General features: G+C 46.0%; 1 protein-coding gene across 2 annotated transcripts; it reads left to right on the top strand.

The window, feature by feature from the left end:
- The first annotated feature begins 26,200 nt into the window (after window positions 1-26,200).
- FRMD8 (FERM domain containing 8) lies at window positions 26,201-91,826 on the top strand. 2 transcript variants are annotated; one of them, XM_078671079.1, is made up of 12 exons: window positions 26,201-26,393; window positions 28,981-29,122; window positions 31,562-31,643; window positions 33,870-34,037; window positions 35,636-35,737; window positions 39,211-39,269; window positions 40,730-40,896; window positions 43,908-44,129; window positions 50,444-50,567; window positions 62,160-62,303; window positions 65,511-65,715; window positions 90,722-91,826. In XM_078671079.1, exons 3-12 carry the CDS (start codon window positions 31,562-31,564, stop codon window positions 90,838-90,840), a joined length of 1,392 nt encoding a protein of 463 aa, XP_078527205.1. In that variant the 5' UTR covers window positions 26,201-26,393; window positions 28,981-29,122; the 3' UTR covers window positions 90,841-91,826. The 2 variants fall into 2 exon arrangements, with proteins under 2 accessions (XP_078527205.1, XP_078527206.1); XM_078671080.1 differs by lacking the exon at window positions 26,201-26,393 and adding an exon at window positions 26,482-26,587.
- The last annotated feature ends 17,460 nt before the right edge of the window (window positions 91,827-109,286 follow it).

Here is a 109,286-nt window from a genome sequence, read left to right as displayed (position 1 = left end):
GGTGGGTATCAAATCTGCTTTTCTGTCCACTCTCCTTTCGTGGCAGTACCCTCACAGATACTAGTAAATGTACACCCTCTGGACAACAGGAGCAGTACTACCTCGCAGATCAGTCTCCTAAGGTCACTCCAATTCCCCTCAGGCTAGGGATCGACTTTCTGGAACTGGGAGGACCTTATGTCCAGGGTCAACAGGAACACAACTTGGCAGGGTCAGGTCTGCAGTAAGGGGAAAGGGTGGTGAAAGCAGTAAGGAGGCAATCCCTTAAAAGGAAGTCAACCCTCTGAATGTCCTACCCCCCACCTAGCGCCACAGCCTGTACTCCAGCTGACTCTCTCGCTGAATGACAAAATGGCCGCCTTACAGTTGGCCTTTTATACCCCTAGCCCCTAGTGTCTAGAACAGGCCAGAAGGTTCTAGATTCCCCATATGTGTCTATGGGCCAGTCCCTGAGGTAATCAGTTATGGCAGTTACTGACCACCATTTTGTGTGTCTAAACTTGCCCTAGAAAAGAAGGGATTTCATGGCCTATGAGGAACTATAGGGTCAAGGAGTACCTAACCCCTAGGACAACACCTAAAAATTTCAGTGGACATCAAAAATGAAAGGAATTGAGGGGCAAAAAGAGGACAAAAATTAAATAAATAATAGGAGGGACCACCCAATGGCCTGTCAGGTCTCACAGTACCTAATAGCTTGTAACAGAATGAGGTACTGTGTATGTCCTCCATTCGGCAATGCTTGCACATTAAGTCAAGATACATGGAGTGGCGTGGTCCAAAAATCTATACAGAGACACCGATAAGACGATACTGGTCAGGTCTTTGTTGATGAGCCGACCTCCCAGGAATATACAATGTAAGAGATGGTTTGAGTGTTATGGGAAAATGCATGAAAAAGAGAAGAATGGGCCACTCCACCAGTTATTTTATCAGTGGAGTTGCAGTGATGGATATTTTGCCAAAGAGAAATAATTGTGATTTTGCAGCTGTGTTCCAGACAGTTGGTCTCTGTCCAAAGATGCCTAAAAGAGGTGGTTGAGTGAATGGTTTTGCTCATGCTCCCCAATATCCAAATTAATTTAGAAGGTGAGTACATTCGAAATTTATTTTTTTGTCTTAGCGATGGATGAGTCAATAACTCTTCGGCCTTCTGCAGAAGTCAGTAGTTGGCCTTCTATGTCATTCTGACAAGTCAGCTTATTATATAAAGGACAATTAGGAATACATTGCATCCGTTTTTGGTTGAGGGTCTGCATGCTCCATTGTTAACGATGTCACATGTTTTGTATAATTTGTCTCAAGTAAGAGTAGTCCGTACAGTTGTCCCCTGCTGCAACAGATGCAGGTATCGTGCTGTTGTGTTTTTTTCAGCATTTGTCATTTTATGACCAAGTCTTTTTCTTGAGCTGTTATGCAACCAGAGGTTTTCAAAGCTTTTGCTCAAAGCCCAACTAAGCAAAATGTTTTGGAAGTCCGACCTCTCTCCAAAAATGTGTGGCAATGATTAGGGGAGCCGTGGGGACAGGGCTGAGTGCATAGAGCCCGGGTTATGAGGTCCTTTCAGGAGTTCTTTTTCTATAGCTTATAAACCACACGAAATGTAAGTCTTGGAAAACAGCAAATGCATCAAACAAAAAGTTATTGACCCAAAAATACTGCTCCCTATAATTGGCGTGTTGTGAGCTCCCATGCTGTTTTTAAGAGTGAGACAGTCCAAATTGTAAAGCAGTGGGGCCTTCAGACCCTCGTCCCCAGTGCTGTTGCACCATCTTTACTAATGATGGCTACTGCCTTGCAAAGGGAGCAGTCTTCTCTGCCTTTTGTGAAAAACATAAATTGCCATCTTGCCACATCCCTCTCTGAGGCCAAACAAAGGTGTCTCCTCTACCATTGCTCAGAGGCCCTAAGCAAAACTGGCACAGCAGGTTGTGGTGAGCTCTCGTGCAAGCAAGGAAGGATTGTAAAACAGCCATACTTTTTCGGGTCAAGTTTGCACTATATTAAACTCTGTAAAATAAAAGTAAATAAAATAATTTGGGTTTATTTGGCTTCTCATACCGCAAGTCCCTGGTGCTACTATACCCGCAGCACCAATTATACTTTGTGCGCCTTCATGTTAAAAAAAGCAGCAAGGGTGAACTGTGCGCCAATGTTAGCACACTAAAAAAAGCTGGCTTAGATAGGCCCCGTTCTTGGGGCATCTCTCTAAGGAAGCTGTCTCTAGCCATTTTTTTTAAAACCGAAAATCTGCCCACCACCCCATGCTACTCCCTTTTCTGGTACATTTCTTTGACAATATCTATGAATCTCGCCACTTTCCATTTTCTCCTGGACCTTTACTCTTGGGCTCTAGGTGTCGAGAGCATCGGGGCTCTGCATCTGAATGCAACCCTCCTGGCCTCCTCTCACTCCCTGCACTCACTTTTTGCAAGGAATGGTTAATGCTGACTTTGAGGTGCCCCTGCCTGAAGGCGAAGGGCGAGGTGGCAGTGCAAAGTTGAGTAAGAAACTAGCCTTCTTACCAGCCGTTAATTGATTGAGTTACTTGAAGCCAGGGGCCGTTGGAATAATGAGGTTTCTGCAGCAGCAGTGTTTTCCCGCTTAATAATGAGTTTGCTGCATTTGCTACATAATCCATCATCTACTGCAGAATTTAACAAAATAAATTTGATTCTAGCTCAAACAGACCAAAAGTTACTAAAAATGTGGTGACGTGCCCCGAAGCTGTTGAAAGCCCTTTCCAAAGGTTGACTGGTCATGCTTATTGCTGTATTTGGGTGTAAAGCTGGTACTAATATGGTGAAATATTTCCTCTGACTGTGTTACCCTGAGTAAAACTGGCAAAATAATTAATAATTAACCACAAAATGTGCTGCGTTACGCAGCATAATTTACCTTTGTTTGCGGTTACTTTAGTTCCTCCCTGATGCATAATTTGGTCCTCTCCTGTCATATAATTCCAGTGGCCCTGCGTAAAGCTTCATGGTGACAAAGATTTACTATTGTTTTTGAGAGATAATATAGGAATGTTTATCAGCTGAGTTCCGAAAATAATGGAGATGCATAAAAAAATGCTTGCATTAGGTTCATTCTTATAGCTAAAAACAATGTTTTGTAAACCACTTGTTTTATCTCAAACACTGCATCGTTTTGATGTAGACTAGCTTAGACTATTTTAAGATAGTGAGTTACATATTCACAGTGCTTTCTGTCACATGCTGGGACCGCCTAGCACTAAAAATACAAATGTCACTATTCTTTAATGCACCAACTACGGTTCACTTATGTGTCTCTCAGGTTTCACTCTCAGACTTCTGCAGTGATGATGTTTGCCAACTGAGGTTTCAAAACCTAAAAGAGGATATTTGCCACTGTTTAGTTTAACTTGCTTTTATTTTTAAGCAAAACTCGTTGAGCATCATTTTATATGCCGTTACCTGGCGGTGAAAAAACAAAATATTTTGACATCACTACCACACTCATTGGCACCCCCTCCTGGAAACCATCCACTGACCGCCAGGGCGGCACGCGCCACAGTTTGAAGACCTCTGGTTTAAACCCACCGTACGATGTGGTGTTGCTGATTCCAAAGACCATTGGAGAATGGGAAGCTAAACACTTTTTTTGCTTCAGGTAACTCCAAATGAAATTGAGGTCAAGAACAAAGGGTTGTGCGGTCTAAAGAAAACCCTCTAAGCTTATCTGTCTTCATCTTTCCACGAAAATAAAGAGAAGGTGACAAGGGCTTACGCAGACAGCTCTTCATCTTCTGAGTTTATCCCAAGCCTAGGGAAAGTTTTGTGCTAGACTGGGGTAGGTTTCTGAGCAGGTTCCGGCTTGTCAGTAGACCGTTTTCAATTTCTTGTTACAAAACAACCCTTCGGAGCTAGTGCTGTTCAGCTGGCACCTTTGAGGTCAGCTGATCTTCATACGTTGCAGGCGGCTTTGGCTAGACTGGATCCTCCCAAGATGCCACTCGGGCTCTTGGAGTTGCAATTCAAGAAAGTGAGAAGGTGATGCCGGTGGAGGAGTTGGATTGACCCCAGTTACATTCCTGGGTCGTTTTGTCTGTGTATCTATTACGAAGATAACTGACGCATCAATTAGGTAAGTTTAATAACCATGAATTAAAGGTATTTTATGTAAGGATTCATTTAGTAAAATAAAAATGTAGGATTAACTTATTTTCATTTCAGGTTATGATAAATATGACGTATCAAGAAGGACCCCTTGCTAACAAGGAAGGGTTATGGGGGGGAGGGGGGCAGGGAGACTAATTATGAGGTCCAGAAGCCTGTGCTCCTAGATAGAATCCAAATTCCATCAAGGGGCTAATATTTCTAAAAAAAAAATAGAGAGGGAGGCGCCGTCTCTTAAAAGGTGGAGAGTGCCAGGGTCAGAGTACTGAATAGGGACAGTCAGTGGGACTGTTTATGGTGCCCTCACACATCCCCTAGGGGGTGTCATGATTCATCATAGGGCAGTGCTCCTCATCGGGCCGGCAGTACAATGCTCTACGCGTCCCCGGAAGGATTACTGTGGCAGAGATCTTCTTTTAAGAGGCTGCCGTATGATGAGTGCGGGTGAAGTGGTACGTTACGTGAAGTGGTGGGGTGTGAACCGAAGGATTAAAACTGTTAAGGGAGATCCTGTACTATACTTTAATGAGGGGATTGCCCTTCTAGGGATAAAAACCTATGGCAGGTGGGTGCTACCTTAAAGTTTGAAAGGAACCCTGGTAGTCAGGGTGCTGAGATTGGATAGGGAAAGTCTCCTACTGTCTCAGGGGTGGAACCTAACTAGGATCACTCCTTCAAAAAAGTCATGTTTCGCGCCTAAACTGGTCATTGGGATCTGTGGCACATCATCAGGACAAAAAAACAACATACGGTGGACAAACCCCCACACTGTGTTGGTGCCCCTAGGTGCTAGGTACTGTGTGTGTGTGTTTTGTTCCGGGTCTGACCTAAGCTAGGACAAGTTTTTGCACCATCAGGTGACGTGAAGGAGCCACGCTAAGCGTGCTATAGTTTTGTTGTGCGAACTTCGTGTCAGCACCTACCCAGCTCCGTGTCCCTGGGATGATAAATGTGAGCTAGGTATAATTATTTCATTTCAGTTCATTTGAAAAAACAAATTAACGTTTTTGACTAGTATGAAGATTAAATTCGGACAAATGATTTTGTTAAAATAACTAATATACAATAGTAAATTATTAGGGATTGTTTAAGATAAGGATAATTTAATTAAAACATTTTAGTTAAATTAATTCACATGGGTTGGAGTTTGTATTAGGAATAGGTTCGACATAATACATCCTACATAAAGTAAGAATTAGTAACGGAGCAAAGTATAGAAAATAAATGTAATGTTACTTCAGGACTAAGTTAAGGATTATTACTGAACATTTATTAAATTCAGACATAATTAAGATTTAGGACAAGAGTCGGATACTTTTGGACAAACAAATAAGTCAATCTAAGATTAGTATTAGTGTTATGTTAGAGAACTGATTATATTTAAAATAAGTGGGGCTTCGAGTTAGTATTTGTACATGGTTAAGGTTGATTAATTATTTTTAATTCATTTATTTTGTGTTAATAAAAGGTGGGTTTTAGGCTTTGGGTCGGGGTTGGGGAAATGACAATTAGAAACATTGTAAATGTTCGTATTAGATGTAGGTTACAGATTATTATAGGAAAATAAGTGGCTGGCTTACAGTTACAGTAAGGAAAAATAATTAAAACAATGAACTATATTTTTCAAAAAGGCTTTGAGAAAAATAATATTATTGTTTTAGGATAAGGCTAGCAGTGAAATGCATATTAAATTTACCTTGTAGATGGTTGTGAATAGCTTTAAAGCATTCCAAGATTTGTTCCATTAGGTGAACATGCATGCATGGCAGCCCTGTCTCAGAATGGGCCTTCCACTCATTCCAAAATGGGCCCCCATGCATGCCATATTTCAATGGTTTTCCAGTCCACTGCAAGATGGCTGCTCATGCACACAAGCAGCCATATTTGAATGTTTTTGTAAAATGTTGTTATAGAAAAAAAAAACATTGAGAGACGACCGTCTCTGAATTGTTTAATGTTTTTGCAAAAAAAAGAAACCAGCATTGGCAAAGTCTTATAGGCTTACAGCCAACAGCAGGCATGTTGGGTTTGCCAGTGCTTGTTTTTTTAAATATTAGTTACATCTTTCTTTGAAATAGCATAAAGCAAAATGGATACGAGGATTTTTCATTGTTTTAGACTAGTGGGATTTTTTTGATATAACCCTTTGTATTAATACTGATATAAATGCCTATTTTGGGTAAAAATCCTGGCAAAAAACCTAGCAAACTTGTTTCAAAGCTGTGTGGCACCCTGCAAACAAGCAGAACAATATACCTATACCCAGGTAGGGAGAAACCAACACCAGAGAAGGAGCCACAGCAAATCCGTCACGTTAAAGAACCAGCTCTACAACCAAATTGAGAGACAAAAGTATTCTTCATCAGCCCAGATCATGAAACTAGTTAAAAACATTCCATCAGTCCTTTCTTGACAGAAAATATGCATGTAGATGAATACAGACAACAATAAAATGGCAACTGCCTGATAACAAAATAAGAGAATAGTTCTGTCTCATATTTCTCGTTTCTTAAACTCTCCTCTTGTACTCTGGCCTTCTTTTTTAGTTACTTCTATATCTTTTTCTACCTACTGTCTCTCTTTCTCAGCCCTTTCTAATTCACCTTGTCTACCTTCCCTCCTCTGTGAGTACACATCTGTTCTACTGCACTCTCATGACCTTACATCACTCCCTGCCACTCGCAGGGCCCATCTCTGCCGCTCTCTCTACTTCACTCTTTTCTAGCTCACCCCTTTGCACCTCTCTGCTGTTTCCATCTCATTTCCCTGTATCTCTCCTCAATCTACTTTCAACCATTTCGCTGTCTTTACCTCAACTCTCTCAGCATCTCTTTACTTTGCTTCTGACTGCACCCTCTCTGTATCGCAAATCTCTACCGCCATTCTCTACCTCAAATCTCTCTCATATCTCGCCACCCTCAACTTTCCACCCCATTGCTCTCTGCCGAACCTTTCAGTTTACTTCATTCATTTGCTGTTTCATCTCTCCTGACTTTCTTTCTCTGCTTTCTGTACTTCACCTCTCTCACTACCAGTCTTCTTTCTCGTTACCTTCAATTCAACCTCTTTTCCCTAACATTGTCTCTCTTTTTTCTGCACTGGCTTCTCAAAACACACCCTTGCCGCCTCACCTCTCTTTATAAATCCCTCCTCTCCGTCACGCCTATTTTCAGGTACCTCTCCCTATCCATCACCCTCGTACTTCTTTCTCTACGTCACTCTTTCTACTTTACTTATTTTTCTCTTCTCTCTACACCTCATCTCTCTGCCTACCCTTCACCCCTTTCACTCTTTCCCATTACCTAACGTGTTTTTCTATAGGCCTTCTCATTTTTAAGATCTTGCTACAATTAAATCTCTTTCTCAGCCTTAATCTCTCTAAGGCACCTTTCTCTGTACATCATCCTCCACGCCCATCCCCTTACTCCCTAAATTTACTTCTCCAAAGCTCTAGCTTTTTCCAAGTCTGTACCGGACTGTAAAACCCTATCTATGACTCGACTACTTAGTACGTCTGTGAATCTTTCTTTCTGACCACTTTCATAGGTTTCTTTACCTTAAACTCTCCCTTCCTCACCTACCAGCCTTACCTCATTTCTGTCTCTACTCCACCTATCACCATACATTCTTTTAACCTCTTTGTTCTGCTCTCTCCCATTTCTCTCACTCAGCAGTCAGAGGTCTCTATCTAGCCAGAGAGGTGTACACACAGAAAGAGACAAGGAGGGACAAGGCTCGGAAAGTAAATTAAGGACAAAATTGACAGATGACACCCAATGGAACGGTGAAAAAAGGAGAGGGTCTTGTATTTCACCTGTCGCAGCAAGAATCCAGTTGTGAAGAGTTTTTTTTTATTCTGAATGTCACACAATTTCAGCTAAAATGTAAGCATTGTGTGTGTGTTTATTTTATTGTTATGCACTAGTCATCTAAACATCCACCACTTACCCTTAATGTGTCTTTCCTACAATGGACAGAAAATGCTGATTTCTGCATACAAATGTGTTGTCCTTGACAAAATATAGATTCTAACATAAACAGAAATGTCTTTATAAAGCTCTCTTATGGTACCCTTTGTCTGGCAGACACAGGACGGACAGCTTTAGCTTTTGGCTGCATTTGTGTGCCCTTGTTTCTGAAAGTTTAACATATAATTATTGTTCAGCAACGACGGGAGCTGAATTATTTGAAAATAGGTGATAAATTCAGAGTTTCCCCAAACTGTCTGTCGCCGGGAGCTTCACAATTCCTTGTGATGGTGGTGGTAGAACCATGTAGCACAGATATGACAGTGCGTGTTGAAAAGGTCTTTGGGGGTGTGGAACTCATGAAAGCCTTCTCTGCAACCTTTGTCGCCATCAGCCCTGTGGCAAGCATCACTATGGATTTGCCTTTTTATGGTCTGTTAGCGCAGCTTTGGCCAATTATGTGAGAATTACCAAGGGTGGGGCTTTTGCTCCACCCACACGTTGGGAACAAGGAGTACATGTTTTGATTGGGCAGAAGTTTTCTGCTTCTATAAAAAGTGCTTGCCCTCCACCAGCTGTGATCATTATGTTTATGTATCCAGCTGGCTAATCTTGAACTTTAAGTGACACACACATGACATTGTAATGCTATTACAGTGTCTTAGATAACTAGATTATTTATGGTGGTTTTTCTCAGGCAACAGCACAGATGTGAGGAGGTCAGTCATTAACATACGTGGATTTTTAGGTCTGGCTTGACAGTTCAAATATCATTGACCTTTTAACCTACACCAATAATATTCTACAGTTCTTCGCTTCCACACAAATACATATCCTTTCCAATGCTATCTACTACTGGTGGCCTCTGGACCTGGGACCAGTACCCTGCCCAAAGCTGACCGTACAAAACTTGGGTGTGAAGCTAGACCAAAATCTAACCTTAAAGGAACATGCAAATTTCATCTCTGGGGCATGCTTCCGCACCATTGGCCTGTTAAGGCGAGTCTTCCCTCTTTTGCCTGATACGCATAGAAAGACCCTTGTACAGGCTCTGGTGATAAGCCGGCTGGATTACTGTAACGGGCTCCTGATACTAGCTAATGAGGATGCTTTAAACCGGTTACAGGTGGTCCAAAACACAGCGGCAAGACTAATCCTGAACGCTCCCACAAGAACCCCCTCTAAGTCCCTTTTGAGAGAACTCCACTGGCTACCGATACGGCAGCACATTAAGTTTAAAATCTGCTGCACTGTCCATTAATGCCTCTTTAGAGATGGCCCCAAATACCTGGCCCAAAAATTCCAGTTCTATAAACCTGATCGCCCTCTTCGATCAAGTAACCAACTGTTATTAAAATCCCCGCTCATTAAGAAGACCAGGCAAGGTGGCCGAGCCCTCTCGCTTATAGGGCCAACCTTGTGGAATAAACTGCCCCTCAGTCTCAGACAAAACACCAATCACATATCCTTCAGGAAAACGCTCAAAACAACCTTGTTCCTGGAAGAATAATGGCCCATAGCCCATCTACAGAGGTACAAACCTTACCATCCCGGCGTGCAAAGCGCGGAGATACCCCATTGGGGTCGATTCTGGCGCGATATAAGAAACTAAATAAAATAAATAAAATAAAAAAAATAATAATAATAATAATACTTCACATTACCCTCCAACATTTTTTAAAGCCAGACCTATTCGCGTTGCTAATGCTTGCAATTATCTTTTGACGTACCGTTCCCTACCTGACTTCTGCCTGCGTCTCACTACCTCACGCCTGTACGTCCCCCTCCACTGGCCTGTGTCGTCTTCCATCCCATTCCCCTGCCTTCACATGGCCATCTGCTGCTTTTGGCGGGATATGAGTAGGAGAGAGGTGGGGCTTGGCTCTTGGCCGTTCACATGGGCGTAAGGCACAGGGAGCAGCCTGGTTCTGCTCCCTCCTCCCACGTTCGCTCTCAGAACAGAACAAACACCCAGCCAAAGACAAGCAGGCAGTGTGTGCACAGAATGCTTCTTGTCAACAAGAGTGGCATCCGCGGCATGTGGTGCAGCTTGGGTTCACATTAGCCCCACTATTGACCAGTACTTTATTTGAGCCGGAGCTATCCGGTGCTCGGCACCGGCACTTAAATGTCAACACAGGTGCATGTGACAGTCTATCACAGGGTGGCGTTGTCTATATACATTACAAATGACTAATACCTGCCGCCTAAGCAATTCTCCTAGCTTTGGGGGGCCTGAAATAGTCGAAATTGTCACACCTGTAGGAGTGTGCGGGTTTGTAGTTGTGTTGTTACTGTTATTGGCAGCATGGTAGGAGCAGTGTGGTGCAAGCTGCTGTGGCCTCCTGACGAGAGCCCTGGTACTTATTATTATTATAATATTTTTTACAGATGAAGCCATGCTAATGAGCACACCTGAACTCATATTTAATTTATTCTACACATAAAAACTGGAGTAAATCCGTTGTATGTGTTCCTCGAGAGCACAAGACGAATCCCAGTAATAAACGGATTAACCACTAACCTTGGGTTGTAGAGTAGCATGCTACCAGCTGCAAAGAGCTTCAGTGTCTTGTTAAGGGGAGTAAGTCACAAATCAACGATTCCGCCGCCTCGCTCTGTTTAGGCTGACCCCCCTAAATACTGCATATAGACAGGATGGGTGCGCTGCAGGTTAGCTCACACTATTCCCACCACATGTTTATGCCCAACAGAGAAAGTAGTGGGAGTCTGTGGGAGCATCATGCTTAAATCCCTCATGAACTGGGGTGGGTTGCCTGAAAACCTGGTATGGAAAGCTGACCTAACTGGAATTGGTACTGGGGTACAGTGGAGGTAGTTTCACAGAATTGTTGGTGGGGGCCTGGGACACTTCACCCAATTTTGAATATGTTTTGGAAAACATTGCAAGTAAGGCTGGATTGTAGTTGGCACATCCACTGATGAAGTGCAAGCAATTTTAGCCAGTTTAAAAGTGGACAAAGGTGTTAATATTGCCAAATCTGTGCTCCTGCCACCAAAGCATCACCCTGACTCCGCACACTGCCAGCTAGGCTTTTCAACTACTTTTACTCACCAGTGGTAGCTGGTGATCTTTGAAAGTTCTGGGGATTAACTAGTGCCATGAATTTGAGCGAGCAAAGCGAATGAGGCAAACAACTAGGAGGGTTCGAGAGGTTTTCCCTTTAAAAAAAAGTTGGGAAAAGCAGTGAAATTGTCCTTCATAAAGCATAATTGCCACATACCTTTGCTAAAAAGCTGTATGCTTTGAAAGGACGTTCATGAAATATAGTACTTTTATGCTCTTTCGGGCAGGGAGCAAAGCCTGTTTTTAATTTTTCCAAACATTTGCCAGCAGTTCACCCTATAATTTCAGTAACGACCTTCTGTCTGCCTGGGCCATGTGTAATCCCATACCTCCAGTATCTTATGCAGCATTTTGTCAAGGGTGCCCCCCCATCCCATGCTAAGAATTGGATACAATATGCCAGTGTCAGAATTTTGCATGGAAGGCCCACATGTATCATGGATGGCCTCATATGTCTAATTACTTCCAGTATCCAATGAACAGCGTTTTGCCATGGGTACCCTCTCTTATACCAAGAATTACCTCCAATATGTTGGCACCAGCAGTTGGCCATGGGTGACCATTATTACCTAGAATTCCTTGTGCGTACCAGGGCCTGTACTTTGCCAATGGGGAACACCCCAACCATTATGTCATGGGTGCCCTCCCACATAAGTCAAGAATGACCTCTAGTATGCCTGGGCCAGCAGCACGGTTGTAACACACATACACACTTTCTGACACTCAACTTTCTAGTCTGCTTTTGCTGTTTCCAATACTATACCTGTCTTGCCTGTTAGTGTAGCTTGATAAAAACAGTTTCCATGTGTTACATTCGAAAAATAAAACATGGCGTTGACAGTGAATGAAATAGTGTGCTCACACAAAGTAGGTGAAACAGGTTTACTTTTGGTTTTACACTGAGAGTGAGCAGAAACAGCGCTGGAAATGGACATAATGTGCAGGTCGTTTTATAGCCTCTTCAAACAATCCTAGCTTTTCAGCCAGGAAGATGTAGCAATTTTCAGCCCCTATAAAAATGATTAGTCTCAGAATGCAGCACCGGAATTCCTGAAAAGCCAGCACTGGCTCACGGCGTCACACAAGGCAATGGGCCACTTGGCAACAATGTAAAAAGTTTTTAAAAAGCAAGTTTCAGGTTTGTGATTATCGGCTTATCCGTGGAGTGTTGAATGGCTTGGGAATTGCATTTGGGATGCAGATGTAAACATTGTAAAACTAGTGTGTACGCGTTTGCACTCCTTCGAAACAGCGAAGCCCTGTGGGGTGAGGGGCCTGTGCCCTGGCACCATGTGCAAACCCCTCCCTTCTTGTAGTGATGCTGCAAATCCTCAGCTACAATATCAAAAACTGGACATGCCTGAGTTGGGAAGCTGGGAGCAAAGCCTCACTGCTGCTGACTCCTCTGCTCCCATGCAGATGCCAGACCTTTGTGCGCTACCATGAGCCCCTTTTGTTGAACTACTACCCGAGTCTGCAGTCCCAGTGCCCCCGGGAGCTGGAACCTGTGCTGGGTTGTAGAAATGGGCAACCAGTGGGGCATTGTAGTGCTAGCATCAAGCGTGAAATTAACTGGGACATTGTGTGTCTTATATAAGTATGTGTACTTATCTGTCACAAGGTGGACATGGCAAGCAGTGTGTACTTGCAGAAGTCTGTGACAAAGCGAGCTGGAACGTGCAGTGGCTGACAGCATGTGAAGGAAGCCTGCACTGCTGCTGAACATGTGGGCCCTGTGTGTGTGAGGAAGTGTGCATCGTTGCTACCTCTGTTCTGCCTGTTCTCACTGCATTAAATGGGTAGAAAGGGCTGGTATTGAGTACCTGCACTTCTTTAATTTGAAAGGGAGAATAACTGAACTTTGCAGCACTGGTGTAGTGCATTTAATGGGCGAGTACCAGTACTTCTCAGTAGCAAACAGGTACTCTAAATAGTAAGTACCTGCATTTCTATATTTCCATTATAAGCACTGCCTGTTCTGTGTGTGTACTTCAAACGTGTACTGTTGCTGCTGCCATTCATTACTATACTTGTTGCTAAGGAACCTTGCACTGCTCCTTCCTATGATAAGCATTATCTGTTAGAAAAGCTGGGTAAAATCCTTTTCCATTTACAATAGCCAAATTGATTGGTTTTACCAATGCTTATGTCTCTCACACTTGAAGTGTTCATTGTTTTTAAATAAAAAAAACAAAAAGTGAGCCATACTATAATCGACCGGTTTCTAAGCCCCATCCGGTTTGATACCCTGATGGCATTTAGGTTGTGCCCCTTGCTCCCACAAAGAATGAAGTAACTTCAGAGGTTCAGCACAAGAGCGTGCGAGTAGCGTTGTATATACAGCTCTTGAAGATAAAAATATATATAGCCAGTGTAGGGTATTAAATGCTTGGCGGGCCGATTGGGTTCTGGGAATGTTAAGTATCAGCCGGGCTGCACAATTTTATGTTATTTGCAGTGTTCTTGTGGTTGTTTTAGGGGCTCCTAAATAGAGGGAGTTACTGTAGTCCAGGCGGGAAAGGAGCAAGGCCTGGAACATCAATCTCCTGGGCGGTGAAAGGAAGCAAAGGCAGGTTTTTCGTAACATTCTAAGCATGCTGTATCATGTGGCTGCTAATTTCACCACTTGACTGTCAAACTTGAAGAATTCGTCAAGCCACATGCCAAGACTTTTCATCCTTGTATATTGGCAGGAGGAGAGCGAATACATGTTGGCCACACTGGTTTCCACTCTTGAGTACATGTATTCACCTCGCTACTGAATTATCTGACCAGATCTGCAAGGCTACTGGAGAGAGTTTTGAGTGTTAAAGAGATACTGCATTTTGGACATCATCCAAAAGAGTGTATTTTACTGAAAGTCAAAGATAAACATACACTTTGAGCATTTTTTGTTCTCAAAATCTGGACTACTATAAAAAGGCCGTACTGCTGCCGATCTCCATAAAGACGGGGCAAGGTTGGTAGGTTTGCTGCAAGATTGACTTGACCTCGGATAAATTGGTGTATCTTGTGAGTAAGGCAAAGATTATCAATTGGTAATCTTGAATGGAGGGCGGGGCATAAATATTATGGCAAGGAAAAATAGAACTATGAGCAATGAAGATTAACTGTAAATTATCTGGGATTATCAGCATGGTCCCTAATTTTGAGCAATACCAAGCCATAAAAAAAGTTTAACAAACCTCTCCGACCAAATTATGCTGTGTCCAAAAAGCAAAGTACCATAAAATGACAAAGTTTAAAATTACTTCAAAAATACCCCTCCTCAATGGAAATCTAGAAGAGGCAGTGTTGACAGAAAATGGGAATTCTGTATCAAGGTATGAGTTGCTTGAGAAGGTCACCCCGTAGTACACGCTGAGCCACTGCTGATCTTAAGAGCTCAGTTACAGAGAGCCAAGAATAATTCCCAAGGCACAATGGGTTAATAGGGCTATCATATGAGCTTGGGATGGTGGGTGTGGCAAATACATATTTCATTAGCACCTGCATGCGCTCTTGCTTGCAAGAGATATTGTATCCAACTAGGGCTTGAAGCCTGTCCATTGTTTAACATTTGTTGTCACTCTTATTTGCTGTCTTTTAATTGGCCAGCGCATGCTGGCCTCACTTCCTCTTCTTTTGACTGGAGCATGGACCAAGTACTGTTAGCTGCCCTTCTGCAGATCGCATTATGATTGAGGTACAACATTTATTTTCCCTGTCTATGTTGAACCTATTGCAGCTACATTTGACTATGCCATACACAATGTTAAAGAGGCCCTTTTATTTTTTTTAATGGATGTTTGTGACAACAGAAGGTATCTGCTTTTGTTATGACAACTGATGTTATCTGCTACCAAATGTATTTTCACAAAGACATGGACACAATTGCTTTTTTATGAAATGCTATTTTTTGCCAAATGCCTTTTTTTTGTTGCTTTTTCACGCATGGGGAGACTAATTTTCTCAGAATCACAGGGGTGTTGTGGCGAAGACCTAACATGCATTGGCAAAGCCAATAGAGACCTTTGAGACTATGGTTTCTGCAATTGTCTTTTTTCATGCTGTGCAGCATGACAATTGCTGACTTTGGCTTTATAGCAGTGTGGCTAAAAATAATAATAAAAGTGCATTATCCCCGTGTAGTGTGGGGTCACAACAGAAATCCAGGAAGCGATTGTGAAGAAGAATGAATAGCTTATTTATTAAGCAAGTAATAAGAATATATATATATATATATATATATATATATATATATTCACTGAAAAAACCATAGGTTATAGACCATATATAGTTAGGAATTAGCATTTACAAAACCTTGAAAATTCACTGAAAAAACCATAGGTTATAGACCATATATAGTTAGGAATTAGCATTTACAAAACCTTATTTTACTCACACAAAACCATTGAAATTCCATATATAGTTAGTTGCACTAACTATATATCGCGCACCCGCAATCCACTGCTGATGATGTCACATATTACATCATTCATGACATGGTCAGTGACATCACTGATGACATCACTGATGACATCTCAAATGACATCACTGACGACATCTCAAATGACATCACTGATAACATCTCAAATGACATCACTGATGACATCACTGATGACATCTCAAATGACATCACTGATGACATCACTGATGACATCATCCAGTGACTGTGTGTTTCTGTAAAGTTAAAATGTGTCTTACATATTGAAGAATGAGTGGAAGTATAAGTGTCTGGACAAAGGATTTAGTAGGTGCATGACTGAATGTATGAGTGAGTGATTAAATGTGTCTCACTGAGTGCATGGGTTAGTGACTAAACTGTCTTAATTTGTGCATCATTATGTCTGTTGTTCTGTAAACTGCTGCATGTGTTGATCAGTAGCTATATGATTAACTATATGGGTTACTGATTGATTGTCCAAGTATTTGTATGGGAGACTGAGTGTGTGTGTGGCTGGCTGGCTGGGAGGTGTGTGACTCTGTGCAGATCAATGTGTACTTGTATCAATGATTCTATAAGAAGGTAAGTATGTGTTAGTATATGTTTGAAAATGTAAGGTGCTCTATGTTTAACTGTATAGACAAGAAAATGGAAGTGTCATTGATTCTTTAACAGGACTGACTACGTGTGTGAGTAACTCCATGGATGAGTGGCAGACTGTGAGTGTCTGTATAGGTGTATGAGTGCATATGATAGTGTTGTAAAGATGAGTGATTGTATGTATGAATGATTGTATGGGTGAATGAGTGAATGTGTGTGTAGACATAGCAATCAGTGAGTGCGTATGTAGTAACTAGTATTGGTGTGTCAATGGTTTCAAAAATTATACTCTGTATTTAACACTGGGTGAAACAGAGGTTATATTAAAATGTGAGGAGATGCATTGTATTGTCACATGAATGATATCATCAGTGATGTGGTCATTGATGTCAAATCAGATGTCATCAGTGATGTCATCAGTGATGTAATTTGAGATGTCATCAGTGATGTCATCAGTGATGTCACTGACCATGTCATGAATGATGTAATATGTGACATCATCAGCAGTGGATTGCGGGTGCGCGATATATAGTTAGTGCAACTAACTATATATGGAATTTCAATGGTTTTGTGTGAGTAAAATAAGGTTTTGTAAATGCTAATTCCTAACTATATATGGTCTATAACCTATGGTTTTTTCAGTGAATTTTCAAGGTTTTGTAAATGCTAATTCCTAACTATATATGGTCTATAACCTATGGTTTTTTCAGTGAATTTCATTGGTTTTTTAACAGCTAATATCTGTAGCTGTAAAATGTATTCTTCTTTAAATCCAAAAATATATTTGATATGTTTATGAATAATTTTTTTTTAAAATATTTTTTTTTCTTCGTTCCCGCTTCGCGAATCGGGAAGCTTCCCGTTAGCTGACCTTGATGCCGCGAAATAGACCGCGAGCCGGTAAACGTTTCTTTACCGCAACTGCCGCGTTAGAAAACAACATCGTGACGCCTCCCGTCCGCATGACGTTTCACGTTGTCGCGTGATACGTCATATGACGTGCTACGTTAGCGAACTGGTACGCGAAGCGAGTCGCAAAGCGCAGGTTTCTGGAAGCAAACCGGGAGGCCCTGCAAAGCGCTTAACGTAAACACAGCAGGTCATGTGACTTGGTAATAACACTTTTCATTGGTTCATTTCACTTTTGGTTTCCTAATGATGTAAGACTAGGTCATATAATCTAAAATGAACACTTTTCATTGGTTGAGAACTCTTGTTTTTCCCAAATGATGAAAATCCCTCCTTCTTTCCTCACTCTGACTTTCATCATTGTGAGAGAAAGACCCTTTGTGATCACTGAGCAATGGCTTCTTTAGTAGATTCAGCTGGTGCTTCCCCACCACCTCCACCACATCCAAGGAAGAGTGGACCACCTGCTCAAGTTATAATTCAACAAGAAGAGGAAGAAGAGGAACAGAACGACGAGCACGAAGAGAGGCAGTTTTTGCCTGAGGAGCCCAGGACGTCTCACCGGAAAGAAAACTTCATTTGGCAATTTTTTTAAATTCCCAAAGGTCAGAAAAAAGTAAATGCAAATACGTAACTTGCCTTATATGTCAAGATAGACTGTCCAGAGGAACCGAGAAAAAATACAGTTTCGGAAACTACACAATGCATCGCCATATGACTAGGTGGCATCCTAACAACTACAGTGCTGCACAGTTTCGGAACGACCTAGATAATCTCCCTATTATGGCCAGAAGATCTGTTGTACCGGAAGTAACGGGACCAGAGGGCAGGGAGATGGTGCCAAATATACAAATGAGATTTGGTGAAGTAAAACACATCTGCGTATATTGCGATGGATTCATTTGCTACGGAGAAAGAAGCATCACTCTGATCAACAGAGCTATTGACTATCATATGCAAGTTTGTACGAAACGCCCAAAATAATAAATACTTTTTTTTTGTTTTGTTGCTCCTGTTGAGCCCTTTACAATGAATCGTTTTCATTGCCCCCTCCAAGAAAAACCCCAAAAAATATAAAACTGTTCACAAAAATTCAAAAAAAGTAAAAAAATGTTCAGAAAAATAATAAAAAAAATATAAAACAACAAAAACAATAAAAAAAAAAGTTCTTTTCAGAACTACCTCCCCGTTATTAAAAAATTGGTACAATATTTGGAACTGTGCCAACCTCTATTTCTCTTAGTTCGCTTCCCAGTTCGCTCGCCGGTACGCGAACCGGAAGCGAACCAAAAACAGTAAGTATAAGGGAAGGAAACAGACACTTATGTTAAAAGAAAGACAGCTATAGGGGAGTAAACTAGAGATACTATTACCCGTAATCCACTGCTGATGATGTCACATATTACATCATTCATGACATGCTCAGTGACATCATCAGCAGAGGATTGCGGGTTTTTTGGCAACGTGCCTTATCCACGGTTTAATAACGCTGCCTTTTGCTTTATATAAGTTTTCAAATTGTATGAAATATATACCAATAGGTCGTTATGAACCTTTAGGTAGTGCTTTTCTTCATGAGGTCTGGTCGCTTCCATACACATACAGATGTTTCAAAGATGATCAAGAAGTTTATCTGAATGGAGAGGAATGCACTGAGACGCCAGATCATTCACTAATGTGTAGGCACATACAGTTACACGGTTCATGCAACAAACACCGACCAAATATGGCTTGCGTGTTGCAAGGCACGCCAGTTCCTGCTATCATCCCCACGTTCAAGTTGTTGGAAAATGGTAGTTATTTGATGCTCAATAATGAAGATTGTTCTGGGTTAATTAAAAGTATTCCTTTTATCGTAACAGTAAGTGAACGGGTTATTTGCTGCAGAAATGTTCTATTTCCTCCCACACATGAACATAGGGAGTTTTCAATCTCGCCACAAATACCAACCTTGGGAGCAGATTTCAACGGCATGGCAAGAATAAGAGCTCTTTTGTCTCAGAGAGAGGTGGCCTTGAGTTCGGCCCGTGAAACTTTCGTGCTTCACATAGCGAACACCCGTACAGAGGTGCAGACCCTTTTCAATTCAGATTTGCCTTTCCATTTCAGCAAGATGGTTCGGACTATCTTTAACGCATCCTCCACAAAGGCCCTGGCGCACTTTTTTAAAGTTGTTACCAGTGGTCTCGTGACTTCATTTGAGAAAATCTTTGGAGTCATCCCTGCTTTCTTTCATTCTATTTTTTCCACTCTGCTTCGTGGATTGCCATTTTTACTTGCATTACCAGCGGACGCTCTTGTGCTTTTTTACATTTTTAAATATGGATGTCCCTCCTATGCAACCTCCCGCCCTGCAGCTGCTGACACTGTTCCGCAATCGCATGCTAGAATATTATGGCACAATGCCGTTGGCGATATTAAGCACGGCATATGGATTATCTTTTCGATTCTCCTACTTCACCTGTGTCCAGCCTGTATTTCACTGCCTGACCTGTGATTTCGATTGGGCCATTGATTTGTGTCTCTGCGGACCGGTTTCTCCTGACGTCGACTTTAATCAGCTGATGACTCCTATCATTACTCACGAGTTGGTTTGTCCTGGCGAAAGGATTATGGCTGTGGCATTGATGCATGGACTAATTGGTCCCTGGAATTTACTGGCGGCAACACAGTCTTTCTTGGAACAGAGCTTTCTTGAAAACCCACCGAGCTGTCCTCTGATGGTGATAGAGGATCCGGTGCTGGGAGAGCACGTATGTTCTTTTCCGCTTTTAAATTGGATGGCTGAACTCTTTTCGGATGAAGACGGTGACTTCCTATTGGAGGCTGTTGCAGCTTATTTTGCATACACAGTTATGTCATAGACCTTTTTCATTTTTGATATGCTGAGTACTAGCATTTCATTGACAATTCATTGACTTATTTGTCAAGTTTTTATTATTTAGCTTGCCTATTGGCTTAAGACTCGATAAAGTACTTGGCTGTTTTATTTTTCTTTAGCATTAAATTTTCCTAGTTTTTAATATTTTACCTTGCGGACCGTCCACATATAAAGTTGCAATCTGCTCTCATGAGATGGCACTTCTATTATCTTATTCAGTTCGTTTCCGGATCATGGGGAGGTGTCATCTAGGTCCTGGATATCTTTACACCGTGTTAAGTTAGCATGGGCTCATTACCGGTTTAAACGCCATTTTTCCTTTTTTGCAACTTCTGCACACGACACTTAGTTGTTGCTTTAGCTTTCAACCTAATAGTTCTTCGTGATTTACATGAGAATAATATGTTATTGCTCTACTATCTGCTTTACTTGTTAAACTATATCTGTACAGCGAGTGCTGAAGTTTCAAGAACAACACGATACAGAATTGTTATGAGGTCTGATCTCCACGACTTCATACTCATAACATAAGTGCAGCTTCTGCCAATTCTGGGCATGAGGCGGGTTTTATATTGCTTTGCCGAACACACATACATAACACTTGATGCGGTTCACATGAAGAGAGAGCTGGTGTATGCTGATGTGATTCCTTCAAATCTAAGACACTAAAGTATGGGCACGCCCTAAACCAACACAAAGAGACCTTCTTAGCAAATAATATAATATGTGTATTAGGGAGGGTGAGATATAAGCAGCCGCGGGCCGTGGAGGGAGTTACGATGGGGCAGGGAGGCGGGGAGGGGGAGGGGCAGGGTGGAGCCCTCTCCACCCTGCCCCTCCCCCTCCCCGCCTCCCTGCCCCACCGTAACTCCCTCCACGGCCCGTGGCTGCTTATAAGTGTTGATAACTCTTATTCATTTACAGCATGTTAACATACTGTCACCATTCGCTTTTTATGTACTAGTAACTATGCTGGTAATTTTGCTACTGATAATATGTGTACTTGTATTATCTAAGATACTACGCCTGAGAAGACGGCATTAGTAAATGAACATTTCAAATACACATGTGTTCTTCTTAACTCCATGTTCTGGTTTCTAAGAAATATATAACGACCGACTGTTCATGAGTTCCACGTATCCTGAGGTACTATAAGTTCATATTCTGGATTGTCTAAACATTGAGAGTTTGTTATATCCAATGTGACACTGTACCTAGCTTGCTAAGGGGTTTTTGAGTACTAAGGTGAGTTTTGGGGCACCCTAATTCGCCGAGGTTCCAATCCTCTGTCCACAGTTCTGTGTGAGAACAGAAACCCTGCAACAGGGGCACCCCCGACCCTTCCTGGAGCTTCATCACACTTGCGATACAACTCCAGCAATGCGCCACCTTTACGGCACAGTTACATCACGCATCTGTGCTGTTTTTGCCCCATGATGCGCCGCATTGTAAATGCAGCACACCATAGGTGACGGAACAGCGGCACAGAATGACTAACACATCCCTGGTGATGCGCCAGTCATCATAAATCTATCCCTATGCTTCTTATCTTGTTCGAGATGAACCGCCATATGTATCATCAAAGTTTTTTGCATTTCCTAAATAGCGAACTTTAAGGAATAAATAGCGATTCTTTACCATTCCTAGTTTGCGATTAGCTATTTGCTAATTACAAATTACCCATTCATTTCCTTCATTTCCATAGGGCGGTTGGACTCACTTTTAGCTTGAACGGCTGAATGGATTTCCACGAAACTTGGCAAAATTGTAGGGACTGGTAGCCCGATGTGCCTTTGCTATGTCTCAAGATATATGCTCCAGTGGTTTTTACGAAAATTAACTTTGAAAAATATATATTGGGCTACATTGGCCTATATATATGTTGGAGCCCAAATGTAGCCCAATGTAGCCCAACGAAGCCCAATGAAGCCCAATGTAGCCCAATGATGGCCGCCAGAGACAAAAAAAACAAATGTAGCCCAAATATCAGCCAGATGTAGCCCAACTATAGCCCAGTGACAGAATGACCAATCAGCTTCGCAAACCTCCGTTACGCGAAGCGGAGCGCTGTTACAGATATATATCTTTTTTTGAACGTTAATTTCTCAAAATCCACTAGAGCACATATATTGAGACCTAGCAAAGGCACATCGGGCTACCAGTCCCTAATATTTTACCAAGTTTCGTGAAAATCCATTCAGCCGTTCGATTATTATTATTATTTATTTTTTTTGCCCCGCGGGGCCCTTTTAAAACCTCCACATCAAACCTAGGGGGTCAGCGAGGATCTACTATTCCCCCTTATGGTCATTTGCCCCTTCGCTTTGGCCTCCTCTTGTCTCTCGATCCTACCGAGAGACAAGATGGCGGCCGCTACGGACTGTTTGGAATGTTGACAGACGCCGGAGAACCAATCAGCTTCGATTCACAAAGCTCCGTTGCGCGAAAAGTACGCGTCCTGGAGCGCTGCCCGGTCCGCTGTTACAGATATATATCTTTTTTTAAACGTTAATTTCTCAAAATCCACTGTAGCACATATATTGAGACCTACAAAAGGCACATCGGGCTACCAGTCCCTACAATTTTGCCAAGTTTCGTGCAAATCCATTCAGCCGTTCGGGCTAAAAGTGAGGCCAACCGCCCTATGGAAAACTCAATGTTAAAAACACGTTTTGGGACCCCCCTTTTTTCTCGGCCCCCCCTTGACGAACCCCCCCCAAATTTTCAAGGGCTGCTCAGAAACAAAATGTGATCCTCTACTCAAAGTAACCTTATCAACGGTACAAGGGTACGATGACAGTGACACTCACAGACCAGATCACAAGATGTGAAGAACCAATAACGTGAGTCACCCCTGGTTTAGGATTCCCATCAACGGTCTTGTGATGATCAATGTTATCATTTGGTAATCCATATCGGGTATTGTGTCTCTAGATCATTGAGACCGACATACCCAGATAGCCAGATTCGGGGTAGCGACCCACAATCACTCGGTACTACCACATGATGTTGATGTGATGGGAAGTGCAGTGTAAAAATATATGTAAGTGGTGGTTTAAAAAAGGATGGGGAGCTCAACCAAGGTAAATTTAATAATTGTTGGCCCCTTCCCTAATAAAAACAAGAACAGTAAAGTATCATCATCGCAGTCCACACAAATAGCTGCGAGGAGACCAACATGTTTCAGCCACTCAAGGTTCACTCCTCTGGCTTTCGTCAGGGTCTCTGTTCAAATAATCTACTACTGCTTACAAGTGAATAAAGTGTGAAAAAATATACAAAAAAACACACACGCACGTGAAAACCAGTAAAGGATATAATGTTCCATAAACTGTGTCAACTCCTCTCTTCGGCACCTGGTTGCAATTATACTGTGTAAGGAGGACAAACGTACAGGAAAGTCACAATCAGCTACACTGGTCTGTGATAAACATAGTATTGTTTTACAAAAATGAATCTACTTGCTTACTCACCCAGGGTGTCCGGGGAGTGGACCTCACCTCTTCCTGGACCTGGCTCAGGATATGTGAGACCCTGCTCTACAATAACACAAACCGGCTGCGTAAATTACAAAGACCAGGAGGTCAAACATTAATTTACTCTGGCGGTCAAAATACTGTGTATGGAGCTCATTAACAGCCATCTAAAGATACTCCAAACCAACCTCTCTCCACTCCACCATCAACTACAGGCTGAACAACTGTTAAATACAATCAACCTTTAGTCCAGCAATTAATCTGACCAAATGATGAACAGCCTGATACATAGATAAAAAGATAAACCAGCTGTTAGACCAAGAGGCCCAATTCTCCTACCTGTCCGTCGTTGTCTCAGGCCGTGACTGAGTCAGGGGGAGGCACAGTCTCTCCTGTGCACTGACTACTTCACTGTGCTGGTTGGTATCATCCAGCCTATCAGACCCTGCAGGGGAGTGGCCTAGTCGCTGCCTACCCAGGGAACTCTTTGTTCAACATTGCCAGAATAGTTGATCTGGCACTTAGACTAGTACAAGTGCCCATCGCTATAGTCAGGACTCAACCCAAACACCCGGTGCTCAGTAATCCCACTTCCTCAATCGCCAGCTCATTCCCGGCATCCCGCTCGTATTCTCGCGAGACTCGCTGAACTACCAAATGACGTCACGTCGGCCATTTTAGTAGTTTGATAGTCCCGCATTTCGGACCATCTCAAATTTAGCCACTGAGCACCGGGTGTTTGGGTTGAGTCCTGACTATAGCGATGGGCACTTGTACTAGTCTAAGTGCCAGATCAACTATTCTGGCAATGTTGAACAAAGAGTTCCCTGGGTAGGCAGCGACTAGGCCACTCCCCTGCAGGGTCTGATAGGCTGGATGATACCAACCAGCACAGTGAAGTAGTCAGTGCACAGGAGAGACTGTGCCTCCCCCTGACTCAGTCACGGCCTGAGACAACGACGGACAGGTAGGAGAATTGGGCCTCTTGGTCTAACAGCTGGTTTATCTTTTTATCTATGTATCAGGCTGTTCATCATTTGGTCAGATTAATTGCTGGACTAAAGGTTGATTGTATTTAACAGTTGTTCAGCCTGTAGTTGATGGTGGAGTGGAGAGAGGTTGGTTTGGAGTATCTTTAGATGGCTGTTAATGAGCTCCATACACAGTATTTTGACCGCCAGAGTAAATTAATGTTTGACCTCCTGGTCTTTGTAATTTACGCAGCCGGTTTGTGTTATTGTAGAGCGGGGTCTCACATATCCTGAGCCAGGTCCAGGAAGAGGTGAGGTCCACTCCCCGGACACCCTGGGTGAGTAAGCAAGTAGATTCATTTTTGTAAAACAATACTATGTTTATCACAGACCAGTGTAGCTGATTGTGACTTTCCTGTACGTTTGTCCTCCTTACACAGTATAATTGCAACCAGGTGCCGAAGAGAGGAGTTGACACAGTTTATGGAACATTATATCCTTTACTGGTTTTCACGTGTGTGTGTGTTTTTTTGTATATTTTTTCACACTTTATTCACTTGTAAGCAGTAGTAGATTATTTGAACAGAGACCCTGACGAAAGCCAGAGGAGTGAACCTTGAGTGGCTGAAACATGTTGGTCTCCTCGCAGCTATTTGTGTGGACTGCGATGATGATACTTTACTGTTCTTGTTTTTATTAGGGAAGGGGCCAACAATTATTAAATTTACCTTGGTTGAGCTCCCCATCCTTTTTTAAACCACCACTTACATATATTTTTACACTGCACTTCCCATCACATCAACATCAACATCATGTGGTAGTACCGAGTGATTGTGGGTCGCTACCCCGAATCTGGCTATCTGGGTATGTCGGTCTCAATGATCTAGAGACACAATACCCGATATGGATTACCAAATGATAACATTGATCATCACAAGACCGTTGATGGGAATCCTAAACCAGGGGTGACTCACGTTATTGGTTCTTCACATCTTGTGATCTGGTCTGTGAGTGTCACTGTCATCGTACCCTTGTACCGTTGATAAGGTTACTTTGAGTAGAGGATCACTTTTGGATCCCTTATGAGACCCCTAAGTTTGTAGTTGTTCGTTGATTTCTACGGGGGATAATACTTAGGCATGGTCTATAAACATCCCTCTAGCCCTGCAAGATAGTGTGTTTTTTCCAGAAACAAAATGTGCCATTTTCCTGAAAATTTCAGCCAATTCCGTCCACAAACTCCAAAGTTATTAGACATAGAATTTTCAAAAATCCCATAGAGAAAAAATCCTAACTATATATACCTACTGGCGACCGCCAGTAGGTAATATATATATATATATAGCTCACAGGATGAGCGACTGACAGGAACCTAAGCCAGTATTAACTGCTACAAAACGAACTCTACTAACATGACAAAGATAGAATTCCACTACAGAACAAACTTCTTAAAGAAGCAGAAAAACGTACTTACTACACCCCGGCTGCATCATATTGTTTAAAAAAAAAAGTTTGATCCACACTACAAATCATCCGCACTGATGTACAGCATGACCACTAAACTGGCAGTTTGCTTAGAAAATGTCACTCCTAAACTAAGATATGGAAATGTCAGGAATAGGCAAACTGATTTAGTCAGGGCTGTATCTTCAGCATATGAGTTTTCACCTATACTTTCTTGATTATAATGGGCTTGTTTTGGTAGCTCTTGCTCTTGGCTCCTTTTCACGGGGAGTTGCGCTTGTTTCTTGATGCAGACCTGGCAACTTTTTCCACCAGTGGGCGGGCTTCAGCGAGATGCTGACTCTTTGCCGAGTGACAGAGTGTGCTGTGTTGAAACCCGTGCCCCCGGGGCTGCTGTGTGTCTGTCGGAGCGAGCCAGGGCCCGAGGCCAGCGGGAGGCACCGGTGACAGCGAAGAGGACCCGTGCTGGTGAGTGGACGCCTCAGCGAGGCTCTCCGTCCCGGAGTTTAACGGCTGCGCGCCCTGTCAACCGAGAGCCACCCGGCCCGTACCGCATGCGGAAGCTGCGGGTCTCGCGCCTCGGAATGTTGTGGATGGGAGTGTTCCGGGGCGACCGTTGGGATTCGGTCTTTGTCCGGTTTATGCCGTTGACGCCGAGCTGTGTAATAAAACAACTTGTGGCCTCGTACCCGGCTATTTGTCTTTGTGCGGGGGTTGTTCAAGGGGGTTCGGGCTCCCTCCAGAATACAGACACTTGACTACGAGTCCTAGCTTGGTTCTTTCCAGCTCGGGGTCTCCCCACACCTTGTTGCCTTCAGAACATCTGTGCGTGGAGGGTGTAGGTCGCCGTCCTCCCCGGGCTGTCTGTCAGAGGGACTGTCTCACCTATCCGGTCTGCTGCCTACTTTCCACAACTAGGGGGATTGTCCCTTCCTACTGCTCCCTCTTTCCCACACTAGGGATTATCCCCTCCTGCAGCCCCCTTTCCCCATACTATAGTAGGGTGACCAGGCGTACCGGCTTTTCAACAGCTGCCCCAGCAGATTTAGGGAAATTTAGCTCATGTTCTCGATTTTAAAGAGGCTCGAAAGAAAACGGAGCGAGGTGTATTTGTATGTGTTACAAAGCAGGGATAGTTAGCAGCTATCATAAGAAAGCATTTTAATTAACAATCTCTAAAAATTGCGTTTTATTTATGTTTTTACTGCCTCTTCAGAAATTCTCTGCTGAGGGGCTCCGTCATTATGTGCGCTCGTTTGAAGCAATACATTAGACCTTCTATTTCTGTATAATGTCCCTAATTTTGGCTTTACAATTCTGGCCACCCTACACTATAGAGCTTGTCCTCTCATGCTCCCCCCCCCCCTTTCCTACACTGTAGAGATTGCCCCCTCCTGCTGCCTGCTTTGTCTCCAGTGGGAGATGTTTTGGGTGAAGGGACTTTGGTCTGACGCAACTTCTGGTTGTTGCTACTGCCTCAAAGACACTCCTTAGAAACAGGATGACCAACTGCAGTGCTTAGTGGCAGGTGCTGCTGAAGCACCCACACCTCTCCCTCCCTAGACGTTTAGCTCAATGATATATCTCGCTTATCTAGCTGCGTTGTATGCCACCGATACATATTGGCTACAAAGGTTTCTTCAGCTTTCCAAATTTAAATGGAGCCGTCAACTCGGAGTGTATTGTATGTAATGCCCTTGACCCTGCGATATAATGCCTCTCTTCCAAACAATGGCGAAATTAGCTATAGCATTTTGGTCTAACCAACATCACTAGTGTCTTGATTCATGGCAGGTGTTAGCTATCTAGTACAGGTTCTAGAGCCCTCAAACAGTTCTGTACAACCTCGTTCAAGAGGGGCAATCGGAACCCGACAGACTTATATATGCTACATTTATGCCGACTGAAACGGCTCCTCGCCTACTAACGCTGTCCAAACTGCATCCACCATCCAAACTGTATATATCCTCGTTCACTAAGCACTGAAGCAGCCTAGCTCGCCGGGCAGTGTGTTTCTCAGCTGCCAGGTTTCACGGAGTTGGTGAAAAAACACTAGTGTACTTTTCTTTTTGTCTGACTCAAGTTGTTACATATGTCAGCACATTTCCCCCACCTGGAACCCACTGCCATAAATAAAGATTGTAGGAGGTTCATTAGGTGTTGTGTGTTTATCTTCAGGAAAGGGTGTGTGCCAGTTCACCTTTCACTCTTTTTCTGCGTCCAACGGTGACCACGCCATTGCGTAAAGGCCTGTCATCCCACTTCTGCCACAGATGAGTTACGGTCTGAATGGTACCGCAACAGGTATATTCATGAATGCGCCCCCAGCCCCCACACGATGTTTGCAAAGTGGAGTTTCTGTAGGGGATGATTGCAACACTCCAAGTTTCACAGAGGAAAACAAGCAATGTTTTTTCTTCTGTCTGCATTCCAAGGTGCCATAGTCAGAGTGGTGCAGTTAGACCGCAGATGATAATACCACTAGTATCCATATTTACAGGGACTGGTATTACCTCACCAAAATAACAGCCTGTTTTAATGAAGGCCTGCGTTTTTGGTGGGAGGCTTGGTCTTACCACACAATTAACTCAGTATGATGAAACGTGCAGCAGAGGTCTGTGTTATTAACTCTGGTGTAAATCTCCACAAGATCATCTCAGATTGTCACTCCTTTGACGTTGAGTACTGTTCAGTTAAGTAATTACAATGCACGTTGTGTAACAACCAAGAGTCAATGTAAATCGTTTTTTACATGCTGCATACTTAGCCTGAAGAAGTCAAAGTTTTCATTGCTTTCTTTTCACTTTTTCAAACTGGTTCTGTTAAATTTAGGTTATTCATTGCTTATCCCTTTGTAAACCCAGATACACATTGATCTAACTAAAATTTTGTGACTATAGAACATGTAGTGAGAAGGGTAAAATTATGTCTTGTAACAAAGTTTATGACGCCCCAGAAGTGGGACGGTCTGTACTATTTATCACATGATAGTGTTTTAAAGCGGAATATGCCTGACCCAATTAAATGTAAAATTTTCATTTAAATTCATTATAAGTGGCGGAGAACCAAGAAAGAACGTTTGTTGTGGTATATGAGAACCAACGATCAAAATACTGTTCTGCCTGGGTTAACCACGAAGAACCCATATCAAAGACACGCTGAGAGACCATAGAAAGCTATCAGAATTTTTACTTAAGGTAGGTCATTTTCAGTTGCTTTGCTTTCTCGCATGTGTTTGTGTCCGATTTTAGATTTATTGCAGATTAGTGTGTTTTGCTTAACTGTGGAAAGTCAGTGCGTCAAGCCTTGGCACCATGTTGGTGAAATAGAAGATGTAGAACCCACAGCAGTTTGCAGGAAATGTACAATGTGTGGCTTTTTGTACTAGGGTGTTATTTCCTATTAAATCCAGGCTGTTTAAAAATTGTATGTGATTTGTGCAGGATTTAATTTAGTAAATTAACGCCATGTGTTTCCAGCACTACTTTGTAGAGCTATATCAGACTAGATTCGTCTGTTTGTTCATGTTTCTGATTTGTATTGGCTAATTTTGAAGACAAAGTAGCGTGTTCAGCGTTTCATTTCTATGAGTTCGTTATGTTTTAAAAGGGGAGAGGACTGTGCAGAGATAAGTGAAGTTTAAAATACCAGTTTTTAGCTCAGATTGAAGCATTTGGTGTTCTTTGCATCTTGAAATCCCTTTGTATGTTTTTACCATAGTCGCCTCCTCACACAAACGCACACTGAAGCCAATTTCTTTGTAAGCAATTAATATAGAGGCAGGTGGCATTGACATTTGGGACATAGTGACAGCATCACACGTGCCACTGCAATTTTGATTCCACGACAAGTAAAGAATGGCTGTCTGACAGGAATATGTTTCAGTTGGCAGGATCACCGAGTAATTCAAATTTTCTCCTCTTAGATATGCAGTGATCTTCCAGTCACAGGTTTGAGTCTAGGCAAGCCAACTGAACCCTTCCCATTGAGTACCATCAAGCTATAGTCACATCGCTTTACTTGCAATAATTAGAAATGGCAGCAGTGTATGGTTTGAAGCGCTTTTTAAAAAGGGCTATTTAGCCTGTATCTGTATCACTAAAATGTGTTTAAGACGTTTTATGCTTTTATCGAAGTGTCAGAGTAAACACATACAGAAATTAAGAAATACAGGTAACCTGTTAAATTAAGGTGTCATCATAGAATTTACCATGGCTAGTGTTAAACAGAGCAGATGATACATGTATTTGTCCAAGGCAAGCAACCTCAGGGTGAGCCTGAGCCTCGCCTATGGCTGCTTAGGGCACTGGTGTCTGCCATAGTGAGAGGTGTAAATGCCACAAGAGATGGCTGTGGACTCTGGGTAGAAGCAGTGAAATCGGGCATTATGGTTTCAGATACCTGGTTCGTAATTGAGTCTTAGACGTTAAGTAATTTCATCAGGGAAATATTAAACCAGGTAATCGTAAAATTATGGTGGAGGAATAAAGGAGCTGTATCTGCCTAAGGGGTAGATAGTTTATTAACATTTTGAAATACATTTTTAGCAGATTGGATGGATTGTTGATTCTTAATCTTTTTACAACTCTAGAAACAATTTTTGTTTTTTCCTGCCGTTTGAGTTCCTTAATCAAGTTAGATAGACACTTGTCCACAAGCAGATATTCAGTAAGCCATTATTTCCCAGTACATAATATATTCTTGTGTGGCTAAAAGAATGCAAGGCCTTTTTGGTTCTGTCATGGTAGATGGCAAATTTGATATCACTTGATATCCACCTTCCTGTTAACCTTTATCAGACATGTTTACCTAAGGTATACGTTCATGTGTCTTATGCCAAGATCTGCTAGTGATTTTTATCTTCCTTCGCAGGCTGTCTTTGATAGCATAATTTGTGAAAAGTATTTTCAGAATGATTCATCTATTAATTACGCGGTAGGAAGGCTACCTAACCATTAACACTCTATCTGCAGAGAAGTCAAGGTGATGGCCAGATTTATGTGCTAGTCCTTTAACCTTTCAGAAGAGTTTCCTGGTTAGCATGGCTTAAAGTAGCATGTTCTCTCCCATTGTAGAGTCTGAGTGTACCCAGATAGGAATGGCCTGTAATAGTAACAGTGTAGATGGCTTAAGACTGAGGGGCATGATAGAATGGGCACTCTGCAAGTCTCTGGATGATTCTATCTAAGCGGTGATACTCTGACAACTCTTGTTAAGTCAGTGAATGAAAGCTTACCGGGTTTAATGATGCTAATGGCAAGTCACAATGTCACCACAAAACCAGAGTCTCAGAGTGGTTCTTATAGTCAGTGTTCCTAGGATATGTGTTGTGGCCACTGTCATTGTGGCAGTATTGAATGCTGTAAACCTAGAAATGGGGCCCAGGAGAATATGTAATCACGATGGTACCTAGTGAATCAACTGTTATTGAACTGAGGAGTCCCAAGTGATTCACCTCCAGCATCTAGGAAGTAAGCATTGCCTTCCCTACTTTCAAATCCATGTTCATGGAAAGTAATAATAATTGACATGGTATGGCTGAAGTGTTGTGGTTTGACATGTTGTTTATGTATATAGGATTTGTGTTGTGTAATAAATATTCAACCATAATTTACAGTCATATAATCCCTTTCTAGATGGACGGGAGTGAAGGAGGGTTTCCTCCTGGATTTCATGAGCAGACGCAGCGGAGCAGCGTTTCTTCGATTGGGACCAGATGTAGGTAACTTCTTTCATTGTAGGGATGTAGTCTAAGCTTTCGCAAACGTGGAGTAACCCATCTTTACTTGAAAACTAATTTTTCGTTCTATAAGAGCATTCAGAGCATGCCACCAAAAAGGTGCGATTCAATGGTTATTTGGGCGCTATAGCTGGTAGTAAAAGCTATTGTCCTTAAATTTCCCATTGGTACTTCACAAATAACATTGCGGGCCCAGGTTACAGTGGTCAAAAAGACTGCAGAAGGAATAGAAGGTAATCTGAGATGGAAGTGACATGTTTACTTTCTCTAGTTTCCTCTTTGTGCTGTTCCCCTAGACTCCGCAGCAAATCGGATGCTGTTGAAGGGTAAGGGGGCGAGGGAGGCGGATCATCGTGAAAGTTCACAGAGGAAGAAAAGTGAAAAGTGTTTTGGTGAATCTAAGTACATATACAATTTGCACCATTTCCCAGTACTTTTCCATTTTGTATGTTGGTTTCCTATTTCTTTGTTTTAGTATTTTTTACTCCTTGTGTTATGCTCTTAATCATTTTATTTTAGAAATTATGTACATACGATCTATACCGTCACATTTGATACATCCCGAAAGAATGCTGTTCAATACAAATCTGGTACAAACAAAAAATAGTAATTTTTGGTAATGGAATATTTGAAAAGTACTAATAAGATGCATGATCTAGATGCATTAATAGACACAGCCTATAAGTTACACTTCTCTTTGATGAACCACTTCAGTGCAGGCAGTAATTTCCTAGGCAAAAATATCTCCATATCAATCAATAAACTTGGATGTGTAGAGAGTGACTATTCGCCCGCAAATGTATCCAGGCACGGGGTTCGTGCTGGGATCAGTTGAAGATCCAGGTCTTGTTCCTAATCTGAATTCGGTGAGAGAGGGTGATGTTCAGAGGTGCAAGGAAAAGTTATTCCAGGACTTTGAAAGGAAGGAGAAGGAGCGTCCTCCACTGTTGCTTAGGTGAATGCGGGGAGTGTGAGCGAGGGACGGGGAGGTGGAGTGCAGGAGTCTGGAGGATTGGTAGCAGTTCAGGCAGTGGTTGATGTGTGTTGGTCCTTGGTTGTGGAGGGAAGGAATTCAGAAGCGGGTGAGTGGACGACTCTCTTGCTGAGTAGTTTGAGTTCAGCCTATTGAATGACTGTTTTTTTTCCCAGAGAGGCAGGCCTTGGGCATACATATAAGGTTCTGATTGATGAGAGGAATGTCATGATAAGGCAATCCTTTGCCTTTCCACGCTAAACGTTTCGGGTTAGTCGCAGGTCTTTAAGAGTGAATATTGTCTAATGAACCAGTAGAAGGTAGTCAGAGCATGACTGGATTGCTGAAAACCTAAAAATGTTATTGGTGGCATTGTAGTCGTAGGCGGTAAATAAATAGTCTTACAGACTAAGCTGTGGAATTAGTTGTAAGGAGTCGTATAATGCCCTGTTTCTTTATCCTGATATAGTGATGCTTTCTCTCTATTGCTGCTTACTCTTTCTTAGCAAGAGCCACCTACCCTGTAGATCCCGGCATCATTTTCATGCACCGAATTATAATAGCCTCTGACAGTGTACCACTAGCAGATGACAACATGCTGGGGTGTTTCTTTGTGACCTATTGCCATAGATTCATTGTTGGCTGGGACTTTGCATTTTGAGTGTGACACTTTTTCCGACTTAGCCTTTGTCCCTAATTAGCAAGGCCCAGAAAACCGGCCCAGAAAATGGATCAGTGCAGACTGTGCCATGTTTTCTTTGGTTTGAGGGAGCGAGAGAGAGATGAAGAATTGGTCCATGCTGGCAATTAAGGGCATGGTTGTAGCTTGTCACTCTCTCTTGGCCTTAGGCTCGTTCTACTGCGTGTAAGTGTGTTTTGATATGTGTCTCAATCATGGCACTTGGGTTTGGATGGTGCAGGAAACGCCAGTAATAGATTTAGAGGCAGTCTTAGTAACAGAGTGCCACTGAGGAATGTGATAATTTGAAAAGGCAGTGGATTGTAATAGTAATCTAGGAGAAGTAGCTTTATTGCTCTTAGAATTTAGGCTACGTTTAGTGTATGCATGGACGATGACTGACATTGAACTGTGATGTGGTATGTGTGTCTGACTTGAAGTCTAGAAGTTCATTTGTGTTATGATAAATCTTGGCTGGGTGGTACTTCCAGCACATTCAATGTGGCTTTCCTCTGTAAGCATATCTCCCCCTTTCACATTTTATCTCCGCAGCGCTCGATGTCTTGGTGTACCTGATCAACGATGCCGTAGTGCCCCTTACCTTGGATGGTCTGACCTCCATGACTTCCCATGAGGTGCACAGCATTGTGCGCGAAGCCCTTCAGCTTCCAGAGATCGCCCACGATGTCTTCTCACTCTGGCTGGTGTCCCCATTGCTCGGTAGGCATCCACCCTGTAATCATTCAGACTTCTGTAACTCATTTCGAAGCCTTGAGCAAAATATTCTGTTGCACCAATCCTTTTGCAATTTTGAAACCTTTCTTTATTGGTTTTTAAACTAAATGTGTGGCTTGATGTTGTAACGTTTTGGGGTTTATTGATATGCATTCATGTCTTTCTCTTGAAATGTCATTCCTTTTGTGCCAATGTTGCAGAATATTCAGGCATTTTGTTCTTTAATTTCCAATATGCCCTGGATTTTACAATTGTTTTAACAGGTTTCCTACTGTAATGGTGAGAAAAGTAATAATGTACCCCAAAATGTCCAGTACAGAAGCGTCATTCATCATAATTTGCTCTTAACATAGAAACCATTTCTTAAACCCTGTTTCAGTGTTTAACTACTACAACCAGAGACTGTATTAAAGCAAAGGTTAAGTGAGAGAGACAACTTTTTGTTGGTTTCAGTAGTTTAAAGTGGAAGCTCGGAAAAGTCTCATAATCTATTTCATGGTCAATTTTAATGTGATTATCAGTTAAATAAATATATTTTAAAGACATTGTCACAGTTCATCTGTTTGTAATATGTCAGTGTAATGTTATTTATATGTTTTGATAGTAAAGAAGCTTGAAGGGTAGAACATAATGCATCATTTTGACCTCATTTGTATATAGGAGGGTGATGGCCCTGTCTTTAGCACTGAGTTCTCTGGGCTGATGGTGTAACTCCATCTTCTGACACTGAAGTTGGGTGAACCCTTGAAGGCACCACAAGTCCTTGATCTAAATGTTTTATCTGTGGTGTCCGTTTCGGCTTTATCCTAAAGACGGCGCAACCCATGACTTTTCTGCCATCAAATGTTTGAAAAAGGGAAAATTCTTAATTTTTTAACATTGCACCTGAAGAACGTGTAGTCTTCCAAGAGTGTGTGGGTGAGGGGAAGAGAGGAAGGGCCGATTGGGAAGCTAGCCTTATACGTTGATAGCCGCAAGCACTCAAAATCACCTCTAGGCATTTCTTTTGAATGACCCAATGGAGCCAAATAAGTTGCATGCTAGGCTTTATGCTAATGACCGTGGAGGTTATACAGCCCAGCTGATGATTTCTTGCTGGCCACTACAATCCTGCCATGAGCAAAGACCACAAGGTGCAAACTAACTGGTGTACATGATTCACCTACGACTCAAATATTTTAATCTGTTGGGAACTTTAATGCCGTCAGAATGCAATGCCTCCAATGGGTGCATTGATGGGATTGGTGCTGCAGAGAAATATTATTACTACTGTATTAGATAACAAAGCACCCTTAGAAAGTTTGTCTCACTATCCGCCCTTGCTTGCTCACGGACACAGACTCTCTCACTTATTTCTTATTTTGATGAAGTGATCACCATTCTGCACCTCTGCTGTGCATCCTAGTCCACTTTCCCATAAATGTGACCCGCTTGTAATCATGATTTAAGTGTTATTGAAATATAACTAGCTCCGAGAGCTGATACAATGACTATACAACTTGCACCTGGTGTCTAGTCCAAGTAGTGTTATGGTAGTTAAAGCATTTCCCAAAGGGTTGTTCCATTCTGTCTTTCTTTTCCAGAGGTCCAGCTAAAACCAAAGCACCAGCCGTACAAAGTGTGCCGACAGTGGCAGGAGCTGCTGTTCCGGTTCACAGAGTGCTCTGAGGAGGACATCACCCAAGGTGGGTAGCAGTGGGAGTGTGTGATGATGGAACTATAGCAGTGAAGCGGCGCACAGTATCTTTGTTGTTTGGCTTCTTATTGGGTAACTTAATTCCTCGTACAGAGGATTACCCTCCACATCCAACTCAAAGGTTTCCGGGGCCCAACTGGCATCAGAGGCAGCAGTGTCTTTTTGAATTTGAGGTGCTCTACGAAGAACAGCATGGGTTGTAAGATGTTACGTTCAGAAAACAGGATGTGATGGGGAATAGAAGAGGAAACATTTAATAAAGGCATCTAGAGGTACAGCTCTCTGTGTTTATTTTCATGATGAATATTTACGGTGTGGGTTTGAGTTGCACGAAGATTGACTTTCCGCAGATCACACTTTTGGTCTGTATTGTATTGTATTTATTATTTGTATCGCGCAACTGTCACCCTACGGGTATCCTGGCGCACAAACAGGAAGTAGTCAGATGAAACAACAATACACTGGCTGTCATGACATATAAAACAGCCGCCAGATCTATTAAATAGAATCAGGGGAATTATACTTTGGCGAACAGCCATGTTTTCAGGCTCTTTCTGAATCCTAGCAGAGTGTCAATTTGCCTGATGTTCTGGGGGAGCTTGTTCCACCGCCTAGATGCGGAAGTGCAGAAAGCTCTGCCTCCCATCCTCGATCTCCTGATCCTGGTAGTTGCTGCCAAACCCAGGCTAGAGGAACGCAGGGGCCTGGTTGGCTTATACCAGTTGAGCCTTTCCTGTAGGGGAATAGGTCCCGTGTTGTGCAGGGCTCTATACACAATACATAAGGACTTAAAAGCAACTCTTCTCCCGATTGGCAGCCAGTGTAAATCTCTGAGCGCCAACGTAGTGGAGGAGCTGTGAGGTCTTTTAAGTGCCAGCTTGGCTGCTATAGACTGGACCCTCTGGAGCCCCTGTAAGATGTATAAGGGGGCCCCTAGATATAGAGAGTTGCAGTGGTCCAGTCTGGCCAGGATCACACTCCTAACCACTAGTGGTCTAGACTCATCAGGTAGAAGGGGCAAAATCTGTCTGAGTGCTTTAAGCAATCCAAAGCAGACACTGATGGTGTTATTGGTCTGAGAAGTCATTTGGAGATCTGCATCAAACATTACCCCTAGATTGCGCACGGTCTTGACTGGGATGCAAGGGTCAGCTCCCGGCGCAAGCCTGATCTCGTAGGAGGGTTGCTGACTCAATTTAGCTGATGAGCAGTAAACTACCTCTGTTTTACCCTCATTAAATTGGAGGGAGTTTGTTTTCAGCCACCTGGAGACCCTGCTCATGCAGTTCTGAAAGGTCTCCATAGTCACCGCCTGTCTTCCTTCTAGGGAGAACACCAGTTGGGTGTCATCGGCGTAGTTTATCAGATCTATTCCATAGGATTTGATCATGGGGATCAGGGGCTGCAAATAAAGATTAAAAAGAATAGGGCTGATCGAGGAGCCCTGGGGTACTTCATGACTGACTGGGGACTTGGGGGATGAAAAGGGTGCTAGGGTAACCACCTGTTGTCTACCTGTCAGGTAGGATTGAATCCACCTCAGGGCCTTGCCCTTCACGCCCAGTTTTTCCAGCCTACTTAGCAGAACTGCATGGCTAACTGTATCGAATGCGGCCGACATGTCCAACAGCACCAAGACTGAGGAGTTGCCATTGTCGGCTCGCATTCGGAGGGTGTCCAACATGGTTGCCAATGCAGTTTCTGTTCCGTGGCCTGGGCGGAAGCCAAATTGGTCCTTGTCCAGTAGACAGTTGTCTTCCAAATATCCTGACTGGGATCTACTGACCACCTTTTCCACGATTTTTATCGGGTAGGGCAGGAGGGATATGGGCCTGAAGTGCGCCGGAATAGTAGGGTCCAGTGAAGGCTTTTTAAGCAGGGGGGTAACCACTGCCTGCTTCCATGCTTCCGGAACTGTGCCTTCCTCGAGGGATTGGCGGCAAATCTGATGTAACTAATCCAAAATGAGAAACCAGGACTATTAGTTTAAACTTTTGCAGTTTAGCAAGCAGAACACTTTTTTGTTTCAATGGGAAGCTGCCTCTATGGATTTGAGGGTGTGCATTGCATAAAGAGCTCACCTTGCATCGGATGGCAGTTCATGGCCACATGAGGACGTGGCTGGGTATATGAGCCTGCACCTAGCATCAAGTGTTATGCCTTGCACACGAGGCTATGCCTAGGAGGAGATTGCTATAGCTGGGTGTGTGAGGTTGTATCTGGTAAATAAGGATTGGTCCATCATGATGGTAGCATCTTGATAGATGAGATTTCACCTGACCTATGATGGCATTACCGTGGCATGTGAGAGTGTGGCTACTAGACAGTGATTTTCCTTTGCATATGAGAATGCACATGGGAATTTAAGTCCGACCCTAACATGGTCCTACATCTAGGATGTCAATGATGTACCTGGGCATGTGCCCTATACCAGGTATATGATTGGTGTATTTGGCGTATGAGGCACCCTTATTTCTATATGTGCATGTTGCAACATAATCGCTCAACTGGAGCAGTATAGAAACCAGCATGACACTGTGCAGTTGTTCAGTGCAGTATGGAACTTGACTTGTCTATGTGGCCTTTGAGTACTAGGGCAGTGTAAAACTGCCATCATAGTACATGGTTCACTCATTGAGAAATTGTGGAAACTGTCCTGGTTGTGTGTGTCTTGCATATTGTGGCAATGTGGAAACAGGATGGTAAAAGGTGCTTCACATCCTGGGATAATGTGGAGAATGGCATTACAGTGTGTGCGTGCATATTTTCTTCAGTGTGATAGCTAGCTTTGAAATCTGTTTTGTCTATAGGAAGAAAGCAGAATATGGATTATAAATGTTGCTTCTCCTGTTTCACAAATTCTGTATTTGAAGTGCTCAGGCAAGATGGACCCCCGGCATATGGTCTGGCCGGAACCTGTTAGATCAATAACCTGAGTGCAATAAGTGTATCGGCCCTATCATCATAAACAAGAAATCTGGCATCCAGAGCACCTCTATAGCATATTTACCCACCTGACGCTGACCGGCGTTGTGAGCACTTCTTTATCGAGCAGTGGGTATTTTTGAGCAGCAATGCTGGCACCTTAAGAAGCCCTTATATATAAAGCATCCTTGCATATAATAACATCAGTGATCATTTCTTATTTCTACTATTTTCTGATGGGATTTTATTTTCTGGCACAGGGATTTCAAATTTCTGTTGACAGTCCTAGATATGGTATTGGCCACTATATCTTCTGACAAAGTATTTGAACATTTTAAAGTTAAGTTGGGTTCTCTAGGCATCTGATTTATGATGGGTATACTTTCTGACCGTAAACACTTTATTTTGATTTGCAGGTATGAATACGTAATGCTTTGGTGTACTATGGTGGGTTCTGAAGCTGCATGCTATTACATGCATTCCTTTTTACGACTATTTAAAAACGAAGCTGTTTTCCATGTGTTTTTATTTTTCAAGATGAGCCTGCGTTGCAGTTCAGGAGAAATGTGTTTTTCCCCAAAAGGCGAGAACTGCAGGTGAGTCTTGAAGCTGCAGGTGGTAAGCCTTATGGCTATTGCTGGTGAGCCTTGGGGTGATGCGGTTGCTCAGTGATTGTGATGGGATCTATCACGAGGGGGTTCTGCTCGAGACAAAGTGCAAGCACATCTTAAGACCAGGAATAAACGTTAGGGCTATGTGTTTGGTTGGCAGTTGCCTTCGAGGTGATTGGTATTGAAGTTACAATGCATTTATATAACGTGTATGTGAGGCATAGCATTACTTTACTCTGGGAAGCACTCTGCTCTGGAACCCAAGAATGGCAATTCATGCAGTGGTTATTGTTAGTTATTGGGATTAGGCTTGTGCTCTCATGAAGATTATTCGATGCATTTGCTCCACTGTCTTTTTTCCGATGGATTTATGAGTCGGAGTCATGAGGGATCATAAGTGGGTGTGAGGTATATAGACTTCTTGCTTTGCAGCTTCTGGCTGTGCATGGCCTCTCCTTTGGGGACAATGGAATATCATCCGACTTCTACTGGCTGCAGCGTGGGAGGGGAATAATTGCCAGTGGATCTGTAGTGAACTAATATTCTTCCCAATGAATCTCGCTCTCACCTTGGCAGGCAGCAGCATTTTCAACAAAGGGCAATAGACGTCCTCTGTCTGGGGCATACCAGTCCTGATGATGTAAAGTCCCGGGATGTGTCTACTGCGCTGCTAGGCTGGAGGGGGCTCAGTATTAGCGTGTCTTCTGAAGGGTGTTTGGGTTGCAACGTTGACGGCTCTGTCTGGAGAGATGTAATGCTAAACAACACAGACTATGAGTCTTTTGCAATGACTTGGCTTACTCATGACCAGGCTGAGTAGGAGGAATTTAGCAGCTTGAAAGGGGTGTAGTCTATCAGAGTTTACGGATGGTCCATCATCTGGATTCTGCAGCAGTTGAAGCATTGAAGGTTGACTGCTTCGTGTAGAGTCAAATTGCAAGGCAAAATTCTTGGCTGAGTGAGAGGGTGTTAGTATGTTAAGAGGGAAGACTGCTAGGGTAGCAGGAGCTAGAGGATCCAGATAAGTATTTTACTTCCGTCATTGAGTTTAGCATCAAAGCGCAGGGTAAACGTCCCTTTCAGGTAGCTATGACACAATAAAAGATTTGGGCTTGGAGGTTAATGTTGCGGGAAGAAGAAGAAATAAATTGGTCGTTGGTATAGTGGGGAGTCTAAATGAGAACAACTAACTAATTTGAAATGGGGGAAACTTGCACTGTCAGACAAGGGACATCAGAGCCCTATCGAACTTTGGTTCGATTCTGCCCTGACTGTGTCTGAAAAGGGACAGCAGAGCCCAGTGTACAGTCCATAAACAGAGCTCACAAGGTGCCAGATGTACAACATAAACCAGCATTGCACTGTGTTAGAGGGAGAGCTGAACTTCACCCATATGATATAACCGCATAATGATCTGTCCTTTTCCAATCTTTAATGTTTTGCAGATTGAAGACGAGCAAACGTTGAGACTTCTGTACGAGGAAGCCAAATACAATGTACTGGAAGGCCGCTATCCATGCGACATTGAGGACTGTGAAAAGCTGGGAGGCCTGGCATGTAGGTTGGAGCTTGGACCTTTTGATGAGGAGCAGCACACAGTTTCTGCCTTAAGGTAGGTTTCTTGCTCTCCCTTGGTGCAATATATATATAGGATGCAAGTAGTTGTGTTGTTGTTTTTTGTGTGTTTTTTTGTTTACTTTATAGGATGGAACTTAAGTTGTATCTTTTTGTTTTGTTTATAATTTAGAATATCTCTATATTGTATTACTTAATTTTATTTCTGTTATTTTTTATAAAGCAAAAGCACAGACCTTTCCGTTATTTATTTTACAGAGTTTTATGTAGCGCAAACATGACCCGAATCGGGTATCAGAGCGCTTTACATGAGCACCAGTTGCATTACATGAGGACACATTCATTTTTGTTATTTATAGCTTTTTATCCAAAAACACTAGTGTCAAAAATGTCTTTTTTCCCATTAAATATCATGCAGTAGTTAACGCATGGAACCCACATAAAAAATAAGTGGCACTCATTTTGTATGTTAATATTTTATATAATGTTCCTTTAAAGTCCATCCTTCTTGGGACGAAAACTATTTTCCCTAGAATTTGGGATTGAATAATCAAAACGTAATCTTCATGTTCCATGTAGCTTTATTAAATGGATTCCATACATACTAAGCGAAAAGAGAGACCAGGACGAGTGGAGAGAAAATAGAAGACCAAAACCATAGATAATTGTGCAGCTTACATTTTGTATAAGGTACCTCCTAATAATTCAGACTGATATAAACTCAATGGCAAATGGTGTCTTAAGCAGGACCATGAAACCTTGATAATGTAACATGTCACTAGTTGACTTTCAGAGGAAACATGAAGGATATGCAGCAGGTTATTAGGAGGCTCTTATGAGTCAGATAGGCTCAACATTGGTTTATCACTATCTATTAAAAAAAAGGTACCCCAAATTGCCCCAAATAGTGGTGTACTTTCTGCAAGTCTTGCTATGTATGTGGGGAGGCAGTTGACATTTAGCGGGGGTTAGGAGGGAAACTATTGAGAGGGGGTAGAAATCGGGCACTAAGAAGCTCCAACTCACTTCTCATCCCTCCCAAACTGGGGAAAAAAAATCCCAGAATCCTAGTTTACCCGTAACTCACCATGCATTTGGAACTCACTTCCTAAAGATCTCAGCTGTAATCTTCCTACACCTTTTTTCAAACGGAACTTCAAATAACTATTGCTGAATAATAACTGTAACTCAGCGTTTATTATGTCACTAATGCCTCAGATGGCTAATGCTGTATTATTTGATATTTTTTGGTATACATATATACTGTTTTACTGTTTTATATTCCCTCTGGTTATACTATGTCAACCTTGAATCCTTGTATTAACGCCATGGTCTCTGCTCACATGTCTGTAAAGTCCTCTAATACCGTCGGGTCTAGCCAGCGCTACATACGAGTCTCATAAATAATTAACTCCACTTATGCTTCTGGAGTGTTAACTTAGTCTAGGGCTTTGAGGGAACCTGCCTAGAGTAGACTCCTGAATATGGTAAATCCGATGAGATTTCCCCAGGCTTGAGATAACTACCTCGCAAGTGGTGGTTAAACAGTGAAAGGTAGATAGGGCGTCCTATTATGAACATTTGACATGTAACCTTACCAATACATTTATAAGAATTAAAATGCTCCAGAATATATAACAAACAACTGCTATATCAAATGCAAAATTAGTAATGTTGAAGGAGAAGCTGTTAAATTGGAATTGAGGGTAAACAGAACTTAAGACCGCATTCTGAAGAAACAATACAAAGAGACACAGATTAAAGTGTACAGAAACAGTCTGCAAAAATGAAGGAAAGCAACATTTGTAAATTTGAACATGTTGAAACTGATCAGATCGCCTCAATGTAGTGTGTGTCTGGTTTCCACATGTAAGCTTAATATTCCGGCCCCAATCACATTATCCTACATTAGCTCACAGAAAGTGTGCTGATGGCGGTGGCTTGCCTACTGATTCAAGTGATCCAGTACAGTGGTACAAAGTTGAAATGATGTCTATCTAGACAACAATAACAAGAAAGGCCTGATTATGCTAGTAAGGCATGTTTTGGTGTGTGAGGGCAAAATTAACCATAACGCGGAAGAACGAAAAGGCATCATATGAAGACTAGCGAATCTCCATTACTTGATCCAGTGAAAGGGCAGAAAGACGAAGCAACTAATCTTGCAGTCTACAATTGAAGCTTAGCTTGGCATAGTTGAATCACTTGACCTTTGGCTTATCTGGCAAAATGCTACGTCTTCTGGTAGCCTGAATTTTTATGTGAACTTCTTTGATCCTAGAAGAAAGGATCTTAGTCCCAGCAGAGAGACTTGAGGGACTGAGAACAGACGGAGACTGGTGGGCCGCATCGAACACCGTATTATATGAATCTGTGCACGTTTGAAGGACATAATTTTGAATCCTCTGAGTTATGTTTGTGAAAGGAAGTTTCTGTATAGAATGTTTGCATTAGAAGGCCCAAGAGCCCGAACCCCATCTCTCACAAACGGTAGGAGAACATCTGCTTGATCCTACACAGTACTCCTGTATTTAAACCAGGAAAGTCAAATTCCACTTTTGGTAGAGACACCATTTTGAATGATGGTTTTGGAAAGTTGGTAGGCGCTGCCTTCTGATTAAGTTAACCGAGATGATGAGAGGTGTAGCGTTGTTCTCTCAGCTGCATCCATTGTCCTAAACAATTTGCACATCTTTCACCTAGCGTCGGGAACATTATTTAAAAATTATGTACTTTAGTATTAATATCAGACTTTTCACATACTGCTTTATACCAGCTGCCTGTTTGCATCAGTAGTTTTTTTTATTGTTGCCAAAAAAAAATGAAATAGGAGTAGATAAATTCCTAATTTGGTGAATATAATATAAATTCTAATAATTCTGGGTACATGTATACCAATGTTTCACTCTTCACCTAAATCTGAAATATACCACACCTCTTTATATGTCACTGTTATTTGTTTAACAAATGAACAGAAGGGACTTTATAAATCTATTTTTGAATTGGGTATTTTTGTCTGTTGATTTCAAATATTTTTTCCCCTCTTAGAGAGAAGCTGGGTTTATTCCTTCCGAATTACCTTTGTAAGAAGAGAATGGGTAGTTTCCTGACCGCTTTTAAAAGCCGGAGTGGCAAGCAAGCCAGCCATGAGCAGCGATTACTTGCCACTTACAAACAGGTCCAGGAAGATGAAGCATGTGATGTCTCGGAGGCACTGAAAAAACATTACCGGGACTACCTACAGAAATGCCATGAGCTACCATACTATGGGTAAGGTGAATTCAGGGGTACTTGCGAGCAGGGGAGCCAATAGTGTGGGGGATAAAAGGTGTACTCAAAAGCCTGTGCTGCAAACACCAATTAAAATCGAGCCTTGTTTCACATCATCTTGCCATTTCCTACATTTAGCAAGGACTTCCTCACTAAAACTGTAACAGATCAGTTTCTTACTGATAGATCCCCTTCCTGTGCATTCATAAGAATCTCCTTAGTCTGGAATCCAGGTTGGGTTCCCTTCATTCAGGCCAGAACCCCGTTATTCCCCCAGTTAAGTTGAAGGCTCATCTGTCCGATGGTAGAAAGGCTTCCTAACACTATAGTTAATTTGAGGTGCAGTTCAAACAAAGCTGCCCTTGTTTCCCAGACCCATTTAAGGACTCTCTATTTTAGGAAACCTGTGCTCATTTTGTTCTAGTCGGGCTCCCTTTGTTTATGACTTTATTCAAGCAAATAACCCTTCAGTGTGGACAGGTTTTCCTGAGCCACCAGGTTTATGTCTGGAAACCCTGAATATATTACTTTTAAATCAAGGAAATTAGACCTGCTCGCTTCAGAGTTCATACAGGCAGTCCCCCTAACTTGGTTCAGTTAGAATCCACCTGATTAGGAAAGGACCAACATTTAATCCCTAAATGTATTGCTGCCCCATGGACATATGCCCTGCCAAGTAATCTCAAGAATGATTTCAATTGCACCCACCCTTAACAACAAATACATAGTAACTATACTCGCTGACACACACCCCGAGCCTGATGGTGACATCCCCAAATCAAAACCATCTTCCACCGATTCCCCTGCGGACTCAACCCTCTCTCCTAATATAGACACTACTCAGCTCGCACAAATTGTCTGCCTGTCCAACCTCCATGACACTGGCCTTCCTTTAGCGAAGCTCACCCACCCTCTTCAAACTCAAGACCTGCCACTTATCCTCCCACTTTCAGAGATGGAAGCTACCCTGACACACTTACCCAGCTCCTGAACCGAATAGAACAAAAACTTGATTTCTTAGCTAAAGACATCTAGCATGAAAAAAGGACCTCTGGATCCTGACCTAATTAACCTGCTATCACACTTATGGTATGTAGAAGATGTCTCCTCTTCTAGGTTCTCCAAATGTCAGCCGACACTCCCATAGGTCCTCGATTCCCGTCCCACAGACCCCACGAAGCTCTGAGCCCCATATCCGCTCTGGAAGCTGATGCTCCTAGCAACTCTTGCATCACAATGAACTAGAAAATGGTCTACAAGCCTCCATCCACAATCCCAGTAATCGTGGTCACAAATCGAATCCCTCATATGATCTCCTCTCCTAGACCGCCTGCTCAACACACCACCATTCAGACACAACATACCACGAACAATAGTCCTTTCACTCTAACATGCATGCTCCTCAACTCCAGATCGGCAGATAAACATGCCACAGATATTGCCGAAGCTATACTTGAGGATGAAATTGATATCTAATTCCTCACCGAAACCTTGCTTAATGCACTCTCTACCCCCATACTAGACCTGCGCACACCACCTGGCTATGCCATCATTAGACGGGACAGCCCAAGGAGAGTTGGTGGCTGACTAGCAATCATCCACGAAGAAAGTATCCATCTTTCCACCTTAAGGACCTCAAAATACTCAACTTTCCAGTACCTCCGAGTAGAACTTACTGCCAAATGCACCACTCCGATCAAACTTCACACCATCTGCCACCCTCCTGGTGGTCGACTTCAATATACACTGTAACAAGGCAGAAGACAACACAGTCCTTAACCTTACAAACGTCCTTGAAATAAATGACCTCAAACAACTCTGCAACGAGCGGACTCGTATTAAAGGCTTATCTCATTTTGATAAAGCACACCCATGACCTGGTCAGATCACCATCTCGTACTGTTTATTATCAAGATCCACTCCAAGCCCATCCAACAAATATATATATATGCACTAGACTAGGAACTTCAAACAAACCCAATAGTGAAATTGGAATGTAGGATCTGTGCCCAACTACAATATCAACCCCTCACTCACACCTTTGATGACCTCACCGCCCCCTATAATACAGTGATGACTGATGTTCTTGACCAACTGGCACTGCTCAAATTAAAACCATCTTGAAAAATGCAATCAAAATCCTGGTACAACTTAGTTCTTAACAGTGCGAGGAGACAACTCAGACCTGCAGAAAGGATATGGAAACGGAACCCCTCTACAGTGCACCTGTCACTCCTAAGAACTGCATGACTTTCCTATAAGAAGCACATCTTAAAAAAAAAAAGCTACTTTCTTTTGCAACCAACTTGACAGCGCTAAGAACTGATCCAGGGAGCTCTTCAACATCATTAAACAGCCGACCACCCTTACCTCCCCACACAAAATAACAGCCACCAATGAACTCTTTGAAGATATTGCCAACTTCTTCACAGATAAAGTCGAGAAAATTGAGCAATCGTCCTCCAGGTCACAAATCTGACTTCCCCCCCAACCTCTCCCTCTGTCTAGCGTCCTTCCACAGTAGCCCTCCCTCCAGATTTAACCAATGTCTGATTGACCCCAAGAGAAACTGTGAACTAGGATCTCCTTCAATTGAAAAACAATGCAAATTAGTTTGATTTCAAACCCATGACAGAAAATGAAGTCTCCAATATAATTGCGAACTTGAAACCCACATCCCACACTACTGACCCCCTCCCATCCACAATAGTTCAAAATCTCAGCCATGTCATCGCCCGTTCTGGACAAAAATCAACACATCTCTCTCCTCAGGCCATGTACCTAGCTCCCTCCAACGTGGCCATCAAACCCATACTCAAAAAACTAGGTGCAGACCCTAATGACCTCAGTAACCTCAGACCTATCACCAACCTCCTGTTCCTAGCTAAAACAATGGAGAAGTGTGTACTACTATACCTTAGCCAACATATAGACGAATTCAACCTCCATGACACCTTCCAATCAGGATTCAGGAAGGGCTGTAGCACAGAAACCGCTGTGCTCAATATCTCGAATGACATTCACAGATCCTTAGATAAAGGTGACAGGAAACATCGTTTACAACGCACGTGTTAAAACACGTGTCATTACAACGCATTTTTACATTGCAAAATCCATTCCAACGCATGTCATTACATCGCATAATCCATTGCAACGCATTCCCTAAGGTAACGCCTCAGTGGAGTTATAATAGTAATTGCGTTGTAACGGCATGCGTTGTAATGGATTTTGCTATGTAAAAAATGTGTTGTAATGACACGCGTTGTAAAGTGTCATATTCAAAGGTGACACATGCCTCCTCATCCTACTTGCCTTATCTGCGGCTTTTGATACCGTAAATCACCCTGCCTTACTCAAGGCACTCAAGAACCCCACTGGTATCAATGCCACAGTCCTAAGACAGTTCACATCATACCTGCAACATCGCTTGCAACAAATGAAAATCAACTGTCTCTCAAAACCTACACTAGTTCCTCATGGTGTACCCCAAGGCACAATTCTCTCCCTTCTCTTTTCAATCTCTTCATGGAACCCATTACTGGTATCTAGAATTAAGCAGGGGCCAAATATCACCTATATGCCAATGACACCCAACTCTGCTACATGACACCCAACTCTACTACAAAATTCAACCACCCAGTGACATCCTACATCTGAACACCATACTAAACAAAATACAAACTTGGCTGAACAACCACTAAAGTTGAACCCCATCAAAACTAAAGTAATACTTTTCTGCCCTGTAAACAACCCTCTACCAATCCAAGGTTGGCTCAAGAACTTGGGCGCCCTAAATTTTTCTCTCACGCAGTCCAACTCTGTAAAGTCCCTGGGCTTCACCCTGGACAAAAACATGTCAATGAAGGACCACATCAACAATTCAACTAACGTAGCGCTTTACACACTAAAATACCGCAAGAAAACTAAACCATTCATTTCCCCGATCATTTTAAGATGGTAGGGCAATCCCTAGTAGTCTTAAAACTGGATTACGGCAGCGCCATCCTCACAGGTACTCCGAAAAGTCACCTTGCCCCCCTAAAAACAGTTCTCAACATGACAGCCCGGCTCCTAATAGGTTTTAAACGGTTTGAACACATTTCATCGGCGCTCAAGGACCTCCATTGGCTTCCCATCGAAGAAAATATATCTACAAGACCCACAAAGCCCTTCACACTCATAACCCCAACTATCTAGATACCAAATTCTTGAAAGCAGGAAGAGCCAGGACTCTGAAAAGCTCCAACTCCCTTCTTATCATATTTCCCAAACTGAAAAAGAAATCCTCCCAGACACGTTCATTCTCTGGAAATGCGCCTAGGATCTGGAACTCGCTCGCTAGAGATCTTGGCTGCAACTCCTCCTTTTCCTGTTTCAAAAGCTACCAAACCCTACTGCTCAACAAATTCTTTAAGATGCACACTATCTGAGCTATGCCCCAAAGCTCCCATCCAATCTGACTTGATCTGTTGTGTCGTTCGATTGATTGTCTCAGATGTCTACTATTTCATTTACCCCCTGAATTTGTTGTTCTAATATCCACATATTGTAGCTACCTTGAGTGCCTAACAGTTTTCTTTGTTTGTATATGTGCATGTACTTCAATTCAAACGATCTCACATTATATGTAAAGCGCTCTGATACCTTTGGTCTAGCTAGCGCTTTATAAAACCTACAGATAAATAAAACGGCTTGAATTGTGACATTGTAAATAAATTCACTAATCCAAATATGCCATAGGATTTGTTACACAACACGAGAGGTAGTAGTGTTCCCTTATACAAAGATAAGGGATGGAATTGCACATCAAACAAACAGTTTACAGTGTATATGGAAGTGGTGCTAGTCAATCAAACAATCAATCACTGTTGTCGGGGTGGTATTATAATCCTTCCGGTACCCACTACTTGAATCACAGGAGACATGGCGCGCTGAAGGACAGGATTTCAGTCGCTCCGCCAACATTATTGATTTCAACTTATCAAGGTGTAAATGTCGTCAGCCCACAAATATTAGTGGAGCTTTGTGTACATAGGTTTACCAGATTATTCAGATCCCTTGAGTTGGGCACGTTGTCCATGGCTCCAGGAAACCTAACATTTTACAGTGCATAAAAACATCGAAACTTTATAAATTGACCGTAGCTACAAAGACAAGTCGTAGCAACTCACCACGCTTGAGCTGCGGGGCCTCAATCTACTTTTTCAATCTACTTAACACTACATCGTATGCCTTGACAAAGTCTATGGGTAGACGAAACACGTGTTGGCAGTTTTGTCTGAATTGGAAATATTATTTTGTCTGGATTAAATACCAAAAAAAGAAAAGAAACAAGAACAATAAAGAAAAAAATATAATTTGAAGATATCCATTGATGTAGACTCTGCTTTTCTATTTGAACTTTCCAAACATTGGAAAGGAACTGTGAAAATTGAAATGAATACATTGAGAATCAAGGTCATATATCGAAGGTCTTAACCCTTTAGGTGCTGCCGTCGGCCAACGGTCGTCACGGGCACTACCTCCCCAGTGCTGCGTGCGACCGCTGGACGTCCAGTTCAGCACTGGATAATGGACAGCGCAGCACTGGGGAGGTTTGTTTACGAGCTCCTAAGGTGTTAACATTGACCGTGTTTACAAATATAAGGGTGTGCTGCACATTTCTTCCTAATTGTCTTAATCATGCCATAGGATTTAGCAACAATATTCCAGCTGCAGCATTTATAACTCAGTGCAAAAGTGTATCACAACCTCACTTAATCAACATGTCCTTGTGAACCCTCTAGTCTAGGACTTCCCGGCTCCTCCACAACTTCTCGCAATACCTCGTCTTTTTCTGGTAATGAGGCATGGTGGCATTCCACGTTCCAACCTTCTCCAACCCTATAGTGATCCTCAGAAATGTGTAGCCCAAGTTCATTGGAAGTTACTTGTGACCTCCCAAAACACTTGTTCAACATTTTTCTTTTTTACCGTTTTTTATCATTAATGCAGAAGAGGTTGGTTTCAAGAACTGACAAAAGGTCAAGTTGTGGAACATCTGTTTTCCACTGCACTTTTCTTATAACCCACTTTATTCACCATGACTCTTTTAACATTTTGTCGACAGTTTATTGAATGGGTAAGGTTTAGTTTGTTTGATATATCAGTGCAGTTTATATATCAGGGCATTCCTATCTGTCTGCTCTATCATACTGTTTCTGTTCAGAGTGCTGGATGTTTGTTACTGCGCTTTTTTATTGCAGAAGCCTGTGTAGTTTGTGTTGTGCTAGATTCCAAAGTATTCTTTCTTATATGTGCTCTCTGTCCTTCAGGTGTGCCTTCTTTGTGGGCTCCATTGACAAGCCATCGCAAGGTTTCCTGCAGAGGGCCGGACGCAGGCCAGTGTCCGTGGCCATCAGCATGGACGGGGTGTATGTGATTGACAGCAAAGAAAAGGTAGTGTATCAACACTGGCCTGGTCACGTTCTGTGGAGCAGTAATAGGGAGCAGAGAGAGAAGGAAGCTGCACACAATGCAACAGCCCTGCCAGTCGTAGTAATTCAGCACACCCAGCCCTCTGATGCTGCGCTAAAATCAGAACTTGTAGTGCTTGCCTTTCAACTTACGTGATGTTTAATTTCTCTGTCCTTGACTACCATTACAGTATCCAGTCGTCTTGTTGGATATCATTAAGGCAGAAAAGTGAGTATTCCCTAATAGTTTTGCTCACCCGCTGCTTTATACTTCTATCTCAGTTGTGGGGTGAAAACCTTTAATGATGATCTGTGATGTGGACATTTTCATAGAAAATGTCTTTCTTTGGAAGAACGTTCTGGCCACAAGCTTTAAATCTGTGCTTGATTAGAGGTTTAGCTGCAGATTCATCAAGACTGAAACCAAACTGGATATCACAGCTGCCCGCTCCTTAGGTGTTGGAAGGAGATCGATTGCTCTATACAGGCCTGATATGTATTGGAGAGATGGGCCCGACTCCTTCTGTGTTTCACTTCAACCTGCAATGTGCCTACTTATTTTAGGATTCCAATTTTGCCATCACATTGGGTGTTACAACGATTCTCAATCAAACTCAGTCTTACTGTGCAAGGTACTGCTATACCACCTGAAGTGGCTTCCAGTAGTCTTTATCTAACTGTGTATCAGGTACTGCTTGTTTTCTGTCCATATAGGGCATTTAACTCTTTCTCATAGTTGAACAATTTTCTCAGACGCTCTGTTAGCGAGAACAACCAGCTCCCATCTTAGAGCATCAATTCCAGGTTTCCTGTGGTGGGGGATTTTTATCTTCCCCTCAGAAGAGACTGATACCCAATGTTGGCATTCTAACTGTGAGGGCTTACAGCCAAAGTGAGCGTCAACATGGCTTGCAGTTTTTTTTTTTTTTAAATCTATCCCACCGGCCAGACTTTATGGAAACCGACTTAACAAATGTCTAATGATCCATGGCATGATACCATAGGGATTAGGGAAAAACTAGTTGTCCATGGTGGCTCAGAAAAATCACCATCATGGTGTTAGATGCCTTTTCAAGAAAACATACTGAATGGTATGATAATCTCTGAAGCATCCCTTAGAAGTCAGCCTGGTTTAAACTACAGCCAATGATCTTTGGGCTAGATGTACTATTGCTCTTTTCAAAACATGGAGGTGCAATTTGCACATCAAATGGTTTATGAATGGGAATGCAATGTGACCTATGTGTAAGTCTCATGAAAAATTTTACTTTTACATGAGAGGTCCAGAATGACTTTGTTAATGAATATTAATAAGACAGGTTTGAATTTGCGACACCCTCTGATTGGTAGCCAATGTGCGCATTTAGGCATTGAAGGAACAGTAGACCTCCACTCTTGTATTTGCTCTCCCAAAAAAGAAACCTGTTCTTAATGGCAGCCAAGGCCTACTAGAAGGACAGGTGCTAAGTTTAAAAAAAAAAAGAAAAAAAAAATGTTTCCGCTTTGAAAAGACTACTCTGCTCCACTTGTGGCTGCCAGCAGGATTTCCAAAAGGTAAGTATCTGATCAGTGTTTTGAAACCAGAATTGCAGTCACCAGCCACTGATACGTTTTGTTGCAAATCTCAAATTGGGTGGGGACCCCTCTTTCACACACCCCTCGTATGTGCAATTCGTAATAGATCACAAAATTCCTCTTAAGGTTCAGAAAGAATATCCAACCCTCATATGATCTTTGATACATTTCCAAAAGGCGTTTTGCGGTCGCAAACCCTGTTTTTCTCGAAAATCAGTATTTGTAAATTGCAATACATCTGTACATGTGACCCTTTGCTGCCAGAATGCACATCTTAAACGTGTTGAAATTGTAGCGCAATATATTGCTTTAGTAGGCCTTGCTTCCATTGATTGATGAGACATGTTGATTACTACTTACTAAAACACATTTGAAGCAGTGAGGAGGAATACATTGCTCTCATATGCGAGGAATGCCCAAGCTCTCTGACACTAGCCTTGAAGCAGTGACTATTCCTGATTGTGACCAATGCCTCAGTGGAAACACTATAACAGACCCTATAATCTGAGTGCTCTGAGAGAAGCAGGAATGTGTTAATTCCATCTTCCAAGAAAGGGGGCTTAGTCCAACACTTGTGCATCATTGTCCCACTTTCCTTAGAGTGACCGTGTTTACCAATAAAGGCTGGGAAGATGACTCTGACACCTGTTGTCATATATTCGAATTTTAGCGAGGTCACCTCAGCCTTACATAATATTAAGGCCTGTAATTAAAGTAACTTTAAATTAGGTAATAACACCTGCTACTTACGCTGCATAGATATAGTAAAACTACATTGTGAAGCGCTGCACAAACCGAGAGATGTTATTAAACAGGTGGGCAATTACCAGCTTGCCTGTCTTTCTTGTTACAGTCCTACCTCCATTAGCGTGCTGTCCTGCCCTGACCCTCTAGTGTATCCAGGAGAACGAAAGACCAGCTGCAAAACTGTTGTCACTTGCTACTGTTCACACGGTAAAAGATCTTTCTTCTTTCTTAGAACAGTTCAGAATACTCAGTCCAAACATGTCAAAGAATGCAACCATCGCTAGCACCTGGCAGTGGACCACAGGCGTGAAAGCTCCAAAGCCTGCTTCGAAAGGATGGGTTCAGCGCTCTGACTTGGCATAGTCATACCTTGTAGAGTTGTTGGAAAGCTGCTAATGGTGGAAAGGTTTTATCTGACAAAGCTACCCCACCTCAAGCTTCTCCTCAAATGGAAGCCATGACGTAGTTAAATCACAGACTGCCTTCTATCCCCGTTAGGGTCAAGCCGGTCACTCTTTCCTCCTTCTCGCACACTGTATGAATGATGGAAACGCACTCCCGGGAAATCTGCAGCAATTAATGTTATTGTGCAAAGAGCAGTTGCAGTTACAATGCCAAACGCATTTCAGTGCTCTCCTCGGTCCTTGATCACAGGATCAAGTGCGTTACCATCATTCGCCCTCAGTGCTAGAAGGATGAAATACATATACACACACACACACACACTCACACTCACTCACCCACCCACCCACCCACCAGTGCTGGTTAGGGAATAGGGCTGTCACGGGCGGTCCTGTTGCAGCTACCAGCAAGCTTACAATTCGCTCCACGAAACTTCAAAACTCTTGAAGAAAACAGGACACCCAGAGCTCCAGTTTAAGAATTTATTAGGCAGATGAAAAAATCTCCACGACGCGTTTCGCCAATACGGCGTGGTCACGCTCGTCTAGTGGTATTAACAGCCATTTTTAAATACCAAACACCCACAGTGTGATTCGTGCACTTGTGTAAACAAGGAAAAGTGGGAGACATGTTGTCATAGGTTAAAATTCAAGGCATAACAAGAATTCTTACATGTTTCTGGTGTAATACTTCTCAGTAACTCTTAATTTCATCATCTTATATTTTTCATGAAATATTGATGGTAAATTCCACCAAAGTTCAACATTACACGTGAATTCATAAATCATGTCGTAAATTACATAGATTTATACCTTATCATTGTGGGAACATAGAGAATGCACTAGCATGTTATTTTAATTTTTAACCATGATACCACCAACGCTCGAACATTACTTCGTTTATCGAGCATAATGTTTTTTTAGAAAGCATGGATTCCATTGGCTCATTAAACATACTCTTGCGCTATTGGTTAAGGTCGTTGTTGCCAAGTAACCGAAAGAGTTTCAATAGACCAGCATTATAATACGTGTAAAGCACTGTGATCATGTTCATCTTATTGCACAACAGATCGCATTGATGTGTGCTCGCGCCTGTTCAAACGTGATGATTAAGTACCAACAGGATTATGTCTCATTGCTGCGCAACCAACAAAAAAGTATTTTGTCAAAACGACCTTAACCTCCAAGCCCCAGTGGGCAACAGTAAAATTATACGTGCATAGAACCCATCACAGATATCAAGCCCCAGTGGGCATTATAATCACAAAATCTCTGAAATTTGTGCATGTAGTTCCGCATTCTGATCCACATTCGTCCGCTACCAAGTAATACGTGAAATCTAAAAATAATGAAAAATAATATTTAAAATCAAGAAGACTGCAGACAATATTCACAATAAGTATTCTCATCAGAATTGTCATTCATGTAAATGTACAGATAATACTTCACTGATATTAAATCCATTTAGAGTTAAACATTCAAAATCCACAATGTATTTGGATTCAAGTTTTCTGAGGGACAGTTCACGATTGCCGCCTCTAACCCCCAAATCAACATTGTCAATCACCACTAACCGGACAAGTTTATCATCCTGCATGTGTTCCGCAAAGCAATGCCTCGCTATAGGGTATTGTCTGTTGTTACCACGTATGGCACGTAGATGTTCTAGCACCCTTTTCTTAGCCTCATGCTTCGTGCTGCCCACGTACCATTTATTGCAAGGACACATCAGAATATACACACTAAATGGTGTGTTACAAGTGAACCGTTTATGTATAGTAAATTCTCTACTCGTATTTGGAACAATGAGTGTCTTGCAGTCCTGGCTGTACTTACATGCTTTGCATTTGCGGCAACATTTAAAGCCCACGTTTCCCATGTTTTTAGAAACTGCTGATGAGGTGACGTAGTTCTGGCTTAACTCATCTCTGAGTGACCTCCCTTTACGAAATGTAATTTGGGGATTGTCATCAAGATATTTGTTCAGAAGGATGTCTGTCTGCAAGACGTGCCAATGTTTTTTGAAAATCTTACGCACCTCATGTGCTTGTCCGGAAAAGGTGGTAATGAATCTTACTCTTTCTGTAGTAGGGGATCTCTGTGTATAGTCATAATCTAGTGAATAGTCCCGCCCATGTGCGTGGACCCCGGAGCAATCAAAAATAATCTCTTACAGTGTCAAAAAATGCAGAAATGCATAGACACTTAAGAGAAAATTTTAAAGACAGATAATGCAGCCTAAAAAAGGCTACACTGTCCAGTACTTCAACTAGAAATTCCACCATAAAATCCACAAAACAGCAAAAAGCCTGTACAGATTTCCATTGCTTTAATAGCAAAACTCCCTCAGGAATGATAGAGAGAAGAACCTGGACAGACAAGCCCCATAGGCTGCCATTATGTAGCTCAAAACAGGATACTGTGCCTTTAAGAGAATCTTCCAGAACCTTCTCCCAGTATCCCAGAATGCATAGCAGGTCCAACTTACTTTCAGTTCTTTTTTCCGGCTCCTGCAAGCAGGACCCTGGAGCATTGAGCTCTCCCTTTTCAAGGGTTTTTGTTGGTGTTTTTCACTAATTTCGATTTTGTGTACTTTTAAAGTACTTTGGTGACTTTCTTCTTGGATTTCTGCTCTCTTTGGCTGTTCATAATGCCTGCATTATTTGATAAATGCCCAGAGTGCTCCAGGAAGAAGGCCAAGTCTGACCCCCACGAGGTGTGTATCCTCTGCCTTCCCTCTTCCCACATCCCAGAGGAGTGTGTGATCTGTAGAGGCTTCTCTGGCAGGACCCTGAAGGACAGGAGAAAAATCAGACTTCAGGGACTTGAAGAAAGAAGACTGAAGGCTCAAGGTGGGTCTGGAGGGGCTTCTGCTGCCCATGCTGAGGCCTCTGGGGGGCTCCCCAGGGGCAGGAAGTCCAGCAAACATCCGAGGTCTCCGTCTGGTTCAGTTGCTATGACCACGACGTCGAGAGGAAGGTCCACGGCCAGTTCCCGGTCTCCCCAGGGCTCTGGGTCGAGAAAACGTCGCCCGTCGACGTCGAGGGACGTTTACAGGCCGCCGTCGAACCCGGTGTCGATCTCCTCGTCGTCGGCGTCGAGTGGACGGCATCGGAGGGCCCGCGTCGGCGCTCGCCGTCGAGGCGACACCGCCGTTCGCCGTCGAAGACAAGGACATCGTCGTCGTCGAGGGGATCCTCGTCGTCACGGTCGCCGTCGAGACGGAGGAAGTCTCCGGCGCCGAAGAGGTCGACGTCGAGGCGTTCGAAGAGGTCGACGTCGAGGCGGTCGAAGAGGTCGACGTCGAGGCGTTCGAAGAGGTCGACGTCGAGGCGTTCGAAGAGGTCGACGTCGAGGCGTTCGAAGAGGTCGACGTCGAGGTGTTCGAAGAGGTCGAGGCGGTCGAGGTCGCCGTCGAGGCGTCATCGCCCGTCGTCGAGATTTAGAGGTTCGTCCATCTGGTCGGGGTCGACGTCGAGGCGGAGAAGCCGGTCGACGCCGAGGAGTGTGAAACGGTCGACGCCGAAGGGCCGCTCACCGTCAAGGGAACCACGATCGACGTCGGAGCACCGATCGTCGACGTCAGGAGGCCGTAAGGACAGGCCCAGGACTGTGGGGGGCTCCCCACAGTCAGGACAGGATGGTGGCTCGCCGGGTACGGCGTATTCCGAGGTGTATACCCCGAAGGAGCCTACTGCACCGCCTTCTTTGCCTCCTTTGCCTAAGAGCCCACCTCCGAGGGTTTCGACCCTTCCTCAGTTGCCTCCTCTACCGGCGCCTCAGGCCCCGGTTCCAACTGTTCCTCCTCCCCCGGTTCCACCGCGATCGGTGTCGATGCCCCAACTCCCGACACCTCCGAAGAAGACTCCTAAGTCGAAGGTTCCTCCTAAACCCAAGACGTCCGATCCGGGGAGGCCGGCGGAGCGTCCCAGACCCAAGAGATCGAGGTCACGCTCAGGTAGACGGGACAGGTCGAGGAGCGGACGCGGATCCTCCTCGAGATCCAGGCATCGACATAGGAGGCATAGGTCCAGGTCTCGTTCTGCCTCGGGGACCCGTTCCTACTCACCTACGTTGTCAGATTCACCGGAGACGAGGGTGTCCCCGATTGTTGATATTGGCACGTTCCAGGAGGTTCTCCTGCGCGGGGCGGCGAAGTTGGGGATCGAGGTTACGGCCCCTACGCCCTCAACTTCTGTGATCTTTGAGACATTACATAAGAAACACCTGTCTCGCCCCCTGCTACCTTTGGTGCCAGGACTGCTTGAGCCGGCGGAACAACTCTTCCTTACGCCGGCGGTGGTGAAAGCTGCGCCTTCAAGGCTCATGATGAAATACATGGCTCCTGAGGCGGACCCGGCTTTCTTGCGGAAGGACCCGACACCGGATTCGGTGATTGTGACGGCGGCTCGGAAGCTCCATGCCACCTCTCCTGCCTCCACCGTGCCTCCCGATAAGGAGAGCCGCTGGATTGACTCTGCTGGACGAAAGGCGTGTGGGACGTCCTCTACAACGATGAAGGCCTCCAGTGACTCGGCGTTGTTGGGACGATACGACCGTGCACTGTGGGACTCCATGGAACGGTTTGCGGACCTTGTTCCGCGCGACCGGAGAGAGGATTTCATGGAGATCGTCCAGGAAGGGATGCTGGTGTCTAACCAGGCCATTAGCGCCGCGGCGGATATCTCCCTGCTGGCCGCGCATGGATACTGCCACGGTATCAATCAGAGGCGCCATGCTTGGCTTCGGTTGACGTCGCTTAAACCTGAGGCACAACAGCGTGTGGCGAATCTGCCGTTTTCCGGGGATACCCTTTTCGGGAAACACGCAGATGACGAGATGGCCAGGATGAAGGCCGAGGCGGAAACCCTGACGGCGGTGGGCTTGGAGAAGCCCAAAGATAAGAAACCATTCCGCCAATTCCAACGGCGTTTTGGATCGCAGGGTCGAGGAAGGGGACAGTCTTCTGGGCAACATCAGCAGCAACAACAACAGCAGCAGTACAGAAGACCCTTCCAAAAACGTCCGAGGGGTAGAGGTGCACAGCAGTCCTCTACCGCGACCAAGGGCCCGGCTGGGTCTCGACCCTGAGCAGTTACTTCCCCCTCGTCCGTTACCCGCTCCGGTGGGGGGTAGCATTCAATTTTTCCTGGCAGAGTGGAGAAAAATTACTCAGGACAAGTGGGTGCTGAATATTGTTTGCAATGGATACAGTCTTCGTTTCACCAGCCCTCCTCCGTCGATTCCTCCGATCGGCTCGCAGTATCAACTGCGCGAGCTTCAGGCGGAGGCCGACGTCCTGTTAAGGAAAAGGGCGATAGAGGATGTACCTCTGTCTCAAAGAGGACTAGGTCTGTACTCTCGGTTCTTTCTGGTCCGCAAGAAGGACAAGAACGAGTTCAGGCCCATTCTGGACTTGCGACAGGCAAACAAATGGATTTGCAGAGAAAAGTTTCGCATGCTGTCGTTGCATCAGATTTATCCTCAGCTGCAACGGGGAGACTGGCTTTGTGCCATAGACCTACAGGATGCGTACTTCCATGTGCCCATTGCACACAAACACAGGAAGTTCCTGCGATTTCAAGTCGGCACCAATCACTATCAGTACACGGTACTTCCGTTCGGGCTGAAGTCTGCGCCCAGGACATTCTCGAAGTGCATGGCAGTGGTAGCGGCGCACCTGAGGAAGAACAAGGTGTTTGTCTACCCGTACCTGGACGATTGGTTGATCAAGGCCTCCTCCTTCTCGGAAGCTCAAGCGCACTTCCAGAAGACGTGCGTTCTCTTGAACAAGCTGGGGTTGCACATCAACATGTCCAAGTCTGTTCCAACTCCGGTCCAGTGCATCCAGTACTTGGCAGCCTCCATCAATACGCTGTCGGCAAGCGTGTCTCCTTCGGAAGAGCGACGTTTATCACTCCTTCGGAAGGCTCAGGCTCTCATGTCTACTCCGTCCACGACAGTGAGGACGGTGTCTTCTCTGCTGGGATCGATGGCCTCTTGCATCTTCCTCACGCCACATGCGCGGCTGCACATGAGACCGCTGCAGGAGTGCCTGGAAGATCAGTGGGACCAGAGGAGAGGATCTTGGGACGACAGGATACGACTGTCTCTACATGCTCTTCAGTCTCTGAAGTGGTGGTGTTCAGCGGAAAATCTCCTCAAAGGGGTTCCCTTCCACAAGGACATTCCCACACAGACGATCGTGACGGATGCTTCTCTCCTGGGATGGGGAGCGCACTCCGGAGACCTGCAGATTCAAGGGATGTGGTCCCCTTCGGAGTCCACGTACCACATCAATTTCCTGGAACTCAGGGCTGTTCACTTGGCGCTGAAGGCTTTTCATCCGTCCTTCCGGACCAACTCGCTGCTTGTGCAAACGGACAATACGACCACGATGTATTACCTCAACAAGCAGGGGGGCTCGAGATCGCGCACTCTGTCTCAGGAGGCGCAGGCGATCTGGCGTTGGCTTCTGGCTCGAGGACTCTCGATAACAGCCACTCATCTGCCAGGTGTGCAGAATGTTCAGGCAGACGAGCTGAGCAGACTGATTCAGGAAAACCACGAATGGGTCATAAACGACGAAGTACTAGGAGAAGTCTTCGCAAGGTGGGGAACTCCAGACGTAGATCTGTTCGCCACCGCCGAAAACAGCAAATGCCGAGACTTCGCCTCCAGGTACTACCAGCCGGGGACGCTGGGGAACGCGTTATGGATCAACTGGTCGAACAGCTTTCTGTACGCTTTTCCACCCATTCCCCTGATTCCAGCGGTTCTCATCAAGCTCTCCCAATCCAGGGCGAATATGATTCTGATTGCCCCGGAATGGCCCAGACAGTGGTGGTTCACGGACCTGCTTCACCGGTCTCTCCTTCCTCACAGGAAGCTGCCGTGCAGGCCGGACCTTCTCACGAAGTTCGGGGGGGCGGATGGTGCACCCCAACCTCTCGTCTTTGAGTTTGGCGGCATGGCTCCTGAAATAGTGCAATATGGCCATTTGAATCTCCCAGAGGATTGTATGGACATACTGAAGGAGGCTAAGCGACCTTCCACTAGGACTTCTTATGCTTACAAGTGGAAGAGGTTTTGCATTTGGTGCAAGTCTAAGAACTTCGACCCTACGACATGCAAGGAAGATGTCATCCTTCCATATCTGCTACATCTGGCGCAGTCTGGCCTTAATGTCCATTCCATTAAGGTTCATCTGGCTGCTTTGACTGCCTACAGGAAATGCCCTTCACAGACTTCCTTCTTCCAGATCCCTGTGATCAAAGATTTTCTGGAAGGCTTGAAGAAAGTGTTCCCTCCTGTCAGGCTTCCTTCGCCTTCATGGGACTTGAATGTGGTGCTGTCCAGATTGATGAAGGAGCCTTTTGAACCTATTCATAAGGCTTCGTTGCAGCACCTGTCCTGGAAGGCGGCGTTCCTCGTGGCCATTACATCGGCCCGCAGGGTGAGTGAAATTCAGGCGTTGTGTTGCCAAGAACCTTATACTGTATTTCATGCTGCTAAGGTTGTTATGCGTACTCACCCTAAGTTTCTTCCCAAGGTTGTTTCTGATTTTCATATCAATCAGACTATCACTTTACCTACGTTCTTTCAGAATCCTCCGTCTCCAGCGGAAAGGTTTTTGCATTCCCTGGATGTTAGGAGGGTGCTGAAATTCTATCTGGATAAAACCAGAGATATTCGTAGGTCAGACCAATTGTTCATCAATTATGGTTCAGTCAGGACGGGTCTTGCGACCTCTAAGCAGTTTGTCCGCAGTCTTCTTTCGACGAGCATCTAATTCGCCTGCCATGATGGTACAATATCTTCTAGGAGCTCTGTGCAAATCCCCGACTTATTGTTAGTCGGTAATATGCTTTGGCATGTCATAAATATAATATATTTGTTTGGTCGGTGTCCTTAAAGTCTGGCCTGTGGGATAGATAAAAAAAAAAACTGCAAGCCATTTTGATGCAAATATAAAATGTATATAAAATATGATAAGGAATCATGTAAACACTTTGCGAAACGTTAACCTTGAGTCATTATGTGGTGTAGCTCGATCCAATCAAACTGTTAATATGACATGCCAATGGTAAACATATGTGATTCTCATAATGTTGTGACATTCTAAGATGGCGGTCACGTTTACAAGCTTTCACGTTGTTTTGGACTAGTAGTCCTACTTCACTTTGTATGGTTTGAACACTTTAAGTATACTGACAAACAAAACTGCTTTACTCGTGAGCAAGGTGCGGCTGCACCGAAACTCGTCGGGCGTTGTGACAATTTTGTTGTAAATAAAGAATCTTCACGCACTACGAAATTGGGCTCGAGTTTGCTAATTTTTGGATTGAAAGGTTGGCGTTTGAATAATATATATATATATATATATATATATATATATATATATATATATATATATATATATATATATATATATATATATATATATATATACACACACATAAAGAGTGTTTGCGAATCTTATCCCTCCACTTATTTTGATGGCACATTACCATTTCTGTTTTCATGTCAAGACCGCACAGAAAGTGCTAGTAAGCTTGAGATACATGCCTGTTTTTGGAATACATACCAAAGAGCTACCTCTGCATTGATCATGGTAGACCGATTTTACCATTGCACAGTAGTAACAGTGGAAAAAATTAAAAATTACTTAATGTATGTCAATGTGTTTATTGTCCTCTTTATTTATTTAACGGGTTCCTTCAGATTGGTTCACATCTTAGACTTTAATGCTGTGGTGTTAAAGCTATTTCCTGCCTCGCCTGGTATCCCGGACATTGCAATTGCCACCTTACCTTTAATTACAAAATCTGAAGGTCTTTTTTTGCTTCCAGCATGTCCTGCTCGGCCTGCAGTACCAGGAGCTGTCATGGGATCACACCTACCCTGATGAGGAGGATCATATTCTTTGGCTGGAGTTTGATGGTGACAACGAGGGAACACCAGTAAACAAGCTGCTTAAAATATATTCCAAACAGGTAACTCCTGTTTCATTAATATGTCCTTCAAAAAAAGCTGCTTTTGTGGAAAGTTCTCTGATGCAAGTTTCGAAGTTGGATTAAGATAGCATGTCCCCAGACGGAACCCTAAATAAGTAAAGGACTTTGGTGGCAATTCGTAAGCAACACTTTACTTTGAGAATTGGGATGGGCCTCTTTGGTGATGTTTCATACGTTATGATGTTTTGAGTTTGCCAGTGTAACTTTGTAGCAAGGCAAATTTCTCTGGAACAAACTGGAAGTATTTCATGAAGCAAACTACCTCTAAGCATTCCCTTTGTCAGGCATGAAAACCTCAAACAAAATCTTCATAAAATGAATAAACTGGATCAGCTTGTTTTCACTACAGCTCACCTCTTCAAAAAGTAAATTCTTATCCTCTTCTCCAAAGAATTGCAATCACCGTCCAAAAAGGGCTAGAATCCCTTTTATACTTCAGCATTTTGTCTCTACTTGCACTGGTTCACCTAACCTTCATTAGGTTTCACCTTTAACCAAAATCTGACAGTGTTGCACACACATCCTAACTCCCCCCCCTCCGCCCCCCAAAGACATCCTTTCTACTGCTCCTACGAAGAAACCATAAACCCCAATATGTAATACCTGTAATTGAAACTGTGTAGCTTTCACATGTCTCGGTGTCTATGAAGTGCATGATGGAGATAGACTGTTGATGAGTCCTGCCATCTGGGCGGTGGAAACATTTGCCAGTTACGCAGCAGAGAAACTAATGTGGACTGTGAAGGTCCTCCCATGAATAAGTGGTAGGCATGCTTCTCCAACCGTGAAACACGGGTTGTGGTCTATGTGGTAGACCACCTCTCCAACCATGACACACAGGGGATGTGCCACTCTGTCCGACACTGCTTATATGAAGATTTGTGTTAACAAGGGGTGGCCATATTGAGTGTGGACCATCATACTTCTCTGGACTGACCAGCTTCTGTCCTATATCTGAGATGGTAAGAAATGTCCAAACAACATAGTCAGTACTGATCAGTGCTAGGACTGCCAAATCTATAATATTGTGTGTCTGTGGACCCCCAACACAGGCTGAGTTATCTTTAATCCCTTATCCACAAAGCCACTGTTTAGGTTTATTGTCCACATTGGTAGCCACGCTGTCTCTATATTTATGAGAAATGGAATTTTGAGAGTATTTGAAGGCAGACTGTAATAGTGCGTAGATCTACATGAGTAGTAGTTCATTTGATGGAGACCGTGGAACTGAAACAAAACAAATATGTTTGAAAGACCAGGACTGCTCTTAAATTAGCTGGATATTTGGAGGTGAGATCGCAATTCCACTTGTATCGCTTCTAATGAGTGCAAACAACTCGTTCATGATTCTCTCGAGTTATGGATCATGTTCAGAACTCCTGTGGGAATAGCAGATCAAAAGCGATGATCAGGATCATTAGCAGTGGCGCTCAACATGCACTACACTTCGCTGAAACAGAGGATCCTGCATCCCAATGGCACTTAAATTATGGCCTAACCAGTGGGGGTTTGATCTGTCTAGACCACAGGTCTACAAACTGTTTCCATGACTTAGGGGGGCGCATATGCCTCAACAAGTGCTTGTAAATGAAGATGGCCTGGAAGACCAACTTTAATTATTTGTCGCGTTTACAGGCTGTCTTCATTTACACGCAGCATTTAAAGTATTTAAACACGTATGCAAACTGTGATCCAGAGTTCTTTGGTGGCGGTGTTGAAGAGGTGGCTAAAATGAACAAAATATTCTAAAGTGTTTTTTTTTTCTTCACCTTTAGACGACTGCATATAAAATAATGCACACACATTAGATGAAAAACGAATACATAAACACAAATTAAACAATTCAATGGGGGAGGCACTTTTTATGTTAAGAAACCTCAATTGTTTGTTGCCATCTCTCCAGACGTCTGTTTGTGAAACTAGAGAATCACAAAGTGTAATCCTGGTTGGCGCAGTTCCGAAGAGTGACTGGTGTCTATATAGTGTTGTTAAGTCCCAAGCAGTAACAAAGTACTATGAATACGTCATCATTCTAAAATTGCATGTCGCAGTATCACTAGAATTATGTGACAGTGTAGGGCTAAATTATGCAGCAGGGTTGACTAAATGCAGCAAGAAAATGCAAATTACATGGCGTAATGCGCCATATTTTGTGATAGTAATATTTTAATTTCTTGTCATTTTTACACATGGTAGCACTGTCTGGGCAAAAGTTTGTTTCACCCCAATTATTGGGAGTAGGGTTTTCAGGTCTGTTTCTGTTTGATGCATTAATTCTTTTAAAGATCTAAAATTTTGGGGGATTATGACCTAAAGAAAAAGTACCCCAGAAAATGACCTTATTAGCCATGCCTCACCCGCTCCTCAAAATCTTGCTGTAAAGTTTTGGTGGGGGCCCAAAGACAAAAGATTTTGTTTATGGGGGCTTCGAGCAAACAAGTTTGAAAGCCTCTGCACTATACCCTCTCACATGCTCCGGAGTAATACAGCAACAAAGCAGGTTGTGTACTTTATTGTCCTCCGGGTATCTCTTGCTCGGAATGAACCGCAACTTGCTTATATGTAACCTGCAATGGCTTCTGTGCTACTTGTAACCTAACTAAACTGTTCTTATTTAAAGAAAGTAACTGTGCTTATGGAAAGTGCTCTGACACCCATTGGCCTTGTCCAAAATCTTTTCTATACATAAAAGCTATTCTTCATGCATCTGAGTGCCTCGTGCGTAAGTAAGATCACTGCACCAACATTCGGAGAGACCAGTGGGACAACTTGAAGCCTTAATTAGCATCAGTATCTTATGCATCATAAAACTATACACTTCAGTCTGCACAGTTACCTGAAGAACAGACTTTGCGCCGCAGACAGATTGGGAAACATTTGGAACAAATTCACCCATTTACCCAATACTCATAGCTAAAAACTGGAAAGCCTTGAAGCAACCATTGTAAGATATAGATATATATTTAATTTGCATGTTCTTGTTACATGTCGAGGCATCTGCTCTGCTCGCAGATAGGTCTGTGCTACACAAATACTATTAAATACATTAAAAAAATATATATTTTCAAGTTCGACAGAATATATGAAATTGTTGGGTTATGTTAAGGCCAGGAGCATAATTCTTCAGAAATAAAGATTTTTGTATTTTGTTATGATGTGAAATACATGCTCCTCCTTTCTCTATAGGCTGCACTAATGAGCGGGCTAATAGAATTTTGCATTGAACTGAACTCCGCCATGGAAGCTCCGGGCCAAGAAACTGCTGATGCCTCTACTGTGGCCCCTGCACCCCAGTCCCGGGCAGCTGAGAGGCGCTCCAAGCTCCAACGTCAGTGCAGTGCTGTCTGTAACCGTCTTCAACACCTCTCCACCATCGACTATGTTGACGATGGTAAGCTTGGGGCCCTGGTCTGTCCTATCCTTAGCAGTTCAAACATCATATGCTCATGGTTCTGATGATCTAAACATGGCGATGAAGCATTGTGTACCCCCGTTCCTCCTCCTTTCAGTGCTTTACGCAGTGAGTGTGTGGTCTCTGCTCATTCTTATTTGTTTTGTGCTGTTGTGGCAGTACAACTCCTTCTTTGTTCATGTTTGATATCTTGAAACATGCTGTCAAATACCTGGTCATCTACTGGTTGGATATGGTATCATGTGAGACTATTCGCTTCTGTACATAGCCATCCATATTTTCCCTAAGTTGATTAAAAAATGCAGCTTATAAGACAAAGATGGGCTTCTCCATTGGAACTGTGCTGCTAGAGGGTACCAATGAGTTGGATTGGTTATGGGTAAAATGTAGCTCCATTCATGAATTGCTTAAAACAATTAATGCTGTGAGCCTTAACTGATGGTTGAGAGGGCCCCTTTATTTTTTGCCAAGGATGCCGGAGTTGGTTCGCTGTAAATGAAATGCCCTTATGACTGTCTTTCTGTTGAACCTGAGGAGCTACTTTTTGTGTCACTTTTATTCCAAAAGTGTTTCAGTTCTAATGGGAAAAACGTTTGGCCCATGGATAGGAGAAGCCCAAGTCAAGCTCTCAGTATAGTCTGACCGCTTGCAAATTGAGGAAGTCTTTGAGGAACTGATGTACGCTGCTTGATTCCTAAAGAAAGAGTGGGTACCCAGTAGCTTGAGCCCCAAGTGAACAAAGAGCTGTGCCTAGAAAAATCATCATCCGCCCTAAAAGGCATCTCTATAGAGACTAGGACTCTCTGTCTTTGGCCCCTAAATGGTTTATATGTGCACTTTGCTCAGCTACCCTTCCGGTCAGACAAGGCTTTCCACTACTACTCAGTCTTGGAGACCATAAGGTTTCCATAAACAACCCTCTTGCCTTTAGGATGATATGGTAGCTTTGTAAGTAGTCGCAGGCATAAATGGATGAAACTGAGAACGTTGCTAGACTCTAGTTTGGTTTTGCGTTGAATACCGTAGTTGTGGAACGTGGTGGATATGCTAATTGGTCTAGTGAGACAGAAAAGAGTATTGCCTTTGCCTGAGGGGGAGTGTTTATGGCCTGTCCCAGTCTCCGTGCAGACCTCTTCTGATAGATACATCTGCCGTGTGGATTCCTCACTTTGTGAATATCCCCCTTGCGTCAGCAACGTTCGGAAATTTTCTTCGTAGTACGCCGACGTCACAGGAGCACGGCATCGCGCGCGACTCCGTCTGACGTCACCGACCCCATATCAGGCCCACGCCGGCGTGATGACGTCAGTTCCCTTTTTTCCGCGTCTTCGACGCTAACGGTTTTCGGGATTGTTGGAAATTGGGGGTTGCCCAAGTCTCAAAGGGGGTAGCATGGCATCAAGCGGGCAGGCCAAACTTCGAGGACATGTGAAGCACTCACGCAGTACCCTCAGTCAACACACCAGGCACACCACAAAAGAAGCAGGACACCAGTTTGAGTTGGAAAAAGATACGTCGTTTAGTAGGGTTTCCAACCTGCAAGGCAAAAGAATGCAAAACAGTAGTGTCACACAGGACGCCAAATGGCGCCAGAGCCAAGTGAATAAAGGGGGGAATTATTTACATAGGAAGTAGTCCATGCTGAAAGAGAAAAATTGTGATTAAATAACAGTAGACCTGGGGCCAACTCAGGCTCTCATCCTTAGGGGGTTGTAATTGCAAAATTCTACGTTAGCATAGAAATACATCATGCACATTAGCACCAACCCACCCCTGTTAGGGAAAAACAACAGCAGAGCATTACAGCACATACTAGTCAGGAGCACCTGTAAGAAATCAGTACGGCAGGCTCATTAACCAGGGGCATAACAGGGGCCTGGAATAACTCATCAGGCCAGCATAGGGGCACCACGGCACTAACAGGGCGCAAAAGCATACAATCACCCATCGGGTGTAAAACCACAGTATACCTAGGCCTCCATAACCTTAGTGTAGGCATAACATTTGCATAACCACATTAGCAGGGTAATCAGCAGACCATAAACACTAGGCGCAGTGGCGCATCACACCTGGACAGGTAACATGAAACGCTGCGTTACCCTAGGCAACCAGCATCCTGATCAGAAATGAACATGGCAAATAACCATTGCAGGGCTCAGGGGTCAACAAGCCATTAACAACCAGGCGGAGTTACCCAGCCCTTCACTCTGCAGGGCCTGACACCTAGCTAGGGGTTAACTTGTCCCTCTACCAATCCCGGGGGGGGGGGTCTCAGTAATGTCCCAGCCCAGTCTAGAGGCTTAAAAAGGAGATCAATAGGGCCAATGAAGATCAGTACAGTTTCCAGGGGCTAGCACAAGTCCTGGGGCGAGCACCGACCCTGTGCCCCGACCTCCACACAGATTAATCCAAGCCCCACTCACCAGGCTCAATAGGTTCTGCGGGGCGTTCTTTGGGGTCTCCTCTGCAGGGGGAACCAGGCACCGACAATATGCCTCGAGGCCCCCCTTTCCGCGGCGTCACCCGGGGCCCAGGGGTTCCAAAACGGCCTCTGGACGGCCACTCTCTCCTCACCCGGGCCTCCTTCTCTCAGAGGGGCCTGGGGCTCCAACACGGTGTCTGGGCACCCGTGGGGGAAGCCTGCCTGGCTTTCCTCCCACGTTATAAGGCTCCTGCAGACGGCTTCGTTGGAGGGGGCGGGGCTGGCACCGACAATGTGCCCCGGCCCCTCACTTAGGACCGCAGACCGGCGGGGTGGCCTCCCGCTCCGGTCGCTCCAATTCGGGGCTCCCTCCTCGGCACGGGGGCCCCGCACCAACACTTCACCTGGGTCTCCTTCCCTCACGGGGACCCAGGGCTTGGCGACGCTCTCCTCGCTCTGGCGGGCCGGCACCGACAGCGTGCCCCGGCCCCGCCTTCTCCACCGGCCCCTCGCATGGGGCACAGACCGGCGGGGTGGCCTCCCGCTCCGGTCGCTTCTCTCGGGGCTCCCTCTTCGTCACGGGGGCCCCGCAACGGAGCTTCACCCGGGTCCCCCTCCTACCTCACAGGGACCCGGGGCTTCGATTTCCCTTCTCCCGGCCTTCTCGGCCGATAACCAATCCCTGCGCGGCCTTCAGGGGTCACGGCCGCGCAGGCCAATCAGTGCGTGGCGGGGGCGGGCCGATGACGCGGTCAGGCCCCCGTCACGTGACGAGGTAGACGGCGGCTTCAGGGCCCAGCGCGGCCCTCACTCCACTTCGGCGGCCCTCTCCTGGCACCGGGGGCCGCCGCAACGAGGCCCTCAGCAGTGGGGGGGTCCCACACACGCCGGACCGCGGCAGTGAATCCCAGCGGCGATAAGGGGTAGGCTCCCTTGTAATTAATTAATTAATTATATAGCGGACAGCGCGCTGGAACGAGGGTAGGCTCCTCAGCGCTATTCCTCCTCACAGTTTCCTCAGCGCATGCACAGCGCGATTCTCCTCAGCAGATGGCGCTATTTACAGCGCACTACTCCTCAGACCACAGCGCTATTTCTCCTCACAATCTTCTCAGCACTATGGCGCTATTCACAGCGCACTGCTTGTTCAGCAGTCCAGGGGCAGGTTGACTGAGGCAGATTAGTGAGGCACAGTTCCTCGGGGGCAGCTCCTCCCAGTCCAGCGCTTCCACAGGGGCCGCAACTTCCCAAAACAGCGCTTCCAGGGCACAGCGTCCAGCAGGTACACCTCACAGGGGCTCAATCCTCCCCAGGCGGCTCCACACGGCCCAGCACTTCAAAGGGGGGTAGACAGTCCCACTGCAGTTCCTCAGGGGGGCAAACTCCTCACCTCCTGGGGGGAATCCAATTAGCTCCTTCCCTTCCCAGTGCTCTTTCAGTGCGCCGCTGGCCTGGTTCAAGATCCCAACTATGACAGGGACCTAGTCAGGGGCCCTCCCTTGTCAGGGGCCCATAGGGGACAGCAGAGAGGGGGTTCTAGGGGTGCAGGGCCCAGCTCACAGGCCCATGTGGCGGTAGCACCTCACAGCAGGTCCCCTCGCTTCTTTGTCCCTGCGCTGACTGACTCTCTGGTGACACTTCACCCTATTTATACCCTCCTCCCAGGCAGTGCCAGGACCTTCTAGAATGTTGGCACATCTAGCCTAAACTGGTTCTAGGGGAGGGGGTGAGCACCCTGGGTGCCAGGCTTTCCCTCCAAAAGCTAGGGGTAGCTGGGTAATATTATCTAGACCGCTGACCTATGTCAGTCCAGTGGCAAAACCCATGGCCATGGCATCCATTTTAAAAGCAATACATTTCAATCAGGTGCAGTTTTAAAATGGGGGTGCAGTTTTAAAATGGGGGATTTTACAAGTGCTCACATTATGTCAGGTAATTACATTTTCACAAGGTGTCTCACACCACTCATGGCCTATACAGGTTTAATCCCATGGGGGAGACAATCTAGATGAGGGGGTCAAAAGCGAAAAAATTTTGGGGGAAAAGGCCAAGTCCAACACGACTCCCCCCCCCAGCCAAAAGCCAGGGTAGACATATCAATGCCTTGATGGGCTTCCCTGCTTGGGGCGGAAAAAGGTGGACGCAGGCCTGCAACTACAGGAGCACCTGCAGTCTCTCCTCCACTCTGGAACCCGATGGTTCTCTTTCGCAACCCTCCCTTCACCAACAAAACCACCCCACTGGTGTTCCCTAGTGGGATGTTTCTCCTTCCTAGAGTGGGAGGCTCTAGCCTCAGGCTTGTAATTCTCCTGGACCACTCTTCTCTCTCCAAATTGCCACTGGTCCACCCATCTGGGGTCTACACCCTCAGACTGACCAGCCCTTAGGGGCGAGGCTCTCCTCCCCCTACTTCTCCTCCTAGGGTTCCTCCGTCTCCTACGCTGGGGGACACCCTCACACAACTCTCTCCCCAGCCTGGAGCCGAAACCCACAGGCTGAACCGGTGACAGGGGCGAGTCCTCCCTCTCCCTGCACCCCCTCCCAGAGTTCCGCACCCTCCTACCCGGAGAAGTACCCCTGGGAGTCACGTCCGGGGGGACTCTGGTTACAGAGGTCCCTCCCACCAGGGCAGGCAAACCCTGTCCCTGGCCACCCAACCCAGGATCTGCGCCCTGTGGCTGAGCCGGTGACAGAGAAGAGACCTTCCTCTCTCTGCACCCCCTCCCAGAGTTCCGCACCCTCCCACTGGGAGTAGTACCCCTGGGAGTCAAATTGGTAGGGACCTGAATTACAGGTACCCCACCCTCCAGGTCAGGCAACCCCTTAACCTGGAACCCCAGTCCAGGATCTAAACCCTGTGACTGGTCAGACCCCCGAACCACTAGAGCTCCAATTATTGATGCTCCGGGTCCTCCTGACATGAGGGGATCCCTTCCTTTGGATGACGCATCGGGACAGCCTAGTCTCCCAACCGGAGGTTCTCTTAAAGAACACTCCAGGCCCGGTGACCACAGCTGGGGCACCTTGGGACACCCCCCCGTCTCACTCCCTTCAGGATCACTCCCCTCAGCCTTCCCAGACGCTCTGGCACTTACCCAGAGGTCTGCCTCCTGTGCAAGTTCTCTGGGGTCTGAGAACCCGCACCGCACCAGATGGTGACGCAGTCTTGGGACACAACTCCTTAGCATGTGCTCCCGGATAACGGCATGGCACAGCCCTTCCCAATCCTCCACTGCTCTCCTCACCACCCAATCCTCCAGTACAGTCCAACACTCCTCCTCAAACTCTCCCCAGGACTGATGGAACAGCTTTCCCCTTCCCCTAAACACTAACCCGTCCTCCTCTTCCGGGGAATCAGGCACAGTCTCTTGGGCTTCGGGAGTGGGACTCCTTGCACTGGACCTACACTCGCTGCCACCACTGGTTCTCTTCCAGGGGATCCTCATCAATAGTCATAAGCATTAGAATATTCCCGCCCATGCGCGGGACCCCGGAAACAATATATTATATGTGCCCCACATATATTATAGACATATATATAAATATATATATATATAAAAATAAGCAATTGCAGCCAAATAAACAATAGAGCTGGAATATGCAGTGAAGAATTTCCACAATACAGTGAATTCTGTATTAGAAACATGAGAAACAACACCAATGCTTGTTTAGAAACTGTTTTAATGTACAGAAAACAGTAGAAATTCTCATAACACACTGTAAGCATATACAGCTCCCAGGCTGCATTGCAAAATCCCAGTCTAAAAAGACTGAAAAGCTAACCTGTAGCTGAATGCACTAAAACTGACGCTGTGCCTTTAAGGCACCTCTGCCCCTAGCTTCCCATCATGCCTCAGGGGTTACAGTTAGGTCAGTTGTTCTTTCCGGCTCCTTCAGGAAGGACCCTGGATACACAGCTCCACACTTTTCTGCCTTTTTCAGTCAGAAAATCTTCTAAAGAACAATTTTTTTGATTTACTTTGACTTTTCACATCATAGTCAAGTAAATAACTGCTTAGCAGTCAATTTTTTGTGAGGTTTTTCCTTTCAGGATGCCCTCACTTTTTGATGATTGCCCTTCTTGTGGCCACAAGAAGGCAAAAACAGACTCTCATGAGGTCTGTATTTTATGCTTGCCAGAGGATCATGATCCTAAAGACTGTTCTCATTGTAAAAAGCTGTCTGACAGAACACTTAAAGACAGAGAGAGGAACAGACTCTATAGTCTGGCCCAGAAATCCATGAGAGGAAGATCTGCGGAGAGAAAGAGTTCAAAGAGACCCAGAACTCCCTCCAAAGGCAAGTCAGAACGTCCATCAACCTCAGCACCGGGCTCGGCGCTGAAAAAACGACATCTGATGGACAGTTCAAGAGAAAAAGCTCCGTCGGCGTCGAGATCGGCGTCGATGAGGAAATCGTCGTCGAAAAGAGGTTCGCTGTCGTCGAGGAAAGCTCCGCCGTCGTCAACTAGGCGACGATCGGCGTCGAGAGAAGCCACGAGATCGCCGTCGACGAGAGGTTCGGCTTCAAGACATGAGTCAACTCCGCCGCCGTCAACCAGGCGACGGTCGGCGTCGAGAGACAGATCACACTCGCCGTCGTCTCGACGTCGACAGGCTTCGAAGAGTGTAACACCTCCGTCGACGTCTCCACGGAGGCGCTCGGCGTCGAGGAGCAAAAGCCCCCTCGGACGATCGTCGTCGAGGAAGGGATCATCTAAGGCACGTCGGCGCTCGTCGTCGAGGATGTCCGATCCTCCGCCGTCGCCACATGCCAGGTCGATGACCTCTCCGTCGCCGACAGATCAACCTCCGTCGACGGCAGGACTAGGCCGTTCGACGTCGAGACCTCCGTCGACGGCAGGACAACACCGTTCGACGTCGAGACCTCCGTCGACGGCAGGACAACGCCGTTCGACGTCGAAGGAGATGACTCTGTCGTCGGCACATCATCACCGATCGACGTCGAGGGACCACAGATCATCGTCGAGGCATTCGACGCCGAAAGTTATCGCCCCGTCGACGCCACAGAGGCGTTCGACGTCGAGGGAAAGGCTTTTGAGACGTCCTCCAACACCGGTGAGACGGAGATCACCTTCAGTGCCTTCGACAGTCCTGGTGACACAATCTGCTTCACTCCATTCCTCCTCAAGTGCCTCGGGGTCAACCAGGTCATCTTCGAGGAGTAGGAGTCCGGTTCAGAAGATTCCCCATCGGGGTTACACTTCACATATAAGACTTTCGCCAAGATGGTACGCTCCTTTGAGTAATTGGAAGGATTCTAAGGCACCAGAGAGACTTCAAAGGTACTTGAGTCCAATCCACAGGTCTCCTCTTCAGCAAGCAGAAGAGACAGAGCGATCACGCTCACGAGAGAGAAGAGTGGACAGGTCACATACCCCTAGGGTCTCCCGATCACCAAGGAGGGAGCAACCCAAATCTCGAACACCGAGAAAGGAGGTACGAGATGTGAGATCGAGATCTCCAGTACATCAGAGGGTATCACGTTCTCCTCGAAGGGAGGAACGACCTAGGAGATCTCCGGTGAGGAAGGAGCATTCTCACCAAAGGAGAAGAACTCCTTCATCCTCTCCTCCAGCTTCGCCTAGATCTTCTAAAGGGGACTACTCTCCGACGCTGGCAGACAGCCCTCGCTCAAGAGCTTCCCCTCTGGACGACGTCAACACGTATTTGGACGTTTTGCAAAGGGGTGCTCACAAGCTGAATATAGAAATGACCACTCCAGAGGTGTCCACTACTGTGATTTTTGAGACTCTTCATCACAAATCATATGCACGGCCGTTGCTTCCATTAGTCCCAGGAATAATGGACCCAATCAAAGAGGTTTTCCTCACGCCAGCAACGATCAGAGCAGTTCCGGCACGTATCCAGAAAAAATATAGGCCGGCTGACTCAGATCCTATCTTCGTTAAAGGTGAGCCTGCAGCGGACTCAGTTATTGTAGCCTCAGCTAGGAAGAATCACACGGTCGCTCCTTCTTCGTCAGTTCCTCCTGACAAAGACAGCAAGACGCAAGATTCTTGGGGACGCAAGGTGTGCAACACAGCAGCTTCATCCCTAAAAGTCTCTAGTGCATCAGCCCTTCTGGGAAGGTACGATAGAGCCCTATGGGACTCCATGGAACGATTCAAAGAGAAATTGCCCAAGGAGGACCAGAAGGACTTTGAGGAGACCGTGACGGAGGGCTGTTTGGTGGCAAACCAAATGATTAGTTCATCAGCAGATAACGCCCTTCTAGCTGGACATAACTACTCACATGGAGTATGTGCGAGGAGATCCTCTTGGCTGCGTTTAACTGGGCTCAAACCAGATGCCCAGCAGCGCATACTCAATCTGCCTTTTTCTGGATCTTCACTCTTCGGGGAGCATGCCGATCAGGAAATGGCCCGGATGAAGACAGAGTTAGACACAGTAAAGGCAGTAGGTCTGGAGAAACAGAAAGCACCGTTCAAACGACGCTTCAAGACCAACAAGAACCGGGGAGGCCAACAGAGGGTTCAAACCCCTCAATGGTCTCAAAACAAGCCGCAAGGAAAGCCACAATACAGAGGAGGAAGGTCAAGCAGAGGTAGAGGCGGACATAATCAATCCTCTACCACACCTAGAGGAGGCAAGGCCTGAGCAGTGGCTTCCTCTGTCGCCGTTACCCACTCCAGTGGGAGGAAGTGCTGCACAACATCTGGCAGAGTGGGTCAGCATCACGAAAGATCGGTGGGTGCTGAATATACTGCGCAATGGATATGCGCTACGTTTCAGGAAGAAACCACAACCGGCTCCTCCAAAAAAGTCTCGCTCGTACCAACTGGAGCTCCTCAAAAAGGAGGTGAGCGTCCTCTTAAAGAAAAACGCAATCGAAGTGGTACCCCTCTCCCAAAGGGGGAAAGGAGTGTACTCAAGATATTTCCTTGTTCCCAAAAAGGACCAAGAAGGCAAATTCAGACCAATTTTGGATCTTCGACTCCTCAACAAAGTGGTGGTCAAAGAGAAGTTTCGCATGTTGGCACTCCATCAAATATGTCCTCATCTACAGATCGGAGATTGGATGTGTTCGGTGGATTTACAAGACGCGTACTTCCACATTCCTATTACACCAGGTCATCGAAAGTACTTGAGGTTCCTGGTAGGGTCCAGGCATTACCAGTTCAAAGTGCTCCCTTTCGGACTCAAATCCGCACCAAGGGTCTTCACCAAGTGCATGGCAGTGGTAGCGGCGTGTCTACACAAAAAAGGTCTCTTTGTGTACCCATATCTAGACGACTGGCTCCTGAAGAGTCCGTCGCCTCGGCAAGCCACCAAAGACTGTCACCTGTGTCTCCAACAGCTACACAGGCTCGGCCTCCATGTAAACTCAGAAAAATCGATCCTGCAGCCCACACAAACTATCCACTATCTGGGAGCAGTTCTAGACACAAAGTTAGGAAGAGCGTTTCCTTCGCAAGAGAGACTTTCTTCCATGGGACAAAAATGCAAAAAGTTACTTCAGATTCCTCGTCCAAAGGTGCGAGACGTAGCGTCTCTGTTGGGCTCCATGGCGTCCTGCATCTTCCTAATACCGAACGCCAGGTTGAGAATGCGGCCTCTTCAAGAGTCGGTGGAGGATCAGTGGGACCAAGCGTCTGGAGATTGGGAGGATCGAATCATCCTGTCTCAAGCAGCGCTGACCTCAATACAGTGGTGGACTCGCCCTCGGAATGTCCTGCAGGGAGTCCCTTTTCAGCAACCTCTGCCTTCTCTGTCTGTGGTAACGGACGCATCTCTAGAAGGCTGGGGTGCTCACATGGGTCATCTTCAGATTCAGGGTCGCTGGTCGACCAACCTTCAGACATACCACATCAACATGCTGCTTCGAGCGGTTCATCTGGCGCTCAAAGCGTTCCTTCCAGCAATAACAACGGACAAAGTCCTGGTTCAGACGGACAACACTACAACTATGTTCTATCTGAACAAGCAGGGAGGAACTCGATCTCGCCCTCTGTCTCTGGAAGCCCAGGCGATCTGGCACTGGCTTCTGGCTCGGGGACTGTCGGTGGTGGCAGTGCACCTTCCAGGCGAGTTAAACACAAAAGCAGACGCACTCAGCAGGCACTTCGAAGATCAGCCAGACTGGGTGCTAAACGACGAAGTGGTCGAAGAACTCTTCCGTTGCTGGGGTCGTCCAGACATAGACTTATTTGCGGACGACGAAAACGCCAAATGCCACGCCTTCGCGTCCAGGTTCCACCGGCCAGGGACGCAAGGGAACGCTCTCCTGCTGGAGTGGACAGGAATGTTCGCTTATGCTTTTCCCCCTCTGGCACTGATTCCGAAGGTGGTGGCCAAGCTCATCAGATCGAGCATGGACATGATCCTAATTGCTCCGGATTGGCCGCGACAATGGTGGTATCCAGATCTGTTACATCTGTCGCGGTGTCCACACAGACGGCTGCCGTGCAAGCCAGACCTGCTAAGCAAAATGGACGGGAGGATCCTGCATCCCAACCTCCAGTCGCTGAACCTGACTGCATGGCTCCTGAGGTCTTGCAATATGGACACTTAAATCTGCCTCCGGAATGTATGAATATTTTAAGAGAGGCGAAGAGACCTTCCACAAGGACGTCTTATGCGTTCAAGTGGAAAAGATTTTTCATTTGGTGTAAGGACCATGGCTTTGATCCCACCAAAGGGCAAGAAGAGGTAGTCCTACCATACCTCCTATACTTAGCGACATCAGGGTTGAAATACCCTTCTATTAGGGTTCATCTATCTGCCATAGTAGCGTACAGAAAATCACCTACACAAACATCGTTTTTTCAGGTCCCGGTGGTGAAAGATTTCCTTCAGGGATTAAAGAAGGTCTATCCCCCTGTGAGAAATCCTTCTCCTCCCTGGGAGTTGAACCTGGTTCTCTCCAGACTGATGTCTACACCGTTTGAGCCTATACACAAGGCCTCCTTGCAGCATCTCACTTGGAAGGCGGCCTTCTTGGTGGCAATAACCTCTGCGCGCAGGGTTAGCGAGATTCAAGCACTCTGCACCAAGGAACCTTACACTGTGTTTCACCACAACAGAGTAGTAATGAGGGCTCACCCTTCTTTTCTTCCAAAAGTGGTATCGGATTTTCATATAAATCAAACGATTACCCTTCCTTCGTTCTTTCCTAATCCATCGACCCCAGCTGAGAGGTCGTTGCACTCGTTAGATCTTAAACGGGTGCTAAAGTTTTACCTAGAAAGAACAAAGGACACCAGAAAGACAGACCAACTCTTTGTCAATTATGGTGCAATGAGGTCCGGGTTTGCAGCAGCCAAAAGATCCATCTCCAGATGGATTGTCTCTTGTATCAAACTAGCATACCAGCTGGCTGACAAACCTTTGTTGCAATCACCCAAAGCTCATTCCACTAGAGGGAAAGCAGCCACAATAGCTTTTTTGCATGACATTCCTATGTCAGAAATATGCAAGGCTGCGACATGGAAATCAGTCCATACTTTTACAAGGCATTATTGCCTAGAGTCTGATTCCAGAGCGGATTCTCAAGTAGGGCAAGCCTCCTTGAGAAACCTTTTTGGGTAGAGTAAGGCCTATTCTTGGGCCTACGGATATGAATGTTATCTGTTGATTCCTTTGCCCGCAGGGATGAGGTGAGGCTCGCTACTCTATTCTAATGCTTATGACTATTGATGAGGATCCCCTGGAAGAGAAGGATTAGTTACTTACCTGTAATCCTAGTTCTCTTCCAGGGGTATCCTCATCAAAGTCATAAGCACCCCTCCCGCCTCCCCGGGCAAAGGACTTTGTTTATTTAATAGGAGATGTTTTTTAACCTGTTATTACCATGGTTTGGTTTTCAGTCTCCGAAAAGAACAACTGACCTAACTGTAACCCCTGAGGCATGATGGGAAGCTAGGGGCAGAGGTGCCTTAAAGGCACAGCGTCAGTTTTAGTGCATTCAGCTACAGGTTAGCTTTTCAGTCTTTTTAGACTGGGATTTTGCAATGCAGCCTGGGAGCTGTATATGCTTACAGTGTGTTATGAGAATTTCTACTGTTTTCTGTACATTAAAACAGTTTCTAAACAAGCATTGGTGTTGTTTCTCATGTTTCTAATACAGAATTCACTGTATTGTGGAAATTCTTCACTGCATATTCCAGCTCTATTGTTTATTTGGCTGCAATTGCTTATTTTTATATATATATATATATTTATATATATGTCTATAATATATGTGGGGCACATATAATATATTGTTTCCGGGGTCCCGCGCATGGGCGGGAATATTCTAATGCTTATGACTTTGATGAGGATACCCCTGGAAGAGAACTAGGATTACAGGTAAGTAACTAATCCATCCATCCCTCTTCGGTGAATCCAGACTCCTAAAACCACTCTCAGGGGACAACCTACCCACCTGAGCTGATCTCTCCCTGGCGAAGGCCCTCTCCGCCTCCGCCATCCTCTCTAGCGCTAGGACTTTTTCAGTCTCTAGTCGCTGCTCTTCTACCCTCAGCTGCGCTAAGCCCTCGGCATGCCTGAGCTTTGCCAGCGCCAGCTGATACTCCCTCTCTTCTCTCCTATCTACCCATTCTTCTGGGGACAGGGAAAGGGATGGGGCAGTGCCCCCGGGACTGGAGCCAGTGCGAGACTCCCTATCTTCGGTGTCCTCCACAGCTACTGGCGTCTCTGCCCTGCTAGACTCTTCCTCCTCCTCATCGGAGCAATTACCTCCCAGGGTTCTGGATGGGGAGCCCTCTCTCTGGTCTCTAACCCACTGACCCTTCAAAACTTCGGGGGGGTAGTCAGACAAGTCCCCACTAATCTCTAAGGGCTCTCCCCTCTTGAGGGCCTCATAGAGAAACAAATTCCTCCTAATGTTCCCTACTGGGGGTATCCCTCTCTCCAGGAGGAAGTCTATCACCTCCTGTTCGGTGTATTCCATCAGTTCCACTTCCTGGTAAATCAACCCCATCGTGGCGAGGTACACCCGGGACACACCCTCCCAGTGGAACAAGGGGACAATTCAGAATACTCTTCAGGAGGAAGCAATCAAAAACAATATTCAAACAATAATCCCCACCACAAGGCTCTACTTGTGGTGTAACCTGTGGCCGCTGTGGTACTGCGCAAACACAAGTCCTATCCCACCGCTCTGCCACCAAATGTTGGAAATTGGGGGTTGCCCAAGTCTCAAAGGGGGTAGCATGGCATCAAGCGGGCAGGCCAAACTTCGAGGACATGTGAAGCACTCACGCAGTACCCTCAGTCAACACACCAGGCACACCACAAAAGAAGCAGGACACCAGTTTGAGTTGGAAAAAGATACGTCGTTTAGTAGGGTTTCCAACCTGCAAGGCAAAAGAATGCAAAACAGTAGTGTCACACAGGACGCCAAATGGCGCCAGAGCCAAGTGAATAAAGGGGGGAATTATTTACATAGGAAGTAGTCCATGCTGAAAGAGAAAAATTGTGATTAAATAACAGTAGACCTGGGGCCAACTCAGGCTCTCATCCTTAGGGGGTTGTAATTGCAAAATTCTACGTTAGCATAGAAATACATCATGCACATTAGCACCAACCCACCCCTGTTAGGGAAAAACAACAGCAGAGCATTACAGCACATACTAGTCAGGAGCACCTGTAAGAAATCCGTACGGCAGGCTCATTAACCAGGGGCATAACAGGGGCCTGGAATAACTCATCAGGCCAGCATAGGGGCACCACGGCACTAACAGGGCGCAAAAGCATACAATCACCCATCAGGTGTAAAACCACAGTATACCTAGGCCTCCATAACCTTAGTGTAGGCATAACATTTGCATAACCACATTAGCAGGGTAATCAGCAGACCATAAACACTAGGCGCAGTGGCGCATCACACCTGGACAGGTAACATGAAACGCTGCGTTACCCTAGGCAACCAGCATCCTGATCAGAAATGAACATGGCAAATAACCATTGCAGGGCTCAGGGGTCAACAAGCCATTAACAACCAGGCGGAGTTACCCAGCCCTTCACTCTGCAGGGCCTGACACCTAGCTAGGGGTTAACTTGTCCCTCTACCAATCCCGGGGGGGGGGTCTCAGTAATGTCCCAGCCCAGTCTAGAGGCTTAAAAAGGAGATCAATAGGGCCAATGAAGATCAGTACAGTTTCCAGGGGCTAGCACAAGTCCTGGGGCGAGCACCGACCCTGTGCCCCGACCTCCACACAGATTAATCCAAGCCCCACTCACCAGGCTCAATAGGTTCTGCGGGGCGTCCTTTGGGGTCTCCTCTGCAGGGGGGAACCAGGCACCGACAATATGCCTCGAGGCCCCCCTTTCCGCGGCGTCACCCGGGGCCCAGGGGTTCCAAAACGGCCTCTGGACGGCCACTCTCTCCTCACCCGGGCCTCCTTCTCTCAGAGGGGCCTGGGGCTCCAACACGGTGTCTGGGCACCCGTGGGGGAAGCCTGCCTGGCTTTCCTCCCACGTTATAAGGCTCCTGCAGACGGCTTCGTTGGAGGGGGCGGGGCTGGCACCGACAATGTGCCCCGGCCCCTCACTTAGGACCGCAGACCGGCGGGGTGGCCTCCCGCTCCGGTCGCTCCAATTCGGGGCTCCCTCCTCGGCACGGGGGCCCTGCACCAACACTTCACCTGGGTCTCCTTCCCTCACGGGGACCCAGGGCTTGGCGACGCTCTCCTCGCTCTGGCGGGCCGGCACCGACAGCGTGCCCCGGCCCCGCCTTCTCCACCGGCCCCTCGCGTGGGGCACAGACCGGCGGGGTGGCCTCCCGCTCCGGTCGCTTCTCTCGGGGCTCCCTCTTCGTCACGGGGGCCCCGCAACGGAGCTTCACCCGGGTCCCCCTCCTACCTCACGGGGACCCGGGGCTTCGATTTCCCTTCTCCCGGCCTTCTCGGCCGATAACCAATCCCTGCGCGGCCTTCAGGGGTCACGGCCGCGCAGGCCAATCAGTGCGTGGCGGGGGCGGGCCGATGACGCGGTCAGGCCCCCGTCACGTGACGAGGTAGACGGCGGCTTCAGGGCCCAGCGCGGCCCTCACTCCACTTCGGCGGCCCTCTCCTGGCACCGGGGGCCGCCGCAACGAGGCCCTCAGCAGTGGGGGGGTCCCACACACGCCGGACCGCGGCGGTGAATCCCAGCGGCGATAAGGGGTAGGCTCCCTTGTAATTAATTAATTAATTATATAGCGGACAGCGCGCTGGAACGAGGGTAGGCTCCTCAGCGCTATTCCTCCTCACAGTTTCCTCAGCGCATGCACAGCGCGATTCTCCTCAGCAGATGGCGCTATTTACAGCGCACTACTCCTCAGACCACAGCGCTATTTCTCCTCACAATCTTCTCAGCACTATGGCGCTATTCACAGCGCACTGCTTGTTCAGCAGTCCAGGGGCAGGTTGACTGAGGCAGATTAGTGAGGCACAGTTCCTCGGGGGCAGCTCCTCCCAGTCCAGCGCTTCCACAGGGGCCGCAACTTCCCAAAACAGCGCTTCCAGGGCACAGCGTCCAGCAGGTACACCTCACAGGGGCTCAATCCTCCCCAGGCGGCTCCACACGGCCCAGCACTTCAAAGGGGGGTAGACAGTCCCACTGCAGTTCCTCAGGGGGGCAAACTCCTCACCTCCTGGGGGGAATCCAATTAGCTCCTTCCCTTCCCAGTGCTCTTTCAGTGCGCCGCTGGCCTGGTTCAAGATCCCAACTATGACAGGGACCTAGTCAGGGGCCCTCCCTTGTCAGGGGCCCATAGGGGACAGCAGAGAGGGGGTTCTAGGGGTGCAGGGCCCAGCTCACAGGCCCATGTGGCGGTAGCACCTCACAGCAGGTCCCCTCGCTTCTTTGTCCCTGCGCTGACTGACTCTCTGGTGACACTTCACCCTATTTATACCCTCCTCCCAGGCAGTGCCAGGACCTTCTAGAATGTTGGCACATCTAGCCTAAACTGGTTCTAGGGGAGGGGGTGAGCACCCTGGGTGCCAGGCTTTCCCTCCAAAAGCTAGGGGTAGCTGGGTAATATTATCTAGACCGCTGACCTATGTCAGTCCAGTGGCAAAACCCATGGCCATGGCATCCATTTTAAAAGCAATACATTTCAATCAGGTGCAGTTTTAAAATGGGGGTGCAGTTTTAAAATGGGGGATTTTACAAGTGCTCACATTATGTCATGTAATTACATTTTCACAAGGTGTCTCACACCACTCATGGCCTATACAGGTTTAATCACATGGGGGAGACAATCTAGATGAGGGGGTCAAAAGCGAAACATTTTGGGGGGAAAAGGCCAAGTCCAACAGGGATCTTCTGCGATACTTAGTATCTAGCTGTTAATTATTTATCACTGTTTCTCTTTTGCGACTTGATTCTTCACCGAAGATGTCGTCGAGAAAAACAGGCTTTAAGCAATGTAGGTCTTGTGCCCGCATGATGTCTATCACTGACACATAAGGATTGTTTGTGGTGTCTTGGTTCGGGTCACGACGTCAAAAACTGCAATTCCTGTTTTAAAATGAATCCAAAGGCGCTTCGGGAGCGTGAAGCTAAATTACTTTTGGCGAAAGTAAAACAGGATACTGGAAGGTATTCGAGATCGACGTCACGAAGATCGAAGTCGAAGCAAAGGTCTCGATCGAAGTCGGGATCGGCGTCGAGATCCAGAGCGGGTTCGAGATCTGGAGAGGAGTCGAGATCTAAGGCGAAGTCAAGATCCAGGGAAAGATCTAAGTCGGCTTCAGGTCACGCTTCGAGCTCCTCGAGGAGAAAGCATAAGAGGAGGAAGCGCAGTTCAAGGCATCATTCAGGGAAGGAATCCTCTGACTCGAAGAAAAAGTCTCACAAACACCGTAAAGACTTTGTCTCTCCTTCGCCTGCCTTGTCAAAAGAAGGTTCTCCGACTCCGGAGCCGGTATCCTCGCATCCTTCGGAGCATGAAGAGGAAGAAGAGGTGATTCCTCAAGATCCGGCTCCAATGGAGACTCCTGTGGACCCAGAAGGTCAGAGTGAGAATGTGTCGGAACGGCCTCCATTGGAACATCCGGTAGGTCCGTACCCTCCCTTTCCTGGTCCCGGTCAGGATCCCTCGCATTTTCTCAATGCGATGTTTGGAGTATATTCTAGGGCAATGTACCCCGCTGGAGCGCCTGTTGGTCCCATGGGTCCATTATCGTACAATCTGGGTATTCCTCAGTCGTACGCCCCAGCTCCATTAATGCCTTTCATGCCGGCGCCTCTTCCACCTTGGCTCGGTACGGCTCCACCGAGGTCTTCGACTCCGCATGCGGCTTCGCCGACTCCGGATCGACCTCGTAGTCGAGATCGAGGTACCACACCTGTTCATGATTCTCGTCCTACTGCTCCGGCTCCTCGATCGACGTCGGAACCGGCTCCGTCGGAGTCGTTACCGGATCCGTCGACTTCGATTGGAGTGGTCGAGGCGAAGAGCTCAGCGTCTTCTTGAGCAAAGAGATGATGAAAGTTCTGATGTGGAAGAAGGCGAGCTTCCTGATCATGATGATGATTTCGAAGAACTTCGGGATGCTAGTGGTCTGGAACTCTCTCCCGAGTGGGGTCTACCTTCGACTTCTGATGCTCCGTCTAGGGATGTGGCACCCTATCACGTGGTTATTAGGAAGGCTGCTGATCTTCTTAACTTAAAGCTGCCCACAGTGGAATACAAGCCCAACATCCTCACTGAAGTCTTGCACTCTCCCTCTTCAATTGTTGAGCCTACACTGCCATTTACTGATGCCTTGACGGATCCAATAAAGGAGATTTGGAAGAGGCCATTATCTGCTCCTGCAGTTTCAAGAGTTATTGCGAGGCGCTATAGGGTGGCTCCTAATGACCCTGCATTTCTTTCTACACATCCATCTCCAGAAAGTCTTGTGGTGCAGGCGGCTTGTTCTAATAGGGCTGCAGGCTCTTTCCCTCAAGTGCCAGCTGACAAAGAGTCTAAGAAATTAGATCAGTCTGCGAAGAGAACTTTCTCTTCTGGGAGCATGGCTCTTAAGTCATCAAATGCTACTTGCCTTTTAGGTAGGTATGTGCATGCACTAATGGACTCAGTGAAGCAATTGTCATCAAAACTTCCTGAGGAGGATAGGAAGAACTTTAATGAAGTGATCTCTGACACTCAGGCTGCTGCCCGCATGGTCATTCAGAGCGGCATGGACACTGTGGATTCTGTTGCTAGAATTATGGGTTCATCTATTGCGACCAGGAGAGCCGCATGGTTAAAGTCCTCGGATTTCTCTGCGGATGTGCAGTCTACATTGCTGGACTTACCTTTTGAAGGAACTGGCCTTTTTGGTAAGAAGGCTGATGTAGCCTTGGAGAGGTTTAAGGACAGCCGTGCCACCGCAAGATCTTTGGGTCTGCAGATGAGAGGGTCTACGACTAGAAAATTCAGAGGATTCGGTAGATCTTCTTTTCGTCCCTTCAAGCAGGGCCAACAGCAACAGCAGCAGCAGCAGAACCCTCTATATAAGTCCCAAAGAGGTAGACAGAAGGGTCGTGGACGTGGACGTCAAGTCTCCTCTTCCTCCACTTCCTCCACTTCCTCCAATAATGCCCAACCCCCGCCCGCATCAGCAAAGCAGCCCTAGATCCACCATTCTGGATCATGTAGGGCCGGTAGGGGGTCGGCTTACTCATTTTCTACGAGATTGGGAATCGGTTACATCAGATCTTTGGGTTCTCAATCTCGTAGAGAATGGGTATGCACTTCCTTTTCAGGAGTTCCCTCCCAATTACCCTCCTTGCCAAGGTTATTGTTCGGAGGACCACCTGCTTCTCCTGCAGGAGGAAGTCCTGGCTCTATTTCGAAAGGGTGCAATAGAGGTGGTTCCAGAGCAGGAGAGGGGTCAAGGGTGCTACTCCCGGTATTTCTTGATTCCCAAGAAGGATGGCAGGCTTCGGCCGATCCTGGATCTCAGGATTTTGAACCTCTATCTCAAACAGGAGAAGTTCAAAATGCTCACCCTTGCTCAGGTTCTTCTGGCGCTGATGGAAGAAGACTGGATGGTGTCAATCGACTTGCAGGATGCGTATTTTCACATCCCAATCCTGAAGTCGCACAGGAAGTATCTCCGTTTTACGGTGGGATCGCAGCACTACCAGTTTGCGGTCCTTCCCTTTGGACTTACTACTGCGCCTCGAGTTTTCACCAAAGTGATGGCAGTGGTGGCTGCGCATCTCAGAAGGTCAGGGATTCCTGTATTCCCTTATCTAGACGACTGGCTGATCAAAGCAGAGTCGCCGTAGAAGGTGCTCCATCATCTGCAAGAGACAACTCAGTTGTTACACAGGTTGGGTTTTTCGATAAACGTACCCAAATCTCACCTGGTGCCCTCCCAGTGCAACCTGTTCATAGGTGCGGTACTGGACACTACTGTATGTCGTGCATTCCCTCCACCTCAAAGGATTCACGACATTCAGGAGATGATTCCTTTATTCTACAATGGAGCGGTTGTTCCGGTCCTGAAGGTCCTTCGTCTGCTCGGTCTGATGGTTTCTTGCATTCTGTTGGTCAGTCATGCACGCTGGCACATGAGGGCACTCCAGTGGTGCCTCCGCAGGCAGTGGTATCAGCACAACGGAGATCTCAAGGAGTCAGTGAAGATCTCCAGAGAAGCTGCAGCGGATCTGTCTTGGTGGGGCGTGGAAGGCAATCTGTCGCAAGGAAAGCCTTTTCAACTGCCTCCATCAGTGGCCACAGTGATAACGGATGCATCCACTCTCGGGTGGGGTGCTCATCTGGGAGACCTGGCGGTCAAAGGTCTTTGGTCTCCGGAAGAAAGGTTGCTTCACATCAACCTTCTGGAATTGAGGGCGATACGTTTGGCGCTCAAGGCCTTCCTCCCTTCCCTTCGCGGTCGTTCGGTTCAAGTCCTGACGGACAACACGACTGCGATGTGGTACATCAACAAGCAGGGAGGAGTAGGGTCACAGTGTCTCTGCAGAGAGGCTCTGCGTCTCTGGTCCTGGGTCCAGGACCATCAGATTTGTCTGGTGGCAAATCATCTGGCCGGAGTTCTGAACGTTCGTGCAGACAGTCTCAGTCGGCAGTTCTCTGCCGACCACGAGTGGAGGCTTCACCCGGAGGTTGTTCACGACATCTTTCAGATGTGGGGGACTCCTCGGGTGGATCTATTCGCCACTCGCGAGAATGCGCACTGCCTTTCATTCTGCAGTCTCCAGTATCCGATGCAAGGAGCATTGGGGGACGCGTTTCAGTTGAGTTGGGGAGATCAACTCCTTTACGCGTTTCCTCCCATACCTTTGATTCCTCGGGTTCTGAGGAAGATTCGTCAAGACCGGGCCCAAGTCATATTGGTCGCTCCGGATTGGCCAAGAAGGGTGTGGTATTCGGACCTACTCCACCTCTCCTCTCACCCGCCGCTCCGTCTCCCTCACAGGGCAGACCTCCTCTCTCAGATGGAGGGGCAGGTTTTACACCCCCACCTCCAGACATTACACCTTCATGCCTGGAGATTGAACGGGGCAACTTGAGTTCTTTTTCTCTCCCTCACGAGGTAGTGGATGTCATTCTCTCTGCCAGGCGTGACACCACTAAGTCCATTTACTCCTACAGGTGGTCAAAATTTGTTTCTTGGTGCAGGGAGAGAGATATTGACCCTTTGAAGGCTCATTTGTCTAATATTTTACAATTTGCCCTTTATCTGGCGCAGCAAGGTTTGGCTGTGGCCACGGTCAAGGGGTATCTTTCAGCCTTATCGGCGTTTCTATGTTTGCCGGATCAGCCATCTCTCTTTAAATCTTCGGTGGTTTTGAGATTCTTGAGGGGTCTCATAAATATGTTCCCTCCTACTCCTTTTGTTGTTCCTCATTGGGATTTGAATCTTGTGCTGACCTTCTTAATGGGTTCTCCCTTCGAACCCTTGCACAAGTGTCCATTGAGGCTTCTCTCTTTTAAAACTATCTTCCTCGTTGCAATCACCTCGGCAAGGAGGGTAAGTGAGCTTCAAGCTCTAAGTTCCAAACCCCCATTCCTGACCATTCATGCTGAAAGGATGGTTCTTAGGACCAGGGCTGCTTTTCTGCCTATGGTGGTGACTCCTTTCCATCTTGGGCAGTCCATTACCCTTCCTACCTTCTATCCTCCCCCTCACCCGTCTAAGGAGGAAGAGAGACTGCATCGCCTGGACCCTAAGAGGGCGGTGTCTTTCTATCTGGACAGGACTAAGGACTTCCGGATGGACGACCAGCTGTTTGTTGGCTTTGCTGGCTGCAAGAAGGGCAGAGCGGTGCACAAGCGCACTCTTTCCAGGTGGATAATCCTGTGCATAAAAATCTGCTACTCACTTGCGGGTAAGGACCCTCCTGAGGGTATTAGAGCTCATTCAACTAGAGCAAAGTCTGCAACATCTGCTTTGTCTAGGGGTGTACCTGTTGAGGATATTTGCAAGGCCGCGACTTGGGCCTCCCTCCACACTTTCGCGAAGCATTACTGCTTGGATACCGAGGTGAGGAGGGATGGCCACTTTGCGCGCTCTGTCCTCCAAGATTTCCTGGTGTAGCAGAGTGGACACCCTCCTCCGGGAGTGGGGACTGCTGTGGGAATCTATTCACAAGGTGAGGAATCCACACGGCAGATGTATCTATCAGAAGAACAAGTTACTTACCTTCGGTAACGCTTTTTCTGGTAGATACTATATCTGCCTGTGGATTCCTCACTGACCCACCCGCCTCCCCGTTGTCCACTCTGCTATACCTGGTCTTTCTGTATATATGGTTTATACTATTGTATTGATTTTGTTCTATATGTACTGTGTACATTGTATATTTGCATATTTGCGATCGTTGGTCCGTCCGTGTGCCTCGAAGGCACGGAAAAAAGGGCGGAACTGACGTCATCACGCCGGCGTGGGCCTGATATGGGGTCGGTGACGTCAGACGGAGTCGCGCGCGATGACGTGCTCCTGTGACGTCGCCCACGACGGCGTACTACGAAGAAAATTTCCGAACGTTGCTGACGCAAGGGGGATATTCACAAGGTGAGGAATCCACAGGCAGATATAGTATCTACCAGAAAAAGCGTTACCGAAGGTAAGTAACTTGTTCTTCTGTCCCATTGTTTTAGTCTTGCTGTATGTGTGATGTGTGTAATCTATGTGCCAGTGTCTGTGATATTCCTTCTCGGACACACACTAATTCTATCCATATTAATCACTTCCTATCCCAGAGTTGGTGTCTGTTTCTCCCCATCTCAGGGTCCTTGTTTCCCTGCCCTCATATTGATGTCTTTATAAGTTGGGTAGATGTCTTCTTGTTCAATTCTTACTTTGTCTCTCACTCTGAGTGCCACTTCTCTGTCCCAATGTTTTTACTTATTTGTGTTGCTGTAGCTGAGTATCACTGCTCCCATGTTTGGAGGGTTCCCTTTTCATTGTTTCACTGTCCTATTGTTTATTTTGTTCAGCTCTGTTTTGTGTCTGTCACGTTGTCTGTTTCTAACTTTCTCATTGTACATGTCTTTGTGGCTCATATCTGTGCCACTTTGTCTTAAAATTCAGGTCTCTGCAGATGCAGTGACCAACATGGGTGTAAGTATGGCTGTCGAACAGTGTGTCACTGTGTGTAGGTGTTAAGAGGCGAGGCGTGTGTGCTGTGCAGGCACACGTGGGTGCAGACCCATGATCCGTTGTATGTGAAGGAGGCTGTTCAGAGAGTGATCCGGGTAGCAGTACTGGTAGGTGCTCCTGTGCAAGCGATGATTGCACCTATGCTGGTGAAGCAGCATTAATGATGAAGTTGTTACTCCTCACTGAGTGAAAGGAGGTAAGGTTGGCTCAGTAACTGCAGGTGGATGGTCTGTATAGCCTAAGTATCTCCTTCCCTGAGCACACATTGCAGCAAGCCTCCTCTCTAAGGATACCCCATGAGTTGGGTATGTTGAGGCCTATTAGTGATTTGCCTCTGAAGATAGTAAGGGACCCAAGCCCCGGCTGTCTTGATTTCCTGTTGCAACAGTGCTTGGGCCCAGATTTCCCAGATGGTGTCCCCTCTTGATGGTTGCCATTGGCTACAGAGCCAATGGAGAAGGCCATTGGTGAACCCTCATATGGTGGCTCCAGTGCAGGTGTGCAAGAGTATGGGCTGTGAATGCGAATTAGAAAGGGCTGCTGGAGATGAACGAAGGGGAGCAGTGTATGGTGGGAGGAGGGGGAATTCGAGGGGAGGAGGAGGTGGTCAGCTTCCTCTTTTCATGTCTGTCTTCTCCTTTGCTTCTTTTGCCCTCCCCCCCCTATTTCTCTAATCTCAATTTGCTGCCTTTTTAACATTTGCACTTTCTTCTACAATAGCTGCAAATTTTCTCTTCTGCCTACTGACTTCACTATTTTTCAGTCTGCTATGCTTCTCCATTTTGAATCACCCACACTTCTCCCATTTTAATCTCTAATTGCCTTCCATTTTTAGTCTCCCACTCTTCTTTTTTCAATTTCCAACTCCTGCTGTATTTTTATCTCTGACTCCCCCCTCCCCATTTAATCTCAGACTCTCACCCCTCTTTAATCTACTCCTGCCCTCCCCATTTAATCTCCTCTCCTCCATTTAATCTCCTCCTCTTCTTCCGTTTAATAGTTTTCTCTTCTCCCTTTTTCATCTCCCACCCTTCTCCCTTTTTCATCTCCCACCCTTCTCCCTTTTTCATCTCCCACCCTTTCCCTTTTTCATCTCCCACCCTTTCCCTTTTTCATCTCCCACCCTTTCCCTTTTTCATCTTCCACCCTTTCCCTTTTTCATCTCCCACCCTTTCCCTTTTTCATCTCCCACCCTTTCCCTTTTTCATCTCCCACCCTTTCCCTTTTTCATCTCCCACCCTTTCCCTTTTTCATCTCCCACCCTTCTGCCTTTTTAACCTCCCACCCTTCTGCCTTTTTAACCTCCCACCCTTCTGCCTTTTTAACCTCCCACCCTTCTGCCTTTTTAACCTCCCACCCTTCTGCCTTTTTAACCTCCCACCCTTCTGCCTTTTTAACCTCCCACCCTTCTGCCTTTTTAACCTCCCACCCTTCTGCCTTTTTAACCTCCCACCCTTCTGCCTTTTTAACCTCCCACCCTTTTGCCTTTTTAACCTCCCACTCTTTTGCCTTTTTAACCTCCCACTCTTCTCCCTTTTTAGTCTCCCACTCTTCCTCTGTTTTAGTCTCCCACTCTTCCTCTGTTTTAGTCGTCCACTCCTCCTTTTTTAATCTCATCTTCCCCCTTTTTAATCGTCTTCATGCTTTTTCATGTCCCGCACTTCCCCCTTTTTAATCTCCTCTCTTCTCCTGATTTAATATACTGTTTTTTGTTGTCCACTGCCCTTAAATGCAAGCTGTCCTCCTCCCCTTCAGACAACTCCTCTGTTAATTATTCCCATTTCTCTTTACTTGTCTACTTTTTTTCTGCCTGCATTCCTCTCTTGGTGAAACTCTCCATTCTATGTGCCCACCCACCTCATGGCTCGCTCCCCTGTCTGCTTTTCGCTGCACCCTCCACTGATCCTCCTTGTCTCCTGCCCAATCTCTTTTCCCTCCATAACTGCATTTCTCCCCTCTTTCACCCCCAGGCACGAAGATCAAGCGTGTGAAGCCTAAGCGCGCAGCATCCTTCTTCTCCCGCCAGGCATCTCATAGTAATGCCTCCTACTCAGAGGTGCAGACGTCCGAGAACCTGGAGCAGGGGTGACTGAGGCACTCAATGTTGACCAAAGACAATCATCTGTGATTTAGGGAGCGGACCAATCCAAGACCTTCAACCACGAAGAAACAATATATTGATTGCGCACACCGTTTTAACACCTGCTGAATCCCACACAAAAAAATCTACTGATGTTTCTTGACCACAACCTCTGATTTATGAGCTGCTCATTCTCATTAATTGTGCCAGGTGATGTTAACCAATTTTATTTACAGTGAGGCCTCTCTTCTAGATGGGCCTCCTCCACTTTAAACATATTGATGTATTTATCTGTTGACAATGGGGGTGGTTGTTTCTAATTTTCCTCCCACCATGTAGCTACTACTGCCAAGTCTAACACATTTCCTTCTCTCAGGCGGATTTACTTAAACCAACCATTATTCATGTTCAAAGTACCAGCGATGCTGGTGACCAGCTTTGCGGCATGTGAAATTTAAGATTTGTGGCCTTGTCTGGTGAATTTGCCCAGAAAACTGCTGCTAACTGTGTGTGATTGATCTGACGATATGGGGATGTATTTATCAAACTTTTTTCAGCACATCAGTGGGACTTGCATGCCATTTTACAAGTAGGTACAAGTAGTTGTGTTGAATGCCAATAATCATAATGTATAAATGTGCCATGGTCTCCGCTATTCTGTGCCTTACAAGTGACCATTTTGTTTTGAAGAAAATGGCACTTTGTTATCCATGCAGGAAATACAGCCATAAGGAAACCATGGTTACTGACGATGTACTGATTGATGATGAATACTGCTGTATGTGCTAGTGCCTCATTTTTGTAAAACCCATCATTTTGTAAAATTACGGTGCTAAATTTCTTCAATCTCAAATATTCCAAGAGCTCTCTAGCTCTGTTTTTACCTGCTATCGTATTTCATTCACAATTGCTAAACTTTTCCAACTGTTTCAACTTCTAGTGGTGTATATTTTGTTATGGTTTATTTCTAACCCTGATAAAAATGTTTGAGATTATGTGGTCGAGTACTTCTTTGTATTTCTTGAAGCCCCAAGGCTACTGTAGTGTAGCCTGTGGGAGATGGAGGAGGGATAGCATCTTTGGAAAGGCAATGTGTAAGGGAATTTTGCTTTCCCTGGGTTCCTGACCAGAAAACAGCCAGGCAACCATGTGTGATCAAGACTGCTTATCTGCTTAATCTCCCTTCTTCTGAAAGTGTGGGGTGCCCATTCTGCAGGGCTTCGGGACGCTGGTTTTTTTTTAATATAGTGCCAAACGTGAATGCAATCCAGTGGACAGGCCTCACTGTGTCTAGCTGCTGCCAGGATGTGTCCCTCATTTCACCCCATTACTTCTACTCGGGAGATGGGGATGTGAGGGGTGGCTGCATACCGGTGGAGAATGTGCTTCTTTCCGCATGCTCTCCTCCCAACATCTCTGGTTTTTGTTTGGTCCCACATCTCCAGCAGGTCCGCTGTTTCTTTGACTGCAATGGGCTTCCGCTTAAACACCGAACGGATTTCAAGAGAATGCTGTGTGTACAGCAAGAGCTTACTTGACACTAGTCCAGTCACAGAGCCAAAAAACAAAATCTGTTTATCATATTTTTCAATATCTGTTTTTTTTTTTAATGAGCGTTTGAACCATGTGCCACTTCTGTTTTTCCTCCTTCTGTACAGAACCTATCCCTAGTCCTTGCATCTACCCCGTTCCTATTTTCTTGGGGCTGAGAAAATTCCTGCTTCAGGATTGAGGTGATTAATGTTTCCAGTGTTGATATGCGTCCTTGTGGTCTCGCAACTTCCTTTCGCACTCCACTTTGTGTCTCCAAGATGTGTTTCCAGGGTTTTCACAAATAGGCATATTGCATTTCTATTTGTCTGTCTGTCTGCCATAAACCTTCTAGCATCCCATTCTCCTTCCAAAGCCAACCCTTTTTTGTTTCTGGGTAGATGATTACCCCTAGTGGGGGGCTACTTTAGTCCCAATTTTCATCCCTGTGCTTTCTCAAACTACTGATCCTAATATACTTTTAAGGCTTTTTGCATTTTAACCTATTGTAATCTGCGAGGGGATTAAAAGACATGGGTTGCATTGTCGCTGCATTTGTTTTGGACACTATTTTTCCCAGTCCTGGGCTTTTCTTTTGTGGTTCATTACCTGGACCTGTATTTTGTAAAACTACGTGCTGTCTTTTGTGCCTGGCGCATAAAGGGACAGCGCACCGTATTACATACAATGCAGTCTCTTGAGCGTAGGTGCTTTTTCGCACCTGCATTGGCGCGGCAGAATTGAAAGATCAGTTGGTGGTTTTTTTAATCACTTGTCTTGTCATTCTGTATAGAAGAAAGGATGGCAAAACTTTAGGTATAGGCATGGAATCCACCCCCACGCTGATGCAACGTGTGCCTGCACTCATCTGCAGGGTCAATGGGACTGCTGTGCCCTCCTAGAAAATGAGGTCCTCGGGTTTCACTGGCTTCCTGCCATGTCATATGTGGTGCACTGTCAGTGAGCCTCCTGACGCTGTGCTTGCCGCTGTAAATTAGGGAACACATCCTTTTTGATCAATTGGACATAAAACTTTCACTGGTGAGATCCTTATTTCATATGAGACTGCATAAGTGTCTGTGGCCATTGTGCAGCCCCTTGTGTAATACCAAAGTGCACTACCTGCAACAAATCCCAAGGTGGATTGGAGCAAATGTTTTGCATGAGAGCAATCCAAGCTTATAACTCCCAGGATGCATTGCGTTGTCAAATGAAATGGAGAACTAGAGGCACAGAGTGACAGTGGCAACCTTGAAGCAGACCCTGTTGGGGTAGAGAAAACGGCAGACACATTTCTACTCGACTACCTGCAGAGTCCAGAGTGAAAAGGATACACAGGAGGAAGCACCAAAAATGAGTAGAGGTGCACAGAAGCAATGCACCTCTGAAGAGAGAAGAATTCAATAGGGCTAAATCCTTGAGGCGAAATAGAGAAATGTGTGCCTTTAAAAAGGTAATTAAGTCCATACAGTAAACCAGACAAGCACAAGGGGCACTAAATACCAAATGTCAACAACACTAAAAGGTCCTCTTAACTTTTTGTCGAAGTAGAAAGTCTCCTTTGGATAAGTATTACACTAGCATCCTTTGCTGGTAAACAGTTTCAAAACATAAATGTCTACCAACACAACAAAGAAAAACCAAAGGTGGTGATGGACGGAGCGTTGACAATACAAACACTCACCCCCAGTCAACTGATCTGGGTTTAATCCATCACCGTTCTTTAGCTCACTCCGCCACCCCAGTTCAGACATGGCCATATGCAAATCAGTCTGACCCTGTGCCTCATGGGAACAGTCCAGCCCGAACTGCCAAGCCATGTCTTCCCTGGACCGGAATCAAGCTTCCCAGGACCGGTTTCTGGCATTGCAGCCGTCTTCAGCCGGGCTTGCTTGACTCCAGTGGCAAAGTGAGCAAGGGACTCACGTCTGAGCATACCCTGCCAACTTAGGGCGAACAAAGAAAAACCAAAGGTGGTGATGGACGGAGCGTTGACAATACAAACACTCACCCCCAGTCAACTGATCTGGGATTAATCCATCACCGTTCTTTAGCTCACTCCGCCACCCCAGTTCAGACATGGCCATATGCAAATCAGTCTGACCCTGTGCCTCATGGGAACAGTCCAGCCCGAACTGCCAAGCCATGTCTTCCCTGGACCGGAATCAAGCTTCCCAGGACCGGTTTCTGGCATTGCAGCCGTCTTCAGCCGGGCTTGCTTGACTCCAGTGGCAAAGTGAGCAAGGGACTCACGTCTGAGCATACCCTGCCAACTTAGGGCGAACAAAGAAAAACCAAAGGTGGTGATGGACGGAGCGTTGACAATACAAACACTCACCCCCAGTCAACTGATCTGGGTTTAATCCATCACCGTTCTTTAGCTCACTCCGCCACCCCAGTTCAGACATCAATGATGATTACTGTATCAAGTATTTTTAATGCTTAATGTTTTTTATTGAAATAAATTGTATACTTTTTAATGCACTTTTTATTGTTATCTTTATATGTTCACTTTATGCTCTACTTCCTGATTTAAGTTGAATGTTGTGTTGGTAGACATTTATGTTTTGAAACTGTTTACCAGCAAAGGATGCTAGTGTAATACTTATCCAAAGGGGAATGTTTACTTCGACTAATAGTCTTTTGGTACCCCACCCCTTTGGTCTGTGGGTCCCTCTCTTTAATTAGAGACCTCTTAACTTTTTGCCAAGACTGCTCAGAAGGTCAAACGATCTTGTTTAGCGAGAGGCTCCAAAGAACCACAGGACTGTACCTCTGGTAACCTTCACACGGCATCCCCATGGCATGAGCTGGGGTTGCAGGAGGATGATGTCAGATACTGTGTGAAGAGATAGACCTTGAATATCTAACGTAGGTCTAGAAAGGCTAAGTCCATGGCAGATTTTCAGCAGTACCGAGTATTTAAATTATCTTTGCTGGGTTGGCAAATGTAAATACAACCTATGTGGGTATTCCAAAGCCCTCTTGGACAAATGTTGGATAACCCCGGAGAAGTGGTGATCTGTGCTAACCTAAATTCAGGAGGAGGGAGCTGGGTTCAACATTCCTTCGTGAAGCTCACTCTACACCCAAGAAGGTACGGATATGGGTAGGAACTGCCTACTGCTGTGGCGGTACACTGGGGCCTGCCCAAGAAATTGTGCACCCTAAAACTAGTTTGTGGGAAATGCTATTCCTGAGCCTTCATAACCCACCGTCTTTATGTTCCTGTTCATGATGGCTTAGGGCCCCCTCCCTTTAAGTCAAGAATACAGTCACAGTCACGTTGTAGCCAGTTTTACAGTGTATATTGGTGTCTGGATATTACAATTGCCAATAAAGTTACATTAAGCACCAAAGACTCATACAAAAAAGCCAGGCATTTAAGTCACTTTATAACTGTATATGCTCCAGGCCATGAGGAGGGAAATGTAGCATGTGAATTATTTTGCAGAAACGTTTTCCTCGCGTACTGGAAGTGGATAACGTTAAGTGGAAGTACCCCACATGAATGAAAAAAGCAGCAACCAGTGGAATTAGTCTAGAAAAATGCCTAGCAGAGGAATTCCAAGCACCAAAAAGTACACTTAATTTTTTGTATCCTTTGCTTCTCTCCACGCCGGTTGCATTGGGAGCCAAGTGTTGGGCTAGTGGTTTTGTTCTACTAATATGTTGCTGGCATTCCAGTGGACTGGGTGTCAAAGTGAAAGATATTCATAACATCAATCAATCTGGCTGTGATGGATAAATCTTCCATCAAATAATAACAACAAAAAAATAACTTCCATCAAATATAGTAAGACCAAAGGTCTGTGAAGGAGGGACCATCTCCGTGACGTCCTGCTTGCAGATTTTGTTTGAACCCAAAGCTCTGTTAGAAGCACTCATGGAGCATTTATCAGATTTCACTTTTTTTTTGCTTTGTGTCGTGGAAATCTGTTTATTTTTTTGTCAGATTTCACTTTTGAGAGACCCACCACTGAAGTAGACCAAGCATCACAAAAGCGCTGGAAACTTTTCTAGCCTTTTTTAGATTATGCTTACATCCACCCTTGTCCACTCCCAAGTGGACCAGCCATGGGTGTCCATGGTCAGCTGAAAAAGCCCATCAGGAGACTTGTTCGCTTCTGTGTTTTATCAACTCCCTCAAAGATATGTATGTGCTTCCATAGACGCCCATGTTAGCAGCTGCAGACATCACCTTTCCTTCAGATTTTTGAAGTTTGCTTTTCCCTATTTCGTCCTTTAATAGTTGTTGTTGACATAAGACCAGTGGCTGAGCTCACTTTGCCTTTGATTTTCTATTCTTGAAGCCAAATAATAATCCAGCTTCAAAAATCAGGTGCAAATTGTTCACCTGTTAATATGAGATTGCGCACACTTTTCATATTTAGTAGTGTAATTGCCATTCCATTGCGCTGGAAAAGAGGAATAATGCACTAAACGTGCTGTCATTCCCCATTTGCAAACAGCTTCTTTGTGTATCTGTAATGTATGCAATCACAAATTGCAGAAATGAACACCTATGATTTGTGCACTCACTTTATTACAGTTTTTGGAGAAAAACATGATTTTACACAGAATTTGGGCTTGTTCACAACTAGACCCTTAATCTTGTAACTTGATGGTGACAATCAATCAATCAATCAGAGTACTTGTAGAGCGCGCTACTTACCCGTGAGGGTCCCAAGGCGCTGAGGGGAGCGGGGGTGCTGCTACTGCTCGAAGAGCCAGGTCTTGAGGAGTCTTCTGAAGGCGAGTAGGTCTTGGGTCTGTCGTATGTGGGTAGGGAGGGTGTTCCAGGTCTTGGCGGCGAGGTAGGAGAAGGATCTGCCGCCGGAGGTCGTTCGTTGGATGTGGGGGACAGCGGCGAGTGCGAGGCTGGCGGAGCTGGCGGGTGGAGGTGTAGAAGCTGAGTCTGCTGTTCAGGTAGGCTGGTCCGGCGTTGTGGAGTGCTTTGTCTGCGTGCGTGAGGAGCTTGAAGGTGATCCTCTTGTCGACGGGGAGCCAGTGTAGGTCTCTCAGGTGGGGGGTGATATGGATGCGGTGGGGGACGTTGACGATCAGTCGGGCGGAGGTGTTTTGGATGCGTTGTAGTAGTCGTAGGTGTTTGTCTGGGATTCTTGCGTAGAGTGCGTTGCCGTAGTCCAGTCTGCTGCTGACGAGGGCCTGTGTAACCATTTTTCTTGTTTCGGTTGGGATCCACTTGTAGATCATGCGGAGGGTGTTGTAGCAGGAGGAGGAGACGCCGTTGACCTGCTTAGACATAGAGAGGGAGGGGTCGAGGATGACTCCTAGGTTGCGTGCATGGTCGGTGGGTGTTGGTGCTGTTCCCTGTGTGGTCGACCACGAGGAGTCGTCCCAGGCTGAGGGGGTGGGTCCGAGGATCTCTGTCTTATCCGACAGTGCTTAATGATCTGCCCCTCCTTCACCCGCCACGCTTATGTCCGATTTAAGCCCAAGTGTTCAGCCTCCACCGCTGTTGTTAAACATTTCAAGCATGAATGGTCACTTTCCTCTGCCTGAATGTCTCTGGAGTATGTTTTTGGGAAATTCTGTTCAAGTATATGAGACCTCTGGCTCCTCTTCCACAACTGCTTGCTGGTTTTTAGGTCGAGCCTGGGCAGCGCATGCGCTGTTCTTAAGCATGCTGTATTGTAGTATGGAAGAGAAGCCATGCCCACTCTCCTGCTATATTTGTCATTGTCCTTTGTAAATGCTACTTTCTGATTCATTAATAGGCTTGTTAGTCCCTCTTTAGTACTGCTGTGTCTTCATTTGTAACCTCCCATGAGGATTTGCCCTTTTACTTAGGTTGTTACACGGTTCCTCTTTTTTTAGTCTATAAGCACTATTTTCTTTGAGTTTCTCCTACTGCAGGCACAACATGCTTTCCTGCAACATTAAGCGCCATGCACGCTTTCACTTTCAGAGCAGCCTGGGACAATGGCAGCCGCTTCTTTGACTATGTCTCGCATTTACAAGAGTATTAGCTATTGGCATTGTATTTGTGTTAATTAGCAAAACATATAAATATAAGTCAGTCATTTATAGTGCCAACAGTTTAAACTCTCACAAATGCAAGACCTATTGCTTTGCAAATGCTTGTTCACGTGTTTGTGACCGGTTGCACTGCGGATGGTAATGTGATGTAATGCTGAACCGCTTTATGCCCGATGATGGATAGGAGGATGTGCAAGTTTGTCTTTCTCGCCCCCTCCACTTAAAGCTGAAGTGCTGCTACCCACGAAATAGGGGTACACGTGTAGACATCAGACACTGCCCAAAACATTTCTTACGTGGGCCACATAAATCCACACTTTACCAACCGAGCACAGCCAGTGGTGCCCATCCACCAAAATGCACTTTATTTCTCGAGTTACTATACATATGCAAATACAAGCCATTGCCAAGACTTAAGCTAGCTGCCATGAGAAATTATGGATCTTGTAGACCTAATAACAGTTAAATTGCACGACAACTGAGGCACAACTCAGCTCTTTGCATGTTGCTGGTAGAACTACATTTGGGAGGAAGAGAAGATCCTGCATTCTGAAAATTATAGGGTCCTTTCCTATAATGCAATCTGAGGTACAACTATATGGTTGTTCCCAAAACAGAATGATGAAAGTCTATGCTGAAAGGAGCAGTTTCATTTCATCTGGGTGAACAAGATCTGTTTTAGCCATAAAACAAATGATTAGAAAACATGACGCAACATTTGACTTTTTGCTTAATACTGTCACTGGCTTCAAAAGCAGTATGGAGAGATGGACAACCTCTCACCAGAAATACTTCTACCTACAGGGTGCTCAGTGGAATGCCATATAATGCCAGTGGGTTCACACGTGTTGAAGAACTATCAGAGAAAGACCAACCTGATAATGACTTTGTGCCTGATACCTCCATGACCTGAACAGTCGGGCTCGAAAATTCCACTCGACCACTCGCATAGTCGAGCTAAATTTAACTAGGTCGAGCTGTTTTTAGGTCCTACTCGCCCTTTCTGGCGAGCAGGAAAGCAAACCAACTTTTGTCCTATATCTGTGAAAACGGAGCAAATGTGACAAGATAACAAGATTTAAAGGCATTTTTATTGCTCACAAAGTTAATGAGCAATAAAGATGGCTTTAAATCTTAGGATCTTATCACTTTTGCTCCGCTTTCAGAGACGGAGGTCAAGTAGGTTGCAGTTAGGTCGAGGACATTTTTTAAGGTACTAGTCCTGCAGGACTAGTACCATTTGTTTTGGATTTTTCGAGCCCCTAACCGCCCCCTCCCTGTTGTAATAGAATTCTCGAACCACTCCTCACTATCATGGACTTGAAGGCCATACTAAGTCATGTAATAAGGTTGGGTAAGGCATAACATTGTCACTAACAATCTGTGTAGATATAAGCAGGGAGGTCTAACCTGGCAAACCTAGGCAGTTGGCTGGAGAGTGCAGACAAAACTTTGTATTGCTTCACTATTAACTTTTGCCTGCCACTGCATTGTTTAATTTCTGCTGATGTCACGTGGGATTTAAATAAAACCTTTTGATGCATTTCTAGTATTCTTGTGCCTAATAAGGAATTTACTCTTCCAAGGAATAATTCTGCTCTGTTTTGACCAACGGCGGGTGACTAGAGTATAATACAACATTTTAAGCATGCATTCACAACAAGACCCTCCTTTTCAGTTGACAGGATTTGCCAGGTGACAATTTAGCCTCAGTGTAGATGTGATACTGGACCTTGTTTTACCATCATAGGCCAAGATATTGATGTTAGAATGAAACATAACTGGAAAAGTCATAAATGTTCAACCCAATCACTTCAGATGCTCCCTCTGTATGACCTCTTTTACTTGAACAAAGTTTGCCAGGCATTACCTGTTGACATCCGCTCAAGGGAAAATCTCATTTGTGGGGTAATTCCACCCCAGATATCGAAATCACATGTGCACAGCTGCAAACTGTAGTGAGGATCCTAGCAAAAGTTTAGTCATCTGGGGAAAAAAAACTAGGGTTCACGTGCATCAGACATTGAAATGCATACTTAACTGAGGCATTGTGATAATGGACTGACAAAGTACACTTAACCCCTTCGACGCTGATGACGAGCTGGGCTCGTCATGAGGTAGCCTCCTCGCAAGCTCATGACGAGCCCAGCTCGTCATGAAACATGGGAATCATCAAATCTCAGCACAGGAGGGGAATACCATCAGCATTGATGTGGTTAAATAGGCATTTGTCATAACTCTCAGCCCGCCTTCATGTGTTGCCCCCTTATTTAATAATAGGTGCCCTCCTATTTGTAGTGTCCACAGGACACGTTCTAGTGTTTGTACATGTAATGTTTCCACCAGCCACTCCTTGAGGGCTGGCTTCCACACTCAACCCCACACGGGCGCCTGTGCCCTGGGCAAGTTACCAGTACTATACCACGGTGTGTGAGCATCATTCACAAGTATGTTGTCCTAGAGCCCACTACGTTACAATGGCTACCAACTGGTCTGCCACGCGTGTAGGCTGGCTGCAGCTCTGATGCTCTGTGTGGGGAGAGAGAGGATTCTGAGCGTAAGGCACTCCTGCCATCATGCTGTCACCGAGAAACAAGGATGATGGTGGCTGCAAGTTGATGGCCTGCGGCAGCAATATTAGCTGGCCTTGCAGCTTCAGAGAAGTAAAAGGGATTGGAGCATTGCAGCCACCGCTGCTCTCAAGGCGCTTCCACACTGCCGATCTTCATTGCTAAAGGCCAGGAGAATGCACCCAAGTGCCTGCAGTACAGTAGAAAGGAGCAAACAGCTTTACGGCCTGCTCGCATGCCACCCTACCTGTTGAGGCGCCCCAAAGCTGCAAATACACAAATCCTGATTATTCACAAACACAAAAAAAAAATCACAGCCACCAAGAGCAGTTTTAACAATATCTATGGCTTTTAAAATTATTTTTGCCTGTCCCCTCCAGATCCAAGTGTTCAATTTTCACTGTGTGTCAATACACCAGGCGGCATTTCATCTTATAAATATAGCCAAGAAGAAAAAAATGTGTGAAAGGTCATAAAGTATCTCACATAAGCATCACAAGGGAGCCGCTGGTTGGTACTCACCAATTTGCCCACACTGTCATCATTGCTAACTTTCATTACCATAAAGGAGGAGGAAGAGTGTCCTAAATCTATGAGGTGAAGAAAAGAAGGAAGTGATGTGTATAAGAATGCACTATAAGTGCTCATGTCATTCTATGCCAACTGGCCCCTGCTGTGAAAAAAGAAATATGCTTCTCCAAGCTAAAATGAGGTGTGACTCACTTGCAAATGGATGCCGTGAGTACCCTCAGATTACAAGAACGGCATGTAGTTGACCCTTTCAATTAGGAAAGGCTGGCATGTTTTGTTGCCAATCTACTTGCGGCAACTTCATCAGGGCTCGAGGACCAGTCTTCACCTCACTGGTACTTCAAGCATAGCCAGGTGGTTGCTGTCAGCTTTTATACCCGCAACACACCATTGAGAGGTGCCCACAAGTTCTAGCCACGCATCACCATCAACTGCGATCACGGACGTTCTGTCTTGTGCTCAGGCCCAAACGCTGCCCTGCCTGCTGACCGCTATCCTGACAAAGAGGTGTCGTGAGTGGAAGCAGCCGCAGAGAGGAACCAGCATCCCCAGTCGACCCCGAGGCCCGCAGCATCATGAATGCTACTGTGGCTTCTTAAGGTAACTCTAGCACCACCCAGTGGTCGCCCGTGTGCACTGTATCCCGATAGTGACATGTGAGTCAGTTTGCACAAATCAGACCCCACACAGTTATGCTAATGTAAAGCATGTGTTCGTGCTCCGGTAGAGCCATCTACCTGGCCTGAGGCGCTCTACGTGGTGTGTTGGATCTGATGCGGCCCCCAAAGGGCAAAACAACTTTGAGAGCGCACAAGCAGCCCAGCAAGAATTTAACAGAGCCTTCTGTAACCCCATTTTCAATGCTGCTGCATCATGTGAACTGCTGTTGCCGGAAAGTATAAGTGGTTGCAGCGTCACCTAGTGCCTGCCCATTGCACTGTGAACACCCCCAGAAAAAAGCCACAGCTCCAAGGGAAGAGACTGCTAACCCCTGCTCAGAGCCCCTGCCAAGAGAGCTGCCAGGAGTACAGCAAAAGCCAAGGCCGTGAAGCCACATGCAGCCACGAAAAGTCCAGTGTGAAAACTTCAGCACAGTTCCAAGAGACTGAAATCCCCAAGCAACCCATCCAAAGGGCAGCAAGCCTCATGAAAAATGTGCGCTGTGCGCGCACCCCTTAGTGGCTGTCTGAGGCCATTGCAAGAAGAAATTGAGCGACATGCCCCCAGAGGTGAATGGATACGCCACCGCAAGCCAGAAGAACGGGCACAAAAAGCACAGGAAGAGGGCGCTTATGAAGAACGACCAAGAGTGCGGAGTCAGAGGTGCGCTGAAGCCTGCACCTGGAAAGGAGCCAGGAGAGAGAGCGCTGGAAGGAAGAGGCCGTGTCAGACGGCCGCCTCCACACCAAATGGCCACCCTTGGCCCGGCATTGAACTTTGTCATATGAAGTGACCGACCCTGCCAAGCATGACTGAATGGAGGCAGGAGCAAGTGCCATGGCGATGCAGGCTCAAGGCGCAAGCACTACGCTCTCGAGAGAAGAAGAGGGAAGAAAGGTGACCCTCCATCTAGAGAGTGGAGCACCGAGAAAGATCCCTGAAGAATGGATGGGGCCTGCAAGAGGTCCACAATGAGGCGAAGTATGTCCTACCGACAGGACAAGAGCCAAGTCCTAAGAACCGGATGCGACCAGCGGGATAACCATGTGGCACGAGAATGAGACACGTGGCATGGCGCCACACCACGGTGAGGAACCTGGTTGTAAGTAGGAATGAGTATGGCATGATGCCACATCGTGAAGGAGTTAAAGAGGCACAGAGTGGCACGATGCCACAGTGTGAATGACCACCACAGGTGCATAAGAGAATAAGGTGAAGAGTGATAAGTCTGAGGACTCATGCCACTACCAGAGAGGGCATGAATCAACACAAGCCTGCCATCGGGTGCAGACGTCACTGGAGACAGCTCTAAGGATGGTCCAACCGTAAGTCGCCAGCAAGCACGCACCGCGTCCAGGCCCAATGCTTAACAGTGCGACCATCCAGTCACCTGTCACCGGCTGCTTGGTATAGATGGCATCTCGGCTAGCAATTGCACAGACCGAAGAAGAACTGCAAGTGGATACGAAGTTCCTCCAGTACTCCTCATTCCCAGTAAAACATTGCTTCCTGTAGCCCAAGTGTACAAAGGTAATTGGAATAATTATCAGGTGCATCACCAGAACCATCTAAGGGGCATCGCACCACCAGAGTGGATCCAAACACATAAAACATCCATAGACCAACAAGGCATGCCTGCTGCTGTTGGAGTCTGGCCACCCAGAAATCTGTGAATCCCCATGAACATGGGACCTGCCGGAAAAAGCATACTCTGCCATTGAACCATCCACCTTTGGGTTTGCATGAGGCTTGACCATGGCCCTGTTGGGAGTTCCTCAGCAACCCCTTTGTACAGCCTCAGTGAGGCCCCGTACAGCCCAGGCAGTTCTGTCACAAGCCAGGGGCAAGGGCCTCAAGGGAATTCTAGTGAGAGGGGAATCCCGACTCGAGAGATGCATCTGCAGCTGCTCCAGGACAGGCACTAGGAAGCACTGAGGGCTGGGACAGAAACTGGTCACCCAAAGACTATCTGATGAAGGCCTGTGCACCTGAGTCCTGACGGCTGGAGCGCACAGACCCTGAGACTTTCAGCTGCAAGTGCGACTTCGTTGTGGTCTTGTTGGCAGTTCCTCAGTGATGCCTTTGTTCAGCCTAAGAGAGGCCCTGCAAAGTCCACACTGTCCTGTCACAGCCCGGCAAAAAGAGCCTGAAGAAAATTTCTCTGAGAGGGGAGTCCTGGCATGAGAGGGAAGTCTGAAGCTGCTCTACCAGCAGGTACTTGAAAGCATCATGGCTTTCAAGGAAGAGTTCCATTCATCAATGTTGTCCTCTGTCTTTGCAGCTTTTCCATCCATTGGAGCCTGAGTGCCTTCAAGGAGCTCTCCACTGTGGGCTCCACCTCCTGATGCACCCTCAAATTGAACTGTGTAAGTAGACACCAAAACTGTGAGACCAGGCGGAACAGAGCAACAGTGCCGTGGTGGACTGTTGCCCCACAGACAGGTGATCAATAGATTCGGACTGTTCACACTGCATTCCTTGACGAAAGTCCCCTGGTTAAACTACGGATGCATGCTGTGAAGCCGGGTGTTCCCAGCTGCACCTGTCCACTCATTCTGTCCTGGGGACAACCTGAAGAGACTTAGTGGTGGTTTGTTGTTTTATTCCTTCCCACAGGTTGTACTTGTTTCTTTTCAATAAAGTTTTGGAGGGATGTAGTGTCTTGCAGGATACAGTCTAATGTTTGTACATGTAGTGTTTCCATCAGCCACTCCTTGAAGGGATGGCTTCCACACCCATCCATCACCGGACAGGTGACCCAGCTAATAAAAGGGGCTGAATACATGTGCCCTGGGCCAGTTACCAGTACTATTCCACGGTGTCCGTGTCCATCATTCACAAGTATTTGGGCTTTGAGCCCGCTATGTTACACTATCAACCAACATGGCCCCATTAAGTTAAAGTTACTTTATTCTTAGAAAACTTGCTTTACTCTCTAAAAAGGATTTTCTTCCATTCTTTTTAATGGGATTCCCCATTTTAACCATTTGGCCTCACTCATTCAAGAGGCTCCATGTGGATACTGTGATTCTGCGCAAATCCCTTCATCTCCCTGTGAAAAATAAAACAAATGTGACCTTGTGTAATATAACTGCTATTCGATGAGATACTGTGGGGCGCACAAGCTGGGCATGTTTCAGTAGAAACAGCACCCTTGCAAGCTGACATGTCAAGCACATCTTGGATGATTGAACACAAGACACCGTTTTGCCGTTTGTCTAGCTTATTTTGCAGAATATTTTCTGTACTGTTTAGAGCCGTTGTATGATATTGCGGTCCCAGAATGCTTGTTTCTGATCCAGGGAAGACATGGCTTGGCAGTTCGGGCTGGACTGTTCCCATGAGGCACAGGGTCAGACTGATTTGCATATGCCCATGTCCAGGGGCGCAACTAGGTCTTCATTTCGGGGGGGGGCTAACATGGCAAAAGAAGGGGCGTGGCTAATGTTAATCAATGGGGCGGAGCTAAAATGCCAGATAATCAGGATCGGTTAATGCCCCCTCACACCTTAAAACCCATACCCGCCCTGAACTCTAAAATTACCCCCGGCACCCCAAAACCCATACCCATCCTGATCCCTAAAATTATCCCCCCCTGGCACCCCAAAACCCATACTCACCCCACACCCTAAAATTACCCCCTGGCACCCCAAAACCCATTACCACCCTGAACCCTAAAATCACCCCCCTGGAGCCACAAAGCCCATACCCACCCTGAACCCTTAAATTACCCCTGGCACCCCAAAACCCATACCCACCCTGAACCCTAAAATGACCCCTGGCACCCCAAAACCCATACCCGCAGTGATCCCTAAAATTACACCCTTTCCCCCCAAAACCCATACTCACCCTGAATCTTAAAATTACCCCTGACACACCAAAACACATACCCACGCTGAACCCTAACATTAACCCCCTCACACCCTAAAACCCATACCTGCCCTGAACCCTAAAATTACCCCTGGCACCCCAAAACCCATACCGATCCCTAAAATTATCCACCCGGCACCCCAAGACCCATACCCACCCCACACCCTAAAATTACCCCCTGGCACCCCAAAACCCATTACCATCCTGAACCCTAAAATCACCCCCCTGGCACCCCAAAACCCATACCCACCCTGAACCCTAAAATGACCTCTGGCACCCCAAAACCCATACCCGCAGTGATCCCTAAAATTACACCCTTGCCCCCCAAAACCCATACTCACCCTGAATCTTAAAATTACCCCTGACACACCAAAACACATACCCACGCTGAACCCGAACATTAACCCCCTCACACCCTAAAACCCATACCCGCCCTGAACCCTAAAATTACCCCAGGCACCCCAAAACCCATACCGATCCCTAAAATTATCCCCCCGGGACCCCAAGACCCATACCCACCCCACACCCTAAAATTATCCCCTGGCACCCCAAAACCCATTACCACCCTGAACCCTAAAATCATCCCCTGGAGCCCCAAAGCCCATACCCGCCCTGAACCCTTAAATTACCCCTGGCACCCCAAAACCCATACCCACCCTGAACCCTAAAATGACCCCTGGCACCCCAAAACCCGTACCCGCAGTGATCCCTAAAATTACACCCTTGCCCCCCAAAACCCATACTCACCCTGAATCTTAAAATTACCCCTGACACACCAAAACACATACCCACGCTGAACCCTAACATTAACCCCCTCACACCCTAAAACCCATACCCGCCCTGAACCCTAAAATTACCCGTGGCACCCCAAAACCCATACCGATCCCTAAAATTATCCCCCCGGCACCCCAAGACCCATACCCACCCCACACCCTAAAATTACCCCCTGGCACCCCAAAACCCATTACCACCCTGAATCCTAAAATCACCCCCCTGAAGCCCCAAAACCCATACCCGCCCTGAACCCTAAATTTACCCCTGGCACCCCAAAACCCATTCCCATGCTGAACCATAAATTCCCTCATTGCCCTCCAAAACCCATACCCACCCTGAACCTTAAAATTACCCCAGGCACCCCAAAACCCATACCCATGCAGAACCATAAATTCCCCTCTGGCACCCCATACCCAACCTGAACCCTAAAATTGCCCCTTGACACTCCAAAACCCATTACCACCCTGAACCCTAAAATCACCCCCCTGGAGCCCCAAAACCCATACCCACGCTGAACCCTAAAATTAAATCCCATGGCACCCCAAAACCCACACCCACCCTGAACCCTAAAAGTATCCCCCCCTGGCACCCCAAAACCCATACCCACCCCACACCCTAAAATTACCCCCTGGCACCCCAAAACCCATACCCATGCTGAACCATAAATACCCCCGGCACCCCATAATCCATACCCACCCTGAACCCTAAAATTGCCCCCTGACACCCCAAAACCCATTACCACCCTGAACCCTAAAATCACCCCCCTGGAGCCCCAAAACCCATACCCGCCCTGAACCCTAAATTTACCCCTGGCACTCCAAAACCCATACCCACCCTGAACCCTAAAAGTATCCGCCCCCCTGGCACTCCAAAACCCATACCCACCCTGAACCCTAAAAGTATCCGCCCCCCTGGCACCCCAAAACCCATACCCATCCTGATCCCTAAAATTATCCCCCCCCCCCCCCTCGGCACCCCAAAACCCATACCCACCCTACACCCTAAAATTACCCCCTGGCACCCCAAAACCCATTACCACCCTGAACCTTAAATTACCCCTGGCACCCCAAAAACCATACCCATGCTGAACCATAAATTCCCTCATTGCCCTCCAAAACCCATACCCACCCTGAACCTTAAAATTACCCCAGGCACCCCAAAACCCATACCCATGCAGAACCATAAATTCCCCTCTGGCACCCCATAACCACCCTGAACCCTAAAATAGCCCCCTAACATCCCAAAACCCACACCTGCCCTAAACCCTAAAATTACCCCTGGCACTATAAAACACATACCCACGCTGAACCCTAAAATTAATCCCATGGCACCCCAAAACCCACACCCACCCTGAACCCTAAAAGTATCCCCCCCCCCACCCCTGGCACCCCAAAACCCATACCCACCCCACACCCTAAAATTACCCTCTGGCACCCAAAAACCCATACCCATGCTGAACCATAAATTCCCCCGGCACCCCATAACCCATACCCACCCTGAACCCTAAAATTGCCCGCTGACACCCCAAAACCCACACCTTCCCTGAACCCTAAAATTACCCCTGGCACACCAAAACACATACCCACGCTGAACCCTAAAATGACCCCTGGCACCCCAAAACCCATACCCACCCTAAACCCTAAAATTGCCCCCTGGAACCCCAAAACCCATACCCGCTCAGAACCCTAAAATTAAACCCTGGCACCCCAATTTGTAACCCACCATGAACCATAAAATTACTCACTGGCTCCCTAAAACCCACACCCACTCTGAACTCTAAAGTTACCCACTAGCACCCCCAAAAGGTAATGATGTGCTGAAAAATGCATTAAAGTTACTGGAACTTACATAAAAAACTTCTGACTGCTCCTCTGATACTATACTGTGGAGTCGGGCTGATCAGCAGCACTGCGTCCTGGCATCCAGCCCCTCGAAGGTCTCAGAGTAGATAGGTCTCCTGGATTCTCCTTGCCCGGGTCCCCTCTGCTTCTTCGCCTCTGCCCTTGGATGCGAAAATAGAAAGATCCATGGCCCCGTTCACCATTTATCTGGTGAGCAGTGCGGTGGATGTGAATTCCATCCAAGTGCACAGACAGCAGGGTGAAAGGGATGGCAGTGCAGGTGATGCTTTTCCTTTGAAAATTAATTTCTGCTGGTGTCTTAGCCCAGGGTTTGCTGTCTGTGCACTTGTATGGAATACACATCCTTACAAGTGCACAGACAGCACACCCTGGGCTATGACGCCAGCAGAAATTCCCATACAAAAGAAAAGCGTCACCTGCACTGGCCATGCCTTCCTCCCTGCTGTGCACTTCACACCCCATGCTTATAACCCATCAAGTGCTTAGGTGAATCCCTGCCTTCAGGCAAGGATTTCACCTCTGCGCCACTCTAAAGGAAAACAAGAGGTCAGGGCAGGGGGGTTCACTCGAGGAAACTGTTCAGAGGCTGGCTGTCTGCTTGGGCTGCTGGGCCTCTCAGAATGCATAATAAAAATCACATTCTCGGCTCCGATGC

This window comes from Lissotriton helveticus, chromosome 12 (genome assembly GCF_964261635.1).
Source record: "Lissotriton helveticus chromosome 12, aLisHel1.1, whole genome shotgun sequence".
NCBI lineage: Eukaryota > Metazoa > Chordata > Amphibia > Caudata > Salamandridae > Lissotriton > Lissotriton helveticus.
Note: the sequence above shows the minus strand (reverse complement) of the source record. Positions and strands in the feature narration are given on the sequence as shown.

Excerpts from the sequence above, each read along its gene's own strand:
- FRMD8 (XM_078671079.1), top strand. The coding sequence starts at position 31,562 with ATGGACGGGAGTGAAGGAGGGTTTCCTCCTGGATTTCATGAGCAGACG. Across the intron at positions 34,038-35,635 it reads GCTGGTGTCCCCATTGCTCG|AGGTCCAGCTAAAACCAAAG; the intron begins GTAGGCATCCAC and ends TTTCTTTTCCAG. Across the intron at positions 65,716-90,721 it reads CATCGACTATGTTGACGATG|GCACGAAGATCAAGCGTGTG; the intron begins GTAAGCTTGGGG and ends TTTCACCCCCAG.